Source organism: Thalassophryne amazonica, chromosome 3 (assembly GCF_902500255.1).
Source record: "Thalassophryne amazonica chromosome 3, fThaAma1.1, whole genome shotgun sequence".
NCBI classification, from domain to species: Eukaryota; Metazoa; Chordata; class Actinopteri; order Batrachoidiformes; family Batrachoididae; genus Thalassophryne; species Thalassophryne amazonica.
In genome coordinates this window covers 128,941,723-129,056,641 of record NC_047105.1, presented here as the reverse complement: position 1 = coordinate 129,056,641, position 114,919 = coordinate 128,941,723, and the positions used below count along the sequence as shown (strand labels likewise).

The 114,919-nt window shown below is 40.0% G+C and overlaps 1 protein-coding gene and 2 long non-coding RNA genes across 3 annotated transcripts; 2 read left to right on the top strand and 1 right to left on the bottom strand.

Annotated features, from left to right (window-relative positions):
* Positions 1 to 27,579: 27,579 nt before the first annotated feature.
* Positions 27,580 to 68,488, bottom strand: LOC117507835 (the record flags this gene model as incomplete). Its single annotated transcript, XM_034167622.1, has 5 exons — positions 68,434 to 68,488; positions 68,201 to 68,261; positions 52,730 to 52,734; positions 50,897 to 51,034; positions 27,580 to 28,028 (listed from the first exon to the last, which is right to left on the bottom strand). Coding segments are annotated over exons 1-5 (708 nt in total), but the record flags the coding sequence as incomplete, so codon positions are not given.
* Positions 68,489 to 69,258: 770 nt separating this feature from the next.
* LOC117507584 lies at positions 69,259 to 86,150 on the top strand. The gene is made up of 3 exons (XR_004559770.1): positions 69,259 to 69,350; positions 69,594 to 69,722; positions 86,093 to 86,150. It is a non-coding gene; the product is annotated as an uncharacterized LOC117507584 (long non-coding RNA).
* A 40-nt stretch (positions 86,151 to 86,190) lies between these two features.
* LOC117507583 lies at positions 86,191 to 97,761 on the top strand. Its single transcript, XR_004559769.1, has 3 exons — positions 86,191 to 86,251; positions 88,004 to 88,097; positions 97,704 to 97,761. It is a non-coding gene; the product is annotated as an uncharacterized LOC117507583 (long non-coding RNA).
* The last annotated feature ends 17,158 nt before the right edge of the window (positions 97,762 to 114,919 follow it).

The window sequence follows — 114,919 nt, the reverse complement described above, 5'->3', positions numbered from 1 at the left end:
ACATAGAAAACCTGGAAAGCCTACTTGTAGTACACAAAAAATTCAGAGGAGGATAGATAAGCGGAATCGTTAGTAGTATCGATAAAATCTTATCAATACCCATCCCTAGTCAAGTTTAATCCATATCTAACTGCGGACTGGTGTACTTAAATGCCTAGAAGTTTCAGACATGTCAGATGTTTGCAGATATGAGCTCATAGATATGATCTGCTATACTTTCCAGAGAGGAATTGTTGTGTAAATTATACTGGCTAAGATTAGTGTAGTCTACCCATATATACTATCTAATAAAAACAGTTGATAGCAAGTATGTACTCAGAGTATACAACTGCTGTTGTGTTTCTGCATTCTTAAATAGTGATGGACTCTAAGCATTTTCAGAGAGGCATGTTTTTGACAGACGGAGAGTTACACCCCAATATTAAAGATATTTGAGCAAATTAGGTACACATCCTTTTGTGGCATCACGAACAATGATTACCTCTTTCAAACAAAAAATATTATTCACATAACACTTATGCTACTTTAATATTTGCCAGACAAGACATTTTGTTTTTGAATGCCTGTTTCAAGTCATTTCCCACTGGGCAATGATCCTGGGAGCTAGATTGCTGTACAGTAGCGTTTGGTATGGAAATTAATCCATTTAGTAGGTTATTTACTAAATAAATAAAAGTTCTGGCAGCCCATTAAAATTAGACATGGACATGACACAGATATTTTGGTAAAAACTGGTGGAATTAGAGTTCCACTGGTAAATAAATGGGGATATCAAACCAAATGTCCATTGCTGCTGATAGACCAGTAGTAGATACCCATGTACAGTAGTGTTCAGAATAATAGTAGTGCTATGTGACTAAAAAGATATTATAATATTACTATTAGTAAAAAAAAAAGTAGAAAAGCCTCATTTGTGTCAAAAGTGAAAACAGCCAGAGTGCACCATGTGTCTGGTCTCTGTTCGGCCTGAAATAAACTGGCGTCTTGTCCAGGGTGGACCCGCCTCTGTCCCAATGACCACTGGGATAGACTGTGGCTCCACGCAACCCTTAATTAGAATAAGTGGGCCAAGAACATCAGTGTCACAGGTTGTATATTACACATCTGGTTCTGTTCTGCTCCAGTGTGTGCCGAATAAGGGGCATTTAGTTTTCAGGTTTTAACAGACACAGAATTTTATTAAGATTCATGAACTAATATTTGCATTTAGCAATTTTTCCATCATTTTCATGAAGGTGAGAAGTTTTGCTTTTTGAACATTAATACTGAATGTTTTTAAAACAAATGTGATTTTTTTAATCCCATTTTTAAAAAAAATTCTTTAATGTTGTATTAAACTTTTGTTTTGTGCTGATTTTTATTTTAATAATGAAGATGATACCATGTAATTAAAGAAGGTTTCCTGAAATCTTTTATTTTTACCCATTTTAAAGGTTCTGTTTTCATGTGTTGACAGCCTCCCTCCCCTCAATTGTGTCAAATTAACCGATTTTGGTGTGTCCACAAGTTGAAGGTTCTGATTGGTTAAACTCGACTTTGATTTTACATTTCCTGAAGAAACAAACATACTGACAAATTATTTCATCTTACTAGTAACAACTGCTACTGTTGAGAAGAAGCTGTTGTTAATCTGAGGGATTTTTGATATAAATGCAGTTATGGGCCAGAACATTTATGGACCAAATGGTAAACAGGATGAAGGACGAAGCCAGCACATGTTGAACATGCTTTTCTCTTTGAAAGCCTGAGGAAAATGGGACATTCAAGATGTTGTTCAGAAGAAAAGTGTAGTTTGATTAAAACGTTGGAGAGGGGAAAACTTATATGCAGGTACAAAAAGTTTTAGGCTGTTCATCTACAATGATCTCATACAATGAAAAAAAAAAAACATGTGTGGAAGAAAATGGAAAACCATCAAAATGGATAGAAGAATAACCAGAATGGCAAAGGCTCACCCATTGATCAGCTCCAGGATGATCAAAGACAGTCTGGAATTACCTGTAAGTGCTGTGACAGTTAGAAGACGCCTGTGTGAAGCTAATTTGCAAGAATCCCCCGCAAAGTCCCTCTGTTAAATAAAAGACATGCAGAAGAGGTTACAATTTGCCAAAGAACACATCAACTGGCCTAAAGACAAATGGAGGAATATTTTGTGGACTGATGAGAGTAAAATTGTTCTTTTTGGGGCCAAGGGCCGCAGACAGTTTGTGAGACGACCCCCAAACTCTGAATTCAATCAATCAATCAATTTTTTTATATAGTGCCAAATCACAACAAACAGTTGCCCCAAGGCGCTTTATATTGTAAGGCAAGGCCATACAATAATTATGTAAAACCCCAACGGTCAAAACGACCCCCTGTGAGCAAGCACTTGGCTACAGTGGGAAGGAAAAACTCCCTTTTAACAGGAAGAAACCTCCAGCAGAACCAGGCTCAGGGAGGGGCAGTCTTCTGCTGGGACTGGTTGGGGCTGAGGGAGAGAACCAGGAAAAAGACATGCTGTGGAGGGGAGCAGAGATCGATCACTAATGATTAAATGCAGAGTGGTGCATACAGAACAAAAAGAGAAAGAAACAGTGCATCATGGGAACCCCCCAGCAGTCTATGTCTATAGCAGCATAACTAAGGGATGGTTCAGGGTCACCTGATCCAGCCCTAACTATAAGCTTTAGCAAAAAGGAAAGTTTTAAGCCTAATCTTAAAAGTAGAGAGGGTGTCTGTCTCCCTGATCTGAATTGGGAGCTGGTTCCACAGGAGAGGAGCCTGAAAGCTGAAGGCTCTGCCTCCCATTCTACTCTTACAAACCCTAGGAACTACAAGTAAGCCTGCAGTCTGAGAGCGAAGCGCTCTATTGGGGTGATATGGTACTACGAGGTCCCTAAGATAAGATGGGACCTGATTATTCAAAACCTTATAAGTAAGAAGAAGAATTTTAAATTCTATTCTAGAATTAACAGGAAGCCAATGAAGAGAGGCCAATATGGGTGAGATATGCTCTCTCCTTCTAGTCCCCGTCAGTACTCTAGCTGCAGCATTTTGAATTAACTGAAGGCTTTTTAGGGAACTTTTAGGACAACCTGATAATAATGAATTACAATAGTCCAGCCTAGAGGAAATAAATGCATGAATTAGTTTTTCAGCATCACTCTGAGACAAGACCTTTCTGATTTTAGAGATATTGCATAAATGCAAAAAAGCAGTCCTACATATTTGTTTAATATGCGCTTTGAATGACATATCCTGATCAAAAATGACTCCAAGATTTCTCACAGTATTACTAGAGGTCAGGGTAATGCCATCCAGAGTAAGGATCTGGTTAGACACCATGTTTCTAAGATTTGTGGGGCCAAGTACAATAACTTCAGTTTTATCTGAGTTTAAAAGCAGGAAATTAGAGGTCATCCATGTCTTTATGTCTGTTCAAGCCACAGTTCACAGTGAAGACAGTGAAGCATGGTGGTGCAAGCATCATGATATGGGCATGGTTCTCCTACTATGTGTTGGGCCTATATATTGCATACCTGGTATCATGGATCAGTTTGGATATGTCAAAATACTTGAAGAGGTCATGTTGCCTTATGCTGAAGAGGACATGCCCTTGAAATGGGTGTTTCAACAAGACAATGACCCCAAGCACACTAGTAATGAGCAAAATCTAGGTTCCAAACCAACAAAATTAATGCCTTACAGAGAGTAGACTTTGATGAATCTGTGTGCACAGCAGTCAGTGCGTGCGGGAGAGAAAAAAAGCTTGAGTATCGATCTTTTTACATGAGGATCGTTCAATATCAATACCAGCGTTGGTATCGATATTAGGATCGATCCGCCCACCTCTACAGAGCTGTGTGTTGACAAGCGGCAATGCGTGTTCGGTGTCGGTTGAGCTCGGCTATTGACGCAATGCGCCTCATTGGAAAAAAATGTTTTTTTGACCGATTCGTGACGCCTCTGACGCTTCCAAAGCGTCCGGTGTGAAAGGCCCTTTACTTTCTTCTAAAATGCAGTAGTTGGATGAACTTATTTAACATTATAAACAGACATGCCTAAGCAGACCACATATCGGCTACTTAGCTTAGCCCTAAGCCAATAATGCCAAATAACTTAAAATATAACAGAAAACCCTCTGCAAATAAGCAACTCACCCTCTACACGAAGGAATTCTACTTTAAAAACAGGTTGTCGTTGCTAACAATAACTCTGGTCCTAAAGCAACAGAAGCTAACAGCGCATTGGGGCTGCCCAAATCGATGCCTGAACTAAATAACATAACAAATATACAACTAAAGGGAATTAACAACACAAAGGATTTGCACTAATCTAAATAAAATGACCCAGGTGACTGGCAAAAAAGCAGAAATCCACTAGAAAGCTGAGAATTTTCATCCCCGCATCTCTGTAAATAAATTTGTAAATAAACGAAGTGCTACTTAAATGACAACAAACTTGTTATGCAATTTTTAAATACAATAATTAGTATTGCTATGTTTTTATGACTCAAACAGCATAATCTAGCAAAATATCAATGGTTCAAAAGAAGCATAATTTAGCCTCAGGGGACCATTACAATTCCACCATTTTTGCACCAATTGGAATAATTTCCAACTTTGCCATCGCAAACCTACTTAGTAAGAGCTATCTGGAGGTACTCTGATACCAGAAACTAACATTTTGTATGCCACATACAGTGAGGATACACTCACTGTCGATTTTGCAAGTTTTACCGCTTACAAAGAATGGAGAGATCTGTAATTTTGTTTTATCATCAGTACACTTCAACTGTGGGAGACAGAATCCAAAAAAATAAAATAAAATAAAAATCCACACAATCACATTGCATGATTTTTGAATAATTCATTTGCAGTGTTATTTATTAGCATTATTATTTTTTGTAAATGATATACAATAAGCCCCTTCTGTTGTTTTATTTTTTATTTTCATGTATGCGGCTATTTCAAGAGTTTGTACAGTATCTGTTTTCATATGTCCAGACATAGACATTAGACGCCTCATAACTTGCTGCAAAGTAATCCTGCGTTGCCGCCATATTGGATGGGTCTCTTCACAATAGGCTCGCAACAGCGTCAATGAAAAGTGAGCAAATATGCCGGTATTTTATGCTGCTTTCGGTTGCAGTAACCGGTGCAGTATAGAAACCAGATCGCGTGGGAGTAGCTTTCACAATTAAGAATGAACAATAATTTTGGTTAATTTACCATTTGTAATATTATGTCATCTTAACAAATGGTACTTATTACAACTGGTCCTCTATTAGCTTTGTTTCCATCCAACTACAACCCCTGGCAAAAATTATGGAATCACCGGCCTCGGAGGATATTCATTCAGTTGTTTAATTTTGTAGAAAAAAAAAAAAACATCACAGACATGACACAAAACTAAAGTCATTTCAAATGGCAACTTTCTGGCTTTAAGAAACACCATAAGAAATCAGGAAAAAAAAATTGTGGCAGTCAGTAACGGTTACTTTTTTAGACCAAGCAGAGGGAAAAAAATATGGAATCACTCAATTCTGAGGAAAAAATTCTGGAATCATGAAAAACAAAAGAACGTTCCAACACATCACTAGTATTTTGTTGCACCACCTCTGGCTTTTAAAACTGAAGCAGCAGGACCTTTGTGGCCGGGACGACGGTGGGGGATCGAACCCACGCGGCTTGCACCAAAAGACCGTCTACCAGGTCAGCCAAAGGGGAACTCCCCGTTAGCCAAGCTAGCAGGAAAGTCTTTTCAATTGGGACCCGGGACTTTCATCCCGCTACATAACAGCTTGCAGTCTCTGAGGCATGGACTTAATGAGTGACAAACAGTACTCTTCATCAATCTGGCTCCAACGTTCTCTATTGCTGTTGCCAGATCAGCTTTGCAGGTTGGAGCCTTGTCATAGACCATTTTCTTCAACTTCCACCAAAGATTTTCAATTGGATTAAGATCCGGACTATTTGCAGGCCATGACATTGACCCTATGTGTCTTTTTGCAAGGAATGTTTTCTCAGTTTTTGCTCTATGGCAAGATGCATTATCATCTTGAAAAATGATTTCATCATCCCCAAACATCCTTTCAATTGATGGGATAAGAAAAGTGTCCAAAATATCAACGTAAACTTGTGCATTTATTGATGATGTAATGACAGCCATCTCCCCAGTGCCTTTACCTGACATGCAGCCCCATATCATCAATGACTGGAAATTTACATGTTCTCTTCAGGCAGTCATCTTTATAAATCTCATTGGAACGGCACCAAACAAAAGTTCCAGCATCATCACCTTGCCCAATGCAGATTCGAGATTCATCACTGAATATGATTTTCATCCAGTCATCCACAGTCCACGATTGCTTTTCCTTAGCCCATTGTAACCTTGTTTTTTTCTGTTTAGGTGTTAATGATGGCTTTCATTTAGCTTTTATGTATGTAAATCCCATTTCCTTTAGGAGGTTTCTTACAGTTCGGTCACAGACGTTGACTCCAGTTTCCTCCCATTCGTTCCTCATTTGTTTGTTGTGCATTTTCGATTTTTGAGACATATTGCTTTAAGTTTTCTGTCTTGACGCTTTGATGTCTTCCTTGGTCTACCAGTATGTTTGCCTTTAACAACCTTCCCATGTTGTTTGTATTTGGTCCAGAGTTTAGACACAGCTGACTGTGAACAACCAACATCTTTTGCAACATTGCGTGATGATTTACCCTCTTTTAAGAGTTTGATAATCCTCTCCTTTGTTTCAATTGACATCTCTCGTGTTTAAGCCATGATTCATGTCAGTCCACCTGGTGTAACAGCTCTCCAAGGTGTGATCACTCCTTTTTAGATGCAGACTAACGAGCAGATCTGATTTGATGCAGGTGTTAGTTTTGGGGATGAAAATTTACAGGATGATTCCATAATTTATTCCTCAGAATTGAGTGAGTCCATATTTTTCCCTCTGCTTGGTCTAAAAAAGTAACCGTTACTGACTGCCACAATTTTTTTTTCCTGATTTCTTATAGTGTTTCTTAAAGCCAGAAAGTTACCATTTGAAATTACTTCAGTTTTGTGTCATGTCTGTGATCTGCTTTTTTTTCTACAAAACTGAACAACTGAATGAACATCCTCCGAGGCCGGTGATTCCATAATTTTTGCCAGGGGTTGTAGTATCACGACTCTTAAGAGAATTTTCGTTAATCCGGCAAAAGGAAGAGTGCATTTGTGCGTATTTGCATCCACTTGTTATGCGCTTTTGTTTCACAGTTCTTTGGAATTGACAACCATCATTTCATGCTTCAGTCATTTGTGGTGTCTGTATTTCACAAAGTAAAGCTGCACAACATCGCAAAATTAACTACACTAGAGTTACAGAGTGCCAGCACACAAGAAGTTGTGCAAAACAGTTCCTTTTCAAGGGTTTTAGCGCCCCAGCCTGTTGCCTAACAAGGTTTAAGACCCTAGATGACTTGGAACTTTTTTTTTCTGGCCTTAAAAAATCTTTGTAACAAAACCCGGTGAGCAAAGAAGAGGAAATTAAAGTGATGTCCCGTGTGTGTGTGTGTGAAATAAATTCAAATGAACAATCCAGACTTTTACTGAATTATAAAATTAATTTATACATTTATCTACAAGGTCTGTCAATAAAGTATAGGTCGTCGTGCAGCACTCCCAGGCGCCGTCATCAGCCTGTTTCAAGCTGAAAACCTCCACATTTCAGCCTCTGTTGACCCGGGACGTCGTGAGAGAACAGAGAAGTTTCAGAAGAATATTCCACTGTTAAAGGAGATTTTTTTTTAATGAAAGATGTGCGGACGGATTGCAACGTCGGCTCGCAGCCACTACGACGCTCCGCCACAGGAAAAACCCCTCCGTTGGAAGCCTTAAGGACAAGTTGGAACATGTCCAGCTGTTAAACAATTTCTCATATACTCACTCCACTGAAAGCCATCAAAAGCCACCTGGATTTTACAAATGGTTATCAACACGGAGGTGTTTTTCCTGTGCCGCCGCACCGCGCTGGCTGCGTCCCGATGCGCGGACCCGTCCGCACGTCTTTCATTAAAAAAATCTCCTTTAACAGTGGAATATCCGGATAAAATGCTGAAACCGACTTCTTCTGAAACTTCTCTGTTCTCTCACGACGTCCTGGATCAACAGAGCCTGAAATGTGGAGGTTTTCAGCTTGAAACAGGCTGACGACGGTGCCTGGGAGCGCTGCGCGACGTCCCGCTCCGTGGGATGTCCTTAAAGCGACAGTATCACCTCAAAATCTCTCATCAGCCGTTAAAATTTTCACCAAAAACCAGCTTAATTTTTCGAACCGTGTCCACTTTGATGTGCCTCACAGGTTTAGAAAAAATTTGGATCAAACAAAGCGCCAGTCTCTCAGCAACTTCTCAGACAAAGGAATTCCGACGAGGGGCTGGACAACTCCTCCCACAAGGAGTGCTCACAGGCGGATGACGTCACCGACAGGCGTGGAAAAACTCACGCATGCGCACGAGGGTTCAAGCATGTCTGACGTAAAAACATATGAATAAAATCCATATAGTTTTTGAAAAAAATAAAAAGGACCTATACTTTATTGTCAGCCCTCGTATATGCCATAGCATTTGTTAAAGAGCATAAGACAGTCTTTCAGCATGAAAGTACGTATTTTTAATGTGTGACAGCATTCTGTATCGTAACTGAATCTCTGCTGTTTCTAACAAACCAAACCGTGGGAATATCGGGTAAAATTCGGGGAGTTACGGATTATTGTAGTTGAGGAATACACCTTCCGCAGTCCAAAAATAAATGCGCTGGGGGCGCAATGGGAACCCATCCAAGATGGCGGCCGCGGCAGTCCATGAAGCGTCTATGTATAAAATGTCTATGTTGGTGCCAGTGGCTAAAGTTACTTAGCTGGAGATGCTGGAAACTCTTAATCAAGCTTCACTCTGTGAACCTCGAATATGTTTTTTGAAGGGCTTCCGAAGCACAAACGTCAACAGAAGAAGAAGAAAAGGTCGAACAACTGAGAAAGTTTTGAAACAGCGGCTAACTTCTGCTAATGCAGAGTCTGAACGTATCTGGTGGAGTCTTGGTCGGTCATTTGCGTCTTTTGTCTATGCTGTTGGCGACTGGTGATCAGGTAAATGTTTTTTTCTTTAACTGGATGACGTTAATAAGTGTTAAATGTTGGTTTATTGTTGGCAGGTTATATTTTGCCGGATACGGCAAACACGCACCTCGCGATATTTGACTGGATCGCCTCGCAGATTAGCTAGTTCAAATGACATCATCGTAGAGTTTATTTCAACATGGCGGCGCCCTTGGTAAAGTTGAACTGGGCAATATTTCTCCGTACGCGGCACCGGCAAAATGGCGGGTTGCGCTGTTTTGCCAGCCGTCTAAATTTATTCACGACGGAACGGCTGCGGTCGGGCAGGAAGTTAAAGGCGATCAGAGTTTAAGATCTCCTTATTTCACAATCATGATAGTAGTTTGATATTGGTGATTTTCATTATTGATAATTGGCATATTTTACCATTCACTATTTTCAGGGGCGGACTGATCGAAGGTTTTACAGACATGACACTGACAGAGAAAAAACAGGATAAACACCTGTGTCTGTCACCTATGACTGACATGGACTTCTGTATTTTCGTTTTTATTCTGTCTTGAATTTGCAGGTTTTGTTTATCATCTCTGCCCTACACAGAAAATTACCAAGACTACAACATTTATTTTCACTGTGCCCAAAGTTATTTCCACCGTGTGGTGAAAAGCGCCGGTGGACATAATTTCGGGCACGGTGGAAATAATTTTCGCCACACAGTGGAAATAATTTGGCCCCGGCTATACCACATTTTTCAGCTGCTTTTAGCGTCGGGGAATCTCTCCGGCAGTAGGTGATTTTCTGTTTCGATTCCAACGACTTCATGGCACCCAAAACGGCATAGAATCCCTCCGCCAGTAGGTGAATTTTCTGTTCCAATTCAAACGACTTTATGGTACCCAAAACGGCATTTAAAGATGAAAAATTAGCACCAGTACTCAATGCAGAGGGCGCCGCAACACTCAATGCCGAGGACGCTGCCATGTGATGCTGAAAAACTAATTCATGCATTTATTTCCTCTAGGCTGGACTATTGTAATTCATTATTATCAGGTTGTCCTAAAAGTTCCCTAAAAAGCCTTCAGTTGGTTCAGAATGCTGCAGCTAGAGTACTGACGGGGACTAGCAGGAGAGAGCATATCTCACCCGTGTTGGCCTCCCTTCATTGGCTTCCTGTTAATGCTAGAATAGAATTTAAAATTCTTCTTCTTACTTATAAGGTTTTGAATAATCAGGTCCCATCTTATCTTAGGGACCTCGTAGTACCATATTACCCCATTAGAGCGCTTCGCTCTCAGACTGCGGGCTTACTTGTAGTTCCTAGGGTTTGTAAGAGTAGAATGGGAGGCAGAGCCTTCAGCTTTCAGGCTCCTCTCCTGTGGAACCAGCTCCCAATTCAGATCAGGGAGACAGACACCCTCTCTACTTTTAAGATTAGGCTTAAAACTTTCCTTTTCGCTAAGGCTTATAGTTAGGGCTGGATCGGGTGACCCTGGACCATCCCTTGGTTATGTTGCTTTAGACGTAGACTGTGTTTCATAATTATTGTATGGCCTTGCCTTGCAATGTGGAGCGCCTTGGGGCAACTGTTTGTTGTGATTTGGCGCTATACAAGAAAAAAGTTGATTGATTGATTGATTGATGTTGAAATACCCTCTACAATGACGTCATTTGAACTAGCCAATCAGCGTGGAGATCTGGTCAGATATCACTAGGTGCGTGTTTGCCATATCGGGCAAAATATACACTTCATTTATTGTTTGTTTCCTTGTTTTTTCCCCTCCGGTTGTTTGTGTGATGGCGACGTTCCCGACTGCAGTGAAGTTAGTTTTACACTGGATATTCGACAGACATTCGTTCTGGTTTACCCTTTTCTTTGCTGCGGGTAAACCTCTTAACCTCTGAAGAGCTACTGGCAAGTGTCGTTGTGTAAGCGTGCATGTGAGGTGTCTGCGTTTATTACTCCGTCAGGCTTGTTTTCTTACACAGTAATGACGTTTGGACTTAGAAATGCACGGCTACGTTCCAATGGTTGATGAATGCTATTGTGGGCAATATGTCCGGTTGTGCTGTGTATCTGGATGACGTGGTGGTTGATTCTGACACCTGGGAAGAGCATTTGGAGTGCATGGAGGAGCTTTTCACTCGTCTGGCAGGGGGCAAGGCTGACTGTCAGTCTTGCAAAATGTGCATTTGCAAGGGCAACTGTTACCTACTTGGGTCATGTAGTTGGTCAGAGGGACGTTCGCCCTGTTGCAGCTAAAGTTCAAGCAGTGGAGGAATTTAATGTATTAATGTATTTGTGTGTTGTTTAATGTGTCTGTTGTGTGTCTTGAGGTCTCTGCCACCTGGGAGGTGCTGATTAGACTTCCTGTTAGGGGAGTTATAAAAGGAGGGAGTTTCTGCCTTCTCTCGCTCTCTCCTTCTGGCTCCTCCTCTTTTTCTCTCTCTCTCCTGGATAGCAGGTTGGGGAGTGGCTGCGTCTGATCCTGGTCTTGGTTCTGGTGCTGGTCGGGGTTTGTTTTGCCACGTCCGTTCACTTTTTTCTTTTATTTTATCTTCTTATTTTATAATAAAGTTCCCGTAAGGGTTTTAAAAAGACTGCGCTTCCGTGTGGGCCTCAGTTTTTGTTGCAGCCTGTAGACGGCTGCATTTATGGGAAAAAAAAAAATACCCTAAAAAATTTGCTACAAAAGGTTTTTCAATGTTTTTTTGTTTTTTTTTGTAGTATCCTATGTGTCTAATAACATACTAAATGTCTACCAAATTCTGACCACCAGAAAGGGGTAATTTTCAAGATGGCATCCAAGATGGCCACCAAATCACTGAAATGCTCCTAACTTCCTTATTATTCATCCTTTACAAACAATTTTGGTGTCTAACCCCATGTTTTGGGGATCTTGGAATCCAATTAGCTCATTTAAATTGCAGTGAAATAATTGTATAATTGTAAAATTCAAGATGGCAGACCAATATGGCTGCCAAATGATGAAAACGCCCTAAACCCCTTCATTATTCATTCTGTTTTGCCCTTTCGTTTGTTCCTGACACTCTTTGGACATTATTGAATTGTCTTTTCATACGTAAGGAGACAGGACAATGGGCTGCAGGAATTGGACAGGCAGTAGTTCAGGCACTTCGACCACGTGCTTTTCTAGCTCCCTTACAACTTTGCCTTGCTGTGCAGGCACATCATTGTATCGGTTAGAATTCCTCGTGGATACCCTTCATGAAATGGGATTTATTTCTTCTTATAAAGAAGTCTTGTATTTTGAAAAGAACGCAGCAGGTTCCAAATACCATTGCCTTAGAGTGTATTACCAGATCATGGTGTGGACTGGAAAGGAAATTGGCATGAATGCTGTGGATTGGGGATGGAAACTGCAGGACAATCAGTTTGTGCCAGTCATGACCAACAAACCAGCTGCTCCAGAAACCCTCCTGCAGATGGTCCACTGTAATTCCACAACTGCCTGTCAAACACCCCAGTGCAGTTGCAGGAGCTACGGACTACCATGCACGCCAGCTTGTGGATCATGTCAAGTTGAAAATTACCAGAATCCACATAATCAATCATTAATTAATTATTTAATTAATGATTAATTATTAATAATTAATTATCAATCATTAATTAATTAATCAATCATGATCAATCATTAATCAAAAAAATAGAACTAATATTAAAAATACTTGGAATATCATAAATGAGATGATAAAAAAGTAAAAAATCGCTAGGGATTATCCTCCATTTTTTTATTCAGATAATAACACCATGGTTGATGCAAATAAATCTATTGCTGATCATTTTAATGAATACTTTGTTAATGTGGGAAAGACTCTTGAAAGTAGTATTGATTCTACGAGTAATATTTCTTGGATTAACAATAATACATTCAATAAACGTGTCATTGTTTATTGGTGGAACCGACGAAAAAGAAATAATTGATTTGGTTCATAATTCTAAAAGTAAAATCGACTGACTATAATAATCTGGATATGGCTTTATTGAAAATAATTATTGATTGTATAGTAAAACCTTTCAACCACATTTGCAATGTCATTAAGTACTAAATTTCCCTCTCAAATGAAAATAGCTAAAATAATACCCTTGTTTAAAACTGGTGACAAACATGTTTTTTCTAATTATAGACCTATTTTACTCCTACCACAATTTTCCAAAATTCTAGAAAAAATATTTGCTAAGAGATTGCATGACTATTTATTAAAGCATGAGATACTTTGTGATGAGCAATACAGATTCAGAAAATCTCAGACTACATCACTGGCATTGATGGATTTTGTTGAAAGTATAGCAACAGCAATTGATAGAAAACAATATACAGTTGGCATTTTCTTTGATCTACAGAGTGCAGCCGGTCTGCTCTGTGTAAGCCTGATCCCATCAGATCTCAGAAGCTAAGCAGAGCAGGATCTGGTTAGTACTTGGATGGGAGACCTCTTTGGAACACCAGCGGCTGTGTGTGTTTCTCCAGGTAAAACTGGAGATGCGTCAGGAAGAGCATCCGGCATAAAACCTGTGCCAATTACCAATGCAGATCTGGCTGTATCTGCTGTGGCACCCCTGAACAAAACGGGAGCAGCCAAATGGACAACAACATTTTCTTTGATCTACAAAAAGTGTTTTACACAGTGAATCATACAATATTACTAACTAAATTACAAAAATATGGGATCAGAGGTCTTGCATATGACTGGATAAAAAGTTATTTACAGGGAAGATTTCAATATGTTCAGTTCAATAACACTGACTCTGTACTTTGGGAAATTACTTGTGGAGTGCCGCAGGGCTCTGTGCTTGGTCCCTTGTTTATTTTATATATTAATGATATACAGTAGTGTTCAGAATAATAGTAGTGCTATGTGACTAAAAAGATTAATCCAGGTTTTGAGTATATTTCTTATTGTTAAATGGGAAACAAGGTACCAGTAGATTCAGTAGATTCTCACAAATCCAACAAGGCCAATCATTCATGATATGCACACTCTTAAGGCTATGAAATTGGGCTATTAGTAAAAAAAAAAAAAAAAAAAAAGTAGAAAAGGGGGTGTTAACAATAATAGTAGTGTGGCTTTCAGTCAGTGAGTTTGTCAATTTTGTGGAACAAACAGGTGTGAATCAGGTGTCCCCTATTTAAGGATGAAGCCAGCAGCTGTTGAACATGCTGGGACGTTCAAGACATTGTTCAGAAGAACAGCGTAGTTTGATTAAAAAGTTGATTGGAAAGGGGAAAACCTATACGCAGATGCAAAAAGTGATAGGCTGTTCATCTACAATGATCTCCAATGCTTTAAAATGGACAAAAAAAAAAAAAAACAGACGCGTGGAAGAAAAGGGAAAACAACCATCAAAATGGATAGAAGAATAGCCAGAATGGCAAAGGCTCACCCATTGATCAGCTCCAGGATGATCAAAGATAGTCTGGAGTTACCTGTAAGTGCTGTTAGAAGACGCCTGTGTGAAGCTAATTTATTTGCAAGAATCCCCCACAAAGTCCCTCTGTTAAATAAAAGACATGTGCAGAAGAGGTTACAATTTGCCAAAGAACACATCAACTGGCCTAAAGAGAAATGGAGGAATATTTTGTGGACTGATGAGAGTAAAATTGTTCTTTTTAGGTCCAAGGGCCGCAGACAGTTTGTGAGACGACCCCCAAACTCTGAATTCAAGCCACAGTTCACAGTGAAGACAGTGAAGCATAGTGATGCAAGCATCATGATATGGGCATGTTTCTCCTACTATGGTGTTGGGCCTATATATTGCATACCAGGTATCATGGATCAGTTTGGATATGTCAAAATACCTGAAGAGGTCATGTTGCCTTATGCTGAAGAGGACATGCCCTTGAAATGGGTGTTTCAACAAGACAATGACCCCAAGTACACTAGTAAACAAGCAAAATCTTGGTTCCAAACCAACAAAATTAATACCTCGCAGATGTGGAGAAATCATGAAAAACTGTGGTTATACAACTAAATACTAGTTTAGTGATTCACAGGATTGCTAAAAAAGCAATTTGAACATAACAGTTTTGAGTTTGTAGAGTCAACAGCAGATGCTACTATTACTGTGAACACCCCCTTTTCTACTTTTTTTTTTTACTAATAGCCCAATTTAATAGCCTTAAGAGTGTGCATATCATGAATGCTTGGTCTTGTTGGATTTGTGAGAATCTACTGAATCTACTGGTACCTTGTTTCCCATGTAAAAATAAGAAATATACTCAAAACCTGGATTAATCTTTTTAGTCACATAGCACTACTATGATTCTGAACACTACTGTAAGTTGGGTGTCGCAATCACTAAAGTATATTTTATTTGCAGATGATACAACTGTCTTCAGTAGTGGTGATAATCTTGAACAGCTTCTGGACATGGTGGAGAATGAGTTGAAAAAGTTTAAGGCTTGGTTTGATGCTAATAAATTGTCACTCCACCTTGGGAAAACTAAATGTATTATATTTGGAAATAAACAAGTACCTAAACGTAGAAACCTTAATATAATCAATATGGAAATAGAATTAGTAACAGAGAACAAATTCCTAGGTGTTACAGTTGATAACAAACTCAGCTGGAAATCACATATAAATGATATCAATTTGAAAATGTCAAAATCCATTGCTATTTTGTATAAAACTAAAGACATACGTTCACAAAAAGGGTTACTTACTTTATATCACTCCTTGATAACTCCATACATGACATATTGTGTTGAGATATGGGGAAACACTTACAAATCAAATACTAATCAAATATTTCTTTTACAAAATGAGTTATAAGAATCATCTGCAATAAACATTACCGTGAACCAACGCATTCTCTGTTTGTGTCTTTAAATTTATTAAAATTCAGAGATTTGGGGGTGTCCCGTCAAGATGAGGAACGTTGCGCTACTGCGCATGCGCACATCACTCTACCCCGGACTTGAAGACGTCACCCGTCAAGATGAGGTGCCTCACGCAACTGCACATGTGGAGATGATGTAACTCGCTCAACGTGCAACTGCGCATGCGCATTTTTTTGTTGGTTTTTTTTATTAATTGTATTCAGTGTATTTATAGCCTAGTAAGTAAAACATTTTCTGTATTTTACGTTAGGAGCATAAATGTATATATATGTATATGTTGCCTGTCGAAATAAGCTTACTCCAGGTTAAAAATACTTATGGTTTTATAGCGAGTACGTTTTATACATTACTACATTCGGATGAACAATTTATACATTTACTTGCCCATCAAAATAAGCGAACTTCGTCAAGTAATTTTTTCAGTGCACACATGTGCAGTTACGTGAGGAACCTCATCTGGACAGAACAGGTGGATTACATCACAATTCAAACTTTGTTTAAAGCAAAAAGCCAAGCCTTACCGAGACATGTCCAGAATCTGTTCAGATTGAGGGAATCCGGTTACAGTTTACAGGGTTGTGCAATTTTTAAAAAACCACCAGTATTAACAAATGCAAAGGGTTTTTGTGTGTCTGTGATTGGGGTGAAGAAGTGGAATGAATGTGCAACAGAGATTAGAATGTGTGGTGCTTTAGTAATTTTCAAGAGATTATTTAAAAAGAATATTATAACAAAGTATTACAGTGAAGAAAATATGATTTGAATTATAGGTATTGCTTAATTATGGACAAATATATGTATGTGTGTGGACATGTATGTATCATCACTCATTCAGGTGTATGTAGGTATGTATGTATGTAGATAAAGATATGGTGTTCACTAGATATGTTTATGATGATGGGATTTGAGTTTGTGTTGTGTTAAATGTGTCTGTAGCATGGCCCAAGCAGAGGGTCACCCCTTAGAGTCTGGTCTGCTTGAGGTTTCTTCCTCAATACATCGGAGGGAGTTTTTCCTTACTACTGTCGCCTGTGTGCTTGCTCTGGGGGTTGGTAATGAGTATAAATGTATGTATTATGTATGTATATAAGGGGTGGGCGTTTATAAGCTTTGCTTCTGCTCACCCCCTTTTGGTCACACATGTCACTGTGGACCAAAATCCAGGGTTGGGACCAGGAAGCAGAGTTGTAGTCTTACACACCTCTCTGCAGCTTCTCTCCCCCTGCCATCCCCTCATTACCCCATCCCCGTAGAGACGGTGCCTGCTCCCAGACCACCAATAACCAGCAAAAATCTATTTAAGCATAAAAATTCAAAAAGAAATAATATAGCACCTTCAACTGCACCACAGACTAAAACAGTTAAATGTGGTCTATTAAACATTAGGTCTCTCTCTTCTACGTCCCTGTTAGTAAATGATATAATAATTGATCAACATATTGATTTATTCTGCCTTACAGAAACCTGGTTACAGCAGGATGAATATGTTAGTTTAAATGAGTCAGCACCCCCGAGTCACACTAACTGCCAGAATGCTCGTAGCACGGGCCGGGGCGGAGGATTAGCAGCAATCTTCCATTCCAGCTTATTAATTAATCAAAAACCCAGACAGAGCTTTAATTCATTTGAAAGCTTGACTCTTAGTCTTGTCCATCCAAATTGGAAGTCCCAAAAACCAGTTTTATTTGTTATTATCTATCGTCCACCTGGTCGTTACTGTGAGTTTCTCTGTGAATTTTCAGACCTTTTGTCTGACTTAGTGCTTAGCTCAGCTAAGATAATTATAGTGGGCGATTTTAACATCCACACAGATGCTGAGAATGACAGCCTCAACACTGCATTTAATCTATTATTAGACTCAATTGGCTTTGCTCAAAATGTAAATGAGTCCACCCACCACTTTAATCATATCTTAGATCTTGTTCTGACTTATGGTATGGAAATTGAAGACTTAACAGTATTCCCTGAAAACTCCCTTCTGTCTGATCATTTCTTAATAACATTTACATTTACTCTGATGGACTACCCAGCAGTGGGGAATAAGTTTCATTACACTAGAAGTCTTTCAGAAAGCGCTGTAACTAGGTTTAAGGATATGATTCCTTCTTTATGTTCTCTAATGCCATATACCAACACAGTGCAGAGTAGTTACCTAAACTCTGTAAGTGAGATAGAGTATCTCGTCAATAGTTTTACATCCTCATTGAAGACAACTTTGGATGCTGTAGCTCCTCTGAAAAAGAGAGCTTTAAATCAGAAGTGCCTGACTCCGTGGTATAACTCACAAACTCGCAGCTTAAAGCAGATAACCCGTAAGTTGGAGAGGAAATGGCGTCTCACTAATTTAGAAGATCGTCACTTAGCCTGGAAAAAGTCTGTTGCTCTATAAAAAAGCCCTCCGTAAAGCTAGGACATCTTTCTACTCATCACTAATTGAAGAAAATAAGAACAACCCCAGGTTTCTTTTCAGCACTGTAGCCAGGCTGACAAAGAGTCAGAGCTCTATTGAGTACTAGTAATGACTTCATGACTTTCTTTGCTAATAAAATTTTAACTATTAGAGAAAAAATTACTCATAACCATCCCAAAGCCGTATCGTTATCTTTAGCTGCTTTCAGTGATGCCGGTATTTGGTTAGACTCTTTCTCTCAGATTGTTCTGTCTGAGTTATTTTCATTAGTCACTTCATCCAAACCATCAACATGTCTATTAGACCCCATTCCTACCAGGCTGCTCAAGGAAGCCCTACCATTATTTAATGCTTCGATCTTAAATATGATCAATCTATCTTTATTAGTTGGCTATGTACCACAGGCTTTTAAGGTGGCAGTAATTACACCATTACTTAAAAAGCCATCACTTGACCCAGCTATCTTAGCTAATTATAGGCCAATCTCCAACCTTCCTTTTCTCTCAAAAATTCTTGAAAGGGTAGTTGTAAAACAGCTAACTGATCATCTGCAGAGGAATGGTCTATTTGAAGAGTTTCAGTCAGGTTTTAGAATTCATCATAGTTCAGAAACAGCATTAGTGAAGGTTACAAATGATCTTCTTATGGCCTCAGACAGTGGTCTCATCTCTGTGCTTGTTCTGTTAGACCTCAGTGCTGCTTTTGATACTGTTGACCATAAAATGCTATTACAGAGATTAGAGCATGCCATAGGTATTAAAGGCACTGCGCTGCGGTGGTTTGAATCATATTTATCTAATAGATTACAATTTGTTCATGTAAATGGGGAATCTTCTTCACAGACTAAGGTTAATTATGGAGTTCCACAAGGTTCTGTGCTAGGACCAATTTTATGCACTTTATACATGCTTCCCTTAGGCAGTATTATTAGACGGCATTGCTTAAATTTTCGTTGTTACGCAGATGATACCCAGCTTTATCTATCCATGAAGCCAGAGGACACACACCAATTAGCTAAACTGCAGGATTGTCTTACAGACATAAAGACATGGATGACCTCTAATTTCCTGCTTTTAAACTCAGATAAAACTGAAGTTATTGTATTTGGCCCCACAAATCTTAGAAACATGGTGTCTAACCAGATCCTTACTCTGGATGGCATTACCCTGACCTCTAGTAATACTGTGAGAAATCTTGGAGTCATTTTTGATCAGGACATGTCATTCAAAGCGCATATTAAACAAATATGTAGGACTGCTTTTTTGCATTTACGCAATATCTCTTATATTAGAAAGGTCTTGTCTCAGAGTGATGCTGAAAAACTAATTCATGTATTTATTTCCTCTAGGCTGGACTATTGTAATTCATTATTATCAGGTTGTCCTAAAAGTTCCCTGAAAAGCCTTCAGTTAATTCAAGATGCTGCAGCTAGACTACTAACGGGGACTAGAAGGAGAGAGCACATCTCACCCATATTGGCCTCTCTTCATTGGCTTCCTGTTAATTCTAGAACAGAATTTAAAATTCTTCTTCTTACTTATAAGGTTTTGAATAATCAGGTCCCATCTTATCTTAGGGACCTCATAGTACCATATCACCCCAATAGAGCGCTTCGTTCTCAGACTGCAGGCTTACTTGTAGTTCCTAGGGTTTGTAAGAGTAGAATGGGAGGCAGAGCCTTCAGCTTTCAGGCTCCTCTCCTGTGGAACCAGCTCCCAATTCGGATCAGGGAGACAGACACCCTCTCTACTTTTAAGATTAGGCTTAAAACTTTCCTTTTTGCTAAAGCTTATAGTTAGGGCTGGATCAGGTGACCCTGAACCATCCCTTAGTTATGCTGCTATAGACGTAGACTGCTGGGGGGGTTCCCATGATGCACTGTTTCTTTCTCTTTTTGCTCTGTATGCACCACTCTGCATTTAATCATTAGTGATTGATCTCTGCTCCCCTCCACAGCATGTCTTTTTCCTGGTTCTCTACCTCAGCCCCAACCAGTCCCAGCAGAAGACTTGCGCTCCCTGAGCCTGTTTCTGCTGGAGGTTTCTTCCTGTTAAAAGGGAGTTTTTCCTTCCCACTGTCGCCAAGTGCTTGCTCACAGGGGGTCGTTTTGACCGTTGGGGTTTTTACATAATTATTGTATGGCCTTGCCTTACAATATAAAGCGCCTTGGGGCAACTGTTTGTTGTGATTTGGCGGTATATAAATAAAATTGATTGATTGATTGAACTGTCTTATGTATCAGTTTTTTGTTATTGTTGAGTCTGTGTGCCAAAAAATAAATTCATTCATTCATTCTTTCCATTCATTCATTCATTCATTCATGTAGGGATGTGTATAATAATTCTATCCCATACCAATATAAAATCTGACTGTGAATTCAGAAAGAACATAAAAAAAAAAAAAACTTTAAAATGACACCAATTGACACCTGTTGCCCACAGCAGTACCCACTGTTCCTCCCTCTTCCACTGACTCCTTTCAAACACTAGTTGTTTCCCTTCCTCCAGCAACTGATGATCCTTTATCACTTCTTTTGGGCTTCTTCTTTTATTCTTTGTATTTCCTCTGCTGTCAAATATTTTGTGATTTGAGAGGCAATCGATTGTAGTTTTGCAGTTGTGGTGGCTTCTTTCTTTTCTGTTGGTAAATCCACTTCTTTTACCTGTTCCTCAAATACTGCCTTTTTCCTCCTGCCCCACTTCTCATGCCTTGAGTAAGAGAAGCAGTAAAAGATCTTTTTCTTCTCCTCAATGGCCCAATTTACAGTGGCGTAGTTTCATAAATTTCTTTTGGCCCTTTGAGGCTGTTGCTGCTGGAGTCCAGGATCAGAACTATGCTGATCTGATGGATTATCCAGCTGAGTGCTGCCGCAGGAGAGATCATTCCCAGCACCGTTGCTCTCTCACACACCCTGCTGCCTAGGCATGATTTGGGGAACTTTTTATCCTGGGAGACATCCAGCCAGTACAATTTATCATTTTTAGACTTTTTCATATTTACTTTGTGGAGTTTTTAGCTGAGGTTCACTTTCATTGAAACGTCCTCATACAGAGATCTCTCCCCGCAAACCCTCTTCACAGTGGGACTGATGACACTCGGGGCAAGTGTCCAGTAGTTTACCTTTTTTTTTTTTCATTTGTCTTAAATTTCCTTCTACTAGAGTGCAGTGGGCCCCAGACATGGGGTCTAAAGCTGCACCCTACATTACTGACTTTGTATCCGAGGGCTCTCTTCAAGATGGTGACCTTTCCTTTCCTCAAATACTGCCTTTGATCTCCTGCCCCACTTCTCATGTTTGAGTAAGCGAAGCAGTGAGAGATCTTTTTCTTCTCCCCAATGGACCAATTTACAATGATGCAGTTTCACTGGATTCTTTTAGCCCTTTGATGGTGTTGTTGCTGGGGTCCAGGATCAGAACTATCTGGTGCTGACACCGCTGATCTGGTGGATGACCCAACTGAGTGCTGCTATGAATTATCATGTGTGTTTTCAGGTGGCCCTTTTGTCCAAATCTTTGACCACACTCAGAACAGACAAATGCTTTTTGTCTTTTTTTTATTTCTCTTCGATTTCTTTTTTACAAAGTCCAATGGGCCCCAGACCTGGGGTCTACAGTTGCATCCTAATCATTAATCATTACTGGCATTGTATCGGAGGGCTTTCTTCAAGATGCTGACTGTTCCTTTAACTGCGGTTATCTGCACCTCATGGGCACTTGGGTGACCAGGGATTGCCTCAAGATATTTCTTCAGGTTCTTCTTCATAAGCCCTGTTGCTCCCACCACAACTGGTATAATATCAATTTCTTTCAATGGCCACGTTATTCGTAGATCATTTTTAAGGTCTTGGTATTTCGTGATTTTCTCCCTTTCAGCTCTATTCAGGCCATAGTCATTGGGGACTGTCATATAAATAATTTTTGCTGTCTTCTCTTGCTTATTCCAAATGACAATATCAGGTTTTACTGCACCTCCTTCGATATGTCTTCCTGCTGGGATCTCTTTGTCATAAAAGATAGTCACTTTTCCATTGGATGAGACTGGTGCTGGCTCATGCTCCCAAACGTGTCCCTCTACTTCCACCTCCAGTTCCTTGCATACTTTCCAATGTAGATATTTACAGATCTTATGTCGGCTTGTGTAATGTCCGTCTGCCATGAGGATCTGACATGCTGATACTAAGTGGTTTACACTCTCAACAGCTGCATGACAGAATCGGCATTGATCATTCTGTGAAATTCCTGCCATTTTTTTAAGCCATTTGTTCGTAGTCCCTGATCTTGCGCTCCAACTATAATTCTTTCTCCATCAAAACCAAGTTCTCCATTTGTAAGCCACCATATAGATCCTTCTTTGTCTATGTATTCCTTTTCGAGTTCTTCTTGGAATCGGCCAGCCCTTTTGTGATATTTCCATCTGTTCGTTCGATGTTTTTGTTCTCATTTGCTGTATTTTTCCCTGGCCTGTCTTGCTAGAATCGTTGCAGGTGTCAGATCATTGCTTTCTCTCTCTTGCAAGAGATCTCCGCCAAAGTTTTTTGCCAATTTAATAATGGAGGTCTGTTGTGGCAAGGTCTTAATATGATGTTTTGTTACCTTTTTCATGACTACTTCTTGAGAACTCTTTAAGTACTGCCCGATACTTATTATAGATGCTCTATAAGCCTGGTTGATCTCCGTAAGACCTAAGCCGCCTTCTCGACAGGGGAGATATATTCTATCCATGCACTGGTTTCTGTATGTAATTTTATGAAAGGTAAGCATCTTCCTAGTTTTAGTATCTAACCTGTTAAGCTCACCCTTTTTGTCTTTTTTTTATTTATCTTCAATTTCTTTTTTTACAGAGTGTAATGGGCCCCAACCCTGGGGTCTACAGTTACATCCTAATCATTAATCATTATTGGCATTGTATCCGAGGGCTCTCTTCAAGATGGTAACTGTTCCTTTAACTGCGGATATCTGCACCTCATGGGCACTTGGGTGACCAGGGATTGCCTCAAGATATTTCTTCAGGTTCTTCTTCATAAGCCCTGTTGCTCCCACCACGACTGGTATGATATCAATTTCTTCCAATGACCACGTTATTCGTAGATCATTTTTAAGGTCTTGGTATTTCGTAATTTTCTCCCTTTCAGCTCTATTCAGGCCATAGTCATTGGGGACTGTCACATCAATAATTTTTGCTGTCTTCTCTTGCTTGTTCCAAATGACAATATCAGGTTTTACTGCACCTCTTTCGATATGTCTTCCTGCTGGGATCTCTTTGTCATAAAAGACAGTCACTTTTCCATTGGATGAGACTGGTGCTGGCTCATACTCCCAAACGTGTCCCTCTACTTCCACCTCCAGTTCCTTGCATACTTTCCAATGTAAATACTTACAGATCTTGTTATGCCGGCTTGTGTAATGTCCGTCTGCCATGAGGATCTGACATGCTGATACTAAGTGGTTTACACTCTCAACAGCTGCATGACAGAAACTGCATTGATCATTCTGTGATATTCCTGCCATTTTTTTGAAGCCATTTGTTAATAGTCCTTGGTCTTGCGCTCCAACTATAATTCTTTCCCCATCAAAACCAAGTTCTCCGTTTGTAAGCCAGCGCACAGATCCTTCTTTGTCTATGTATTCTTTTTCAAGTTCTTCTTGGAATCGGCCAGCCCTTTTGTGCTGTTTCCATCTATTCATTCGATGTTTTTGTTCTCTTTTGCTGTATTTTTCCCTGGCCTGTCTTGCTAGTGTCGTTGCAGGTGTCAGCTCATTACTTTCTCTCTCTCGCAAAAGATCTCCGCCAAAGTTTTCTGCCAATTTTATAATAGAGGTCTGTTGTGGCATAGTCTTAATATGATGTTGCATAACCTTTTTCATAACTTCTTCTTGAGAGCTCTTTAAGTACTGCCCAATACTTATTATAGATGCTCTATAAGCCTGGTTGATCTCCACTAGACCTAAGCCGCCTTCTCGACGAGGGAGATATATTCTATCCATACATTGATTTCTGTATGTAATTTTATGTAGGGTGAGCATCTTCCTAGTTTTAGTATCTAATTTGTTAAGCTCACCCTGTGGCCAGTCTACTATGCCAAAGCCATAGCTCAACACAGGCAATGCAAACTGGTTTATGGCCGTGATCTTGTTCTTTGGTATCAATTCTGGTTTACAGATCTTCTTTAAGCGGTTTAAGTATTCTTGTGTTACTTTCTCTCTCATTTTTTTATGCTCTATTGTAGTATTTTCTTCAATTCCCAGATATTTGTACGTGGAATCCTCAGCCAAATCTTCAATAACGTTCCCCTCATCCAACTGTATATTTTCTGTGACCTGCTTTTTACCACCTCTGATTGTACATTTAGAGCACTTATCCAGCCCAAATTCCATACCGATTTCCTTAGAAAAAGTATGGACTGCCTCCACTAATCTCCTGAGTCCCCTCTCTGAATCTGCAAATATTTTCAAGTCGTCCATAAACAGAAGGTGACTCACCACCTGTTTATGTTTTCTTCCTCTACCTCCATCTAAGTCATACCCAATGTCCAATTCCTTGAGGATCTTGCTTAATGGATCAATACTAAGACAAAAAAGGAGTGGAGAGAGACTATCTCCCTGGAATATCCCTCGCGTCACTTTTATGTCTGGGATTATTATCTGCCCCTCTGCATGGTTTAGAGTGATGGTGGTGTTCCACTTATTCATTTGTGTTTTCAAGAGAGATCTTACTTCCTTATTGATGTTATAAAGTTCTAGGCATCTCATAATCCATGAATGTGGGATTTTATCAAATGCCTTTTTATAGTCAATCCAAGCCATGCTGAGGTTTCTCCTCCTTCTTTTGCAGTCCTCCAGGATAGCATTGTCTATCAATAACTGGTCTTTAGCGCCTAATCTTTTTCTGAGACAACCTTTCTGCTCATTCTCCAGGTAGCCACCAGTGTCCAAATGTTCATAAACGGCATCGGCTATAATTCCTGTCAGCCATTTATAAGTTGTTGTTAAGCAACAGATGGGTCTATACTTGTTGGGGAGCTGCGTTTCCTTGGTCTTTGGGAGTAGGGTTGTGTTCCCAGTCGATAGCCAGTCTGGTGTGTCCTCTTTTCCGTTCAATATTTGTGAAAGCCGCGGCATAATGGTGGTGCAGTGCTGTCAGCCTTTTTAACCAAAAATTTGGAACTTTATCAATGCCAGGTGCCTTAAAGTTACTATATTCATGAATTTTATTTCTTATCAATTCTTCAGTTATGATCATTGCTGGCATTTGCTGTTTATCTTTGTTTTCCGTTTTATTATTTCAATCCACTCAGCCTCTTGGTGCTGTTTAGAGTCTTCAAACAATGGTCTCCAGAACCTCTCAACTTCTTCTCTCTCAGGTGGCTGTTGTACTTCTACTGTATCATTTACCATATTTCTATAGACTAGTCTAGGGTTGTTTGCAAACTGCTTGTTTATCTGTTTGGCCTTTATTTTCTTATCTTTGTTTCTAATTTGAGCGGCTAATGCTTTCACTATGGCTTGGTGCTCAGCCAGCCTCGCAGCCAGTTGTTTATCTTCAATATTGTATTTTCTTTTAATGCGATAGATTTTTCGAAGAAGGTTCCTTTTTTGACTTTGGCCTCCCAGAAATATCGACATCTGGGAGATCTCTGCTCTAAGGCGACTAATTTTCTGTTGTAATGTCTTTTTCCACCGCGGCACGCTATTCCTTTTCCTGATTTTGATTGTTCTGTCCGAATAATGGGGAACTAATTTACTTTGTATGTACCATGCCGCTCCATAATTTACACAATTTATTTCTGATAATGTGGTTCCTTGTGGGACCAGTTTAGTCAATCCCAGGTTGACTTTCTGCAGCATACTTTTGAACTTTTTATTCTCCTTTAATTTTATCAATTTAGGGCGCTCATCCACTTCAATTCTCCTCGCTTCCTCAATTTTATTTGCCAATTCTTCTTCCAACTCTAGTTGCTCTAGGTCCAAATGAATCTGTACATTGTTTTCTGGACAAATTGGTGTATGGCTTGTTTTTTGGTGAGACAATGCTTGGTGTCTTTTTTGTGGAGGTGGTGTTTGATTTCCATCTTGTTGTGTTGATGCCTGATTCCGACTTCTCCTTTGGTGTGTGAGGCTGGCTTGATCTGATGTTCTTTTTGGTGGTGCAATGGGTTGTGTAAGGGGGCAGATGCCTTCCTTGACCATTTGCTCAGCCTCTTGCTGCATCTCATGTAGTTCAATATCCGTGAAATGTTTTTGTACAATAAAGTTGTGTTTCTGGGTGGTAAGTCGGCCCCTTGGTATATCTTTTTTACTTGGGCAATGATGGTAACTTTTTACTTTGTCCTGTATGAATTATCATGTGTCTGTTCAGAGTGCTCTTTAGTCCAAATCTTCGACCACACTCAAAACAGAAAAATGCTTTTTGTCCTGTATGAATTATCATGTGTCTGTTCAGAGTGCTCTTTTGTCCAAATCTTTGACCACACTCAGAACAGACAAATGCTTTTTGTCTTGTATGAATTATCATGTGTGTTTTCAGGTGGCCCTTTCGTCCAAATCTTTGACCACACTCAGAACAGACAAATGCTTTTTGTCCTGTATGAATTATCATGTGTCTTTTCAGGTTGCCCTTTAGTCCAAATCTTTGACCACACTCAGAACAGACAAATGCTTTTTGCCCTGTATGAATTACCATGTGTGTTTTCAGGTTGCCCTTTAGACCAAATCTTTCACCACACTCAGAACAGACAAATACTTTTTGCCCTGTATGAATTATCATGTGTGTGTTCAGGTGGCTGTTTCGTCCAAATCTTTGACCACACTCAGAACAGGCAAATACTTTTTGCCTTTTATGAATTACCATGTGTCTTTTCAGGTGGCCCTTTTGTCCAAATCTTTGACCACACTCAGAACAGACAAATGCTTTTTGCCCCGTATGAATTATCATGTGTCTTTTCAGATGGCCCTTTCGTCCAAATCTTTGACCACACTCAGAACAGTCAAATGTTTTTTGCCCTGTCTGACTTCTAAAGTGTTTTTTAAGAATACCCTTCTGTTTCTGTCTTTTACTCCGATCAGAACTGCTAAATGGTTTTCTGCTTGCTTCCCTCCCCTTTTGTTGCTCTGAGTTGTTCATGTGACCAGATGCTTTTCCATATTTAGAGCCTTTAAATTGTTTTTCATCAGTGTTGCCTGAACAAACAATATTGGTATTTTTTCGACAGTTAAAACATGACTGAAGTTCTCTGGTCTTTTTCCGGTCATAACTGTCATCAGTCTCAGTTCCAGAACTGTCTGAACTCCTGCCACTGGTATCTGGTTGTAAATGACTGTTTGGACCTGAGTTGCTGGCTGGTTGTGGTCCTCCATCATCCTCTCCATCAGCTTCTGCTGTCAGTGTTCTGTGTACAGATGAGCTGCTGGCTTCAGGCTCAGCCTCTGTGCTCTCATCACTTCGGCTTTGATGAAGCTGTGATGACTCTGGTTTTTCATCATCATTTTCACTCTTCACAGGGACGGCAGTAAAACCAAACTTGGTGAGATCTGCCTCCTCCAGCTGCTGAAGCTGCTCTCCCTGCTGACTTATCCAAACCTTCGCTTCTTCTTTAACGTCCTCCTGGTTAACACTCAAATTCCATTCCTGGTATTCAGGGAGCGCTTCTTCTTTAATCAACAACTGCTGCATGTCTGTAAAGAAACAAATGAACAATAAATTCAGAATAACACTCAGTAAAACTAGAAGGGCACACAGTAGAGCGCATACCTCCACCACATCTCATATCAATATCAGAGGATGTGGATTCACAAAAGGGCAAACTAATACATTATGTAATTAATTTAACAATAAATGTCAGAACAATACTCACTAAAATAAAGTATCAGTGGTGAGTTTGACCTGATGACAGTAAGTTATTGCTCTGATGAAACTGATAAAGTGGAAATGTACATCAGCATTTGTTTTAAAGTTCACAAACTGTAATTCACATCCTTGTCTTCCATAATTGACTATTGCAGTGTTTTACTTTCTGGATTGCTACAAAATAGTGTAGGATGTCTACAGATGGTACAGAATTACTGTTGTTCGAGTTTTGATGAAAACCAGGAGGTTTGATCACAGACATTCTGGCTTCCCTTCACTGACTCGAGGACTAGATTTCAAAATTTTGTTTGACATTTCAGGCTCAAAACTGTCATGAACTCAACTATCTTTCTGAACTTGTTCAGCATTATGTGTCACCTCGTGCCCTGTGGTCCTTGGATGAAGACTTGCTCTGTGTCTCAAGGGTTAAAAAGAAGTCAGCAGGCTTCAGAGCCTTTTTTGCCATGGTCGTATCTTGTGGAACAGGCTGCCTGTTGGCATTTGAAATGTGACTATAAGACTATTTTTAAAACATATTTTCTGTTGACTGTAATTAGTTTTAAGGTTTTTCATCTTCTTTTCATTATTTTTTTTCTTGTATTTAATTCTTTTCTGTTTATGTTTTTATTTTGGGATCTGGGGATCTTAGTTTCATGATCGTCAGCAGCTATGTTCAGCACTTTGTTAAATGGTAAATGGACTGCATTTATATAGCGCTTTTCCATCTGCATCAGACGCTCAAAGCGCTTTACAATTATGTCTCACATTCACCCCGATGTCAGGGTGCTGCCATACAAGGCGCTCACTACACACCGGAAGCAATAGGGGATTAAAGGCCTTGCCCAAGGGCCCTTAGTGATTTTCCAGTCAGGCGGGGATTTGAACCCATGATCTTCTGGACTCAAGCCCAACACCTTAACCACTAGACCATCACCTCCCGTTTGTTGAGTTTTTTCCTTCATTTAAAATGCTTTACAAATGTATTATTATTACTTAGGGCAGCACGGTGGATTAGTGGTTATCACTGTACCTCACAGCAAAAAGGTCATGGGATCGATTCCCACCTGTGGCCTTTCTGTGTGGAGTTTACATGTTCTCCCCGTGTTTGTGTGGGTTCTCTCCGGGTGCTCCAGCTTCCTCCCACATCCAAAGACATGCATGGTAGGTGAACTGAAAACTTTAAATTGACACTTGGTGTGTGTGTTTGGGTGTGAATGTGTTTGTTTGTCTATATGTGACCCTGTGACAGATTGTCATCCTGTCCAGGCTGTACCCCACCTCACGCTCCATGACAGCTGGAATGGGCTCCGGCCCCTCGTGATTTTTAATTGGAGTAAGCGGGTATAGAAGATGGATGACTATTACTACTTACATGGCACTCGAACAAGATGTCAGAAGTCATCAGATATCATATGAACACATCTACAGTGACATTACAACTCATTAAAAATATATAGGCCAACTAATTTAATTATTAGTTTGTAAAGTTGCTGTTTGCAAAAACAAAACATTAATGGACTGCATTTCTACAGTACTTTTTACCATCTGATACACATGTTCAATTAGCTTTTGGCCATTTATTCAACGAGAGTAGAGAGCAAGTTCAGTCTAGTCTGGAGAAGTGGAGATATGCTTTGGAGAGAAGGGGAATGAAAGTCAGTAGAAGCAAGACTGAGTACATGTGTGTGAATGAGAGGGAGCCCAATAGAATAGTGCAGTTACAAGGAGTAGAAGTGGTTAAAGTAGATGAGTTTAAATATTTGGGGTCAACTGTTCAAAGTAATGGAGAGTGTGGTAGAGAGGTGAAGAAGAGAGTGCAGGCAGGGTGGAGTGGGTGGAGAAAGGTGGCAAGAGTGATTTGTGACCGAATAATATCAGCAAGGGTGAAGGGGAAAGTTTACAAAACAGTAGTGAGACCAGCTATGTTGTATGGTTTAGAGACAGTGGCACTAACAAAAAGACAGGAGGCAGAGCTGGAGGTGGCAGAGCTGAAGATGTTGAGATTCTCTTTGGGAGTGACAAGAATGGACAAGATTAGGAATGAACATATCAGAGGGACAGCTCAGGTGGGACGGTTTGGAGACAAAGTCAGAGAGGCGAGATTGAGATGGTTTGGACATGTGCAGAGGAGGGACCCAGGGTATATAGGGAGAAGGGTGCTGAGGATGGAGCCACCAGGCAGGAGGAGACGAGGGAGACCAAAGAGGAGGTTCATGGATGTGCTGAGAGAGGACATGCAGGTGGTTGGTGTGACAGAGGAAGATACAGAGGACAGGGTGAGATGGAAACGATTGATCTGCTGTGGCGACCCCTAACGGGAACAGCTGAAAGACGAAGAAGAAGAAGACGTTGAATAAACTTTCTCTTTCAAGCCTTTTTTCAACATATTTTTACTATAATCATTTTATTAAACACTTATTCAATGTTAAAATGCTCCTTTTTTAAGGCTCATTTAATGATCATAACTTTTTTTGTTAAAACTAGCAACACAAAGTAGCCTTGCTAGTTACGCTCCAACCAAAAAGGCTATATATGAGAACTAGAGTCCACACCCCCAATGCTGCCCACTAAACGTGAACGTCCCTTCATGCACAGTGACATGACGCCTCCTAACCAGGCAAAATATTGACAAAGTTCCCGGATGTTAATGCACTTTCAATGGAGATTCACGACTAAAAACGCTCGCAAAATACTTGTTAAAATGCCATTCTGACCTGGATATCGAGCCAGTAAAATTAATTAACATTAAATCATGTCAGGAAAGTATTTAACTTACTCTAACACCCACACATTCCAAAATATTAGTGTTGAAAGTTACACGGATCTGATCTGTTCCAAGCTGCTGGGCTGAGCTGCTGTGTCAGGCACAGAGCGGCTCCTAAAACCATTACGATATACACACACACACACACATATACATATATATATATTTAAACACAATTATCCTTTACTGGCCGAGTTTCATTCATGAACTCAGTGGACTAAGGAGGGGCTCCGTAAGAAGCATTTCAAGGTCCTGGAGTGGCCTGGCCAGTCTCCAGACCTGAACTCAATAGAAAATCTTTGGAGGGAGCTGAAACTCCAAACCTGAAAGATTTGGAGAAGATCTGTATGGAGGAGTGGACCAAAATCCCTGCTGCAGTGTGTGCAGACCTGGTGAAAAACTACAGGAAATGTTTGACCTCTGTAATTGCAAACAAAGGCTACTGTACCAAATATTAACATTGATTTTCACAGGTGTTGAAATACTTATTTGCAGCAGTAACATACAAATAAATTATTAAAAAAATCATATATTTTGATTTCTGGATTTTTTTTTTTTTTAGATTATGTCTCTCACAGTGGACATGCACCTAAGATGAAAATTTCAGACCCCTCCATGATTTCTGCTGTGAAGCATGGGGGTGGAAGCATCATGCTTTGGGGTGTTTTTCTGCACATGGGACAGGACGACTGCACTGTATTAAGGAGAGGATGACTGGGGCCATGTATTGCCTGATTTTGGGGAACAACCTCCTTCCCTCAGTTAGAGCATTGAAGATGGTCGTGGATGGGTCTTCCAGCATGACAATGACTCATTTATGTTTGTTTGTACCAGATTGTAGCTGCAACAGCTAATTTCCATCTGTAGTCCTTGAGGGTCAGGGGGATACACATAGGGCTATTAAATACATCACAAACAAACCTACAAAATATATAATACTAAATTCATAAAATATATAATATTAAATTCATTCTTACGTCATTCATTTCTAAAATACTGTGCCATATCAAAACGTTTAAAACAACCATTCATAATTCATCCCTGTCACTCATAACATGCAGCATCAAAACATCAAAATTGTCAAGACATTCATAAATTCATCTAAATCTCTCAATTACTGTACAATATCAAAACACCTGTAAAAAATATTCACCCTTCATACAGTTCATCTCTCAATTTCTATATAGAATCAGAATACTTATTACACAGGCTTGCTTGCCTCTACTGGTGGTTGGCTCTCACTGCGGTATTGTATCACTTCCTGTTCCGGAGCACAGCGGTGTTTTTCTGTATCTGTTAAATCTGCGCAGTTAGATTGATCTAGTTATCTAGATTACGATTTGTTTCACAGTGTAATCTTCACGTGCCTTAACTAAAGCACTTCTTCTGCTGAATCACCTCTAAATTATTTACACATTATTCACTTTGCGTGTTTTTAGGAATCCGCTAGCTTATTGCAGCTACTAGCTCTTAGCCGATTTAGCATGGCGGCTTCTCCTGTCTCTCCCGCACTTTTCTGCTCTGGGTGTGAAATGTTTAGTTATTCCTCGGCCTCCTTTAGCAGTAACGGTACTTGTAATAAGTGTAGCTTATTCGTAGCTTTGGAGGCCAGGCTGGGCGAATTGGAGACTCGGCTCCGCACCGTGGAAAATTCTACAGCTAGCCAGGCCCCTGTAGTCGGTGCGGACCAAGGTAGATTAGCCACCGTTAGATCCCCCCTGGCAGATCCCGAGCAGCCGGGAAAGCAGGCCGACTGGGTGACTGTGAGGAGGAAGCGTAGTTCTAAACAGAAGCCCCGTGTACACCGCCAACCCGTTCACATTTCTAACCGTTTTTCCCCACTTGACAACACACCCGCCGAGGATCAAACTCTGGTTATTGGCGACTCTGTTTTGAGAAATGTGAAGTTAGCGACACCAGCAACCATAGTCAATTGTCTTCCGGGGGCCAGAGTAGGCGACATTGAAGGAAATTTGAAACTGCTGGCTAAGGCTAAGCGTAAATTTGGTAAGATTGTAATTCACGTCGGCAGTAATGAGACCCGGTTACGCCAATCGGAGGTCACTAAAATTAACATTAAATCGGTGTGTAACTTTGCAAAAACAATGTCGGACTCTGTAGTTTTCTCTGGGCCCCTCCCCAATCGGACCGGGAGTGACATGTTTAGCCGCATGTTCTCCTTGAATTGCTGGCTGTCTGAGTGGTGTCCAAAAAATGAGGTGGGCTTCATAGATAATTGGCAAAGCTTCTGGGGAAAACCTGGTCTTGTTAGGAGAGACGGCATCCATCCCACTTTGGATGGAGCAGCTCTCATTTCTAGAAATCTGGCCAATTTTCTTAAATCCTCCAAACTGTGACTATCCAGGGTTGGGACCAGGAAGCAGAGTTGTAGTCTTACACACCTCTCTGCAGCTTCTCTCCCCCTGCCATCCCCTCATTACCCCATCCCCGTAGAGACGGTGTCTGCTCCCAGACCACCAATAACCAGCAAAAATCTATTTAAGCATAAAAATTCAAAAAGAAAAAATAATATAGCACCTTCAACTGCACCACAGACTAAAACAGTTAAATGTGGTCTATTAAACATTAGGTCTCTCTCTTCTAAGTCCCTGTTGGTAAATGATATAATAATTGATCAACATATTGATTTATTCTGCCTTACAGAAACCTGGTTACAGCAGGATGAATATGTTAGTTTAACTGAGTCAACACCCCCGAGTCACACTAACTGTCAGAATGCTCGTAGCATGGGCCGGGGCGGAGGATTAGCAGCAATCTTCCATTCCAGCTTATTAATTAATCAAAAACCCAGACAGAGCTTTAATTAATTTGAAAGCTTGACTCTTAGTCTTGTCCATCCAAATTGGAAGTCCCAAAAAACAGTTTTATTTGTTATTATCTATCGTCCACCTGGTCGTTACTGTGAGTTTCTCTGTGAATTTTCAGACCTTTTGTCTGACTTAGTGCTTAGCTCAGATAAGATAATTATAGTGGGCGATTTTAACATCCACACAGATGCTGAGAATGACAGCCTCAACACTGCATTTAATCTGTTATTAGACTCTATTGGCTTTGCTCAAAATGTAAATGAGTCCACCCACCACTTTAATCATATCTTAGATCTTGTTCTGACTTATGGTATGGAAATAGAGGACTTAACAGTATTCCCTGAAAACTCCCTTCTGTCTGATCATTTCTTAATAACATTTACTCTGATGGACTACCCAGCAGTGGGGAATAAGTTTCATTACACTAGAAGTCTTTCAGAAAGCGCTGTAACTAGGTTTAAGGATATGATTCCTTCTTTATGTTCTCTAATGCCATATACCAACACAGTGCAGAGTAGCTACCTAAACTCTGTAAGTGAGATAGAGTATCTCGTCAATAGTTTTACATCTTCATTGAAGACAACTTTGGATGCTGTAGCTCCTCTGAAAAAGAGAGCTTTAAATCAGAAGTGCCTGACTCCGAGTCAGAGCTCTATTGAGCTGAGTATTCCATTAACTTTAACTAGTAATGACTTCATGACTTTCTTTGCTAACAAAATTTTAACTATTAGAGAAAGAATTACTCATAACCATCCCAAAGACGTATCGTTATCTTTGGCTGCTTTCAGTGATGCCGGTATTTGGTTAGACTCTTTCTCTCCGATTGTTCTGTCTGAGTTATTTTCATTAGTTACTTCATCCAAACCATCAACATGTTTATTAGACCCCATTCCTACCAGGCTGCTCAAGGAAGCCCTACCATTATTTAATGCTTCGATCTTAAATATGATCAATCTGTCTTTGTTAGTTGGCTATGTACCACAGGCTTTTAAGGTGGCAGTAATTAAACCATTACTTAAAAAGCCATCACTTGACCCAGCTATCTTAGCTAATTATAGGCCAATCTCCAACCTTCCTTTTCTCTCAAAAATTCTTGAAAGGGTAGTTGTAAAACAGCTAACTGATCATCTGCAGAGGAATGGTCTATTTGAAGAGTTTCAGTCAGGTTTTAGAATTCATCATAGTACAGCAACAGCATTAGTGAAGGTTACAAATGATCTTCTTATGGCCTCGGACAGTGGACTCATCTCTGTGCTTGTTCTGTTAGACCTCAGTGCTGCTTTTGATACTGTTGACCATAAAATTTTATTTTATTACAGAGATTAGAGCATGCCATAGGCATTAAAGGCACTGCGCTGCGGTGGTTTGAATCATATTTGTCTAATAGATTACAATTTGTTCATGTAAATGGGGAATCTTCTTCACAGACTAAAGTTAATTATGGAGTTCCACAAGGTTCTGTGCTAGGACCAATTTTATTCACTTTATACATGCTTCCCTTAGGCAGTATTATTAGACGGTATTGCTTAAATTTTCATTGTTACGCAGATGATACCCAGCTTTATCTATCCATGAAGCCAGAGGACACACACCAATTAGCTAAACTGCAGGATTGTCTTACAGACATAAAGACATGGATGACCTCTAATTTCCTGCTTTTAAACTCAGATAAAACTGAAATTATTGTACTTGGCCCCACAAATCTTAGAAACATGGTGTCTAACCAGATCCTTACTCTGGATGGCATTACCCTGACCTCTAGTAATACTGTGAGAAATCTTGGAGTCATTTTTGATCAGGATATGTCATTCAAAGCGCATATTAAACAAATATGTAGGACTGCTTTTTTGCATTTACGCAATATCTCTAAAATTAGAAAGGTCTTGTCTCAGAGTGATGCTGAAAAACTAATTCATGCATTTATTTCCTCTAGGCTGGACTATTGTAATTCATTATCAGGTTGTCCTAAAAGTTCCCTAAAAAGCCTTCAGTTAATTCAAAATGCTGCAGCTAGAGTACTAACGGGGACTAGAAGGAGAGAGCATATCTCACCCATATTGGCCTCTCTTCATTGGCTTCCTGTTAATTCTAGAATAGAATTTAAAATTCTTCTTCTTACTTATAAGGTTTTGAATAATCAGGTCCCATCTTATCTTAGGGACCTCGTAGTACCATATCACCCCAATAGAGCGCTTCGCTCTCAGACTGCAGGCTTACTTGTAGTTCCTAGGGTTTGTAAGAGTAGAATGGGAGGCAGAGCCTTCAGCTTTCAGGCTCCTCTCCTGTGGAACCAGCTCCCACTTCAGATCAGGGAGACAGACACCCTCTCTACTTTTAAGATTAGGCTTAAAACTTTCCTTTTTGCTAAAGCTTATAGTTAGGGCTGGATCAGGTGACCCTGAAACATCCCTTAGTTATGCTGCTATAGACGTAGACTGCTGGGGGGTTCCCTTGATGCACTGTTTCTTTCTCTTTTTGCTCTGTATGCACCACTCTGCATTTAATCATTAGTGATCGATCTCTGCTCCCCTCCACAGCATGGTTTTTTCCTGGTTCTCTCCCTCAGCCCCAACCAGTCCCAGCAGAAGACTGCCCCTCCCTGAGCCTGGTTCTGCTGGAGGTTTCTTCCTGTTAAAAGGGAGTTTTTCCTTCCCACTGTAGCCAAGTGCTTGCTCACAGGGGGTCGTTTTGACCGTTGGGGTTTTACATAATTATTGTATGGCCTTGCCTTACAATATAAAGCGCCTTGGGGCAACTGTTTGTTGTGATTTGGCGCTATATAAAAAAAAATTAATTGATTGATTGATTGACATGTTCAGTGTTATCTTTAGCAGTGCTGTATATTTAGTGCCTACATCTTTGGTTTTGAAGAAGTTTTGAAGAAGCCATGATTTTACCTTAACCCCTTTATTTTACCTTGACCCGAAGCACACAGCCAGGATAACCAAGGAGTGGCTCCGTAAGAAGCATATCAAGGTTCTGGAGTGGCCTGGCCAGTCTCCAGACCTAAACCCAATAGAAAATCTTTGGAGGGAGCTCAAACTCCATGATTCTCAGCGACAGCCGAGTAATCTGGCTGATCTAGAGAAGATCTGTGTGGAGGAATGGACCAAAATCCCTGCTGCAGTGTGTGCAAACCTGGTGAAAAACGACAGGAAACGTTTGACCTCTGTAATTGCAAACAAAGGCTACTGTACCAAATATTAACATTGAATTTCACAGGTGTTCAAATACTTATTTGCAGCAGTAACATACAAATAAATTATTAAAAAATATTACATTGTGATTTCCGGATTTGTTTTTTTTTTTTTAGATTATGTCTCTCACAGTGGACATGCACCTAAGATGAAAATTTCAGACCCCTCCATGATTTCTAAGTGGGAGAACTTGCAAAATCGCAGGGTGTTCAAATACTTATCTTCCTCACTGTAAGTGAAGAGTTAATGGTCCGTGTCCACGGATGACACAAGCACGGGCAGGAAACATATACCTGTTTATCAACTAAATGTCATGGACAAAGTGACAAGAATAACCAAAACCACTTACTTATGGAAAGAAATATTGTCTCCCTTCTTCCTCATTTTGTGGCTTTGCCAACATATGCAGCTTTCCAGCATATTCCACCTGTTTCTTGACAACACTAACTGAAATTCTATGAGTGGTGCTCAGTAAATTGCCCGGAATTAAAATGGCAACCACACCTCCTTGCCGGTGCAGACTCTCGTTCTCATATATAACCTCTTTGGCTCCAACATATGATTTGCTTTGTATAGGGGGGAAAATGACACTATTGAAAATGCCAGTTAAAAACAGTCTAAACCCAAATATTTATTCAACGTCTACAAACAGACTGTGAAAAATCTTTCCCTTTTGAATGTCTCTTCAATGTAAAAATACTAACTGGTGTAAATGGCCCAGCTCTTTGTTGAAACCGTCCTGAACAAAGGAAGCAATGCTTTAAATACAGAAAAGGCCATTTATTTTAGTCCCATGTAAAAGTCAGAACAGATCTCAACTTCCATTTACACAAGCATGCCTTTGCTTCACGCAATAGCACAAACTGTGTCATGACGATCCCACCTGCTGTGTTCCCACGTGTGCTGCACTGGACGCTGCGTATATAAAATAATTATTTCGTGGTGGATTAATCATTTTTTTCTGCAAATTGGGCCGTTGGAAATGGCTCTAATCACTTCCTGAATCACAGAGGAGACTGCAGCCGGGGCCGTTCGCTGATACTCATATGCACATAATAATCGCCATTTATCAATGCTTATTAATCATGTAATCAATAGCTAAGGTTAATTATGCAATATCTATTATTTGTCCAAATACGTTTGAGCTATGTGTCTGAATACTTTTGAACTGTGAATTCTTGTATGGCTTTTCAACCGCTGCTATGTAAAGCTAGTTAGAACAGGATGTGAAACTGCTGCGTGGGAATGTTTGGACTCTCTGTCTGGAGTATGTGCAACTTTGAATGTCAAATGTATCTATGATGTAACGGCGGGGATGAGACTTACTGACAGGTAGTGATAATTTGGTGTTTCAGGTTGCAGTTTCTGCACAAACTCCACTTTATGTTAGGCCCTGTAGGAATATATATTCTAAAGTACTTATTATTGCATTAACCATTTTGTGCTTTTCCCATATATCTCATTTTATTATGCTGTACCTTTTTACTGAGCTAAGGGTACTTGCTGTCACAATTATGAGTGTGTTCTATTGTTTAGAAGTGATCTTTTACTCATATATTAATAAAGCTTGTCAACTGCAGAAGTATAAAGCCACAGACATATACGCGGGCAATCAGGAAACGGCTGTCAGGATGTCTCGTTTTGGTGATGTACTATTTTGAAAGGTCTTGTTAAATTGTTGGTTAACCGCGGGCTTACTGAGAAATGCAGAAGTTTAAGTGAATGTCAACAGTAGCTTTCAGTTTTAAGAAATGGTGTTGCACTATCAGCTAGAAACGGATCAAACAACTCCTTATTAGATAAAGGTTAGGAGTCAGATGGAGACAGCGTGTGTCAAGCAAAGAAGATAGCACAGCGCAGTGGGCAGGACTATGCCCCTTAGCAGATGGGAGAAGACCAATCAAAGAAGGACGATACTCTAAGAATAGACTGACTTTGTCCAGACTAGGTGGAGCAGATTTGACCATATAAAAGGGTCCAGGGAAGGATAGTTTCAGTCCCTGCTAATGTAATCTTTCCTGCTGCTGATCCGCTAGAGGCTAAGCTGAGGGACAGACTTCAGAACGGACCTACAGAATTCTGTATACGGTATATCTTACTCACTCTGTTTCTTAATCAATTTTCTATAATAAATTCCCGCATGAGAGGTCTATCTCCCGGGACAATTTGAATCATAATTTGGACTCTTATAACCTTCTTTGCATCAACTGACGTGCGAGGACCAGAAGAGAGGACAGGGTCCTTTAACGAGGTCATGGGTAACCTGGTTTCCAACATCGTGCACGCGCATGCCTAACAAGCTGCAGAAAGCATTTTGAGCCATCTAAAAAGGTAATTATTTGTCTTGTTTACATCGTCATGTCTTGATAAGTTTTTTTTTCCTTCTTTTCTGCAGCTGTTAAAGTATGTTTATAACAGATTTAACTTCTTGTTATAATCCTTCAGACAAGCTGCGCTCTGATGTGATCCGCTGATGTCACCACTAACCCTGTTCACTTCTTGTTTACTCCACTTGATGAGCTGCACGTCCTGTTGGAGATTAGATCGCACCACATAGCACGACATTTGTGCGTGGAAGATTTTTTGAACATTTCAAAATTCTCTGTGCGCAATAGCACGCACTGGCACCCCTCTGGCATCCTGTATGCACCAGTTAAAGATGAGTTCACTCTCCAGCACGACACAGGTCATGATGTGTTGTGAAACAAAGACATGCTCGTGTAAATTCCCGTTTAGTGAACATAGCTCATGCGGGAACTGGTTCAGAAAAAGCCACAAACATACAGTGGAACACACAAAAACAGGACTCTGTGGTTGATTGTTCGGCCTATTTTTCAGTATCCACCCAGTATCCATCCTGTTGTTGTGTCTTCTCATGCAGAAAAGAGAAATGGAGACTGGCTGATAGTTAAGGCCCCCTGACACAAGCGTGACTTTGACTCATGCACTAGCATGACCTGTGGCTGGCTGCTGTTCTGTCACCTCAGTGAGCGGTGAAGCCGGCTAGCTTGATAGCCGCATCTGGAGTGTTGGAATCAAGCCAGATTTCCGTAAAAACCATGCAGCAGCAGTAGGCTTTATCCCTCCGGGCTGCCAGTCGTAGACTGATTTTGTCCATCTTATTACTGACTGAGCGGGCATTTGAGAGAAGGATGGAAGGCAGAGGGGGGCTAAGTGGGTTAGCCTTTAGCCTGGCCTGCACACTTCCCCGCTTGCCTCTCAGTTGCTGCCACGCGTAGCACCTTCCCCATCTCACATCGGAGTCTGATGATCTCTGGAGGTATTATATTGTCCGTGAATGAAAGGTAAGTGCTACGGGTGCTGAGTGTGAGTAGATCAGCATGACTGTACTGTAGAGACTCTGCCAGATCGAAGTAGAAAAGAATGCACAAGAATAGTATGACAGAGCTCAGGACTGCTGCGTCTATGCGCGCCGTCATCTTTCTTTCAATAAAGTAACTTGTCCAGAATTAGTTTGGTTAAAATTTTAACCATAAGTTAAAACTGTATGCCTGTAGATGACTTGGGTGATATGTCAGCAAGTCAGTATGGTGTAAAGAGAAATTATCTTTTATCTTTTCTTTTGTCTTCTGTAACCAGCTCTCATCTGCCTGCAGAGGATAGAGCTGTACGTCTGCTACAAAACATTTAGCAGGCAGGCACTAAAATCTTTGATTTCAGACATCACAAATGTTTTTAACTGTTAAGCTTTATTCACTGTGCCTGCAAAAATATGTTAGTGGTCTAAAAAAAAAATTACTGGACCTAAATTTAGCAGAAGCTAATTGGTCCGCTGATGGTTTTCAAAGTTATCTGAAAAGCTAATCCGATAATGAAAACATGAGCTTTGATAATTAATGGTTAGCAGAACTGTGCCCACTGCTGTGTTTTATTAATTAACTTCCCCCTCCCCCTTCTTGCAGGAAAGGTGATGTAACACAGTGGTAAACCTACCACTGTCCCAGCTTTTTGAAATGTGTTGGAGGCATCCATTTCAAAATGAGCAAATATTTGCACAAAAACAATAAAATGTATCAATTTGAACATTTAATATCTTGTCTTTTGGTGTATTCAATTGAATATAGGTTCAAGAGGATTTGCAAATCATTGTATTCTGTTTTTATTTACATTTCACACAACATCCCAACTTCATTGGAATTGGGGTTGTATATCAGTCTGACAGAGCAGTTTTACACACACAGAAAACACACTCATTAATGTGAAAATCTCCAACATAGTTAAAAATGACTCAATTTTGAAACAGAAATAGGAAATATCTCATCCTTCTTCTTCTGTTATTCTCTGGCAATGTACAACCTAACCCTGGCCCATCGCCCTCCCTGAAAATTGAAGCAACAGGACCTTCGTGGCCAGGACGACGGTGGGGGATCGAACCCACGTGGCTCGCACCAAAAGACCATTCCTCTACCAGGTAAGCCAAAGGGGAACTCCCCGTTAGCCAAGCTAGCGGGAACGTCTTTTCAATTGGGACCTGGGACTTTCATCCCGCTACACATTTCCCCACCATTTTTGACTTCGTCCCGAAGTCACAGGTGCATGTTAGCATACTCTGTGACCCACATCCTGTTCGTGATGCCAGATTGAAGCAGCAGGACCTTCGTGGCCGGGACGACGGTGGGGGATCGAACCCACGCGGCTCGCACCAAAAGACCATTCCTCTACCAGGTAAGCCAAAGGGGAACTCCCCGTTAGCCAAGCTAGTGGGAACGTCTTTTCAATTGGGACCCGGGACTTTCATCCCGCTACATTACTGACACCCCTGATCATTTCAGAGCCAGATCAGGCCTTGGCATCCTTCATTTCAATGTCAGGAGTCTGCTCCCTAAGATTGATCTAGTACGAATCTGGGTACAAACAACAGAAGCCGATATCCTCATATTGTCCGAGACATGGCTGAGTAATCAGTCTAGAATTCCGACATTGCTATCAACAACTACAATGTTTTTCGTTGTGATCGTCCCAGGAAAGGCGGAGGTGTAGACATTTAGGAGGTGTGACTCTCCTCTCCTCTGTTTCGATTATCAAACAATCTGAACTTCTGGCATTGAAATTTGAACTCCAGCAGGGACAGTCCCTCACAGTCATGGGATGTTCCAGTCCCCCCCCAGCCTGATGTGAGGCTCTAAACTCACTAAATAATTGTATCTCAGGGCTAAACCCCAGTGAGCTTGTGTTAGTGGGGGACCTAAACCTTGGTTGTCTTCGGCCTCAGACAGCCTAAAATCTATCTGTGATTCACTCAATCTAAATCAGTTGATAGACAGCCCAACTCGAAGGGTCAACATAACGAAGGGTCAACCTAAACATGTTACTACCGAGACGGGTGTAGGAGCTGGTGTTCCACGTCAGGATGAGGCTCTGGTGGAGAGTGACGAACAGCGCTCGGACACACTGCTCAGTGTGGCAACATTTATCAAGGTGCTAGAGGGCTTGAAGCACGATATTTGCATGACGTTTGACACCAAGATTGACTCCCTTACCCTCACACTAAGGTCGGAAATATCATCAGTGAAAACTGAGCTTAAGGTCAATGTAAATGCCATCCAGGCCCTTGTTGATGCTCAGGGGACCACCATCAAGGAGCTGGAAATTTCTGCCACATCTTGCAGTGATGATCTGACCTCTCTTCAGGCCTCTGTGTCTGGTTTGGCAGAGAAGGTCAAATATCTACAGGTTAAATGTGAGGATCTTGAGGGAAGATCGAGACGCAACAACCTTCGCCTTATCGGGCTGGCTGAGGGGGTCGAGTTGCCCAATTCCAGAGAGTCTGTCTCACAACTTCTGCAGGACCGCTTGAGATTGGAGGATGCGCCACTGTTGGATCGAGCTTACAGATCTAACAGGGAAAAGCCTAAAACAGGGGCCCCACCACGACCGATTATCATCAGAGTGCACTATTTTCATGTAAGGAGCAAATACTGCGTCGTGCGGGAGCGGCTGCACCTCTTCTCTATCAAGGCAAAAAGATCTCCATTTTTCCTGACTTTACGTCATCAGTAGCCAAAAACACTCACAGTTTGCTAATGCTAAACGTCTCCTACACTCATGTCCTGGCATTAAGTTTGGCTTATTCTACCCTGCGGAGCTAAGGATCACACTACCGGATGGAGGGGTACGCAAGTTTTCTGACCCCAAGGCTGCTACAGATTTCATTAGTAAGACACTGGGGACCATGACTTCTTCAGATTTGTAGCTTTAACTTGACTGGAGGCTGATGGGACTCATTCATTATTTTGTAACCCGTATTGGTAAAAATTATTTTATTGAAAATCTTGTGTTAAGTTCCCTATCAATGTAGGGTGTGCTTTAGCTACTACATTTTGTTTTACTCAATTTTTTAAATTATTGTCTTTATTTTAAATTTTATATTATTATTATTACTATTATTCTTTTTTTAGTTCTACCTAGCTATTTTTAATACTCTATATACTTGAAAAAAATCTTTTTGTTTAGTTCAGTTATTAGTTTTTATCATAGGCGTAGGAGGTGGGGTCTATTTTGGGGGGGGGGGGGGGGTGACACCAAATTTGCCCAAATTTCAGAAACCCCATGACTCTTTAAATTACCATATATTTATATACCCATATTTATATTCATATTGGTGACCAAATAGCAGTTTGATTGTTTACATTAATTGCGAAAATAAGTCTGACATTTTAGGTCATTCTATTCTGTATTCAGAGTCTACATGGCCCATGCCCAAATTTCCCAGCCCATCTGCCCGAATTTGAGCATTTTGCCGAACCCAGGGGAGCGGTTGCTCCCCCTGCCCCCCCACCTCATACGCCTATGGTTTTTATTAGGGGGAAGAGGAGACACATTTGCGTATTTTGTTATTTCTCCTTTTTTAATTATCTTTTTTATTTATTTATTTATTTATCTATCTTTAAAATTTTATTTTGTTATTATTATTATTTATTATTATTACTATTTTCAAATTTTATTTTATTTATTTATTTATTTAATTTATTTTTATTTATTTATTTTTTCCCTCTCCCTCGTTGTCTTCAAATTCCATTTTCTGCCTTCTTGTTTTATTTGTACTTGGTTATTATTATTCTTTGGTAAATTTCCATATGCTTAACTGTGGAAAAAATGTATATATATTTGTTCCTGCTTGACGGAAACCTGAGTTCTGCTGGGTCACTGGATGAGTGGAAGGAGGTACCTAGTGGGTAGCAAAAGGGGGTGTGCGCGCATCTTGTTTGGGACGATGCTTCAGCAGTTAGGGGTAAGTTGGTTGTTCTTTTTTGTTTGTTGCACTGTTTTGGCACAGGTTATTTGGTCTTCAAGTGCTTGCAATGGGTCATTCCTTTTTTTTATTTACTTTATTTTATTTATTTATTTATTGGTGTTTGTTAAATAATGTCACAATCCAATAAGGGTAATGTACTGAAGGGTCACATTCTCAAGTTTTGTAGCTGGAATTGTAAAGGATTAAATCAACCTATTAAAAGGAGTAAAGTGCTCCATCATTTACAGCATTTAGGCGTTCAAATAGCTTTCTTACAGGAAACTCACTTGAAAATCTCAGATCATTCTAGACTTCGGAAGGGCTGGGTGGGTCAGTTGTATCATTCAATTTTTCAAAGTAAGGCCCGGGGTGCTGCCATTCTGATTCACAAATCTGTGCCATTTGTTTGTTCCAATGTCATTGCTGATCCTAATGGTAGATACATTATTGTTAGTGGAAGTATCTTTGATACAAAATTAATTTTGGCTAATGTGTATGCGCCCAATTGGGATGATTGTAATTTTTTTTAGTTCTTTTTCACAAAAATTCCAGCTTTATCCTCACATTTTTTGGTTTTGGGTGGTGGTGCGCCTTGGGGCATCTGTTTGTTGTGATTTGGTGTTATATAAATAAAATTGATTTGAATTGATTTGATTTGATCTCAACTGTTGGTTGAGTCAGCTGGATCAATCATCAAATAATTCTATCAGACAATCACATTCTTCCAAAGTTGTAAATAATTTTCTCAAGGAATTCTCAGTTGTTGATGCCTGGCGTTCTCTTAATCCTACTCGGAGAGAATACACTTTTTTCTCCCCAGTTCATCATCCATACACACGTATTGATTACTTTCTCCTGGACAGTCGGCTCATACCTCATATCCGTGCTTGTTCTCATAATGCTACTGTCATTTCAGATCATGCCCCAGTGACATTGGACTTGGTAGTGGGCGGTGGCGCTTTCTCTTTTGTCCCGTGGCGCATGAATACGTGCCTGTTGTCTGATAAGTTTGCTGACTTTGTGGTGTCAAAAATTGATCTATTTGTTGCCACAAACGATACACCCGGTACATCGCCTTCCCTTCTGTGGGAGGCCTTTAAGGCTTTTATACGAGGACATATTATTTCCTACAGTAGTTTTGATGTGAAGCAAAGAAAGGCAAAGTTATCAGAACTTACAACTCGAATTCGTCAGTTGGATGAATTGAGTGCCACCTCTCCTTTACCCGAAGGATATAATGATAGATTGTCTTTGCAGGCAGAATTTGATCGCTTATCGTCAGTCCAGGCTGAGGAGATGTTGTTGAAGGCACAACATGCCCAATACGAGTATGGTGACAAGGCCAGTAAACTACTCTCTCATCAGCTCCGTAGTGTGTTGACAGCACATCTTCTTCCACAGATCCAAACCCCTGGTGGTGTTTCATCTGACCCTCAAATAATTAACGATCAGTTTCGAAACTTCTATTCATGACTTTATATCTCTGAATGTCCTTTTAGTATTCCATCTTTGGACTCATTCTTTGACAACCTTGTCTGTCCTGTATTGGATAGAGCACAGAGTCTTAAGTTGGAGGAGCCTACTGGTGTCGGGGAGGTGCTTCATGCTATTAATAGTATGCAAAGTTCTAAATGTCCTGGGCAGGATGGATTCCCTGTTGAATTTTATAGAAAGTTTATTCTTAAATTGGCCCCACTCCTTTTGAAGATGTTTAATCACTCATTTGAATCTGGATCTCTTCCTGGCTCTTTATTACAGGCCTCCATATCCCTAATCCTGAAGAAAGATAAGGACCTGCTGTCCTGTGGCTCCCATCGCCTGATTTCACTTCTAAACGTAGACTATAAAATTCTTGCAAAAATTTTGGCCCTTCGTCTAGAAACCGTATTGCCATCAGTAATCAGTCCTGACCAGAATGGATTTATTAAGGGCAGATATGCCTTCTCTAACCTTAGATGCTTGTTTAATATACTTTACAACCCTACAGACTCTGCTGAAGCCAAATTTGCACTTAGTTTGGACGGTGAGAAGGCGTTTGACAGGGTCGAGTGGGGTTACCTTTTCTATGTGCTTGAACGATTCGGATTTGGTCATAAGTTTGTCTCATGGATAAAGCTTTTATACACTACCCCACTTGCCTCTGTCAGAACAAATTCTATTTACTCAACATTTTTTTTCTCTTTTTAGAGGCACTAGACAGGGCTGCCCTATGTCTCCATTACTTTTTGCGATTGCCATAGAACCATTGGCCATCTCACTTAGATCTAATGCACATATCATTGGAATCACAATTCTTGGCCTTGAACAAAAGGTTTCCCTGTACGCTGACGATTTGTTTCTCTAAATTTCAAAACCAGCTTCTTCAATTCCCACTGTTCTCTCAATTCCTGACCAGTTTAGCCATATTTCTGGCTATAAATTAAACCTAGGCAAAAGCGAAATCTTTCCCTTGAATTCTGCGGCTCGAAATTATTCATTGGCTTCCCTTCCGTTTCGGGTTGCACTTGAAGGTTTTACATATTTAGGCGTGAAAGTTAAAAGTAAATTTTGTGACCTTTTCAAGTTTAATTTTGAGTCTCTTGTGGATAGGGTTAGGCAGAATTTAGACAGATGGTCCTTACTTCATCTGTCTGTTGCTGGAAGAATTAATAGAGTTAAAATCAATCAATCAATCAATTTTTTTTTTATATAGCACCAAATCACAACAAACAGTTGCCCCAAGGCGCTTTATATTGTTAGGCAAGGCCATACAATAATGATGTAAAACCCCAACGGTCAAAACGACCCCCTGTGAGCAAGCACTTGGCTACAGTGGGAAGGAAAAACTCCCTTTTAACAGGAAGAAACCTCCAGCAGAACCAGGCTCAGGGAGGGGCAGTCTTCTGCTGGGACTGGTTGGGGCTGAGGGAGAGAACCAGGAAAAAGACATGCTGTGGAGGGGAGCAGAGATCGATCACTAATGATTAAATGCAGAGTGGTGCATACAGAGCAAAAAGAGAAAGAAACAGAAAATGAACATGCTTCCGAAGGTTTCCATTCTCTTCCAGTGTGTCCCTGTTTATATCCCTGTCTCTTTCTTTAGTAAACTGGACCAAATTATTACCAGCTTTATTTGGGATCATAAGCCATCTAGGATCCGTAAATCATATCTACAGAGACCAAAAAATGTTGGTGGAATGGCGTTACCAAATTTTATGTTTTACTATTGGGCCTCTAATATCCGTATTCTTACATACTGGCTTAAGTCAGATGATTTGGACAATACCCCAGCTTGGCTTAGCTTGGAAACCTCATCGTGTGTGCGATCATCCTTATTAGCTCTGGTTTACGCTCCAAAATCGTTACCAGCCACTGAAATCTCTAATAATAAAATCGTAGGAACAACTTTGAAGGTTTGGTTTCAGTTTCGGCACTACTTTAAATTTAACTTCTTTTCGTTGCAATCCCATATTTTTAAAAACCCTTTATTTCGGCCCTCCCTGATTGATTCTGCATTTTCCCTCTGGTTTTCTCTTGGTATTAAATCATTCAATGATCTCTATTTTGAGGGTAGTTGAAATTTGATCTCCCAAAGAGCCACATTTTCTGCTGTTTACAAGTTCGAAGCTATGTTAAAGAGAATACTACTTTGTTTCCATCTAAACCTCCTGCCCAGGATTTTGAGAATCTTCTGCTGCCTCCCCTACCACGAATGGGTCTTATATCATGCCTATATGAGAGATTGTGTTCTTTACATGAATCTCATATTTTAACTATCAAAGAGGCATGGGAGGAAGACTTGGGCTTTTCTATCTGGGATGATTTATGGGAAAAAATTCTCCATCAGGTACATGCTTTTTCACTGTGTGCCAAGCATGGATTAATTCAATGTAAGATAGTGCATCACACTCACTGGACTAAGGCTAGACTCTCTAGGGTATATCCTAATGTTAGTCCAGATTGTGACCATTGCCACCAAATGCCTGCTTCACTAATCCATATGTTCTGGTCATGCCCATCACTTCAACAATATTGGACCAAAATTTTTGCAACATTGTCAGAAGTTGTCCAGCTGACCATCCAACCTGATTGTTTAACAGCACTGTTTGGGGTTTTCCCTGACAGAGTCGCCATACCAAAACTTAAAGCTGATCTTGTCGCATTTCTCACTTTGTTGGCAAGACGTAGGATATTGTTGTGTTGGAAATCAGCCTATCCTCCATCATTTGAAATTTGGATCAATGACTCAATGACTCAATGATCAATGACTTTATATTTCAGCAAAGTCGAAAAAATTAAATTTACCTTACGTGGATCCACCTCAAAATTGATTAAGATCTGGCAACCTTTTTTGATCACATTTGGACACTGCAGACCCAGAAGGTACCCACGTAACCGTAACAGAATTTCAGATATAATCACATATTTTATGCTTGACCCTTGTATTATTGCCCTTTATATTATCTGGATTAACTCAACTTTAATTATTTGGTGATATTTAGCTTAGTACTTACTGGCCCTTTTATCTCAGTACTTTTTCTTTTTGTCTTTGCACAATGAAGACCCCCTCTTTTTATTTTTTATTTTCGCCTACATTGCACATCTTAATACTTTTGTTAAGATGGGGCTTCTTTCTTCAGATTGTACCTTTTGTAGCTGTTTTTTTATTTCAATATTTTATTACTGAGGTGTGATTGTGCTGTGCACTGTGGAAGGTTGGTTTGTTCTGACCTAATTAAACCTTACGTACCGGCCCGGGCTTTACGTTCTCAGGGTGCAGGACTACTTTGTGTCCCTAAGGTGAATAAGAAGTCTGCGGGTCACAGAGCTTTCTCTTATCATGCCCCTGTTCTGTGGAATGGTCTCCCTGCGTCAATAAAACAGTCAGATTCTGTGGAGATTTTCAAGTCCAGACTTAAGACGCACTTATTTTCCCTTTCATATGGCTAGCATACTGGTACAGTTTTGTTTTACGTTTTTTACTCTTTTAATTCATTTATTAACAGTTGGAGCGGGCTGCGGCCTCAACTTTACCTAAATTCTGGGTCTTTTAGTGAAGTTTAGGGCTAGTGGCCGGCGATCACCTTAGTATTTCTCTGTTTTTCTTGGTATTTAATGCTGGCAAATTATACAGTATTTTTTGTCTTTCTAATGCCTGATTCTGTTTTTTCTCTGTTTAAGGTGCAGCTCCATTCAGAGATGGGAGTTGTATTCGTGTTGGCGATCCTCCTGTCCTGTGCGCCAATAGCATTTCTTGTATATTCATCTGTGAATTGTTCTGTGAATTGTTCTGTAATTTATGTTTGTGGCATGGCCCAAGGAGAGGGTCACTCCTTTGAGTCTGGTCTGCTTGAGGTTTCTTCCTCAGAGGGAGTTTTTCCTTACCACTGTTGCTCTGGGGGTTGGTAAGGTTAGACCTTACCTGTGTGAAGCGCATTGAGGCAACTCTGTTGTGATTTGGCGCTATATAAATGAAAATAAATTGAAATAAATTGAAATTATATATTTTGTATACCTGTATTCTGTAGTATTGGTGTAAAAAGGATACCAAACTACCCAAAACCAAACCACACATTGTACTCAAAAGAGACTTTAAATATTTTTACAGACAGGCTGTCTTTACATGATCTGTCTAAAATCAAGTGGAATTGAATCTCTCTCCTCGCTGATGTTGAGCTGGCCTGGCAGTTTTTCTATCATGAACTAGTGAAGATAATTAATCAACATGCTCCACTAGGTAAATTCAGAATTAAAAAGTGGGACAATGGAAAACTTTTAAAATAAAGGGACCGTGCCTGGTCCAAGGCACAGAAAACTAAAACAGAGGTTGACTGGATAACTTTTCATCAGCTCTGTAATAAATGCACCTTCCTAATCAAGAACACTAAATTTGAATTTTTTTTAATCCAAACTCTCTGAACATTTAAAAGACCCCAAAAACTTCTGGAAGGTTGTGAGATCTGCTTCTGGTGTCACATCTACTAGTGAGCTGCCCAATTTCCTGGTCAATGATTCCATAAACTTGACTGATAAATGTGCCATGTCAGATCATTTTAATGAACATTTCATTAAAGCAGGACATTTGTTCGATTCCCTCAACACTGGTCTAAAAACGCTGCTGTAAAGTGTGAACCTGCTGGAGTAAGATGTCATCCTATTGAATGATCCATTTCAGTTCAAACCTGTGTGCGCCTCTGAGGTCCGTAGTGCGTTGAGGATGCTGGATTCAAAATAAAAAAATAAAATAAATAATCAGCTTGTCCCGATGGCTTGGAGCCATTTTTTCTGAAATCGGCTGCAGACCTGATTGCCGAGCCTAACTGTCATCTTCAATTTGAGCTGAATCTCAAAATTATGCATTTTGGCAAAATTATTAGAAAAGTTGGTCTGTGAATTGAAGGACATTATAGAATCAAATAACATTTTAAACCCTTTCCAGTCTGGTTTTAGGAAGCAACATAGTACCATAATTGCTATCCTGAAAGTTTGAAATGATGTATTTGAGGCATTGGATTCTAAAAAGTTTTGTGTTGCACTCAGTGTGTTCTAACATCGAATCAGAGCTTTTACATAATGAAATGTTTACTTTTATGTTATTTCATAAAATAATTCTCATCCTATAGCACAAGTATTCACAAAATTACCTGGTAAAAGTAATGTTTAGTGAACAAACCTGCTTTGTACAAGCGAACTTGAGGATTAAAAACAGCTTCCAGAACTTTCCGTCCTTTGTCCTCTTCTTTTAAATGATGAATTTCTTCTTCATAATCTGCGATCAATCCTTCTAACAACTCAAATATTTCATCAGCAGCTGTTAGCAATTGTTTCAGCCTGTCCCTCAGCTGTTGGGCTTTAGACATTTTGGAGAAAACCTTTAAAAAGACACAAAAAGAGTTATTGACCAAGTGAATTGATGAATCAGCGAACTATCAGGGAGCGAACAAGTGCAGAGACTGAGTGACAGGGTTCTCCCCAGACAGTGGAACAATGGCGTCAGACTGTTATACTGCCATCTAGTGCCGCTATACTGAGTGGCATCATATCATGATGTTGTAGTCCGAAACTTGGTGGGAATCTGACTGCACGCAAAACCATTTTTTTGTGGGGAAATTTCACATAAACAACTTCCGCTCTTTATTTTATCCAGTTTACACCCAGATGACACAAACCATGACAAAATGCAAACGTTACACAAACCCCGATGATCAGAGGACAATCTCTACCTTTTTTGTTTCATCTTGACGGGCACCATAGCCAGTGTGAGGCGCAGAGATCGCCAGGCTGTCCGGGAAGGAGGCGTGCTGGCGCTGAGCGTACGGAGGCAAGTGCACAGCCGACTCGATCGATGTTCTCTGCCGTGGGATTGATCAGATCAAAGTCTAAGAATGATGCTGCAGCCCCTGCAAGAGTGAACAGGGAGGCTTTTATGAAGAAAACTGCAGAATGCAGGGTTCTCCCCTGACAATGGAATAATGGCGCTGTGCTGTTATACTGCCATCTAGCGCCGCTATAGTGTGGTGTCATCTCGTGATGTTTTAAGCCCCTTTCACAATGGGCTTGCATACAGTTGCACTGTGATGCGTATGGCGTATACTGGAAAATTGCACAGCTTTGCCGTAGTCTCTGTGATTGCATTCCTAGTCTTGCTTTCAGTTTCTTATTGCCACGTATGTAGTGCTTGCCGCAGTCCACTCCCGCCTACTTTTTCTTTTTTTTGACATTGTGGAAAGGCGCTCCATTCTCAAAACGGTACATGTACAGCACTCATGTTTCCACACGTACAGCAGGAGACATGCTGCTACCTCATCATAGCTGCGCTGTTGCACGCAGAGAGAGAGAGAGAGAGAGAGAGAGAGAGAGAAACCTTGCACTCAGACAGGAGAAGCTGACTCCATGACGCTACAGACTGACACACAGATAGATTTGATACATTAGAAAAAGTCAGAAGACATTATTTCCAGGAGTTTATGGACTTTATTAACGCGCCACAATTGTGACAGGACATAAGAAGGTGAAAGTGTGCAGATCTGTAGCTGGTAATCGTGCGCACGTTTCATGCATGAGGAGTGAACAGTGGATATGTCCTCTCACTGGTGATCGATCCATGAGGAGTTATTGTGGACATGTCCTCTCACCGGCAATCACTCCGTGAGCAGGCGTTCATGGACTTTATTTAACTTGTCACAATCTTGAGAGAACTGGATGAAAGCAAGCTGAAGAGCTACAACGCGATTGTGTGCCAGGCATGGATTAATTCAATGTAAGATAGTGCATCACACTCACTGGACTAAGGCTAGACTCTCTAGGGTATATCCTAATGTTAGTCCAGATTGTTACCATTGCCACCAAATGCCTGCTTCACTAATCCATATGTTCTGGTCATGCCCATCACTTCAACAATATTGGACCAAAATTTTTGCAACATTGTCAGAAGTTGTCCAGCTGACCATCCAACCTGATTGTTTAACAGCACTGTTTGGGGTTTTCCCTGACAGAGTCGCCATACCAAAACTTAAAGCTGATCTTGTCGCATTCCTCACTTTGTTGGCAAGACGTAGGATATTGTTGTGTTGGAAATCAGCCTATCCTCCATCATTTGAAATTTGGATCAATGACTCAATGACTCAATGATCAATGACTTTATATTTCAGCAAACTCGAAAAAAATTAAATTTACCTTACGTGGATCCACCTCAAAATTTATTAACATCTGGCAAACTTTTTTTGATCACATTTGGACACTGCAGACCCAGAAGGTACCCACGTAACCGTAACAGAATTTCACATATAATCACATATTTTATGCTTGACCCTTGTATTATTGCCCTTTATATTATCTGGATTAACTCAACTTTAATTATTTGGTGATATTTAGCTTAGTACTTATTGGCCCTTTTATCTCAGTACTTTTTCTTTTTGTCTTTGCACAATGAAGACCCCCTCTTTTTATTTTTTATTTTCGCCTACATTGCACATCTTAATACTTTTGTTAAGATGGGGCTTCTTTCTTCAGATTGTACCTTTTGTAGCTGTTTTTTTATTTCAATATTTTATTACTGAGGTGTGATTGTGCTGTGCACTGTGGAAGGTTGGTTTGTTCTGACCTAATTAAACCTTACGTACCGGCCCGGGCTTTACGTTCTCAGGGTGCAGGACTACTTTGTGTCCCTAAGGTGAATAAGAAGTCTGCGGGTCACAGAGCTTTCTCTTATCATGCCCCTGTTCTGTGGAATGGTCTCCCTGCGTCAATAAAACAGTCAGATTCTGTGGAGATTTTCAAGTCCAGACTTAAGACGCACTTATTTTCCCTTTCATATGGCTAGCATACTGGTAAAGTTTTGTTTTACGTTTTTTACTCTTTTAATTCATTTATTAACAGTTGGAGCGGGCTGCGGCCTCAACTTTACCTAAATTCTGGGTCTTTTAGTGAAGTTTAGGGCTAGTGGTCGGCGATCACCTTAGTATTTCTCTGTTTTTCTTGGTATTTAATGCTGGCAAATTATACAGTATTTTTTGTCTTTCTAATGCCTGATTCTGTTTTTTTTCTCTGTTTAAGGTGCAGCTCCATTCAGAGATGGGAGTTGTATTCGTGTTGGCGATCCTCCTGTCCTGTGCGCCAATAGCATTTCTTGTATATTCATCCGTGAATTGTTCTGTGAATTGTTCTGTAATTTATGTTTGTGGCATGGCCCAAGGAGAGGGTCACTCTTTTGACTCTGGTCTGCTTGAGGTTTCTTCCTCAAAGGGAGTTTTTCCTTACCACTGTTGCTCTGGGGGTTGGTAAGGTTAGACCTTACCTGTGTGAAGCGCATTGAGGCAACTCTGTTGTGATTTGGCGCTATATAAATGAAAATAAATTGAAATTGAAATAAATTGAAATTATATATTTTGTATACCTGTATTACCATGATCCGACTATGAAAATTAAATGGTAGAAATGTCCTCTTGCTGGCAATCTGTCCATGAGGAATGGACATGGACATGTCCTCTGAACATGGAAGCTTGGCTCGCATCTTCTTTCGTGGTTTTTGAAGCTTCACTGCCAGCAAAATCCAGCAGGATGAATAAAATCTATCAATCCAGAAATGTATTTTTTATTACACATTTTTAATTATTTTTGCGTCTACCTCATGTAGCCCTCAGCCAGGGGTGGGCACAGCTAATCGACAAGTTAGCTTCAATAACCGCTAATCTGCCAACTGAAAAGTTAACTTTTATAACGCTAAACCGATAAACCACTAAAAAAAATTAGCGGAAGCTACAGCTAGCTGCTAACTTTCAGTATTGTCTCCAGTATACACTCAGCTACTGACAAGCCAGTTTTGAGTTTCGGCACTACCAATGCTTCTGATTAGAATCAAAGACAATCACAAACCCAACAACCCACGAGTCGGCGCTTCTGTCTTTGTGTGCCCTGCTCACTGCTGTAAGAAGAGTCATATACAGTGCTCCAGACGTGAGGCAGAAGTCATGAGAAGCAAAGCAGGTTTGACTTATAGTGTTGATTTATAAACCAAATAATCCAGATAGTTTACCTACATCCAGTAGATGGCAGTGTTCTAAGCATTTTGACCCATATACTGAATGGGTTGGGGTTAACTCCACAGGGGGAGGGGGATATGTATGTTTAAAGGGTGAAGACAAATGTAAAACAGAGATGTGTTTTTGTTATCAGGGTTAAACTGAACTAGCTGTGATAAAGATTTAACAATGTGTAATTCACTTTTCAAAATTAAAGAGTAAATATAACTACAGATAAACAGAAATGAGCTGTGATCAATATTATGCATGACACACTTGAAGCTTCCCAATGTTGTTGCATTTGTTTTGTTTCTGGTCAATTTAACATGAAATCAGTTACCAGATTGAACATACTGTGTAAAAAGAATTGACAGAATAATTTGTTTGGCCAACAAATTATCATGAATATTTCATTACCTTCTGTTTCATTATTTATTATCATTTAATTGCCAACAGTATTTTATGTATTTTATGGGTAATGGTGACCAAACTATGATCATGTTGTCTGTGTCCTTCCTTCTTTAATATGAGCTTCGGTTCATGTTGGTGTATATTTTGTTCCTACTATTGTTCCTAATATCGATAATATTGATACCAATGCTGGTATTGATACTGAATGATCCTCGTGTAAAAAGATCGATACTCAAGCTTTTTTCTCTCCCGCATGAACTGACTGCTGCGCACGCAGATTCATCAAAGTCTACTCTCTGTCTGTAAGAGCAGCGCTGCGCCACACAACACGGAGCAGCGCACCCTTGTATTGTGGTTTGTCAGCCCTCTACCTCAGGAGATTTTGTTTTAGGTTAAATTGAGTGATATTTTTTTTTAAACAAAAATGTTAATTGTGACAAAGTATTTTGTTGTCAGGTACAATGTTTGGTGAAATTCTATCCTAGGTCTTTTGGATACTTTGGATCTATGAACCTTAAATATGAAAAAGTATCAGTATCTGTTGTGTGGGCCACTGAAGAGGAGGTACTGCTGGCCCACCACCACCAGAGGGCGCCCTGCCTGGAGTGCGGGCTCCAGGCACCAGAGGGCGCTGCCGCCTCACGAGAGCAGCCAGGGTGACAGCTGTCACCCATCACTGGACACAGCTGTTCCACTCAGCACGGAGGTATATCAGCAGGACGGCGTCTCCACCTCAGTGCCGAGATATCGCCTTGAGATAGAGGTAACCTTCTCTGCAGCATATTCTGTGTTATCTGATAATACTTGTTAAACCTTTCAGGACAGCTGACTACCGAAAGCCGATTGCTTGGATAAGTACTCACCTTCCTGCTTTATTGTGACGAGAGGTGGAGGCGGCTTCTCCCCTCTCCGTGTTACTGGGTGCAGCCGCATCCACACCTGTGTGTTTGTTGCTCTCTCTTGCCAGCAGTACCGGATCCGACGAGCGGAGGCAGTGGCCACCTGGGAATTCGGGACTTGGCGGTTCCAGTACTTCCAGGGTTCGGTGGCAGAGGAGATCTGGGTGGTTCCGGTTTGACTTGGACGGACGTCTCCTACCTTCGAGCCTGCCCACACGACACCAGCAGAATTCGGCTTAACCCCAAATTGTTGATTATTGTATTGGTTGTGCTCGTTTCACAACAGTAAAACTTGTTATTTACCTTCTCCATTGTCCGTTCATTTGCACCCCCTGTTGTGGGTCCGTGTTCCTACACTTTCACAACAAGTATCAGCGATACTGGGCCTGTATTTACTTGGTATTGGATCAATACCAAAATTTCCGGTATTGCCCACCTTTAGTTCCTACAGCAGCTTTTCCTCCTTTGAACAGGATCAAAAACTCTCAGCGGCACAGACGTCATCTCAGAACCGACGCCTGAACAATAAACAGTCCATGGAAATAGAGACCTGGAATGAACGTCACGTGACTAGCGGCGTGCCGCATTACTATGGATGGACAGAGTGTTGGGAAAGTGTAGGTACACGGACCCACAACAGGGGGCGCAAATGAATGGACAATGGAGTAGGTCAAATAACAACACTTTACTGTTGTGAATGTGCACAACAAATACAACAGATTACAACAATAGACAAAAGTCAATTTACAAAGGTGTCGTGTGGGCAGGCTCGAAGATAGGAGACGCCTGTCCAAAGCAGAACCGGAACCACACGATTTCCTCCGCCACCAGACCCCGGGAATACTGGAGCCGCCAAGTCCCGAACTCCCAGGTGGCCACTGCCTCCGCGTGTCGGACCTGGTACTGCTGGCGAGGAACAAAAAGCAATTAAATGAGGGCGCGTTTGCACCCAGGAATCCGTATGACAGGAAAGCTACCTCCACCTCTCGTTGGAAAAGTAGTCCACGAAAAAACGCACAAAGTTATAATGAATACTGTCGAACAGTTAGCTGAGGTACGTTACCTTCCAGGTAGAACGATATCTCGGCAAAGAGGTGGAGGCGTCGTCCTGCTGATATTCCCCTGCTGATCAGATGATGGGTAACAGCTGTTGCAGGTGATGCGTGACAGCTGTCACCCTGGCTGCTCCTGTGAGGCGACTGCGCCCTCTCGTGCCTGAAGCCCGCACTTCAGGCAGGGCGCCCTCTGGTGGTGGGCCAGCAGTACCTCCTCTTCTGGCGGCCCACACAACACAGAGTGCCTTGAGCCAGTTAAGGCACCTGTTATACAGAAGGGAAATGAGGGGAAAAAAGGCAGCCAGTGCTTCACCGTCGACTGCACCAACTACAAAAAACAAATTCTCGAATACTAAAATGAACTGTACAAGAGCCTTAATGTAATTAGGTAAAATAAATGTCTATTTTAAAGTCGTTATGTTGCAACTGACTATAACTCAACGCCATAAGTTCTTTTCATTAAGCTGCGTTCACATGCATACAAATACGGAAACAAAAATGTTTAAATATATTTATGTCTATATATATACTTGCAGTTTTGTTTAATATGATATGTACATGTGGTCACAGGCGGCATTTAAATTTTAACAGTGTGGCTGTTCGAGAGTCGAAACTCTGGAAAGCGAATGCAAAGAGCTGAAAAAAGAAAACACCGCTCTGAAAGAAAAGGTTCTAGAAGTTGAACGTTACAAACGACGCTGGAATCTTCGACTATCTGGTCTCAAAGAACAAGATGTCGAAAACATCAGGGAGAAAATCAAGGAGCTTCTGCTGAAAATCTTCCCACAGTGGGCTGACAACATCGGAAACGTGATCGACTCTGTGCACCGTGTTGGAAGAAGGGAGAATGGACGCAGCCACCAGGTCATCATCCAGTTCGTAAGATGAATTCATCGAGATGCAGTTTGGAAATCAACCAAGGATTTACCAGTCTGCAAGGAGCAAGGAGTCTGCTTTGTCCAGGATTTCATCAAAGATCTGCTATCTCGAGAGAAACTTTGGCCAATAATAAAACTGGCCAGATCACAGAATAAGGTGGCTTTTTACAAAGGCCACACTGCAGTCATCAATGGCCGCATAGTTACAGCCTAAAAACGAAAATCTAAGCACCTTAAGCTTGAAAATATTCAAATCATTCAAATCATTTCAGTCCAGTTTGTTCCAATGGAATTGCTAATATGTTCAATTGATATTCACAATGTTACTTTTAGATGGGCAAATTTCCACGTTTGTTAGGGACCTGCCTAAAGTTTCTCCTTACTTAAAGTAAGGAACTTTACCTACCTTCTACAACTTTTTGTTTTTTATATATATGTGTATGAATGTGTGTGTGAGCAACAATGCTACTAAAATGCAACTTAAAATTATTGACGATTAATACTCGAGGTCTTAGAGATAGTGTCAAAAGAAAGGCTCTGTTTTTATACTGCAAAAGTAGACAAGCACAATGCATTCTACTACAGGAAACTCATTCAAATGAAATGGATGAAAAATTTTGGACGTCTCAAGGGGGGACAAAATGTTTTTTTCACATGGTACTTTAAGATCAGCTGATGTAGCAATTTTATTCAACAACTGCCAAGGGAAAATAGTTAGTACAAAATTTGATGATAATGGCCACTGGATTATTCAACTAGATGAATCCATTTTAATACTAGGGAATATTTATGGTCACTGCAGCATTATGCAAAATAGAAAGCTGCTCTCTGAAATACAGTTAGTGCTATTTCAACTCAGAATTAAATATGCATCAGAAAACATTGTTTTAGGAGGAGATTGGAATATGGTTAAAGATGACTGGCTTGACAGACATCCCAGTAAATATAACACTCCTCACCCTAATCTCATGTTAAGGGATTACTGTGTTTCCTTAAATCTTACAGACCCATGGAGACAAAGACATCCTGATAAAAGACAATACTCTTGGTTTAAACCAAATGGTTCAGCAAAATCCAGGCTTGATTACTGGCTAGTAAGTGATGACATAGCCAATCAAACCTCAAAATGTGAAATACTACGAGCACCTCTCACTGATCACTGCTGTGTGGAGTTATTTGTAACACCTCTCCCACAGTCCATCAGGAAAAATGGGAACTGGAAATTTAACTCCATGTTACTATTTCACAATGATTTCTGTCAAGGTATAGAGGATCTTATACAAACCATTTTAAAAGATGAATCTCTAGTATCATTTACTCAAAAATGGGAATTCTTAAAATATAAAATCCGTCAATACTCAATCTATTATAGTAAGCAACTCAAAAAGATGAATAACATGGAAGAAGATCGCACTATAAAAGACATACTTGCCATTACCCTGGGTTCCATAATATCAGAGAATGATAAGACTTCTACAACTACAAGAAAGATTAGATAAAATATACGAAAGGAAAGCTCAAGGAGCCTACATAAGATCACGGGCCAAGTGGATGGAGGAAGGTGAAAAGAACACTGCCTATTTTTGCAGATTACAACCCCTGGCAAAAATTATGGAATCACCGGCCTCGGAGGATGTTCATTCAGTTGTTTAATTTTGTAGAAAAAAGCAGATCACAGACATGACATAAAACTAAAGTCATTTCAAATGGCAACTTTCTGGCTTTAAGAAACACTATAAGAAATCAAGAAAAAAAGATTGTGGCAGTCAGTAACGGTTACTTTTTTAGACCAAGCAGAGGAAAAAAATATGGAATCACTCAATTCTGAGGAAAAAATTATGGAATCACCCTGTAAATTTGCATCCCCCAAATTAACACCTGCATCAAATCAGATCTGCTCATTGACATTGACCCTATGTGTCTTTTTGCAAGGAATGTTTTTGCAGTTTTTGCTCTATGGCAAGATGCATTATCATCTTGAAAAATGATTTCATCATCCCCAAACATCCTTTCAATTGTCCAAAATATCAATGCAGACTAACGAGCAGATCTGATATGATGCAGGTGTTAGTTTTGGGGATGAAAATTTACAGGGTGATTCCATAATTTTTTCCTCAGAACTGAGTGATTCCATATTTTTTTTTCCTCTGCTTGGTCTAAAAAAGTAACCGTTACTGACTGCCACAATCTTTTTTCTTGATTTCTTATAGTGTTTCTTAAAGCCAGAAAGTTGCCATTTGAAATGACTTTAGTTTTGTGTCATGTCTGTGATCTGCCTTTTTTCTACAAAATTAAACAACTGAATGAACATCCTCCGAGGCCGGTGATTCCATAATTTTTGCCAGGGGTTGTAGAAAAAAAGAGACAAGAACATAAAACAATAAAATCTTTAGTGATTAAGGGTGAGGAATGCTTTAATGAAACATCTATTGCAAATGAAATTACTAAGTTCTATCAAAATCTGTACACCTCCTCCTATTTGGCTCCAAAGGCTGAAAGTTTTCTGAAATTAAGCAACATATCCCACAAATAGATGATGAGTTTAAAGAAAACTGTGAGAAAGACATAAACCTTACTGAGCTTGACAAGGCAATTATGTGCCTAAAACTTGATCGTTCTCCGGGTCCTGATGGGCTAACTGGTAACTTTTATAGACATTTTTGGAAATCACTCAGAAACCTACTCTTTCAAATGTTTAATGAGGCCATAGATAACAAGGCATCATCACTTTAATTCCCAAACCAGATAAAGATACAAAAATACTATCCCCAATCTCACTTCTTAATAATGATTATAAACTACTTACATATATATACTAACAGACTTAAAAAGAAAATAGACACTATATTAATGAAACACAATCAGGCTTTGTGAATAAAAGATCTATACATAATAACATTAGATTGGTAAAAGACCTATTAGATTATAGTGACTTAATTGAAGACAAAGGATTCATTCTATTCCTTGACTTTTATAAGGCCTTTGATCAACTAGAGCATCAATTTCTTTTTCAAGTACTGCGGGCATATGGCGTTGGACCTAAATTTTGTAATGTAATTGAAACATTCTATAGAGATACTACTAGTACAGTGACACTTCCAACTGGTACCACACCACACTTCTCTTTAAATAGAGGAGTAAAACAAGGATGCAATATTTCACCACTCCTATTCATAATGGCAGTTGAAATGCTGGCCATTATGCTTAAAAATTCAAGTATAGAAAAATTGAACATTTTTAGTAAACAGCTTGTGACTAGTCAACTTGCTGACGACACAACTGTCTTCCTCAAAAATTTAGAATAAATTCCTGTAGTATTAAACTTAATTGACCTCTTCTCTGAAGCATCTGGTTTGACACTTAATCGTAATAAATGTGAACTTATGGCCATACACGATTGTAACCTTATAGAAGCATATAATATTCCAATAAAATCTTGTGTAAAATATCTGGGCATTAGTCTAACTAAAGATACTGATGCAAGTGACTCATTAAATATATACCCAAAAATTAATCAGTGTAAATCTAAGTTTAATTCTTGGTTACAATGAGACCTAACAGTTTTTGGAAGAACATACCTAACTAAAATGGAATCTCTAGCAAGATGTATTTATCCAGCCTACTCCATGGCGATCCCAGACAAATCAATAAAAGCCATAAACAAGCTCAACTTTACCTTTGTCTGGAAAAACAAAGTTCACTATATTAAAAAATCTGAAACCATAAAAGAATATGAGGAAGGTGGACTTCAAGTAATTGACTTTGAGTGTTTAAATACTGTACTAAAAATAAAATGGTTAAAAATCTTACCTACCTGAACAAAATAGTGTCTGGTTCTGCCTCTCCAAAGGCCTGTTTGATAAAATGGGAGGTATTGAATTCATCCTTAGATGTGATTTTAATGTTGATAAATTACCAGTTAAACTATCATCCTTTCATAAACAAGCCCTGTTAAGCTGGAAACTTATGTACAACCACAATTTTACTCCACATCAAACTCCAATATGGAACAACAGATATGTACTTTGCAATAGAAAATCTACTTTTTTGCAGAACTGGATGGATAAAGGAGTGTGGTCAATACGCCATCTAATGGATGACCAAGGGAACTGGTTATCATTTGAAAACTTCTGCACCCTACACAATATTACATGCCGAAGGGCAGAATTTAAAAAAAATCTCCAAAGCAATCCCTCAAGCTCTCAAAGGCCTAATAAAGAGTATGGAAATGAACAATCTGCCTGCTCCTAAACCTGCAAATCTATGAACAAAATTTCTTAGAAAAAAATATACCCAACAAAACTCTCATAAAATGTCTAAATAATCGATTATTCCCCATAAAACCAAATAGAAACTCAATCATCCAAAAATTTTCTGAAGGTGAAATTTAAAAAAATTAGAACTGAATATCTAAAATTTCCCATTAGTCCCAAAACAAAAGAAACACGCTTTAAAACTTTAAATGAAATTTATCCATCCAGGGAACTGCTTAGAAAAAGATTTAATATTGAACAAAACAACTGTATATTCTGTGATAACGACATTGAAACAACCGAACATTTATTTTACCAGTGCATATATTCCAGGACATTTTGGGACGACTTGTGGAACTGGCTATCTTCAAGAATCCAGCTACAAAGTGATCTGAAATGGGATGATATTGTTTTTGGTATTTTTTCAAGAGACACTGAAACAAGAATTGTGCTGAACAATACCTTATTGTTGGCGAAATATTTTATACATACTTGTAAATGTAAGAAAGTAAAGCCCATTTTCACTGTTTTTAAAAAACAAATGCAAGATAACTATGTAAAATCCCTTAAACAGATGACATGTAAAAATGCACTATCTCTGATGGAAGCCATAGAAGAGCTACAACTTTTTGCTGACCTCTAATATTTGTATATAGATGTATATCTTTGTGTGTGTGTGTGTGTCTTCTTTTCTTCTTTTGTTAAGTTACCAGTGCCTTGTAAACCGCACTAGAATGTTTCAAATTGTTAAATGCCAAGATGGTTTGTACATTTAATTCTTTAAAAACAAAACAAAACAAACAAAAAAAAACAAAGCGCCCGGCTTCAGTTACAGCCAATCAGAATGCCGCTCTCGAGAATGATCCAATCAGAGGAAGGCTTACTAAGGGGGATTTAAATTCGGCCAATAGTAAATGTAAAAATGCATGTGTTTTGTTTTTGTTTTTTTATCTCTATTTCTCATGAGAACGTTATTGTGGCCTTGTTTGTTGTTCGTTTACTGTTTGTTATTTCATTGTTGAAATAAAGCTTTGAGGAAAAAAACATTAAAAAATTATTCGAGGTTCACAGAGTGAAGCTTGATGAAGAGTTTTCAGCGTCTCCAGCTAACTAGCTTTAGCCACGACCACCAACATAGTGGCCGCCATCTTGGATGGGTCCCCATTGCGCCCCCAGTGCATTTATTTGGACTGAGGAAGGTGGATCCCCGACTACAATAATCCGTAACTCCCCGCATTTTACCCAATTTTCCCACGGTTTGGTTTGTTAGAAACGGCAGAGATTCAGTTACGATACAGGATGCTGTCACACATTAAAAATACGTACTTTCATGCTGAAAGACTGTCTTGTGCTCTTTAAACAAAGACAAATGCTATGGCATATATACGTTAATTTTATAATTCAATAAAACAAGTTTGGATTGTTCATTTGAATGTATTTCTCTCACTCACTCACTCTCACACACACATCACCTTAATTCCCTCTGCTTTGCTCACTAGGTTTTAAAGATTAATTTTTTTTTTTTTTTTTGTCAAGGCCAGGAAAAGAAAGTTCCAGTCATTCCAGGGTTACCTTTAGGCATGCAACGGGCTGGGTAGCTAAAACCCTTGAAAAACAACTGTTTTGCACAGCTTCTTGTGTGCTGGTACTCTCTAACTCAAGTGAAGTTAATTTTGCGATGTGGTGCAGTTTTGTGGAATACAGACACCACAAATGACTGAAGCATGAAATGATGGTTGTCAGTTCCAAAGAATTGTGAAACAAAAGCGCATAACAAGTGGATGAAAATGCGCACAAATGCACTCTTCCTTTTGCCGCGGATTAACGAAAATTTGCTTAAGAGTTGTGATACTAGTTGGATGGAAAGAGAGGACCAGTTGTAACAACGTTACACGTAAGTACCGTTTGTTAAGATGACATAATATTACAAATGGTAAATTAACCAAAATTATTGTTCATTCTTATTTGTAAAAGGTAATCCCACACGATCTGGTTTCTATACTGCACCGGTTACTGCAACCGAAAGCAGCACAAAATACCAGCATATTTGCTCGCTCTCCATTGACTCTGTTGAGGCCCCATTCTGAAGAGACCCATCCAATATGGCGGCGACGCTGGATTACGTTGCAGCAAGTTATGAGGCGTCTAATGTCTGGGAGTCACAGTCTGTACATATGAAAACAGATACTGTATAAAATTTTTAAATAGCCGCATACATGAAAATAAAAAAATAAAATAACAGAAGGGGCTTATTGTATATCACTTACAAATTAATAATAATAATAAATAACATTGCAAATTAATTATTCAAAAATCATGCAATGTGATTGTGGATTATTTAATTTTTTTGGATTCTGTCTCTCACAGGTGAAGTGTACCTACGATAAAAAATTACAGATCTTTCCAGTCTTTGTAAGTGGGAAAACTTGCAAAATCGACAGTGTATCCTCACTATGTGGCATACAAAATGTTAGTTTCTGGTATCAGAGTACCTCCAGATAGCTCTTACTAAGTAGGTTTGAGATGTCAAAGTTGGCAATTATTCCAATTGGTGCAAAGGTATGCTTCTTTTGAACCATTGATATTTTGCTAGACGATGCTGTTTGAGTCATAAATACAGAGATGCGGGGATGAAAATTCTCATCTTTCTGGTGGATTTCTGCTTTTTTTTTGCCAGTCACCTGGTTCGTTTTTGTTTTGTTTTTTTAGATCAGTGCAAATCACTGAACTATATACTGACGTCAGTATATAGTTCAGTGGTGCAAATCCGTTGTGACGTTATTTAGGTCAGGCATCGATTTGGACAGCCTCAATGCGCTGTTAGCTTCGGTCGCGTGAGGACCAGAGTTATTATTACTTTTAGCACCGGCAACCTGCTTTTAAACTAGAATTCCTTCGTGAGGAGGGTGAGTTATGTATTTGCAGAGGGTTTTCTGTTTTATCGGGGATGGATGTTGCGTGGGGTTGATAGTGATTCTTGCTGATTGGGGATGTTTTAAGTTATTTGGCATAGATATAGGCTAAGATAACTAGCCGCTATGTGGTCTGCTTAGACATGTCTGTTTATTAAGTTAAATTAAAAATTAAATAATTTCCTCCAACTACTGTTATGCGTTTTATACTTACATAGTACTGCATTTAAGAAGAGGTTTTTATTTAACGTGGGTAATCAACGAAAGCCTAAGACTTTACCTTTATTTCCTTTATATAGCGCCAAATCACAACAGAGTTGCCTCAAGACTTAAGGCTTAATTCCAGAAGGACCAAGTGCACGCGTCTCTCACTCCTCCCCAGCACTGTTGTTAAGAGTGCCAGCTTTATTGGTGTTTCTCTGATATTGCTGTATTAATAACCGCCGTGTATTTAGGATTTGTAACGAAAATCATATTGTTTTGTGTTTCTGTCTTGCAGAAACCATTAATTCGTCCATTCGTCTAAACTATTAATTCAGACCATTCAGTGGTTTATGGATGTTCCATTCCAACTATTGTGCTCCCTGCATGTTAATCTGAGTCATTCATTTTCATTTGTCAGGCAACAAATCTGCATATAAAAGCTCTGAACTGTTCCTGTGTGTCCACTCTTTGACCGGAGTTCTGTGGTGGATAAAGTAGATCAACAAATTAACGATTCTCTATGTATCACATTCACAACACTGCTGAGAAAAAAATGAGGGGCATCATATATGTTTAATGTGTTGCCAATCTGACAGCATCATATGGCTTTCGGCCACTTTTCAAAGACATAAAGACAAGACCAGAGGTGGTTTTTGGGATACTTCAGGGGTCTCCAGTGGCCTCGCTCTCCCCTGTCTCTCTTATCCTGTGTGTCCGTTGATTTGAAAGAAGGTTTTGACCAGCTATTTGAATTTGAACACAATTACTCTGAGGGCTGGACCACCACTCAGAGATTTATTAAACAGAATTTAAATGTCACAGAATTTGACAGAATGCAAGTTTTACAGAATGAGTGAGATAAACAAAAACATACCCAGAAGTTCCGAGGGTCCCAGGAGCTGCAAGCTTCCAACCAGCAATCTGGTGTTCAGCAAGCTGACAGCAAGGAGGAACCCCGAACAGTGGGCTGGCTTTGTATTTATACCCTTATGCTACTACAACGTTTTTCTGCTGGGCATTGTCCTTTATCTGGGTGGTCTTGCTCCTCTATTTCGTGGCATGGTCCTGCCCACACGCGCTGTGAAGTCTTTCTGTTCTTGAACTGATAAGAAATTTTGAGGAACAACTGCTAACTGAAAAACTGTCAGCAAGTCACATCACACGGTTATACCACAAGAATGTTTGCACATTTCAAAATTGCACAACCTTCTAACAGACAGTTTAGTCTCCTTCACTGACAATTTATCACATTTGCAAGACTTTTGAAAATGATTATATAAGTAACATATCTTCATGACAGCTTGCTAAGAAGCTAAACTAATATTTGAGCAAAAGCAAATCTTAGAACAAAAGCAAATGTAATCATAGTTAACCTTAGCTATTGATTATGTGTTTAATGATTATGTGTTTAATAAGCATTGATAAATATTGATCACTATGAGCATATGAGTAATATATTCTTCAACAGCAACAAGCTCTATTAATATATAAATGATGAATTCTAAACATTAAAAACACACTCATATGTAACAATATATTCTTGGCTCAATAAAAGATAAATAATATTATGATGATGCTGAATGGGGGGAAAAGCACAAAAGGTTAATGCATATTTAAGCACATTTAGGATATATTCCTTCAGTGGTCAAACCGATTGTATCTGTCCATGACTGGTCTAAAAATTTAGAAGTGGATTGAAGTATATTAATGTAGTGCAGGTGAAGTAAAGTGGTTGTGCATTACTTTACAGATATGATTAGTAGGGGTGCCAGAAAAAATTTATTTGCATCCGAATCGCGATTATTTATTAAGATTCTGAATTGATACAAAATATCCAAGAATCGATAATTGGGTGATTCTTTAACTACGGGCACTATTGGCCTTGTAAATGTAATTTCCACCACACCATTGCCTTACAATATAAAGCGCCTTGGGGCAACTGTTTGTTGTGATTTGGCGCTATATACATGTGCTCTGATGTCACTGTTTATCTCCATAGAAACTACCCAAACAATCTTTCATACAAACTGTTTAGGGACATTAGTGTTGTGGTTGAAATTACGGCAATATTGTGGGACAACTACATTTTCTTAAAAAAAAAAAATCAAAACAGTTGTATGACATTGAATACCCCAATTATGTTTTGATTATTTTACTGATATTTTATTCAGAGATATTTTAAAACATTAGAAAAAAACGTTTCTTTACCATTCATTTTTATCATTGAAGATCAAAAGTCTGGGTGTGGGACAAGCACAAAACGGCAATATTTGCATATAATGATGCTGAAAAAAGGTGAAAAAGTCATCATAGACTACTAGAACAAATTTTTTAACACACTTTCATTGTAAAGATAACTATAAAAGTGTGAAATTTCCCCTTTTTTCTGTTTTTCATACAATATGATCAAAGGACATAATAAGTGCCCGTAGTCTAAGAATCACCCAATTATAAAGCATTTTTTTTAAACATTTTGTTGCTTACTCCCTGTGTGTACTGTTTGTCAGGCAACAGCCTCCGTACTGCAGTGTCCCAGCTAGGGGCAGGTCCGATGTGCTTCAAACATTTGTGGGCTGCGGCTTAGCGTGGCAGACAAAGAGCTAATTCAGCCAGCACCGTCTTCGCTGAAGGCAAATGTTTGGGCACATTTCGGATTTTATTATTTGCCAGGAAAGAAGGAGCTTGACATGACTTTTGCAGTGTGCAAAATCTGCAAAATGAAAGTCAAGTACTTTGGGAACACCACATGCTACGCCATCACCCGGAACTAAAAGAAGTGGAGCAGTGGTCTCTGCCAACTACTGACCAGCGCACACTCCATCACTCCACTGAACTACCAGCAAACTCTGAAGAGCAAAGCGGATAAGTAAATCCATTGCATGTTTCATTTCGAAAGATCTTCACCCCTACAGCGTTGTGGAGAATGAAGGCTTAAGATTCATGCTACATACGATTGAGCATAAATACCGTCATACCATCCTGTCAGTTTTTCACAGAGAAAGCCATACTACAACTTTACAAAGAGACAAAAGTTAAAGTTGAGGAAGCCTTGGCCAAAGCCCACAGAGTAGCACTTACATGCGATGCATGGACTTCCAGAGCAACACACTCCTTTGTCACATTCACGGCTCATTACTTCACCGACACCTGACAGATTGAGTCGCGTGTGTTACAAACATGAGTGATGCACGAAAGCCACACAGCCACCAACGTGAATTTGATGTTCCACAGTGTGGCAGATGAATGGAAACTAACAATCAGGGATGTGGTTATAGTTACAGATAATGCTGCAAATATGCTGGCTGCTGTGCAGCTTCATAATTTAACACATATCATGTGTTTTGCACACACATTAAACCTGTCTGCTCAGCGAGCACTGAAGCTTAACCCTGTGTCACGACTTCTTGGGAGAATAAGGGGAATCACTGGGTTTTTTCCACTGAAGCCCCATCACAAGCCATGCACTGCAGGACAACCAGAAACTTTCTGCAATTACCAGCACACAGGCTGAAAACCGATGTAGCAACCAAATGGAACAGCGCTTAGGAGATGGTAGAAAGATTTTTAGAGCAGCAGCCAATTTGTGCTGCTCTCCGCAGGTGAGAAAAGGTGGAAGTTCAGGTGACATCTGCACATTCAGTGAAACTGACATCTCCAATGGTGAAGAAATGGCCAAAGCACTGAAACCATTAAGGGATACAATGAACATCATGTAGGAGGACTCCACACCCACACTGTCAGTGATCACTCCATTACATGCTCAGCTGCTTCATGACACTGCAGCAGGCTTTGCTGAGGATGATGCACCGCTTGTGCAGGAAATAAAAATGACTATCTGTGAAGATCTTGCAAAGAGATACACAAGTGTGCAGACTAAGAACATTCTTCTCACTGCCTCCACATTGGATCCCAGGTTCAAAGCTCTGCCTTTCCTCACCAAAGAGGAGCAACTGGACATCCACGCCAAAGTGATTGGAGAGGCTGCAGCTCTTGAGGTAATTGTATTTATTATGTTATATATTTTTAAAATGTGTAGAGTACACACACACATTATATATATATATATATATATATACACACACACACATATATTATTAATGAGAACGAAGCTTAATGAATAAATGTTTAACATATCTAACAATTAAGGAGCATATTATGCAATGCATTCGGTTGATGTTATAGAACTTCCACATATAAGAAAAAAATAGAATGTGGCATCTGCTCTGGCTTATCTGCAGAAAGAGGTGGTGCCAGTTGAAGCTGGGGATGAGAATCCAGAGACCATAAAAGGAGGAGAAGAAGAAGGCCCTCCTGCTCCTAAAAGAGCATCAGCGATTGTTAACCTGCTCCGAAAAACATTTACTGAGGTAAGAGCTGTCTCCAAATCTGCCAGCATCAAAGCTGAAGAGGAGCTGAGGAAATATCTGGAGACCTTTCCACTGTCACTCTGAGGGCCCCCTTCAGTGTTGGAGTTTCCATGAGGCATCTTTCTTTCTTTTCTTCAATATTTATTTCATTCATTTAAAAAAACAAAACAAAAACAACAACAAAAAACAAAACAGAAAAGCAGAAATAAAGCATCTCAATTACCAGAATGAAAAGGAGCAGAGAGAAGAACAAGTCTTATATTTTCTGCCCCTTTTTACAATACAATCTTTCAATATCCAGCGTCATTATTCAACATTATTTAACAGATTGTATTTCTTTAACTTGTCACATACCACTGACTTATTTCATAATTATGACCATTACATCTCAGACAGGTTACATTTTTAAACTTAAAACATTATTAACACCTTACCTTTTTGACTTCCTTACAGACCACTGACTTATTTCATAGTTTCATACTTAATACATCTAGTTTAATACATTTTTTTAAATAATTTAAGCGACCTTAATTCTTTAATTTCTTTGTTGAGATTGTTCCATAATTTTACACCATTTACTGCAATACTCCGTTCCTTTACTTTGGTTCTAAATCTTGGTTTTCTGAAGACTTTTATTCCTTTCAATTTATAATTACTTACTCTTTTCTCAAACATATTTTGAATGTTTGTTGGTAAAGCATTTTTATTAGCTTTTTATTAGTGTGAGATGTGTGTTGAGGAGACAAGATGGCGCCTGTGTGTGTTCCGGCTGCTGCTTGCCTGTTACCATGTCGTTTTTCTGTTATTTTCCTGATTGTGTGTGCTGTCATATCAGCTTTGATGGATAGCGATTGCGTGAGTGCAATACAGATTTATGATCGCGACTCTCTTTTTAAAATTAGAGACAATGGAATGCCTCTTTCATGACTGGGATAGCTACAAGCAAACTTTCCCACCTCCGTTTGTGTGTTCCCCCTCCTCCTGGGAATACCTGATGTTGTGGCGACGTGCAGGTAGTCAGAAAAAGAGGAGAAGATGCTGCAGAGCGGGTGTCCAGGTTCGGATCAGACGAGGAGTGTGGCGTGCGGCTCGTGGATACCGAAGCTACAGGTGGCTTCGTCCAGTTCCACTCTTGCAGGGCCATACGGCTGGCGGTGCGGCCCTGTTCATGCATCCCACCACTCCTCTGTGTTGCAGGACTCAGCCTGGACATCGCTGGGTCCCCGATGGACGAGTCGCTTGGGTCCCAGGTCCGTCCCTGTTTTCCGTGTTTACATCTCGGGAGCAGCGTGGGTTTCGCCGGTACAGTGGTGCCTCACGTGACCGTGGGAGATGTCTGCAGCCTATCCCGCTGTGTTCAGCGGACTCGACTACCGCCTCATTGTTGAGTCGGATTGGATTATTGAATGCGTGCTCTATTTCAAATAAAGCGTTCTCCATTAATGAGCTTTTTGTCAGGAAAAACTTGGACTTTCTTTTCCTCACAGAAACGTGGCAGAGGGAAAATTAATGCATCCATTTAAATGAGCTCTGTCCTGCGGGTTGCTTAGCGGTGGGTAAGCCCCGCCCCTGTCGTGCGGGGGGAGGACTGGCTGCTGTCTACCGGACCGGTACACATGCAGACTGTCGGATACGAGCCACGCCCCCTCTTTTGAGGCGCTCATGATGGAAGTTGGTTCCTCACATAAATTTTATAGTATTTTGATCTATCGACCTCCTGGCCCTGCTGGGGCTTTTCTTAAGGCTTTTACTGACTTTTTATCGTCTATAATTAGATTGGAAAAGGTCTTAATTTTGGGTGATTTTAATTTCCAGATTGATGTTGATTCTTCTACTTCAGCAAGAGAGCTTACAACCCCTGGCAAAAATTATGGAATCACTGGCCTCAGGATGTTCATTCAGTTGTTTAATTTTGTAGAAAAAAAAAAAACATCACAGACATGACACAAAACTAAAGTAATTTCAAATGGCAACTTTCTGGCTTTAAGAAACACTATAAGAAATCAAGAAAAAAAGATTGTGGCAGTCAGTAACGGTTACTTTTTTAGACCAAGCAGAGGGAAAAAATATGGAATCACTCAATTCTGAGGAAAAAATTATGGAATCACCCTGTAAATTTTCATCCCCCAAATTAACACCTGCATCAAATCAGATCTGCTCATTGACATTGACCCTATGCCATGTCATTGACCCTATGTGTCTTTTTGCAAGGAATGTTTTTGCTCTATGGCAAGATGCATTATCATCTTGAAAAATGATTTCATCATCCCCAAACATCCTTTCAATTGTCCAAAATATCAACATAAACTTGTGCATTTATTGATGATGTAATGACAGCCATCTCCCCAGTGCCTTTACCTGACATGCAGCCCCATATCATCAATGACTGTGGAAATTTACATGTTCTCTTCAGGCAGTCATCTTTATAAATCTCATTGGAAAGGCACCAAACAAAAGTTCCAGCATCATCACCTTGCCCAATGCAGATTCGAGATTAATCACTGAATATGACTTTTATCCAGTCATACACAGTCCACGATTGCTTTTCCTTAGCCCATTGTAACCTTGTTTTTTTCTGTTTAGGTGTTAATGATGCCTTTCGTTTAGCTTTTCTGTATGTAAATCCCATTTCCTTTAGGCAGTTTCTTACAGTTCGGTCACAGACGTTGACTCCAGTTTCCTCCCATTCGTTCCTCATTTGTTTTGTTGTACATTTTTCGATTTTTGAGACATATTGCTTTAAGTTTTCTGTCTTGACGCTTTGATGTCTTCCTTGGTCTACCAGTATGTTTGCCTTTAACAACCTTCCCATGTTGTTTGTATTTGGTCCAGAGTTTAGACACAGCTGACTGTGAACAACCAACATCTTTTGCAACATTGCGTGATGATTTACTCTCTTTTAAGAGTTTGATAATCCTCTCCTTTGTTTCAATTGACATCTCTCGTGTTGGAGCCATGATTCATGTCAGTCCACTTGGTGCAACAGTTCTCCAAGGTGTGATCACTCCTTTTTAGATGCAGACTAACGAGCAGATCTGATATGATGCAGGTGTTAGTTTTGGGGATGAAACTTTACAGGGTGATTCCATAATTTTTTCCTCAGAATTGAGTGATTCTATATTTTTTTCCTCTGTTTGGTCTAAAAAAGTAACCGTTACTGACTGCCACAATCTTTTTTTCTTGATTTCTTATAGTGTTTCTTAAAGCCAGAAAGTTTCCATTTGCAATGACTTTAGTTTTGTGTCATGTCTGTGATCTGCTTTTTTTCTACAAAATTAAACAACTGAATGAACATCCTCCGAGGCCGGTGATTCCATAATTTTTGCCAGAGGTTGTATAACTATGACAGTGGCTTTTAATTTTAAACAGTATGTGTCAGGTCCCACTCACAACAAGGGTCACACGTTGGATCTGGTTTTTGCACTGGGCCTGGAAATTACCAATGTATGTGTGGAGGATGTTCTTCTGAGTGACCATTGTTGTGTTTTCTTTGATTTGATGGTGCCATCTGAGCCTCAACCTGTTTCTACTAAGGCAGAAAGGAGAATTATCACAGAGACAACAGCTACGCTTTTCTGTGATAAATTCAACCCTTTACTTTTTAATAATCTCACTGAAACTGATTGTTTTATGAATAGCTTTAATAGCCACTGTGCCACTATCTTGGATCAAGTGGCACCACTCAAGGCTGATAAAGCTCCTTGTGAAAGTTTTCTGCCCTTGGATAAATGATGGGATTATGACTCTAAGGAGAACATGTGTCGCGTGTCATCACTAGAGAGCTGCGTGTCATCACTCTCTGAGCTGCGTGTCGTCAGAGCGAGCTGCAAAAAGTTTGTACCTGAGTTTTCTGAGGTGGTGTTTGTAGTTGCCATCTGCCACGCTGGTGTTTGCCAACCCGGACAGTGGGAATACCACCTCAACCGGCAATTTAGCCCCGCGACTGGACAGCAACAACGTCCGAGGCCCGCCCAACGTGGTGAATTCACTGAGGCTGCGCCATTAAAGCCGCGCGTCACGAGTGCCGCTTCCCCAAGGCCTCGTGCAGCCACCGCGGATCCATCAGCGCGGAAACACCGAGGCCGCGCGGCACCAGCGCAGTGCAGATCCATCCCGGTGACAAACAACGCAGGCTGTTAACATCGGTGATTGTCAAGCTGCTCATAAGCCGACCATGGGGCCTAAGAAGGTTCTGACAGCGGAGGAAGGTGACGATATTAAAAAATCTCTGGACTTTCTATCAGAGGAGATTTCTGTTGTGAAGCAGCAACAGAAATCAATCATGGATCTGGTGGAGGAGGTGAAGGCATTATGGCTCCAGAACGCCGAGAAAGACCGGCATCTGGTGCAGCTGGAAAATAGAGTGGCTGAATTGGAGCAGTACACCAGAATTAACGACGTCTTCACATCAAACCACGGTCCTACGCACGGGCGGTAACAGATGAGAGCGGAGGGGAGCCCAGTGAACAGGAGGTCAGCTCTGTGGAAAAACAGGTTGCTGATTTCCTCCTATCTAAAGGTGTAGAAATGGATTTAAATAACACTGAAGCGTGCCACCCTCTGCCCCGGAGAAATGACGGTGATAAACGAACCGTCATCATGAGATTCATCAACAGAAAACACAAAACAGCACTGTTAAAACAAGGAAGAAAACTGCAAGGGACAAACGTATTCATCAATGAACATCTCACCAAACGGAATGCCGACATCGCCAGGAAAGCACGCTTCTTAAAGAAACAGGGAAAAATCCAGCACACATGGACTTCAAACTGTAAAATATTCATCAAACTGAACGGATCACCAGAACAAGCAAAGGTTATGGCAATAAGGAACATCGAGGAGCTGGACAGATATGAACAATAGGTATGACAACTCAAACACATCACAGCACCATGATGCAGACTGGAGCAACCCACTCATCCACATCATCTACACCCGGAGACAAGAGACATAATGACTAAGGATAATGATCTGTTTATTTCTGCCCAGGAGCTCTGTCTAGATACATTTAATTATAATAACTCTGCTAACCACCCCTTCGAATCTGAAAATGATCCTGATACCTTTTTCAGTGAGAATATTGTGAGATAGTGCAAATATTTTACAGAAGAACAATTCAAAAATTATAAAATCAATGATGAAGATTTTTCAATTATACATTTCAACAGCAGAAGTCTTTCTCATAATCTGTCCACTATTAATGATTGTTTGAAAACATCCAAAAAATGTTTTTCAGTTATTGCAATTTCAGAAACATGGTTAAATGAGGATAATAAAGATCTGGTATATCTTGATGGTTATGAATTGTTCCTGGTTAATAGGCAGATGAGAAGGGGTGGAGGCGTTGCATTGTTTGTAAGGTCAGATTATAACTGTAAACTCATTAACAACATGTCATTTACAGTGGACAACATCATGGAATGTGTTACCATAGAAATTACATCTATAAACTCCAAAAACATAGTTGTTAGTTGCATTTACAGAGCTCCTGGGACAAATATTGACACCTTTGAAGACATTATCTTAGGAATGTACAACAAAATCAACAGAAATAAGCATTTATTTGTCTGTGGAGATTTCAATATAGATTTTTTTTTAAACCCTCACAATCATCCACAAATTACCTCATTTATAAACACCTTGTACTGTTTAGGACTGTTTCCAACCATCATTCATCCTAGCAGAATAACTATGGATACAACAACTCTCATTGACAATATTTTAACTAACGTTATATCTGGTAATCTTAGTGGGGGACTACTGGTCAGTGATATCAGTGATCACTTGCCAGTTTTCTCAGTCTTTGCATTGGAGGGTTGTTGTATGTATCGAAGCAATATCAAATTCATGAGTAGAAATGTAACACCTGAAACAATTGATAATTTAAGGGAGGATTTATCAAGTCAGAATTGGTCAGATGTTTTTGTTGATGATGTTGACAGGTCATATGATGCTTTCATTTCCATTTTTTCCAGTTTGTATAATAAACACTGTCCATTTGTTGAAAAAATATATAGAAATCAATATAGCAACAAACCATGGATAACTAAGGGGCTTCAGAGGGCATGTAAAAAGAAAAACGTACTATATAAACAATTCATAAAACTACAAACTAAGGAAGCTGAAAGTAAGTATAAAACGTATAAGAATAAGTTAATCAATATCATGAGACTCAGTAAAAAAATATACGTATTATAATGAGTTGTCAAAAATAGAAATAACATCAAAAACACATGGAACATAGTAAAAAAGAATAGAGTAACTAGAGATTATCCTTCATTTTTTCAGAGTAACAACTACATCACGATTGATAACGACGAGTCTATTGCTGAACACTTTAATGAATATTTTGTTAATGTGGGTAAAAATCTTGCCAGTAAAATTGACTCATCAACTAATAACTTCTGGGTAAATAATTCAACGTTTAACAAATCTGTTTCAATGTTCATTGGTGGTACTCATGAAAGGGAAATACTTGATCTGGTTCATGGTTCAAAAAGTAAGAAATCGACTGATTTTAATAATTTGGATATGGCTTTATTAAAAAAAAGTTATTGATTGTATAGTAAAACCGTTCAATTATATTTGCAATATGTCACTAAGTACTGGTAAATTTCCTTCTCAAATGAAAATAGCCAAAGTAATTCCTCTGTTTAAAACTGGTGACAAACACACTTTTTCTAATTATAGACCTATATCACTCCTGCCACAATTTTCCAAAATTTTGGAAAAAATATTTGCTAAAAGATTAAATGATTATTTACTGAAGCATAACATCATTTGTGAAGAACAATATGGATTCAGAAGGTCTCAAACTACATCACATGCTTTGATGGACTTTGTGGAAAGTAAAAGCCTTCAGTTAATTCAAAATGCTGCAGCTAGAGTACTGACGGGGACTAGAAGGAGAGAGCATATCTCACCCATATTGGCCTCTCTTCATTGGCTTCCTGTTAATTCTGGAATAGAATTTAAAATTCTTCTTCTTACTTATAAGGTTTTGAATAATCAGGTCCCTTCTTATCTTAGGGACCTCATAGTACCATATCACCCCAATAGAGCGCTTCGCTCTCAGACTGCAGGCTTACTTGTAGTTCCTAGGGTTTGTAAGAGTAGAATGGGAGGCAGAGCCTTCAGCTTTCAGGCTCCTCTCCTGTGGAACCAGCTCCCAATTCGGATCAGGGAGACAGACACCCTCTCTACTTTTAAGATTAGGCTTAAAACTTTCCTTTTTGCTAAAGCTTATAGTTAGGGTTGGATCAGGTGACCCTGAACCATCCCTTAGTTATGCTGCTATAGACGTAGACTGCTGGGGGGTTCCCATAATGCACTGAGTGTTTCTTTCTCTTTTTGCTCTGTATGTACCACTCTGCATTTAATCATTAGTGATTGATCTCTGCTCCCCTCCACAGCATGTCTTTTTCCTGGTTCTCTCCCTCAGCCCCAACCTGTCCCAGCAGAAGACTGCCCCTCCCTGAGCCTGGTTCTGCTGGAGGTTTCTTCCTGTTAAAAGGGAGTTTTTCCTTCCCACTGTCGCCAAGTGCTTGCTCACAGGGGGTCGTTTTGACCATTGGGGTTTTTACGTAATTATTGTATGGCCTTGCCTTACAATATAAAGCGCCTTGGGGTAACTGTTTGTTGTGATTTGGCGCTATATAAATAAAATTGATTGATTGATTGACTGATATAGCAACTGCAATTGACAATAAACAATACACAATAGGTGTTTTTTTTTTTATTTACAGAAAGCGTTTGACACAATTAACCATGGAATACTATTAATTAAACTGCAGAAATATGGAATCAGAGGTCTGGCATATGAATGGATAGCTAGTTATTTACAAGGCAGATTTCAGTATGTTCAATTCAATAATAATAAAATTCTGAACTCAGGGATGTCACATGTGGGGTGCCGCAGGGCTCAGTGCTGGGTCCTTTGTTGTTTATAATCTATATAAATGATATAAGTTAGGTGTCGAGTTCACTGAGATGTGTCCTTTTTGCGGATGATACAACTGTGTTCTGTAGCGGTGAAAATCTTGAACAGCTTCTGGACATAGTGGAGAAAGAACTGGAAAAATTTAAGGTTTGGTTTGACGCTAATAAGTTGTCACTCAACCTTGGGAAAACTAAATGTATTATATTTGGAAATAAACAGGCACCCAAATGTAAAAATTTAACTATAAACAATAAGGAAATTGAGTTAGTAACACAGAATACATTTTTAGGTGTTATAATTGATAATAAACTTAGCTGGAAACCACATATAAATTATGTGAAATCAAAATTGTCAAAAACTATAGCCATTTTGTATAAAGCCAAAGACCTACTGCCGCAAGAAGGGTTACTTACTTTATATCATTCTCTGATGGTACCATATATGACATATTGTGTTGAGTCATGGGGAAACACTTACAAATCAAATACCAATCCAATATTCCTTTTGCAAAAACGAGCCATACGAATGATACGAATCATCTGTCTTTAAATTTATTAAAATTCATAGATTTGGTTGATTACATTACAATACAAACTTTATTTCGAGCGAAAAACCAAGCCTTACCGAGACATGTCCAGAGTCTGTTCCGATTGAGGGAATCCAGATATAGTTTAAGAGGTTGTGAAATTTTTATGAAACCACCAGTAAGAACAAATGTAAAGGGTTTTTGTGTGTCTGTGGTTGGGGTGAGGAAATGGAAAAAATGTTCAACAGAGGTTAGAATGAGTAGTACCTTAGTAAGATTTAAGAAACTACTCAAAAAGAACATTATGTCTAAGTATCATAAAGAAGCAAATATAATTTGATTTATATGGAATGTTCAGTTTATAAGTGGGACTTATTGTATATTTGAATGTGTGGGTATGTATATGCGTATGTAGATATATAGATATGGGTAGGTGTATATGTATATAAGTGACTGTGTATATGTATGTATGTATATATTTATGTTTGTAAAGTATATACGTATGTATATAGGTATATATGGCACAGCCCAAGCAGAGGGTCACCCCCAAGAGCCTGGTCTGCTTGAGGTTTCTTCCTTATAGGGAGTTTTTCCTCACCACAGTTGCCTAGTGCTTGCTCTGGGGGTTGGTAAGGTTAGTCCTTACTGGCGTAAAGTGCCTTGATTCGACTTTCTTGTGATCTGGTACCATATAAATATAATTATAAGTGAATAGTATATTGATGTGTATGTCTGTGTGTCGACATGTAGTAGTGAATTTGTATTTATGTAAATATGACTGATTAGAATTGTTGGACTTGTACTAGCAGGGGTGGGCGCTAATAAGCTTTGCTTCAGCCCACACCCTTTCGGACTCACTAGTTTTGTCTGTGTGTGTTTGTGGAATTGTTCATTTTTTTTTCTTTTTGAATATTTTGTGTGCCGAATAAAAAAAAAAACTTTGTCAAAAACTTTGTCAAAAAACATGTCGCCAGATTGAACGCCTATGGAAGTCAACAAAACTGGAGGTTCACAGGCTACATTTAAGAGACTTAATATCTTCCTTAAATAAGATGATAGAGGAGGCCAGGACGAGTTATTTTAATTGCCTGATTGCCTCCAATAAAAGAAATCCTAAAGTGCTTTTTGACACAATCAGCTCTCTTGTGTCACCTGCTGCCGTCACTCCTGTTATCTCTAAAACTAGTTGTGAGGAGTTCCTGGATTTCTTTATTGATAAGGTTAGAGTTATAAAGGACAGCCTGCCTCCATGCCATGGTCCCCAGCACTGGGAACCTCCCACTCAGTGCTGGGCCTCATTTGAGCCTGTTACTGTAGAGGACATCTCAACCATCATGAATAAAGTGAAGCCATCCTCTGGTATTTTGGATGTTCTTCCATTTAAACTGTTTGTGAATGTATTTGACTCCATCGGGCCCTACATTGCTAAAATGTTTAATATATCTTTGTCGAGTGGTGTGTTTCTCTGTTATTTTAAACATGCCATTGTGGAACCACAGTTAAAGAAAGCTGGATTGGATTCTACAGAGCTCAAGAACTTTAGGCCAATATCTAAAACCCCTTTCTTCGCCAAAGTCTTGGAAAAGGTAGTCTGTGCTCAATTGAGATCGTTTTTGCAGGCTAACAACATCCATGACACTTTTCAATCTGGGTACCGTGAGTTTCATTCTACTGAAACAGCCCTGTTGAAGGTGTCTAGTGACATGATGATGGCAGCTGACACTGGCAAATGTTCTGTGCTGATTCTGTTTGATCTGTCTTCGGCGTTTGATACCGTTGACCATGGCATTCTGATAAACAGATTGCGGGATTTGGTTGGACTGGTAGAACTTTTAGTGTGACGTGGGCAATGCAGTGTCGGAATCTGCAGATCTTCTGTGGGGTGTGCCACAGGGATCGGTCTTGGGACCTGTTTTGTTCTCGTTGTATCTCCTTCCTCTAAGCAAGCTGATCCAGCAGTTCAGTGATAATGTCCTATCATTTGTATGCCGATGATCTGCAGCTGTACTGCTCTTTTAAGACAACTGAGCCACAGAAACTCTGCTCTCTCCGCAAATTGTTTGGCCAAAATTAAGGAATGGCTCACTGAGAACAGTCTGCAGTTAAATTTCAATAAGACTGAGACTCTGATTGTAGCACCAGATAGTGCTGTACCTGGAATTAAGCAGCATCTCGGTAGCCTAAGCTGCACGGTCAAAAGCAGCCTGCGTAACCTGGGTGTCATTTTGGATGGAGGGATGTCTTTGGAGCAGCACACAAATTACCTGGTTAAGAACTGTTTTTTCCAAATTCGGAACATCTCTAAGCTCCGTAAGATGGTGACTTTAAAAGAGCTTGAGATGATTGTTCATGCGTTCGTCTCATCGTGTTTGGATTATTGTAACAGTCTCTTCACCTGTCTGAATAAGAAGGAGTTGGCCCGCCTGCAGGTTGTGCAAAATTCTGCTGCGCGCCTGCTTACCCGCACCCGCAGGAGGGACCATATTACTCCTATTCTTAATACTTTGCATTGGCTGCCTGTCTCCTACAGGATTCATTACAAAATCCTGGTATTGACTTTTAGAGCTCTGCATGGACAGGCACCGGAGTACATCAGGGACCTGATCCAGCCTTATGCTTCCTCCAGGAGCCTCAGGTCATCCAATCAGAACCTGTTGATGGTTCCTCAGACCCGTTTTAAAACTCGCGGGGACAGATCTTTTAAAGTGGTGGCGCCTAGCCTCTGGAATGAGCTTCCCTGTGCCCTTCGTTCTCTGGATTGTATAGATACTTTTAGAAGGCAACTAAAGACGCATTTCTTTAAGTTAGCTTTTTAGCCTAATATTGTATTTTATTGTTTTCGTATGTTATTTTTAGATTATTTTTGTATGCCATGTGCAGCGCTTTGTGACCCTGGTCTGTGAAAGGCGCTTTATAAATAAAGCTTACTTACTTACTTAGCTTGGTACATTGTTTGTAATATTTTCAAATCACGAAATTTAAGTACCCTATACTTAATGAACAATGGATTAGATGGATCTCTAAAACCACTGTTGCTAATCACCCTTAAAGCCCTTTTCTGCAGAATAAACAAAGGTTGTATATGTTGATCCCCAGATTTCTACACAATAAGTTAAATATGGGAAAATCAGTGAATTGTACAATGTTACTAAACCATAACTATTTAATGAATATTTTATGCAAAACAGCAATGGCTTTCGCTGTTTTTCCTTTTCTGTAATTTATGTGTGACATCCATGTAAGATCTTCATCAGTCATGACTCCTAAAAATTTCATTTCTTTTACCCTTTGTATATCCATTCCATCTATTTGTAATGACACATTTTTTTTTTTTGCTCTGTCATTAAACAATACGAAATTTGTCTTAATAATATTTAGTGACAGTCTGTTTATAACAAACCAATGTTTAACCTTTTCCAATTCTGTATTTATCACTTGTGCTACTTCCTGTATATCTGATCCAGAGTAAAACAGCATTGTATCATCAGCAAATAAAATGCTACCAAGCACATTAGATACATTCACCAAATCATTGATATACAAAATAAACAGTTTGGGTCCAAGTACCGATCCTTGTGGTACTCCATAAGTAATATTACACAATTCTGATTTGGTATTATTTATCTGAACAAACTGTTTTCTAAGTAGCTTTTTACCCACTGATGTGCAATACCTCTTATTCCATATTGTTGTAACTTGTGAAGCAATCTTGAGTGGTCAGTAACATCAAAAGCCTTTTTCAAGTCAATAAAAATACTTACAAAATAATCCTTATTTTCTCTATTAATTCCGTAATTGCCATAGCTGTCGATTGTTTTGTTCTGAATCCATACTGAGCATTATTTAAAATATGATGTTTCTCAATGAATTTATCCAACCTTGTCACAAACTTTTTCCATAATTTTAGAAAACTGTGGAAGCAATGATACTGGCCTGTAATTAGAGAAATGATGTTTGTCTCCATTTTTATATAATGGGACTACCTTGGCAATTTTCATTTCATCTGGAAAAATCCCTGTTGAGAGACAGATTGCAAATATAAGTGAATGGTTCAATAACAGTTTCTATTATACTTTTTACAGTGATCATGTCTAAATCTTTATGGTCAGTTGATCTTTTGCTTACACACTTTACAATATTTCTTATTTCATCTTTTTCCACATTGTCCAGGAAAATACTATTGACCGTATTTACAACTGTATGTAATGTATCTTCTACTATTGGTTTATTTCCCACCAGACTTGATCCTACATTTGAAAAATAATCATTAAACCCATTTGCCACTTCTTTTATGTCATATATCTCTTTATTTTCTTTGACAAAGTAATTTGGAAAAGTTGCTTTCGCTCCATCACTTTCAATCACACTTTTTATAATTCCCCATGTTGCCCTCATATTATCTTTACTCTTATTTAATTGTTCACTATAATAATCTTTTTTTGTTTCCTAATTATTGTCAGTAGTTTATTTTTATATTTTTTGTATCTGTGTTCTGTTTCCTTTGTTTGCATTTTTAAAAAGCACCTGTATAAATAGTTTTTCTTTGCACAAGCATTTTTTAATTCCCTCTGTCAGCCATGGTTTATTTACTCTTTTCTTACTAATTTCTATTAATTTACAGTTTTTATTATATGATTTCAGCAATATTTTCATAAATGAGTTATATGCTACATTAACATCACTGACATAAACTTCTTCCCAATTTTGATTTTTAAGATCGTATTTTAATGCCTCTAAGGCTTTTACTGACTTATCTCTTTTAAAGTTTATAACAGTTTTTTTTCTTGTACCTATTTTTATATTTAAATATTGAAAAAACTGGTAAATGATCGCTAACATCTGTCATCAAGATCCCATTCCTGATAATTTCATCTGTTCTATTTGTAAATATATTGTTGATTACCGTTGCACTTTGCGATGTAATTCTGGTTGGTTTTGTTATTAAGTGGAATAACCCCAAACTATACATTGAATTCACAAAATCACTTATTCTTTGGCAACTGGAGCTTTCTATGTTAATGTTAAAGTCTCCACATATAAAAAGCGTTTTGTTTTTAATTTGATGGAATAACTCTATTCTATCTGTAAATTTCACAACACAAGTGTCTGGTGCTCTGTATACACAACTGATTAGAATATTCTTAGATGTTTCATGTACAAGTTCCACTGTTACAATTTCTATGATGTCATCCACAGTTGTCATTTCTTCTACAATTGTACATATCAGATCTGCCTTTATGTACAGAACAACACCACCGCCCCTTTTATCTCTTCTGTTCACAAAATACAGCTCATATCCCTCCATTTGAACATCAGCCATGAGATCATCATTAAGCCAAGATTCAGTGATTGCAACAATACTAAATCTATTTTTAAACTGATTTAAATAATCTTTTATTTGTGACATTTTACAGTACAAGCTTGGACTGTTTATATGTATGAGTGACAGGGTATCTTCTGCAGTTTTTTCACTATTTAGCTGTTCTACCGTATAATACTCAAAACCAATCGTTTTTAAGTCAAATATACTTTCATCAATATTAGTGTCTGTCATATATTTTATTATCTGTTTCCATGTTTGATCAGATTTTTTTTGTTGGTCCAATTACCAACAGACATCATATTTGATTGTCTATTCAGGTCTGTATTTTGTAAGGTCCTCCATGTTTTTGATTTGTATACCGTTTGTTCCTTCTTTTACTCTAATCCACACCCTACAATTCCAGACCCATGTAGCAACAATGTGCTTCTGTTTTTTTTTTAATAGTCTTGCTTCCCTAGCAATATCTGCATTTTTGTTTTTTTGTTAGATGTTCATTTATGTAGACACTCGTTCCTTTCAAATTCTTTGCCTGTCTTAATAATTAATTTTTATATTTTCTGCTTGTAAATCGTATAACAATGTTAGACAGTTTATTTTTTCTATCTTTAGTTGGAACAGTATAGCAGTCTGATATCGTGTCTTGATGGATGTCAACACCTTTTTGATATAAAGTTTGTAACTTGCTGTTCCAATGATTGTCGTTCTTCAGGTGGTGCATCCTCCCCACTGGTTCCACCAGAATCCACCACCCTTGCATATGTCCGATGCCTTGTTTCTAGTCCAGATATTATAACATCATCTTTTCTAGTGAATTGTTCAAGTTCATCTACACGTTGTTCAAGTTTCTTAATGATCTTGTCCTTCTCTTTAACCAGTTTTTGGAGTTCTTTAATCTCCACCGTCAGCTGGTCTAAATTAGACATGTCTTTTTAATATCTGGTTTATTGAGGTCTTTATCTCCTCTATATTTTCCTCAAGTTTCTCCATTTTCTTGGGTGGTGCCATGTTAACTATCGTGGCTTAGTATGGCCACTGTTAATCGCAAAAAACAATTCTCACCCCTAACCTCCACCACCACAGGTCCGGTCGCTGCGCACCAACCCTCCCCGTTGTTAACCTCGTTCACAGCCGCCCCCAGCCTCGGTTGTAGCCGCTGCTAGCCACGGACGTAGCCGCCATCAGCCAGGAATGTAGCCGTAGGCGGCCTCAGATGTTACCGCCGCCAGCCTCGGTTGCCGCCGCCGCCAGCCCCGGATGTAGCCATTGCCGCGGGCCTGGATGAACCACCTCCGCTTTTCAGCACAAGAAAAGTTTTCAGCTCATCTTTGTTTCACCGTTTTAGACGATGCAAGGACGCTGCAAACACAGCCAGCTGCTTCCTGCTTTCAAACTCACTTTCCCTTACCTGTCTAAATTAACTAAACGTTTCTTATGCATACCTGGCACTAGTGTTGCAGAAGAGAGTTTATTTGTGTTAATTTGTTCTTTTTTTTATTATTATTATTATTTTTCCATGGCAGTGGTCTGATTAAAATTAAAGGGCTGTTAGCCACAGCCCTACTGGTTTAAGTTAAATTAGGTTGAAGCTGTAATATTATGATCAAAGTTGATGAAACTTGAGAAGTAATCAAAATATTAATGTGAAGGTACAGTTAAGTGAAATTTGAAAAATAAATTCCCTCTGTCAAAAGATTATCTGTGTGTTTACATCTTTAGAATCACTTGATTAACCTTGTAAAGCTGAATTTTCTTCAACATAAATATTTTTTTAAGTAATATAACTTTCTCAGAGTTCTTTCAAGCTTAGAGGAATGTAGTTAATCCTGTAATTGGCACCCTTTGTTACTAAGAGTATTGATTGTGAATCGAGAATCGGTTTGAATCGAAAATCAATTCTGAATCGAATCGGATATATTTGTAAATTCTTGTGAGAAAACTACTAGAGGAGTGATTTTAAAAAGGAAAATTGGGCTATTCTCTCACAAAAATTGGTGCTGCACTGACTACAATTTATTGTCTGGAATAGCCCAAGATTGCATCTCAGAACTTCTAGAATTCACAAACTTTCTACTAATTTTATGTTTCAGCTTTTTTTTAACCACTTTCATCCATGAAGATGGTGAATATAAAATCTAACTTTTTACATCTTATAAAACATTTGAATTTGGAAACATTTTCAATGTCCTATTGTAAATTAAGTTGTCCCGTTACTTTGCCACAAAATGGGGACAATGTCTCATTGTCTTCATTCTCTTCTGATCACTGATCGTGTAATTTCAGAACACTTAATTTTATTTTACCACCATCTTAGTTTGATTTAATCAAACATGAACATTAATATCATCTCTCTCTCACTAATCAGCTGATTGCAGCAGGAACATGTGCACATCAGGTGATCTCTGGGATCATGCTTGGTGTCTCCTGCTTTAGGACATCTGTCCCAACATAGGGGCATCTCAGTGTTGTCTCACTTGTGATTGGTTAGCCTGGGCAGCAGAGCAGCAGCAGCAGATGATTAAATCAGCCTGTTTTTAGTCTTTCCTCAATTTGGTTGTTGACTGTTTCTTTGGTGTGTTTTAAAGTCTTTCTACAAACGGGAGCAGCTGAATGGACAACTACAAACATGTCTGAAGTCGAGCAGTTAAGGGACGTGTTGAAACTACAGCTAACACCTGCTGATGAAGGAATGATTGCAGACCAGGAAGAAGAAATGAGTCATTTAAAAGAAGAGTACAAAAGAGGTAAAGGGCTGAATGCTGTTTTTAATCCTCCAAATCTCTTATGATACTTTATAACATGTACTGGTCAAATATTTTCCTCATCTGGTCTTCCTCCTTTTCCTTGGTAACTTGCCGGCTTTGCTACCAGGTGTGACATGTCGACCTGAATAGTGTTAATGTGGAAGTGTGCAGAATTATGGGTTTGCAAAAGAGAGGGAGGGAGAAAGAGAGGCTTTGATGGAAGTCTGGTCCCAGAAATAGTCTTTAACATAACTATCTTTGGTTCTGTGATAGCAGTCCACTTAGCCTGTTAGCATGAGTGGTGCTAGCAACCGTCTTCAGGTCAGGCCGGGAAGCATCACCGGTTTAGAACTGACACACGTAACATGGCATTATATTTTGTCACTGTCTGTGCACACTCAGAGAAAACAGCATAAATGTTAAATGGTTAATTCTTTCACTCTCTGGTTTGTATCTATTGTGTGAGTGCGTGCACATCTTTTTGTTATCCACGTGGGCGGTGTCAGCTAATTGGTAGCAAAATGACATAATTGGATAATTAACACCTTGCACTGGACTTTATATGACTGGAAAACAACTGAGCCATGAAAAATATAAACAGATTTTCCAACTGACCATTGCAGGGACTGAAATAAAGTCATGTGACTGTTTCGGTTCAGAAAACTGACTTTTGCTTCTAAGCAGAAAAAGAGGGTTCTCCGCACTTCGGCCTGCCACAACAGTCCGGTGCAACCAGGTCAGGATGAACTGTGTAGAAAAACGGCAGACGACAGTAGCAACACAGACAACTGCATAATTAAAATATTTATTTAAAGGTGCATAACAAAAAAAAAAGTGGACTGATTTGGATGTAAGGTTAGATCTTTATCAGAGTCCTTGGAAAGAATGGATGGTAGAGCCCCTGATAAAGATCATGAACAGGTATGATTGCGCATAAATGGGGCATAGACTAACTAAAGATCCACCAATATCTGTCCAGGTACTACACTCTCAACATCAGTCATTAAAGGCAAACCGCCCATAAATACGTGAGACAAAATTATAAACCACACATTAAAAAAGTTCAATTTAAGTTCAAATACAATTGTGCCAGACACAGAACAAGACAGAATGATAATTAAAAAAAACAAGTTAAATTTAATTCCTCATTCAAGCCTCAAGTTTCTGAAGTGCCTAGTGTATGAATCTAAAATGCTTCCCTACGCAAAAGTTTTTAAAATAATGTCACCACCCCTGGGTGGGGCTGTGATTTTCTTAATTCCCCAGAATTTTAATGAAGCTGCAGAGCCATGATTGGCCTGCTTGTATTGCCTCGCCATGACACAAGTCAACTTCTGGGTATGAACTGCTGTCTTGTGTTAAGCTACCCATAATTTGAGTTGACATTTTGTTTGGTCTATATAGTCCAGTCCACATTACACTTTTAAAAGGTAAGCTATATGCGTACTGTTGCAATTGATAAATGAAGAAATAGGATATTACTTGCCAGAACGGGGATGAGAGAAGCATTTTGCATCAGTCAAATTGGGACATTGTGCCCAATTACTGTATTAAAAAAAAACCCTTTGGTTGGCTGGAAAGCCATGTAGTTTAGACTGAAGTGACCATGCCCAAATGAACAGACGGGAATGTTATGGGCATTCCCAAATATAAGCGTGGGCGGCTCAACACATATCTTTAAGTGTCGGGTCACTCTTCAGGACATGCTATATTAATTGAATAATGTTTTTTTGTTTGTTTGTTTTTTTACAGAGCCTAATATACTATCCCTGCCTGGAGAACTAGAGGACTTAAAGAAATCACAGTCCAGATTTTTGTGGCACTCCATAACTCTCTCTGTATATTGGTGAGCCAAGCACATTCTGCACAGTTTACGCATTAATAAAATCATTTGGTCATTATTATTTGGTTCAGATTATAAAGTCTTCATGCAAAAATGGGAGGAAATTCTAAATAAATGCTCTCTGGATCTTATGTAGTTATTATTTATACACACGCCAGCCACACGTGTATAAATTCCGGCCCCATCTGAACCGGCAGTAAGGATCTAAAGAGTCGCATCCTAAAAGTTCGAATCGACAGTTATTGTATGCGCTGAATCATCCACCCTCATGCTGATGTGCATCAGCCAGAGGAGGAAAAAGAAATCATCGTCCGGAATCATCCGCACTGACTATCTCTCCCAATAGTGGTCGAATCAAAATTGACTTTTATACAGTAGTCTAAATTTTCGGGGCCCACAACTTGACCGCTTCTGTCTCAGATCAGCCATCTTTCAGCAAAAGAGATCTGGTGACCAGAGAGAAAGGAAGAGGGGGAAAAAAAGGTACATGTGCATGAGTTAACAGGGCTCACCTGTATATCAGAAGCTCAAAGAGCTTTACAATGATTGTTCATATTAACCTATTCACACACACACACACACACGCACTAATGACCGGGTGTTGTCATGCAAGGCGCTCACAACACACTGGGAGCAACTTGGGCATTAAGGACCTTGCCCAAGGGCCCTTAGTTCTTTTCTGCTAGGATGAGTTTGAACTGAGCAACCACTGATCTCAAGCCCACTGCTTAACCAGTAGACCATCACCTCCCCCAAAAGCTTTAAGAAAATGTTTACACACCTTAGATGAAGTATTTCCACATATTTTCTATTAAAATGTGACACATAAATGAAGAATAACATATTTTAAAACCAATTTTATTGTATTTTAAAATATTAAATTTATAAACTTTACAAGATTGAATGTATAAATACAGAACGCCCATCCAGAGATGGGTGTGGTATTTGTGCTGGAGACCCTCCTGTCCTGTGCACCAACAGCATTTCCTGTATATTCGTTTTGTGAATTGTTCTGTAATTTATGTCTGTAGCATGGCCCAAGCAGAGGATCACCCCTTTGAGTCTGGTCTGCTTGAGGTTTCTTCCTCAGAGGGAGTTTTTCCTTGCTACTGCTGCTCTGGGGGTTAGTAAGGTTAGACCTTGTGTGACGCGCCTTGAGGCAACTCTGTTGTGATTTGCCGCTATATAAATGAAAATAAATTGGAATTGAAAGGACGCAATGCTAAAGTATGAGCATAAGAATAGCAAACAGAATGTCACCTTTTGACCAGTTAAAATAGGTGAAGGTTCGCCATCTTTCAACTTTGTACTTGTCCAAGGTCTGTGTCCCAAGAATGTTTTCTGTGAATTTGAAGACCCTGGCAATAATATGAACAGAGTTATGCTGAGCACAGACGGACGGTGGGATGCAAAAACTTTGCAATACCCGAAAGGCCATATTTTTGCCTCGGGTAAAAATCTGACATTTTTATGTAATTAAATGATCTCTCATTGACTATCTGCAGTAGCTTCATGGCCCATACTTTGGGCATCACTGCAAAAAATAAAAAGTTTTTACAGTGTTCCTGCAGAGTTTTCAGAAGTCTCAAAAAGCATTAAATTTGCTGATCTAAAAATAAGACCTGAATTTGTACTAAAATATCTTAAATCAGACTTTGAAAACCCTTAAATATAACACACTGCTAAAATACCCTCGATCGTATGAGCATTTTCTTCTTTATAATTTGCAGTGGTTTAATTGGTATGCCAGTGCAAAGTGTGTGCAGCGGTGGGCACATCTAACCAAAAAGTTAGCTTTGATAACTGTTAATACGCAAACTGAAAAGTTAACTTTTATAAAGCTAAACCAATAAATCCCTTAAAAAATTGGTGGAAGTTACAGATAAAAGGTAAACTGATAACTTTCAGTATTGACTGCAGTACACTGGCATCTACTGACACAATGGGTCAGCACTTCTGTCTCAGATCAGCCTTCTCTCAGCAAAAGAGACCTGGTGACCAGAGAGAAAGGAAGGAGGAGGAGGGGGGATAATTTATCTTCACACCATACAGACCTGCCGGCATATCATTAGTCATGCAGACAGTTTTGACTTATGGTTAAAATTTTAAACAAAGTAATTCCAGATAATTTATTGAAATAGCGTAACCTCTCATTTTACAAAGGGAAAATATCAGCTATATGTTTTAGTTTTAAAGTAATTCACTAATTTTGAAGGTGTTAGCATTTACAGACACACATGCTACAGTGCATTATGGGAAAATTAGTTTCCTATCATCAGTGGTGGTTGGTTGGTATAACATACAACTTATTGAAATGATCCAAAGCGATATTGTGAGAAATTCAATCTTGGAGACGACGACCATGAAGGATTTCAAGTTTTTGGAGGGTGCAATTTTTATCAGTGGTCATGTAAGGGAATGCCCTTATCACCCTGCTGCTGCAGACATTGATGTCCGAGTTGATTCTGCTGCCTGGTCTCATCTCTGTGGGCTGAGTGCTGCAGCAGGACATTCTTTGAAGTTGAGGAACTTTTCAAACACGTTCCAAAAAAAAAACAATCCCGCACAGTCCGGCCGGTGTGTGCATTTTGTGTCAGGCTGCAGTTCACCTGTGTTAGTCATTAAATGCAGTTCTGTATGTGCAGAACTGCATTCATAACTGTGTGTGTGTGTGTGTGTTCATACATTTTAATAACCTGAAAGTCACCAGACCAGCTAGAATCGCACCATTGGTTCTTGGACAGTCACCTCTGTGTTTCTTCTTGCTGGTTTTATTTCTTCTGCGGCTTACAGTCAGATTGACACCGGTGAGTCCAACTTTAAACTTTGTGTTTGTTTGCAAAACTGCTCTTTTGTTAGTGTTAAACTGTTTGATTTCAGAAGAATGAACTGAAAATCAGATCGTTGTTAGTTTGCTGCCCTCATAATAACTTCAGTCACAGCTTATTACCTAAATGTGGAGCTGCACAGAGAAAACCAAAGGGGGAAAAAAAATTACAGAAGGGGAGGTTCGTTTTTAATGTGATGAGTTAAAACACAGGGTGAGCTCATGTGAACCCATCTTTCACCTGTACTGGACACAATTCTGAGCCAAACCACATCTGATCCTTGAAACTAAATGCTTGCAAAGTGAAAATCTGGATATGATGTGTTTTTATGCACAGCACTGATCTGTGGAGTGTGCACAGTGTGGCTGCAGAAGATTTGTCTTCCTACCGGTGTGGTCCCACCCAGTGTGTGATGTCATTGTGATTCCTTACAGTATTGCCACGCATTTGCGAAAAGTGCTGCTGAATCATTTAACAAACAAAATTTTCAGTTTTCAGATTGCTTTTTTTTTGCAAATGGAAAAAAATGACATATTTACAAAGACAGATTTATTTGTAACCAACACACTCACGTTTCAGTAGTGTCTGTTTTACCGAGTCTAATCACGAATGACGGGAAACTAATTTTCCCATGATGCATTATGGTATGTGTGTCTGTGAATGCTGAAACCTTCAAAATTAGTGCATTACTTTAAAACTAAAACAACCATCCAACCATTTTCTTCCGCTTTATCCAGAGTCGGGTCGCGGGGGCAGCAGCTCAAGCAAAGCCGCCCAGACCTCCCGATCCACACATACCTCCCCCAGCTCCTCTTGGGGAACCCCAAGGCGTTCCCAAGCCAGCCGAGAGATGTAGTCCCTCCAGCGTGTCCTGGGTCTTCCCCGGGGCCTCCTCCCAGTGGGACGTGCCCGGAACACCTCTCCAGCGAGGCGTCCAGGGGGCATCCAGAAAAGATGCCCGAGCCACCTCAACTGACTCCTTTCGACGTGGAGGAGCAGCGGTTAAAACTAAAACATATAGCTGATATTTTTACTTTGTTAAATAACAGAGGTGACGTTATTTCAATAACTTGTCTGGAATTAGTTTGTTTAAAATTTTAACCATAAGTCAAAACTGTCTGCCTGTGCATGACTCCTGTGATAGCCTGCAAGTCTTTATGGTGTGAAAATAAATTATCCTTTTTTCTCCTCTTCCTTTCTCTCTGGTCGTCAGCTCTTTTCTGCCTGCACACGATTGAGTGCTGCCACTTATAGTGGTCTGTCTGCTACAAAATATGTAACAGGCAGGTGCTAAAATCTATGATTTCAGACTTTAAAAATGTTTTTAACTGTTAAGCTTTACTCACTACACCACCAAAAAAAATGTTAGTGGACTGAAAGTTATCGGACCTAAATTTATCGGTAGCTACTTGGATTGATGGTTGATGGTTTACAAAGTTATCTGAAAAGCTAATACACTAACGAAAATGTTAGCTTTGATAATTAGCAGTTAGCGCAACTGTGCCCACCACTGAGTGTGTGTGTGTGTGTGTCTATCTATATGTGTATATATATAGTAGTGTTCTGAATAATAGTAGTGCTATGTGACTAAAATGATTAATCCAGGTTTTGAGTATATTTCCTATTGTTACATGGGAAACAAGGTACCAGATTCAGTAGACTGTCACAAATCCAACACCACCAAGCATTCATGATATGCACACTCTTAAGGCTATGAAATTGGGCTATTAGTAAAAAAAAAAGTAGAAAAGGGGGTGTTCACAATAATAGTAGTGTGGCATTCAGTCAGTGAGTTCGTCAGTTTTGTGGAACAAACAGGTGTGAATCAGGTGTCCCTATTTAAGGATGAAGCCAGCACCTGTTGAACATGCTTTTCTCTTTGAAAGCCTGAGGAAAATGGGACGTTCAAGACATTGTTCAGAAGAACAGCGTAGTTTGATTAAAAAGTTGACTGGAGAGGGGAAAACCAATACGCAGGTGCAAAAAAATTATAGCCTGTTCATCTACAATGATCTCCAATGCTTTAAAATGGACAAAAAAAAAAAAAAGACGCGTGGAAGAAAACGGAAAACAACCATCAAAATGGATAGAAGAATAACCAGAATGGCAAAGGCTCATCCATTGATCAGCTCCAGGATGATCAAAGACAGTCTGGAGTTACCTGTAAGTTCTGTGACAGTTAAAAGATGCCTGTGTGGAGCTAATTTATTTGCAAGAATCCCTCGCAAAGTCCCTCTGTTAAATAAAAGATGTGTAGAAGAGGTTACAGTTTGCCAAAGAACACATCAACTGGCCTAAAGAGAAATGGAGAAATATTTTGTGGAATGATGAGAGTAAAATTGTTCTTTTTGGGTCCAAGGGCCGCAGACAGTTTGTGAGACGACCCCCAAACTCTGAATTCAAGCCACAGTTCACAGTGAAGCATGGTGGTGCAAGCATCATGATATGGGCATGTTTCTCCTACTATGGTGTTGGGCCTATATATCGCATACCAGGTATCATGGATCAGTTTGGATATGTCAAAATACTTGAAGAGGTCATGTTGCCTTATGCTGAAGAGGACATGCCCTTGAAATGGGTGTTTCAACAAGACAATGACCCCAAGCAGTAAACAAGCAAAATTGTGGTTCAAAACCAACAAAATTAATGCCTCGCAGATGTAAAGAAAACATGAAAAACTGTGGTTATACAACTAAATACTAGTTTAGTGATTCACAGGCTTGCTAAAAAAGCAGTTTGAACATAATAGTTTTGAGCTTGTAGCGTCAACAGCAGATGCTACTATGATTGTGAACACTCCCTTTTCTATTTTTTTTTTTTTTTTTTTTTTTTTTACTAATAGCCCAATTTTATAGCCTTAAGAGTGTGCATATCATGAATGCTTGGTCTTGTTGGATTTGTGAGAATCTACTGGTACCTTGTTTCCTACATAACAATAAGAAATATACTCAAAACCTGGATTAATCTTTTTAGTCACATAGCACTACTATTATTCTGAACACTACTGTACCTGTTGCTATCCCAGACATAGCGCCGTCATTGGTACTCTAGGATGAAGTAGAGTGCGGTGGTGGAGAAATTGAATCAGGCTGCTCATGCTCTGTAACGTCCACAGGCGGACTTGAATGCTGAGAGGAGGATGGCTGCGGACCTCTCTTCTTGCACATGATTAACCTCTGGGTACTGAAACTTGGCACCGAAAGTCGAGGCATGTTTGGTTACTCTGTACTACTGAAGTATTTCGGTCTGTGCCACAAAAGAACTGAAGTTCGGTACCCAGCCCCATACATAGGTAGGCAGTCCAGAATAAACATCGGGCTAGGGCAAGGTCAAGGAGGCAGGCAAGAAGTTTAAAAAAAAACACAGCAGTACAATCAAAAACAAGGTCTCTGGGGACAGCTGGAAGCAAAGGCAAAGCACAATGATCTGGCGGAGAGGACATGAACAAGGTGAGATTTATATACAAGGTGTAATGAGCAGGTGATGAGAAACAGGTGTGAGGGAGTGGAAGAGCAGAGGGAAACACCCACCACCAAGCACCCAGTGACAGACAAGAGAAGCAGTGACAGAAAGCCCCAAACAGAAAATGACAGACAAGGAAGACACCACACAGAACAAAATGCTGCATAAAAAACACATCCCAAACCCTAACACAATTCGAGCTGCAGTCGAATTCCTTGGACAGCATTCATGTGGCACTTGGGGAAATATGCCAACTTGGCACAGCCAGCATGAATGTAGAGAACAGGCGCAGCTCACATGGCGTAAGAACGAGCATCCAAAATGGCAGTCTACCAGCATTCAGAGCAGTCTGATTGTGTTGGCACGTCCCGATAGTGCCCCTTGATGAGCTGAACCGGACAACCCCCCTCCCCGCATATTGCTTGAGTGCCCAAAGGAAATATTGTAATTTGCAATGTCTGTGGCGAACAATCATCATAGACGTGAACATAGACTAGATGTGAACATTGTGCAATCATGCTGAATACACAGTGTGTCACAGCGAGTCAGCACGTCTCCATGACACATTGACATCCCCTGCACCAGTGTGGATGGGGTCTAACAGCCCTGATAACATGATAATGCAGATGAATTCTCTGACATATGAGGTGGATTGACAATGGATATGTGATTATGTGCTCATCCTGGATGTTATACCTTGGTTACCGGCACTGTGTGTCAGTGCGTCTCCGTGACGCATTGACAGGAACTGCGGTCATGTGGATGGGGTCTAACAGCCATGATTACATGATAATACAAATAAATCCTCTGACACATGAGGTGGACTTAAAATGGATATGTGATTACATGCTCATTCTGGACGTTACACCGTGATCACAGGTGTTGCGTCAGCGAGTCAGTGCGTCTCAGAGCCGGCTGACTGGGCTGTCTGACGCTGAGCATCATGTGCCTCGTTTGACTGTGGCATAAAACAAGATTAAAAGATAAGAAAATAAAAGATGACAGGTTGAACCTGTGCCCGAGAGAGGAGACTGTGGAGCGTGAAAATTGGGGGCCATTTGTGCTCTGCACACACATACATGCAGGGATCAGCTCCCACTAGAGAGGAGTGCACGATAGGAGTTAACACACTTAAAGGGAAAACGTCAGTACCGATAAACCTGGCCAGTGTGGCTGTTTCGTTTTGTTTATTTTATTTCAAATTTTCGCTGAGAAGCGCTGCGTGAAAGCAGCAGCGCATTTTGGATTTGAGAGCACAAACAGCACCGTCTTTGGTTGCTTTGCAGTGGTTGGTGGTGGTGATGCTTGCAAAGTTTATTTTTTTCCCCTTAAATCTTGCACAACTGTGTAGCTATGAATGACTGTTCTCCACCCTTCCCTGTTGGCCAGTCAGATATCTGCGCCAAATGTAGGGCTGCAGCTATCGATTATTTTAGTAATTGAGTATTCTATTGATTATTCTGGTGATTAATTGAGTAATCTGATTAAAAAGTACTTTTTAAACAACATCAACAATCCTAAACAATGGCACAGTGTCGCTGCACCATCACGCAGATTGTCAAATTTAGTGTATCCCTTTCTGTTTTCCTGGGTAATTATTTTTTTTCACATCTTTACAAGTTTTGGCTCTCAGGAGCTCAGCCAAAGTCTTGACATTTTGCTGAAATGGCGATGTGATGTGGCTTTCTGTTTGTTCTCCCCAACTTGTAGAATTGAACCATTTTTATTTATTTATTTATTTATTTAAGGTTGGTGGACTGGGTCCCTGCATTAAATGTTTTTTTAATCCCTCTTTCTCTGCGATTCAGCAGATGCATTGCAGCTGGATGTTGAACATGCAGCTTTGCAGTCACTTTTTTTTAAATTTTATTTTATTTAAGTTACCGTGTTTGGAAGCGTTGTGTGTTGCTGAAAAAGCGACAATTAGCGAAACACTCAATGCAAGTCTGAGCAAAACACAGAAGAGAAGTGGACTTCTGCTGAGAGGATCTTCGTCCAGAAACTGTTTGTCAGTGTGGCCAGGGAAGGAGCTGTAGCTTGCCCGGTGTGCGGGGAGTGCTGAGCCTCTCACACCGGGCATAGAGAGGCAGTAGCCGGCCGGAGCGCGAATACCCACTCCCCATGGAGAGCAGCCAGCGGACGAACCAGTGTTTAATTAAAAAAAAAAAAAAAAAAAAAAAGACCAACACACTGCTTTGCTTTAAATGCACAATAAGCTACTTCAGATGACCAGGGTGGACCGTCTTTCTCCCAATAGGGTTTAATTTACTCTGTGCGTCGCGTTGGAAAGCGGTAGCTTTTGTACTAAATGGATTAGCGCTTTCATGGCCTGTGAGCATGCTCTAGTCTTCTTCTGTTTTTTTGTTTGTTTTTTTTCCTGGGGACACACAAGCCTGACATTTGTACTACAACGTTAAATGACGCTTTGGGGCACAGAATTTGCCTTGAACATTTTTTGTAATCAATTTATTCGAGTTACTCCACTAATTGTTTCAGCCCTAGCCAAATGTGACCAGCAGTTTTACCAGCTCCAGGTTACCATCAATGACAGAGTGGTGGAACACCATCTGTCCTTCTGGCCCGAAGGAGTTGATGTTGAATTTGCAGTTTGTCATGTTCTGCAGTGCACCTTGTTGGTGTTGCCTTTCTTCACTGTATTCTTGGAAAATCCTCTGCGGCCTGGAGCATGTTGACATGTCCGCCTGGCTCATGATTACAGCTCAGCTGGAAGGTGTTGGACAAAGTAATCCTGCCTGCACCCAAAAGCTGATAATAATAGTCTTTCCCTGTGAAGCATCTCTGCTCAATGCAACAGGTGGGTTAAGCAGTTTTCAATATCTTTAATATGATGCGAGTGTGACCCCCAGCAGTGTGACAGGGCATATCTTCAAAAGAGCGGACCACAGTGCTGGCCCTGTCCGCCTTCCCCCCATTTGCTTTCCATGCAGACCTCTGGTGCTGGCATTGAGGTTTCATGCTGTGTTGTTTTTATTCCCTACCTTTTTTTTTATTTCATTTTTTTATTTTTTTCATGGGGGAAGGTTTATGTTCACCTTCTACCTGGATTTGGGTGCTGCTGCACTAAATCATCCCAGCTGGCTTTGCACCACATTCTGGGTATTTGTACATGGCTGTACGAATGTCTGTCCCGTACAAATGTAGCTCAAATTCTTTTTGTTTTTCCAAATGGAGTGAATCGTACAACATTCGTGCTCTAGTTTGATGGGGCCCTGACTGTCGTCAGGTCAAACTCACCACTCTACTCCTTTATTTTAATGAGTGTTGTGTTAACATTTATTGTTAATTTGTTTCTTTGCAGACATACAGTCGGTGGTGGTGGTGAAAGAAGAAACTCTCCCTGAACACCAGGAATGGAATCTGAGTGTTGACCAGGAGGGCATTAAAGAAGAAAAGCTGTGGATAAGTCAGCAGGGAGAGCAGCTTCAGCAGCTGGAGGAAGCAGATCTCACCAAGTTTGGTTTCACTGCCGTCCCTGTGAAGAGTGAAAATGATGATGAAAAACCAGAGTCATCACAGCTTCATCAAAACCGAAGTGATGAGAGCACAGAGGCTGAGCCTGTAACCAGCAGCTCATCTGTACACAGAACACTGACAGCAGACGCTGATGGAGAGGACGATGGAGGACCACAACCAGCCAGCAACTCGGGTCCAAACAGCCATTTACAACCAGATACCAGTGGGAGGAGTTCAGACAGTTCTGGAACTGAGACTGATGACAGTTATGAGTGGAAACAGACCAGAGAACTTCAGTCACATTTTAACTGTCAAAAAAATACCAATATTGCTCATTCAGGCAACACTGATGAGAAACAAGGCTCTAAATATGGACAAGCATCTGGTCACATGAACAACTCAGAGCAACAGAAGGGGAGGGAAGCAAGCGGAAAACAGTTTAGCTGTTCTGATCAGAGTAAAAGACAAAAACAGAAGCGCATGCTGAACAAATGCATTAGAATTCAGGCAGGACAAAAAACATATGTCTGTTCTGAATGTGGTCGAAGATTTGGACAGCAGAGCCACCTCAATGAACACATGATAATTCATACAGGACAAAAAGCATTTGTCTGTTCTGAATGTGGTCGAAGATTTGGACTAAAGGGCAACCTGAAAAAACACATGATAATTCATACAGGGCAAAAACAGTTTGGCTGTTCTGAATGTGGTCAAAGATTTGGGCAAAAGAGCCACCTGAGCGAACACATGATAATTCATACGGGACAAAAAGCATTTGTCTGTTCTGAATGTGGTCGAAGATTTGGACTAAAGGGCAACCTGAAAAAACACATGATAATTCATACAGGACAAAAACCATTTGAATGTTCTGAATGTGGCCAAAGCTTTGCACACAAGACCTACCTGAACAAACACATGAGAATTCATACAGGACAAAAACCATTTGAATGTTCTAAATGTGGCCAAAGCTTTGCACACAAGACCTACCTGAACAAACACATGATAATTCATACAGGACAAAAACCATATGAATGTTCTGAATGTGGTCAAAGATTTGGACAAAATAGCCACCTGAACACACACATGATAATTCATACAGGACAAAAACCATTTGAATGTTCTGAATGTGGTCATAGATTTGGACAAAAGAGCCACCTGAACACACACATGTTAATTCATACACGAGCCTCGAGTGTCCTCGGTCCCACTGTGAAGGGGTTTGCCAGCAGAGATCTTGGAATGAGGATGTTTCAAAAGAAACAAACCCCAGCTAAAACCTCCAGAAAGCGCCTAGGCACCAGGGCGTATGAAGAAAGCAATGGTGCAACTTCTCCCAGTGCTGCGGGGAGACATCTCTTCTGTGGCAGCACTCAGCTGGGACATCCACCAGATAAGTCTGATCCTGGACCCCAGCAACAACACCATCAAAGGGCTAAAAGAATCCAGTGAAACTACATCATTGTAAATTGGTCCATTGGGGAGAACAAAAAGATCTTTCACTGCTTCACTTACTCAAACATGAGAAGTGGGGCAGGAGATCAAAGGCAGTATTTGAGGAGAAGATAGGTCACCATCTTGAAGAGATCCCTCAGATACAAAGTCAGTAATGTTAAGGGTGCAACTTCAGACCCCATGTCTGGGGCCCACTGCACTCTATTAGAAGGAAATTCAAGACAAATGAAAAACAAAAGACAAAAACTTTGGCATAGAACTCTTACGAGAGAGAGAGAGAAAGTAACAATCTGACGCCTGCAACAAAAGTTGCAAGACAGACCAGAGAACAATACAGCAAAAGAGAATGAAAACATCGCACCAGTCTCGTCCAACGGAAAAGTAACTGTCTTTTATGACAAAGAGATCCCAGCAGGAAGACGCATTAAAGGAGGTGCAATAAAACCTGATGTTGTCATCTGGAACAAGCAAGAGAAAACAGCCAAGATCATTGATGTGACACTATGGCTTGAATCGAACTGAAAGGGGAAAGATCACGAAATACCAAGACCTTAAAAATGACCTATGAACAACATGGTCATTGAAAGACATCGATATTATCTGACTTGTGATGGGGCAACAGGCCTTATGAAGAAGAACCTGAAGAAATATCTTGAGGTAATCCCCGTCACCCAAGCGCACACGAGGTGCAGTTGTTTGCAATTAAGGGAGTGATCACCATCTTGAAGAGAGCCCTCGGATACAATGCCAGCTGTGGTTATGATAACTATAGAGCCTAGGGTGCAACTTTAGACCCTGGGTTTAGGGCCCACTGCATTCTATTAAAAAGAAATCAAAAACAAATGAAAAACAAAAGACAAAACACTTGGCTGCAGAAATCAGGAACAAAACAAATGCATGCAAAACAGATAAAGCAGTTTGCAGAAAAACAGACTCAATCATTCGCTTCCCCCGTCAAAATGCAAAGAACACTGCCATCTACTGGATGGGAGTGTGAATAGCAACTGATGTGTGATTGTTCTCAGTTTTGCAAATGCTTTTTTTTTTTTTTTAACAAATGAAAAAAAATGGCATATTTGCAAATCCACGTTACAGTAACGTGTGTTGGTTTTTACAGATAAACTAACCAATCAGTGATTGAAAGGAGGCTCATTTTCACATAATGCCTTTTGGCGTGTGTCTGTTAACGCTCAAAACTTCAGGATAAGGAAATTAAAAGATATGTTCGATATTTTCACTTTGTAAAAATGACAGAATTAATGTTGATAAACTGTCCAGAAAGTGAAAATGAAACCATGAGTGAAAATGTTTCGTGTTTCATGTCTCCTGCTCACTGTCTGTGCTGTGTAGGTGGAAAGTAAGTGGCACTTTTTGTGTGTTTTTTAAAATTCAGAAGCCTCAGCAGTGCTTAAACTTGAAACTAGCTTATCAGTAGCTGATAGTGTACTGAGTCAGTACTGAAAGTTAGTGGTTAGCTGTAACTTCTGCCAAATTTTTTCACGGTTTATCAGTTAGTGCTATAAAAATTAACTTTTCATTTAGCGGATTAGCGGTTATCAAAGCTAACTTTGTAGTGAGCTGTGCCCACCACTGCCTTAGCCTGCCTTGGATTGATTACAAAAAGCATTTGACAGCGTGCCACAGTCCTGGATAATGAGGTGCTTAGAACGCCACGTACATCATCAGTGAGGATATAAGATCTTTCCTGAGGGCACCAATGAACAAGTGGAACACCACTGTCACCCTTAACCACAAAGAGGGACAAATAATAATCCCAGATGTTCAAGTCCAGAGAGGGATATTCCAGAGAGACAGCCTCCCCCCTTAGCAAGATACTGAAGGAGCATGACATCCGGTATGACTTGAGTAGATGCAGAGGAAGGAAAAATCTTTGCCGACTCAGATGTTGATCTGGAATTTGGACTAGTTTAAATGCTCTAAATGTACAATAAAAAAACTAAAAAAAGAAGCAGCAGAAAAGATACAGTTGGATAAGGGGAGCTCCATTGAGGATTTGGCTAAGGACAAATACTTGGGAATAGAAGAAAAGGACGATGCTGAACTGCATGAATTTAACTGGACTGATTGATGGATTTAGCATGGATTTAACTCAATACAGCTGACAAGATGGAGAAATCTGTCGGTCTGCTCACAGAATTTCCAGTTTGGCATGAAGACGCGCTACTACAGTAAGGTTTGACGAGCCGACCACACCCTTTCACAATGATTTCTCGACCGAATAACTTACAGAAAAATAAACTGTGCAAACATTGGAATTGGATTAGAATGGGAATAACCCCCTTGTGTCTGATGATTTGCGGACGTTAATGCTGGATTACGGTCACAAATTAAGTTTTACGGTCACAAATTAAGTTTTACTGGCGATGCATTAGCGGTAATCCAGCATTAACGTCGACAAATCATCAGACACAGGAGGGTTATTCCCTAAATATCAACATGCCAAAAGAGGAAAGATCACAAAACACCACGACCATAACAATGACCAACGCACAATATGGCCACTGAAAGAAATAGATATAATACCAGTTGTGGTGATGTGTTTGGATGTTCGTCAGAGGCAGTTTCTCTCAGACTGCAAGTGAAGCTCAGCTTCCCCTAAAATGTCAAAAAATGAAATGGTCAAATACGTAAGCAGCATTTGTGTGAGGTCATGTGTAGCGGTCTCGGTGGTTTTTCATTGCAAGGAAAATGACGGAGTGACTGGAGCAGCGCTACTGAATCAGATTTGCCAGAAACTGGGCGACAGCCAGGTGGAAACCATTCGGAAGATTCAGATGGCTTTCTGTGACGATGCTATGGGCATCACACAGATTAAGGAGTGGTACAACCAGTTTAAAGACGTCCGCACAACAGTGGAGAGCGAGCCACACTCCGGTCGGCCATCAACATGCTGAAATGACCAGGTCATTTCCAAAGTGAATGCTGTGGTGATGCGGGACTGTCATGTGACTATCCAAGAATTGCAGAAGAGGTGGACATCAGCACTTTTTCAGCACATTCCAATGTGACAGAAGATTTGGCCATGAAAAGAGTGGCGGTGAAATTCGTGCCAAAGCTGCTGATGGCGGAGCAAAAAGCACCTTCGTGTTGAAGTCTCACAGGACATGCTGGACTCCGAAAAATGATGCCTGCCTCTTCCACAATTTCTCGGATAGTCACACGACTGAAAAGCCACCGAAAGCCGTCTGAATAATCCGAATGGTTTCCACCTGGCTGTCGCCCAGTTTCTGGCAAAATTTCATGCAGTAGTGCTGCTCCAGTCATTCCGTCATTTTCCTTGCAATGAAAATCCGCCGTGTGCACTACACACAACCTCACACAAATGCTGCTTGCTAGCAACTGACGCAATCGACAGGCGTGAAAAAAATTCACGCATGCGCACAAAGGTTCAAGGTTGGCTCATGCAAGCACACGTGATTCAAATCCATCAGGTTTTTACAAAAAAAAAAAGGTCAGATACTTTTCTAACAGACCTCATACAGTAGTGTTCAGAATAATAGTAGTGCCATGTGACTAAAAAGATTAATCCAGGTTTTGAGTATATTTCTTATTGTTACATGGGAAACAAGGTACCAGTAGATTCATTAGATTCTCACAACTCCAACAAGACCAAGCATTAATGATATGCACACTCTTAAGGCTATGAAATTGGGCTATTAGTAAAAAAAAAAGTAGAAAAGGGGGTGTTCACAATAATAGTAGTGTGGAATTCAGTCAGTGAGTTCGTCAATTTTGTGAACAAACAGGTGTGAATCAGGTGTCCCATATGCAAGGACGAAGCCAGTACCTGTTGAACATGCTTTTCTCTTTGAAAGCCTGAGGAAAATGGGAGGTTCAAGACATTGTTCAGAAGAACAGCGTAGTTTGATTACAAAGTTGATTGGAGAGGGGAAAACTTATACGCAGGTGCAAAAAAATTATAGGCTGTTCATCTACAATGATCTCCATTGCTTTAAAATGAACAAAAAACAGACGCGTGGAAGAAAATTTAAAACAACCATCAAAATGGATAGAGGAATAACCAGAATGGCAAAGGCTCATCCATTGATCAGCTCCAGGATGATCAAAGACCAGTCTGGAGTTACCTGTAAGTGCTGTGACAGTTAGAAGATGCCTGTGTGAAGCTAATTTATTTACAAGAGTCCCCCACAAAGAACCTCTGTTAAATAAAAGACGTGCAGAAGAGGTTACAATTTGCCAAAGAACACATCAAATGGTCTAAAGAGAAATGGAGGAATATTTTGTGGACTGATGACAGTAAAATTGTTCTTTTTGGGTCCAAGGGCCGCAGACAGTTTGTGAGACGACCCCCAAACTTTGAATTCATGCCACAGTTCACAGTGAAGACAGTGAAGCATGGTGGTGCAAGCATCATGATATGGGCATGTTTCTCCTACTATGGTGTTGGGCCTATATATCGCATACCAGGTATCATGGATCAGTTTGGATATGTCAAAATGCTTGAAGAAGTCATGTTGCCTTATGCTGAAAAGGACATGCCCTTGAAATGGGTGTTTCAACAAGACAGTGACCCCAAGCACACTAGTAACAGAGCAAAATCTTGGTTCCAAACCAACAAAATTAATGTTTTGGAGTGGCCTGCCCAATCCCCGGACCTAATCCAATTGAGAACTTGTGGGGCGACATCAAAAAAGCTGTTTCTGAAGCAAAACCAAGAAATGTGAATGAATTGTGGAATGTTGTTAAAGAATCTGGAGTGGAATAACAGCTGAAAGGTTGCCACAAGGTGGTTGACTCCATGCCTCGCAGATGTGAAGGAATCATGAAAAACTGTGGTTATACAACTAAATACTAGTTTAGTGATTTACAGGATTGCTAAAAAAGCAGTTTGAACATAACAGTTTTGACTTTGTAGCGTCAACAGCAGATGCTGTTATTATTGTGAACACCCCCCTTTTCTACTTTTTTTTGACTAATAGCCCAATTTCATAGCCTTAAGAGTGTGCATATCATGAATGCTTGGTCTTGTTGGATTTGTGACAATCTACTGAATCTACTGGTACCTTGTTTCCCATGTAACAATAAGAAATATACTCAAAACCTGGATTAATCTTTTTAGTCACATGGCTCCTACTATTAATCAAAATAACTTTATTTATCCGTTAGGAACTTCCTTTGCAGACAGAGCGCCAGCACGAGCAGAAAACACACATTTCATGCATAATAAAATTCCATAAAACTCAACACTTCATCAACACTTAATAAATATAATTTCACAAGCCAATAAAAGCAAGCACAGCCTGCTCAAAAACTAGTCACATTAGCTGCTGTTCATCAGGTGGATTGAGGTGGGCAGAAAACTGGAGGTGGCCCTCTTACTCCTAAAAGGCAGGGACCTGAACCTACGACCTGATGCTAAAAAGGTGTAGTGCTGGTGCAGTGTGAGAGTGGTGATTATTCTGAACACTACTGTACGAGGTCTGTTAGAAAAGTATCTGACCTTTTTTTTTTTTTTTTTTTTTTGCAAAAACCTGATGGATTTGAATCACGTGTGCTTGCATGAGCCAACCTTGAACCTTCGTGCGCATGCGTGAATTTTTTTCACACCTGTCAATTGCGTAAATTGTTATCAATCAATTCAATCAATCAATTTTATTTATATAGCGCCAAATCACAACAAACAGTTGCCCCAAGGCGCTTTATATTGTAAGGCAAGGCCATACAATAATTACGTAAAAACCCCAACGGTCAAAACGACCCCCTGTGAGCAAGCACTTGGCGACAGTGGGAAGGAAAAACTCCATTTTAACAGGAAGAAACCTCCAGCAGAACCAGGCTCAGGGAGGGGCAGTCTTCTGCTGGGACTGGTTGGGGCTGAGGGAGAGAACCAGGAAAAAGACATGCTGTGGAGGGGAGCAGAGATCAATCACTAATGATTAAATGCAGAGTGGTGCATACAGAGCAAAAGAGAAAGAAACACTCAGTGCATCATGGGAACCCCCCAGCAGTCTAAGTCTATAGCAGCATAACTAAGGGATGGTTCAGGGTCACCTGATCCAGCCCTAACTATAATCTTTAGTAAAAAGGAAAGTTTTAAGCCTAATCTTAAAAGTAGAGAGGGTGTCTGTCTCCCTGATCTGAATTGGGAGCTGGTTCCCAGGAGAGGAGCCTGAAAGCTGAAGGCTCTGCCTCCCATTCTACTCTTACAAACCCTAGGAACTACAAGTAAGCCTGCAGTCTGAGAGCGAAGCGCTCTATTGGGTAATATGGTACTATGAGGTCCCTAAGATAAGATGGGACCTGATTATTCAAAACCTTATAAGTAAGAAGAAGAATTTTAAATTCTATTCTAGAATTAATAGGAAGCCAATGAAGAGAGGCCAATATGGGTGAGATATGCTGTCTCCTTCTAGTCCCCATTAGTACTCTAGCTGCAGCATTTTGAATTAACTGAAGGCTTTTCAGGGAACTCTTCAAATAGACCATTCCTCTGCAGATGATCAGTTAGCTGTTTTACAACTACCCTTTCAAGAATTTTTGAGAGAAAGAAAGGTTGGAGATTGGCCTATAATTAGCTAAGATAGCTGGGTCAAGTGATGGCTTTTTAAGTAATGGTTTAATTACTGCCACCTTAAAAGCCTGTGGTACATAGCCAACTAATAAAGATAGATTGATCATATTTAAGATCGAAGCATTAAATAATGGTAGGGCTTCCTTGAGCAGCCTGGTAGGAATGGGGTCTAATAGACATGTTGATGGTTTGGATGAAGTAACTAATGAAAATAACTCAGACAGAACAATCGGAGAGAAAGAGTCTAACCAAATACCGGCATCACTGAAAGCAGCCAAAGATAACGATACGTCTTTGGGATGGTTATGAGTAATTTTTTCTCTAATAGTTAAAATTTAGTTAGCAAAGAAAGTCATGAAGTCATTACTAGTTAAAGTTAATGGAATACTCAGTTCAATAGAGCTCTGACTCTTTGTCAGCCTGGCTACAGTGCTGAAAAGAAACCTGGGGTTCTTATTTTCCTTCAATTAGTGATGAGTAGAAAGATGTCCTAGCTTTACGGAGGGCTTTTTTATAGAGCAACAGACTCTTTTTCCAGGCTAAGTGAAGATCTTCTAAATTAGTGAGACGCCATTTCCTCTCCAACTTACGGGTTATCTGCTTTAAGCTGCGAGTTTGTGAGTTATACCACGGAGTCAGGCATTTCTGATTTAAAGCTCTCTTTTTCAGAGGAGCTACAGCATCCAAAGTTGTCTTCAATGAGGATGTAAAACTACTGACGAGATACTCTATCTCACTTACAGAGGTTAAGTAGCTACTCTGCACTGTGTTGGTATATGGCATTAGAGAACATAAAGAAGGAATCATATCCTTAAACCTAGTTACAGCGCTTTCTGAAAGACTTCTAGTGTAATGAAACTTATTCTTGTTAGCAAGCAGCATTTGTGTGAGGTTGTGTGTAGTGCACTCGGTGGATTTTCATTGCAAGTAAAATGATGGAACGACTGGAGCAGCGCTACTGCATCAAATTTTGCCAGAAACTGGGCGACAGCCAGGTGGAAACCATTCGGATTATTCAGACGGCTTTCAGTGGCTTTTCAGTCGTGTGACTATCCGAGAAATTGTGGAAGAGGCGGGCATCATTTTTCAGAGTCAGCATGTCCTGTGAGACTTCAACACGAAGGTGCTTTTGCTCCGCCATCAGCAGCTTCGGCACAAATTTCACCGCCACTCTTTTCATGGCCAAATCTTCCGTCACAGTGGAATGTGCTGAAAATGTGCTGATGTCCACCTTTTCCGCAATTTCTCAGATAGTCACACGACAGTCCCGCATCACCACAGCATTCACTTTTGAAATGACCTGGTCATTTCAGCATGTTGATGGCTGACCGGAGTGTGGCTCGCTCTCCACCGTTGTGCGGACGTCTTTAATCTGGTTGTACCGCTCCTTAATCTGTGTGATGCCCATAGCATCGTTACCAAAAGCTGTCTGAATCTTCTGAATGGTTTCCACCTGGCTGTCGCCCAGTTTCTGAACTATTATTCTGAACACTACTGTATGTACAGTTTGTTATTTCATTGACTACAAATGCATTAGAACACCATCTTGAAGATGAGTTTGTTCAGAATCAGCTGCTTATCACAAATCGATTCACTATTTTGTTCTCCTAAATCATCTCGTCCGGTCTGTGGGTCAGTGCATTTCCTGTAAAAACCAAGCGTCCTTTCATTTCAATGGAACTCCTGGAAAGGTTTTTTCATTGCCACGAAACATGATGGTCATTGGATAAAGCCACAATTTTGTCCCGCCCCCGGCCGCTGAGCGTCTTTGGGGGTGAATGGAGCTGTGGGTGGACTGGACACTGGAGTTCTGCACAATGATTGATCAGTCGAAAGGCTGAATCCCATTTTTGATTGACAGCTATTCACCTTATTCAGTCCTGCCCACTTTTACAACAGAGGCATTTGGACTGCATTTACAGTAGTGTTCAGAATAATAGTAGTGCTATGTTACTAAAAAGATTAATCCAGGTTTTGAGTATATTTCTTATTGTTACATGGGAAACAAGGTACCAGTAGATTCAGTAGAGTCTCACAAATCCAACAAGACCAAGCATTCATGATATGCACACTCTTAAGGCTATGAAATTGGGTTATTAGTAAAAAAAAAAAAAGTAGAAAAGGGGTGTTCACAATAATAGTAGCATCTGCTGTTGACGCTACAAACTCAAAACTATTATGTTCAAACTGCTTTTTTAGCAATCCTGTGACTCACTAAACTAGTATTTAGTTGTATAACCACAGTTTGTCATGATTTCTTCACATCTGCGAGGCATTAATTTTGTTGGTTTGGAACCAAGATTTTGCTCATTTACTAGTGTGCTTGGGGTCATTGTCTTGTTGAAACACCCATTTCAAGGGCATGTCCTCTTCAGCATAAGGCAATTCAGAGTTTGGGGGTCATCTCACAAACTGTCTGTGGCCCTTGGACCCAAAAAAGAAACAATTTTTACTCTCATCAGTCCACAAAATATTCCTCCATTTCTCTTTAGGCCAGTTGATGTGTTCTTTGGCAAATTGTAACCTCTTCTGCACATGTCTTTTTTATTTATTTGTCTTCTAACTGTCACAGCACTTACAGGTAACTCAGACTGTCTTTGATCATCCTGGAGCTGATCAATGGGTGAGCCTTTGCAATTCTGGTTATCTTCTATCCATTTTGATGGTTGTTTTCCGTTTTCTTCCACACATCTCTTTTTTTTTTTTTTTTTTTTTGTCCATTTTAAAGCACTGGAGATCATTGTAGATGAACAGCCTATAATTTTGCACCTGCGTATAAGTTTTCCCCTCTCCAATCAACTTTTTAATCAAACTACGCTGTTCTTCTGAACAATGTCTTGAATGTCCCATTTTCCTCAGGCTTTTCAAAGAGAAAAGCATGTTTCAACAGGTGCTGGCTTCATCCTTAAATAGGGGGCACCTGATTCACACCTGTTTGTTTCACAAAATTGACAAACTCACTGACTAAATGCCACACTACTATTATTGTGAACACCCCTTTTCTACTTTTTTTTTACTAATAGCCCAGTTTCATAGCCTTAAACCGTGTGCATATCATGAATGCTTGGTCTTGTTGGATTTGTGAGAATCTACTGGTACCCTGTTTCCCATGTAACAATAAAAATATACTCAAAACCTGGCTTAATCTTTTTAGTCACATAGTACTACTATTATTCTGAACACTACTGTACATAGCGCTTTTCCATCTGCATCAAACTCTCAAAGCACTTGACAATAATGCCTCACATTCACCCCAGTGTCAGGGTGCTGCCATACAAGATACTCGTTACACACCAGGAGCAACTAGGGGATTAAGAACCTTGCCCAAGAGCCCTTAGTGAGTTTCAAGTCAGGCTGGGTTTTGAACCAAGGACCCTCTGGTCCTCAAGCCCAACGCTTAATCACTAAAACATCACCTCCCCAACTTTTGGTCATGACAACCATCAAATACACCCAAATTGGGCAAATTTACAAATTGCAGGAGAGAGAGGAAAAAAATTCACTAAAACAAGATGGCATTCAAGAAATTTAAACTCAGATGTTTTCGAGGAGAACCTCAACTTCCAGCAAAAGTATTTCCTGCAAATTTCTCTCCTCTGATACAGTGACACCACTGCTGTCAATATTTCAGCTTGTACATCAGGTTCATTCAAAAGTCTATTTACACAATAGTGTAAACACTAAAATGACTCTTAGGAAATTTACAGCCATTAGTAAAGAATTTCATTTGGGGTATTGTCACATTTTTCCTCGACTGCATAGTTAGGGGAAATAATTGGGAGAATAAACCCGGATGAGCTCTGGTTATTAACTAGAAACCAGTTCATGATGTCTGCTGTAGCTGTAAGGTCAGAGGTCGATGGTGGAAGTGGAACGAGGAGTTTCTTAAAGGTGAACAACATTTTTCCTGAATCAGCGGTGTTTCTGATTCTGTCATAAAGACAGTTTGGCAGCAGAAATGCTGAAAGATCGTCATGACAGAAGAGACGGACATGAACTGAGGACAACATGGTGTCCAGATTTACAAACGCTGCCGTTCAGCTGCTCTGATCACTCAAGTGACCTTCAGTCCGATCTCAGTCTCAGTTAGGCTTGTGAAAATCTGACCTGGTTTGAATCGGAGTCAAACTTGGCCATGTGTGAATATTACTGAACTGCAAAAACAAACGCTTTGTGCTCACTCAGTCACAGAGTATGAGTTTGACAAATTTCGTCTGACAGCAGCTGGAAAGAAACTTCCAGATTCCAGAAAAACATCTGGATTCAGCAGATAAATTCCACTTATCTAAAACCAGCCTGGTTGTTCAAAGGTGTTGCTGCCTGGAAATCCTCTGGAATGTTTTTGTTATTGTGAATGTATGTTATTGTTCATCATCTTCTCAGAGTCACTCAGCATCCAGGTGCTTAACAGCCAACACACTGAGATCCAGCATAAAATTGGTGTATTTTGTGGGAGGCGTGGTTTTTCCCTTTACAAGTTGTTTGGGTGAGCTTTTTATTTATTTCATTAAATTGACCCGGTCGTGTTTTGAAGTAGTTGTGGCTACAAGTATTTTATCTGGTGATATCACAGAGTTTGTTGCAAGTGGTGAACTCATGGATGCAAGGATGCTTATTCGCCGTCTTTGGACGGTTTCTGTCTTTTTGTAAATTCTTGCCATCTGAAGAAATGGCGGATCATTAGTTTTTATTTCTTCAAACTGATGATCTAATATTTTGCTCTAAAACGCCCAAATGCCTTTGAAATTGATCATCATGAAGTGGTTTATTTACTGGAGAAGGAAGCCACCTTCAACGTGCAACGTTCAACGTGCATTCTCATTGGTCAAAAATGACGACTCTCCATGCAGAATCGCTTTTCGCCGTACGCTCTTGTGAAGGTAGTAAATGCGCAACGTCTCAATGTTCCAATTTCCTGCCTGCTTCCCACGCCAAATCTCATAACATCGTTCAACAAATTTTGTACCTTGTCAGTTTCTCATCATTTATTTCCAATATTACACAAGATAAATACAGGTATGGCAATAATTTAATGCTGATAGCATTTAAACAAGTCAATTCTGTAATATTTTGGTATTGTATGATAAATGTAATGCTTAGTAAGGTTGGGTATCGAAATCCGGTTCTCTTTGGATATCATCAAGAAATGAATCGATCCACTGACATCAATGGCCTTTTGCTTAACGGTTCCCTTATCGCTCCTTCAGAGTGGCTGTTGTTTTTGGGGGTGTTTGTCGGGAAAATGATCATGTCTCTACGTTCATTACATAACTCCTGCTGGGTCTGTAATCAACCGTTTCTACAGCGTGGTTCTTCTTTGAAGCTTGAAGCATTGATCCAACCAGCTGCTTTGTGTGTTTTATTTAGTTTTATCTTAATTTTCCCTTGCTAAAACCCCACAGGGCACATGTCTGTGAGTAATATTTACTATTTTTGTTGTTGTTAAACCGACCTGTTATGGTTTTCTGAAACAGTTGATAAATGTATTTTATAACAAACGGGACCGATACTAATGCGTTAGCATGTCTATGGCATTTTCAATGTTAAAGTTAGCATTAAGCTGTTCGCATCTCAGCATGTTTGTGTGCATTTGTTTTCTGTACAATAATTAATGGCTCAGCATTTGTTGTGGTAAAAGAGTCAAATGTATTATGAATTGTATATTTTTAAATGTATTTGTTTAGATATTAATAATAATAACAATAATAATAATGCTACAATACAATTTTAGAGAAAGAGACAAAAAAGAACCTGATAAAAAACACACCAGAAAATATAAACCAACTAACAATGAATATAAATAAAATAGAAATAAGTTTTCTGTGAACACCTAGTGACTCTTACACCTCCACTTCATCCCTGTTTTATTTAAGTTTAAAGACAATTTGTCAAACCATATTTTCAGTTTGTTAATTACACTCAATAAAAATACGAGGTCTGTCCATAAAGTAACGGTCCTTTTTATTTTTTTCAAAAACTATATGGATTTCATTCATATGTTTTTACGTCAGACATGCTTGAACCCTCGTGCGCATGCGTGCGTTTTTCCACGCCTGTCGGTGACGTCATTCGCCTGTGAGCACGCCTTGTGGAAGGAGTGGTCCCGCCCCCTCGTCGGATTTTCATTGTCTGGAAATGGCGGAATGAAAAGGACTTTTTTTCCATCAGAATTTTTTCAGAAGCTGTTAGAGACTGGCACCTGGAAACCATTCGAAAAATTTATCTGGCTTTCGATGAAAATTTTACGGGCTTCACAGAGAATAAGGACTTTAACTACAGCTTAAGGACCCCTTAAGGACAGTCGGTGCGCCGCGCTCCGAGCTACGACGTCGCGGCACAAACCAATCAATCAATCAATCAATTTTTTATATAGCGCCAAATCACAACAAACAGTTGCCCAAGGCGCTTTATATTGTAAGGCAAGGCCAAACCACTGGATCATTTCTAAGCTGATGGCTCTGTGGATACGAGACCATCGTGTGCTCTTCCGATCTTGGTTATCACAAGAGCTGGACATCAGCCATTTTCCGGCAGATTTCACTTTTAACAGAGATTTTGTCATGGAAAGCCGCGCGGATGTAAATCCCATTTCCTTTAGGCAGTTTCTTACAGTTCGGTCACAGACGTTGACTCCAGTTTCCTCCCATTCGTTCCTCATTTGTTTTGTTGTACATTTTCGATTTTTGAGACATATTGCTTTAAGTTTCTGTCTTGACGCTTTGATGTCTTCCTTGGTCTACCAGTATGTTTGCCTTTAACAACCTTCCCATGTTGTTTGTATTTGGTCCAGAGTTTAGACACAGCTGACTGTGAACAACCAACATCTTTTGCAACATTGCGTGATGATTTACTCTCTTTTAAGAGTTTGATAATCCTCTCCTTTGTTTCAATTGACATCTCTCGTGTTGGAGCCATGATTCATGTCAGTCCACTTGGTGCAACAGTTCTCCAAGGTGTGATCACTCCTTTTTAGATGCAGACTAACGAGCAGATCTGATATGATGCAGGTGTTAGTTTTGGGGATGAAACTTTACAGGGTGATTCCATAATTTTTTCCTCAGAATTGAGTGATTCTATATTTTTTTCCTCTGTTTGGTCTAAAAAAGTAACCGTTACTGACTGCCACAATCTTTTTTCTTGATTTCTTATAGTGTTTCTTAAAGCCAGAAAGTTTCCATTTGCAATGACTTTAGTTTTGTGTCATGTCTGTGATCTGCTTTTTTTCTACAAAATTAAACAACTGAATGAACATCCTCCGAGGCCGGTGATTCCATAATTTTTGCCAGAGGTTGTATAACTATGACAGTGGCTTTTAATTTTAAACAGTATGTGTCAGGTCCCACTCACAACAAGGGTCACACGTTGGATCTGGTTTTTGCACTGGGCCTGGAAATTACCAATGTATGTGTGGAGGATGTTCTTCTGAGTGACCATTGTTGTGTTTTCTTTGATTTGATGGTGCCATCTGAGCCTCAACCTGTTTCTACTAAGGCAGAAAGGAGAATTATCACAGAGACAACAGCTACGCTTTTCTGTGATAAATTCAACCCTTTACTTTTTAATAATCTCACTGAAACTGATTGTTTTATGAATAGCTTTAATAGCCACTGTGCCACTATCTTGGATCAAGTGGCACCACTCAAGGCTGATAAAGCTCCTTGTGAAAGTTTTCTGCCCTTGGATAAATGATGGGATTATGACTCTAAGGAGAACATGTGTCGCGTGTCATCACTAGAGAGCTGCGTGTCATCACTCTCTGAGCTGCGTGTCGTCAGAGCGAGCTGCAAAAAGTTTGTACCTGAGTTTTCTGAGGTGGTGTTTGTAGTTGCCATCTGCCACGCTGGTGTTTGCCAACCCGGACAGTGGGAATACCACCTCAACCGGCAATTTAGCCCCGCGACTGGACAGCAACAACGTCCGAGGCCCGCCCAACGTGGTGAATTCACTGAGGCTGCGCCATTAAAGCCGCGCGTCACGAGTGCCGCTTCCCCAAGGCCTCGTGCAGCCACCGCGGATCCATCAGCGCGGAAACACCGAGGCCGCGCGGCACCAGCGCAGTGCAGATCCATCCCGGTGACAAACAACGCAGGCTGTTAACATCGGTGATTGTCAAGCTGCTCATAAGCCGACCATGGGGCCTAAGAAGGTTCTGACAGCGGAGGAAGGTGACGATATTAAAAAATCTCTGGACTTTCTATCAGAGGAGATTTCTGTTGTGAAGCAGCAACAGAAATCAATCATGGATCTGGTGGAGGAGGTGAAGGCATTATGGCTCCAGAACGCCGAGAAAGACCGGCATCTGGTGCAGCTGGAAAATAGAGTGGCTGAATTGGAGCAGTACACCAGAATTAACGACGTCTTCACATCAAACCACGGTCCTACGCAGGGCGGTAACAGATGAGAGCGGAGGGAGCCAAGTGAACAGGAGGTCAGCTCTGTGGAAAAACAGGTTGCTGATTTCCTCCTATCTAAAGGTGTAGAAATGGATTTAAATAACACTGAAGCGTGCCACCCTCTGCCCCGGAGAAATGACGGTGATAAACGAACCGTCATCATGAGATTCATCAACAGAAAACACAAAACAGCACTGTTAAAACAAGGAAGAAAACTGCAAGGGACAAACGTATTCATCAATGAACATCTCACCAAACGGAATGCCGACATCGCCAGGAAAGCACGCTTCTTAAAGAAACAGGGAAAAATCCAGCACACATGGACTTCAAACTGTAAAATATTCATCAAACTGAACGGATCACCAGAACAAGCAAAGGTTATGGCAATAAGGAACATCGAGGAGCTGGACAGATATGAACAATAGGTATGACAACTCAAACACATCACAGCACCATGATGCAGACTGGAGCAACCCACTCATCCACATCATCTACACCCGGAGACAAGAGACATAATGACTAAGGATAATGATCTGTTTATTTCTGCCCAGGAGCTCTGTCTAGATACATTTAATTATAATAACTCTGCTAACCACCCCTTCGAATCTGAAAATGATCCTGATACCTTTTTCAGTGAGAATATTGTGAGATAGTGCAATATTT